This window comes from Pteronotus mesoamericanus, unplaced genomic scaffold (genome assembly GCF_021234165.1).
Source record: "Pteronotus mesoamericanus isolate MK-2021 breed Mesoamerican mustached bat unplaced genomic scaffold, CSHL_Meso_final scaffold_705, whole genome shotgun sequence".
In the NCBI taxonomy this organism is placed as follows: Eukaryota; Metazoa; Chordata; class Mammalia; order Chiroptera; family Mormoopidae; genus Pteronotus; species Pteronotus mesoamericanus.
In genome coordinates, this window is record NW_026555326.1 from 7,990,658 (window position 1) to 8,121,170 (window position 130,513).

The 130,513-nt window shown below is 41.7% G+C and overlaps 4 protein-coding genes across 5 annotated transcripts; 2 read left to right on the forward strand and 2 right to left on the reverse strand.

Moving 5' to 3' along the window:
• Nucleotides 1-31,453: 31,453 nt before the first annotated feature.
• NHLH1 (nescient helix-loop-helix 1) lies at nucleotides 31,454-33,028 on the reverse strand. The gene has a single exon (XM_054562862.1). It carries the CDS (start codon nucleotides 32,861-32,863, stop codon nucleotides 32,462-32,464), a length of 402 nt encoding a protein of 133 aa, XP_054418837.1. The 5' UTR covers nucleotides 32,864-33,028; the 3' UTR covers nucleotides 31,454-32,461.
• Nucleotides 33,029-43,268: 10,240 nt separating this feature from the next.
• Nucleotides 43,269-57,890, reverse strand: NCSTN (nicastrin). The gene is made up of 17 exons (XM_054563118.1): nucleotides 57,713-57,890; nucleotides 56,436-56,540; nucleotides 53,078-53,201; nucleotides 52,524-52,645; nucleotides 51,944-52,089; nucleotides 51,062-51,212; nucleotides 50,651-50,760; nucleotides 50,040-50,192; nucleotides 49,265-49,369; nucleotides 49,012-49,089; nucleotides 47,649-47,821; nucleotides 46,122-46,224; nucleotides 45,911-46,006; nucleotides 45,522-45,609; nucleotides 45,119-45,273; nucleotides 44,678-44,890; nucleotides 43,269-44,077 (listed from the first exon to the last, which is right to left on the reverse strand). The coding sequence occupies exons 1-17, from the start codon at nucleotides 57,795-57,797 to the stop codon at nucleotides 43,955-43,957; spliced, it is 2,130 nt and encodes a 709-aa protein (XP_054419093.1). The 5' UTR covers nucleotides 57,798-57,890; the 3' UTR covers nucleotides 43,269-43,954.
• Nucleotides 57,891-57,892: 2 nt separating this feature from the next.
• COPA (COPI coat complex subunit alpha) lies at nucleotides 57,893-112,332 on the forward strand. The gene is made up of 33 exons (XM_054563117.1): nucleotides 57,893-58,063; nucleotides 61,369-61,482; nucleotides 61,684-61,757; nucleotides 65,160-65,240; nucleotides 65,574-65,650; nucleotides 66,375-66,484; nucleotides 71,536-71,645; nucleotides 73,200-73,299; nucleotides 81,351-81,486; nucleotides 82,265-82,347; nucleotides 83,946-84,096; nucleotides 85,070-85,136; nucleotides 86,027-86,102; nucleotides 88,243-88,325; nucleotides 88,995-89,134; nucleotides 89,691-89,776; nucleotides 89,892-90,030; nucleotides 102,435-102,597; nucleotides 102,700-102,846; nucleotides 103,605-103,794; nucleotides 103,917-104,012; nucleotides 105,444-105,532; nucleotides 105,693-105,816; nucleotides 107,312-107,401; nucleotides 107,573-107,682; nucleotides 108,060-108,137; nucleotides 108,303-108,371; nucleotides 108,925-109,061; nucleotides 109,336-109,522; nucleotides 109,612-109,722; nucleotides 110,063-110,224; nucleotides 110,776-110,970; nucleotides 111,783-112,332. The coding sequence occupies exons 1-33, from the start codon at nucleotides 58,024-58,026 to the stop codon at nucleotides 111,840-111,842; spliced, it is 3,675 nt and encodes a 1,224-aa protein (XP_054419092.1). The 5' UTR covers nucleotides 57,893-58,023; the 3' UTR covers nucleotides 111,843-112,332.
• A 3,358-nt stretch (nucleotides 112,333-115,690) lies between these two features.
• PEX19 (peroxisomal biogenesis factor 19) lies at nucleotides 115,691-121,461 on the forward strand. Of its 2 annotated transcripts, none has more exons than XM_054563321.1 (8): nucleotides 115,691-115,791; nucleotides 117,264-117,373; nucleotides 117,795-117,960; nucleotides 118,404-118,489; nucleotides 118,707-118,868; nucleotides 119,713-119,889; nucleotides 120,107-120,151; nucleotides 120,316-121,461. In XM_054563321.1, the coding sequence occupies exons 1-8, from the start codon at nucleotides 115,722-115,724 to the stop codon at nucleotides 120,397-120,399; spliced, it is 900 nt and encodes a 299-aa protein (XP_054419296.1). In that variant the 5' UTR covers nucleotides 115,691-115,721; the 3' UTR covers nucleotides 120,400-121,461. The 2 variants fall into 2 exon arrangements, with proteins under 2 accessions (XP_054419296.1, XP_054419297.1); XM_054563322.1 differs by having other exon boundaries at nucleotides 120,571-121,460.
• The last annotated feature ends 9,052 nt before the right edge of the window (nucleotides 121,462-130,513 follow it).

A 130,513-nucleotide genomic window follows, 5' to 3' on the forward strand; every position in this document is an offset into this window, starting at 1 on the left:
GATTTTTTTTTTTTTTAAACCAAGTGTCTCTGTTCAAACTTGGTTGATTTTTAAGTTACTGGATTCATACCTCATACTCAGCACCTATTCCTGTTGAACTCCCACTTATCCAAAAATGCCAGAGCCCCCGTCCCCAAACTCAAGCACAAATACACCATCTCTCTTCTGACCAGGGTGGAGGAACGAGGAGCTCTCTGGTGAAACAAGGGTGTGGAGGACATTGTTCAGGAGTTGCTGAAAAACTCTATAGGCAATGAGGGCTAAGCCCCCCCTAATCACAAACAAAGCCCATGGGCTATGGTGGCTGGAGGCCGGCCCCATGTGTGAAGTGGCCCAGCAGAGAGCAGGAGAAGGCCAGCCCCAGGAGATGCTCTGCCCAGGTGGCAGCCATGCCCGGGCTTGTGATGACCTTGTTCCTCCAGAAGAGTCCGAGTCATCCCTCCTTCAGGGATAGACTTCTCTACTCCTCAGACTGGCGACTGGACTCAAGTGTGCTTTATAGGAGACGGGAATTATTCAAGTTCAAGATCAATTATAAGCAAAATCAGACCTAACTGGAATGAGAGTAATGAAAGATGGAAAGAGCACTTTGGGAAACAGAAGAGCAATAAAGTTAAATAGAGCTGACACAGCTTCTTAAGGATTATGTAATCTTAAAATGAGTTGCTCATCTTCTCTAAACTCGCTTAAACTTCAGTTTTCCTATCTGTAAAATGGGAATAATACTGCTTACTTCAGAAGGTTAAGAGTCTTCAACAAAATTATGTGTACAGAATATCACAGAATGAGGCACATAATAGATGCTCAATAAAATGTTAGTTCCTTCCTCTTTGTCCTTTAGAGGATGAACAGCCAATCCCCTCCACTTCCTGTTCCCATAGTCTCATTGTGAGAAGAAAAAACGCACCCAGAATTCAAGGAATCACCTTTGGCTACAGTGTTGGCCCCAGCCCCCAAATGACAGCCCCTCTCTGAGCCAACACCTAGGCACTGCCTAAGAGAGCAGCAAAATCCTCTCTTCCTCTCTCTGCCTCTTACCTCAGGGACCCCTGGGTCCCCAGCCTCTCTCTTCCCCTCGCTCCTAGCATTCACAGTGAGGCAGGGCCTGTGCTTCAATTACCTCCCACTCTCCTACAGGCACTAAGCCCAGCTGTGTGTGGAGTGGCAGGGGAAGGGGACCCCAAGCTTCCTGCCCCACCCCAGCCTCCAGCTTCTTTCCACTCTCCCCTCTCATTGCCCCTCCCTGATTACCAGGATATCCTCCCTAGCTATGCTGATTTCAAGCCTGCTTTTCCCAAACCCATTCCCAACTGTCACATCTGTAATTAACAACCTTGCCAAGGGCACGGGACAAGCACAGAAGCACCTAATTTCCAACTCCCCTCCCCAAGCAGGCCTCTGCCTCCTACTCTTTACTATGCAGGGTGGAGGGAAGGGATAGAAAGATTCTCCCTGATGCACCTCATTCCTCTCCAAACACAAAAAAGAAGGTGACAGAAGACTACCCAAGTCAGGTCACCAAGTCAGAACTTTCAAAGGGGTGTGCTGCTGGGGAGCAGGTGTGCGAAGCATTTATTCCCAGGACTCTCACACCTGCCACCCACCCCCAGCAACACAAGGTTACCCATGTGGAGAGGGTAAGAAGAGAACTTTGAGGTCAATTCAGAGAAAAGCGGAGTTGACACCTAGTAAAACAGGAAGATGAGGGCCCAAGGGGATGAGGGTCAATGCATACAGGAGGGAACTGCCCAAGAAAGAGGAGGAAAGAGTGAGTTTAAAAGTCCCATCCCACCCAGACCCTGAGAAAAGGCAGTAATATCCCAGCCCCTTCTCTTCCTATTTCCTCTGTCCTCACCATCCGCACAGGACTGGTTTTATAGGCATACTTCAGGATCCAATAATATCAAGCTGTGTATGGTTCACCAACACCGCTGACCTGGCTCAGCCTCTCCTTGCAGTGCTGTCCTTGGTCCCCTCACTGTCTGCCTAACTTGTCCTTTAAATCCAGCTGAGGGCAATCCATACTGTGGAATATGATTCTGCCATGAAAAGGAACGAAATCTGATACCTGCTAAATGAACCTTGAAAGGATTACAGTTAATAAGGGAAGCCAGACACAAAAAGTCACACACTGGATAATTCCATTTATATGACATATCCAGAATAGGTAAATCCATAGAGACAGAATGCAGATTGGTGGTAGGAAATAGGGAGGAACTGCTTAAAGAGCACTGGTTTCCTTTTGAGGTGGTGAAAATGATTTTAGGTAGAGGCCATAGTTGCACAACACTGTACTAAATGCTTCTGTTCACCTTTAAATAGTTAATTTTATGTTGCGTAAATTTCATCTCAACTTCAAAAAAAAAAAACCAGAACAAACAGCCAGCTAAGGGTACATCTCCTTTATGCACCTTCCCAGACACCCACCGCAGGGCCAGCACTCTTGCTGTATGTTCTGCTGGCCTCCAGAACACACCTCCACAAAGCACTCACTAGGCTAAGTGAAGTGACATGTTTATGCACATCTCCCCTGTGAAAGGCTGCCTTATTCGCCCCTCCATCCCTCATGCTTCACACACCGGGGAGATAGTGCCCAACATGGTCTGCCGGAAGAGCAGAACCAAAGCCGAGCTCTCCTCCCTAGCCCAGAGCTCTCTCCATTGCAATCTTCAAGCAGAACCCAAACCACAGCTGCTACCAGTTACTACTGAGTGCTTCCCATGTGCCAGACACCGTGTAAAGCACTCTCTACTTAGGACTTCATTTAGTACTCATAAACCTAAGAGGCAGGGCCTATTTTTAACTCCATTATACAAAGGAGGCTTCAAAAAGTTGTCTATTTTTCTCTGAGGTCACAGAAACAGGAAGTGAGGAAAACAGAATTTAAGAGCAGCTAAAACTCAGGGAAGGAAGCCACCAGAAGGACCTGCGACAAGGGCCCTATCTGGGATTGGCGGATGGCATCTTAAGACAGTTAAACTGAGGAATGAGGTTCTTAAACCTAAACATTACACCACTATTAAGTCCTAAGTCCAACTAATTATGTTAGACTCTTCCTCTTGACCTCAAAGTGTGGGGAGCTGAAGGAGGAATCAGCTAAGGAGACAACTGGAGTCCCTAAAACTCAGGGGAAATGAGAGGAGTTCCAGAGCTCTTGCCCCCAAAGCTTCTGTTAGCGAAGTTCACACCCTTTCTAACTGGAATGACCTCTTGGAAACCAGATGAACAGATACAAATCTGTCTTGCTCTCCATCCAGGGAAGGGGGCACCTCCTCAGAACTTCAAGCAACCAAAGGAGTAGACAGGGGGCACAACAGAGGCCTGCCCCTGAAGAATTAGAGGAAACAGAAGCAAAAGGAAGACAATGGGGGAGAAGGGGCCCATGTGGCCACTGGGGCCAGTCTGAAAGTACTTGTAGAGATGGCGCTTCCTATTATCTGGCCACAATTCCTCCTTGGAAGAGCGCCCCGCCAATATACACACATGCAGTGAGAGCGCACAAAGCAAGCAAGGCGCCAAAAGTCCAGAGCACACTGTCCTAGATGTAACCGCACACTGGCCTCAGGAGCCCTATCCACCAGAAGAGGTATCAGATTTGAGGGAATAATGCATTTTTTTAAATCCAGTCTTTCCCTACTCTGTCCACACCCAATCCCAACATTTTCTAATTCCCAAAACTCTTATTTCAGGGCCTTAGAAAAGGTGGGGAGCCTGAGGACTAAAGACGGAACATTACAATTACCTGTGCCCATTAGGGACTCTAACATGCCAATCCAATTCCCCAGAGACCCCAATGGCCAATCACAGTCTCAGCTCCTAAAACTGTGTGTCTCACCCTGACTTCTGATAGCAAGAAGAAAATAGCTGAGAGAGTGAGATGGGCAAACGAGGCGTGCATCTGAACGGAGAGGGCCACCCCCTTTCCTTCATTCCAAAAGACAAGAGAGAGGAGAGAAAGCAGATGGCTGCTGCTTCCATGGGAAGAGATATTCACTTCCCTGGCAATATAACTTCCCATTGTGCTATCATGATGATGGGATGTGGGTACCTGCCCCTTCCCCAACTCAGGCAACTGCCCTCTTGCAAGCTCAACCCCTATTCCTCACCCTCAGAACTTGCCCCAGACCACAGAGCTCCATCCAATCATGCTTCTTGCCAGTGAAACAGGAAACAAGGAGACTATGTGACAAACCACACACACACACACACACACACACACACACACACGAACTTTCAGAAACCCCTGAAGATGACCCACCCCTTGGCTCCCCAGAGCTCCCATGACACCTTCTCAACCCCATGGAGGGAAACCCAAGTTGTTCAGCACCAGATCTCATCCCTCCAGCATGCATGTTCCTTCGTCTTGCCTCCATCCATTCCAAACTCCAAGGCTCCTCAGGAACAGTCAGATCCTGGAGGCAAGCAGTTAGTGGGTTCTGCAGCAGAAACTCCAAGACAGCTTTCCAAGAGAACTACAGCCAGAGAGGTGGGGATGGGGGACATACTTGGGCTGGAAAGCCAAGAATGTAGCCTCTGCAGGCACTAGAACCCAACCTATGATTTGGCGGGGCTGAGGGGTCCTTATTCTTCTCCCTGACTCCTTCAATCCCTGATTCCTCTAGGACTACAACCAGAACCTCTTTTCCCTATTCCTCACAACACACACCCTTTTCTAGAAAAACCCACCTCCCAAAATAGGCCCCTCATAAGACGGCCCACTTACTCTCACCCATAGGTCTGAGATACTTAAGGTAGCACCCTCAGACCCAAGCAGGGACATCCAGGAAGCCTCAGAATCTTCCAGACAGCCATTCCTTTAGGCTTTCTGCCAGGAAAATCTGCCTGCAGAGGCAAGAGGTAGTACCCCCAAGACACACACTACCTAAGGCGGGCACACACTCACACTGGTACTTACCCATCCACAAAGGGTACACACAAGAGAAGAGAATCACTCACAGTGCTTCCCAGTACATAGGTGCACACACATCTATTTGGATATACCCCATTCTGCTCTTAAACACCCATCTTCCTCAGTACCTATACATGTCTTTCCTATTAAACCCTTCCCTCGTTCACACACAGACACACATCCTTTCCCTCGAGTGTACATGTAAATCCATATCCAAACACACAGCAGATCCATGCACACACACTCAGGCACAAAAAAACACCTACACCTCCAAACCCACCTGCAGGACACAGAAAACAAAGAATAGTGCACATGGGTCCTCCACCAATCCTTTAAAACTCTCTAGTGTAGAGCCCACAGCTCCCCAAATGGGTAAACTGGAGTGGGGAGAGGGATGACAGGGCCTGTCCCCTGGGCCTGCATACCCAGTGCCCTGGTCGCCAGCCCGCTAGCCCCATCTTCGAGCTACACACACACACACACACACACACACACACACTCTCTCTCTCTCTCTCTCTCTCTCTCCTTGGTAGGCTCCCCAGACTCCACATTACACCCTGAACCATCCCTGCCCTAGCTCTCGCCACACTCCAGAGATGTGAATGCACCTTAAGCACCTTCACTTCCAATACCTGCACACCCCATCCTTACACTGCCTCTCCCCTCACCTTCAACACACTCCTATTCTCTGGCTTTAACCGGCTCCCCCGCGATCATTAAGGCCCCTCACTCCGACCCCGGGACCAGGAAAATCCTGGGCTCTCCAGGCCCGGCTCCACCCCCTCCCCCGCCCCCCGCGCCCCTTCCCCTCCCAAAGTTGCAGTGAGGGAGTGGACCGGAAGGGGGTTGCCCCGCGCTCCCCTTCCCCCTAAGCCGCCCAGCTCGCTCAGAGACCCGGCACCCCCTGGCTCCCTGCACGATTGTCCCCTTTTTCTGTATTTTTTTCTTTATTTTCTTTCTGTTTTTTTTTGCAAACTTTGCCCCCCGCCCCCACGACCCAGCACTCACCCGCCGCTGTGACCTGATCAGTAGACTCGGCCGGCGCCCTGGTCAGCTCGGCGCCTTTGTATCCGCAGCGCCCCGGGTCGCTCCGAACTCGGCGCTCCCAGCCCGGCAGTGCGGACCGAGGGGATGAGGAGGGGGCTCCGCAACGTGGTCACCCCCTTTTCGTCCCAGGCCGCTGCCTCTGCCCCCTCAAGGCCCCGGGACAGGGGGCCGGGGGCAATGGGGGGTTCTCAGGCACCCATGGCGGAACCATGTATCTAGGAATCAGGGATCAGGAATCAGATCTGGAGCCGGCGGCGGAGGGGGAGGGGACGAAGCGTGGGGTGCAGGGGGCGGGGAGCGCGCTCCCGGTGCCGCCTCCCGGCTGTTCCCGCCGTCGCCGCCCTCCCGCTGCCGTGTCCATTGTCTGCGGCCCCGCTCTTCCCGGAGTCACCGCTCCTCCAACCTCCGCTTCTAGATACCTGCGGCCCTCAGCGACCCCGGGACTCGGTGGCGGGACAGCGACCCTGGTCCCTAACGAAGGCCTGGGGATTCCTCGACTCCTGGCCTTGGCCCACCCTGCAGGACCTCCTGGACCTGCCTTCCCGGACCCACTGTCGGAGAGCGAGCCCCCAGCCCCCTGGGCATTGCCGTATTCAATTCTTCAGGGCCACAAATTCGGCTACAAAAAATCCAATGGAATCTGGGACATGAAAAGATTGCTCCTACCTCCCCACCATGGGCCTCGAGAAGGGAGGGTCATCCTTGATGTTAATTAGTGGCGAGAGACGCGCCCCGCTTCCCGTGCATGCGGGGATTTCCCTGACACCAACTCCACCGTATTCCCCCAGCTTCCAAAAATAATTTAATTACTCGGCTTTCTAGCTGCGAGCGGCGACCGCCCAGTCAGTCCGCTCCTTCATTAACGCTATTTCCTCCTCTCTGGTTGAGCACTGGGATTAATTACAAAGGGAACCCTGCCTTGGGCGGTGGGAGGTCGGGAGACGACGAATGCGCCGGGAGTTTAGTTGGCGAAGGCTAGGGGCCCTTCTAGAAAACCTCCAGGAGTAGAACTGTTTTGGCCTGTCGGGTCTCTAACCCCAAGCAGGTGAGACTTTTGGCCCCAGGGGGTTTTAGATACCTTGCAGTTAGGTGAAGGTACGACACTGGTATTACAGTGTACCTAAATATATCCGCCATGATTGGAGCACTTCAGCCTCCAAGAAACCTGTTGGGGTTGGCGAAGTGGAGCAATAGGCTGAACCCACCGACAGTGACCCCTGCCATAAAAGTCTAGGCTGTGGAAAGCCCATGTTTCCCGTGGAGGAAGTGAAAGCAAAGTATGATTATTATTATTATCATTAGTATTATTGCTGTGCAATCTGGCACTTACCTAGAATAGTAATACTTAAAAAGGACCTATTCTTACTTTTCCCGAAGCAGGGCAAGGCCCTCTCAACACCTCAGTATCCACCAACTCCCAATCCTGATATCTTCTCTCACAACTCTGTGATTAAGGAGTCCCAGGGAAGGAGACAACCAGCCTCTGTTCCTTTGGGGATTTTTTCTTTCTCCTCCCTGATTGTTTCCCCGTCCCCTCCCCCACAGGACCCAATCTAATCCCTTTTGTGCATGCATTCTAACCTGACTATAGATGAGGACAGAGCCATCTTCACCTGCATTGTGACCATTCAAAGATGGAGAACCTTTAGAAATACGTCCCTTCTCCTTTGTCTGAACCCTTGCCTCTCCTCATCCTTGCTTCCCACATCCTGGGTCAGCAACTGCAGTCTGCATAGAATATGCAGAATCATTTCAGGTACCCAGGTATCCAGGTACATCCGGGCTCATTTGCTTGGTGTCTATCCAGGAACTGGACTGTACTGGGGATCCTGGCAATGACCACAACCAGGTGTATGAGAGACAATGATTAGGAGAACTGGGAAAGAGTAAAGGAAAATGATAAGAAGGCCTTTGGTTGTTCCCAGTCTTGCCCCAGTGCTGGGCAGCAAATGTGTAATTTGATGCAGTATCAGGCTGCCATGGCCTTGACTGACTTACTATCCAGCTGGTTAGTGTACACAATGTTCACACGATGCCAGCCTGTGTCACAGACCTCACAAAGACCCAAGGATTATAAACAGAGCTTCTGAAACCAGAATTAGATAATTCTGTAGACTGGTCCCAAATAAAGTTCAAAACCTAAGTCAAGACGTCAAAAGAAGTAAGACATCAAGCTGTAGTAACTTGGTCTCTCTTTTTTCTTCTCTGAGGTTGAGATTGGAAATGTTCAACTCTCTCCCTGTAAACAAAAACACTGGATTACAGAAGAGAGGTCTAAAATGAAATCTGATCGGTGTGGTGTGTCCCATGCAGCAATTCTCTGAACTGCTTTCTACCCTCAATACCAGGATGCAAACCCACCTGTATCTTAGACATTCTTAATTCACAGAGTGGGAAAATACAGACTCAAAGAAGAGGTGTTGTGCCCCAGGGCCCAAGGAACCTAGCCTAATTCTTCAGGAAGGAGGTAGGCAGAGAGGTGACATCTAACCAGGATTTTCTCCAGGGGGCCCAACCTACCATTGACAGAGGGAGGTTAGGAGTCTGAAGGACAACAGAGTAAAACAGACAACATTCTTTGAATGTACAGCTCCTAGCTTTGAGGACATGCACGAGTTTCTTAATTCCTTCGAGCCTTAATTCCTGTATGTAAAATGGAACTAATAATGTAACAGAAGGAAATCCTTCCATATACCCATAGTGCCTCAGTCAATTGCCAGTGAAACTTCCCCTCTCTGTTCCATGCCTACTGGACTCCTAGTGCTTTCAAGAATCTTACTCAAGGAAGGGGGTTACTAGCCAAGATTCAGGACCCACAGCAAAAGGTTTTTCCACTCCCTGCCAGCTCATGGACCTGATGCAGGTGGGATGGAACAGACAGACCAAAGGCTACCCTAAAAGGTTGAAGTCTTCTGGGAAAGATGCAAAGGGCTCAAGGAGTGGCAATGGACACTCTCCAGGGGAAGGTCTTAGCTACAGAGAAGTGTCTGCTTCCTGGGCAGATAAAGCTGTTCTCAGAGGTCAGGCCTAGACCATGTTGGCAAAGGTTAGGTCTTCTACTCTAGTGAAAACTGGGGCCCTTTCCCAGCACCACTGCTGAGAAAGAGGAATCCTTGGTACCTTGCTCAAGCACAGCCAGTTTACACCCTGGTAGAAGGGCCATCAAAGTTTTTCGTTGTGAATCATTAGCAATTTCAACCACTCCGTGGTATAAGTGATCCCAGTAATGTGCCCACATCCCAGGCCAGAACCACCATCTTCTGGCAGCCTGAAGATAAAAGCAAGAACAGTTCCATCTTCCATGATAATTAGAGCTCTTTCCCATGCACCCACATTCCTAGAAAGACTACTTTCAACACTTATAAATCCAATCTGTACTTTGGAACAACTGGATTTTGTTTCACTTTTAATGAAAAGAAATAAAATAGCAAAAACAAAAACAAAACCTTAACTCGTTAAGAACTCTGCAATGTCATTAGGTTGTTGTGAGGTATTTCTCACATAAGCTCCTAATATCTTTGACAACAGGACCAAGTCTCATTCATTTCTACATTAATGGCCCATGAAAGTCACTAAGTATTTGTTCGCTTCCCTTTTAATTTCTTTGTCTTTCTCCATTCCTCATATGTCCTAAACCTTTACCACTCCCTATTCACTCAAACTTTATCAAGTGTGAGCTTCCTCAAACGCTATCCCATTATCATCAATCTAAAAAGTTACCTACAAGTAAACCAGTGGTTCCCAACCTTGAGTGCAGATTTTAATCATCTGGGAAGCTCTGAAAATATACCCACGCCCAGGACACATCCTAGGTTAATTAAAACAGAAACTTCCAAGGTCTAGCCCAGCTATCAGCTTTTTTAAAAAAAAAGTTACCTTAGTGATTCTAGTTTGAAAACCATTAAATCAAACTATTGCTGATTTCTTTCCTCCTTTCTTGGAAAAATAAGGGCCCCCTACAATTCCTTTGTCTCCATGTTTGCATTAGCTGCTACCCTTTCCCATGTCTATTATTGTCCCCAGTCTCTCCTATATCAAACTTCAACCTCTTCACTCAATTTTACCTAGCAAATGTATCAAAATACCTTATTCCACTATGCAGCTTCCTCCTGCTTCAGCCTTCTCTTTCCTTTTCTTCTAATTTAACATTCTTAAAAGAGTAGATTCCTCACTGCCATCCTTCACATCTCAACTTCTTCCAACCTTTTAATATCCTTTTAATGTCCTATCCTTTTAATATCATTCCTCCTCCTGATTTCAAATATTGATATTTCCCAGAATTCAGCCTTTGGCCCCTTTGCTCCTCATCCTACATGGTCTCCCAAAGTAATGTCTTTCTTTCCCATGGCTTCATTCAGTGCTTAATTATTAATGCTCCTCAATTTAGATCTCTCTTCTGAGCATCAGACTCATATTCCCAAATTCTTACTGGACATTTTAACTTGGCTATTTTCTAGGTACTCCAAATGTAACAGGTTCAAAGGGAACATATCTTCCTTTTAACACCAACACATCCTCTTGGCTTATTCAGACTTTTTTCACTTCCAAACTTACATCATTCACTTCCAATCTATCTTCCTTTTCGGAAGGAAAAAACAGATTGTAGTTCCCTTGTCTGGAACAATTCAATGCTCCGCTCTGTCTGCAAGATGAAGCCAAAACTCCCTGACACTGGATGAAAGGACTGTCAGTATTTGACTCACTCTCCCCCTCTAGCCTCACCTGCTTCTCTCTGTGCTTTCAAAGTCCAAACATTCAATGCACATACATTCAAACTATGCTCATTTACTGATTGTTCTGCCAGCTTGGGATTCTATTACTGCCTCAGGCTTCACCTGGTGTTTCCTTTGCCTGAAATGTCATCCTCCTCCTTCTCTGCCTAAAAAGTCCTGTTCATCCTTTAAGACTCAGCTGTGGTCTCCTCTTTGACCCCCTAACTTTTTTAAGCCAAGTTAGATGCCCTCTCCTACAGAGAGCCATCTTTGTGCCACCAGAGCTCTGCATTTTTAATGATGTTGTATGATAATTTCTTATACATCTGTTTGCCCAGCTGGCCTGTGACCTTCTGCAATGGAAGGAACAGTGGTTTATCTATCTTTCTACATCCAGGACTTAGCTCAGTGAGTGGTGAAACAGAAGATAGGAGAAGAGACTGAGAGGAGATACACTGTGGAATATCTGATGTTAAAGGAATATGCTTGTAAATAACAAAATAATAACATTTTGAGACTGGAAGCGATCTTTCTCTATTTTACAGATGAGAAAACAGATGCAGAGCAAGTAGGTAGCCATTGCCCAAAAGCCATACAGCTAGTTAGTGGCAGCATCTACTCTAGAACCTAGGTCTCCTGACTTCATGTTCAATAGTTTGTCAACTGCACCATGTTAATGGAGCACTCATTGTTTCACTTGAATTAAAAGTACAGAGCAGTGGCTCTTTGCTTGTTGTGGACTGTTACTTTCTTTGAGACTCTGATGAAAACTATAGGCTCCCTCCATAAAAATGTATATAAGAATTTAACATCCATTTTCAGGGGACACAGGGTGCTGGTGACTGAGTTAGTGATGGTTTGAAGGAAGAAGAGTCTAGAAATGGAGAGACTAGTGATAGGGCTAATGCAAAAGTTAAGAGAGCAAGAGGCTGAGTGAGCAGAATCCAAGATGAGGGGGATAGAAAAGAAAGTTCAGATTTGAGGTGACTTGCGGATGATAGATAAAGGTGAGAAACAAGGAGCTATATAATATGACTCAAAGTCTTCTATATAGATCTGAAGGAATGTGGTGATGCCACACATAAAGTTAGGGATGCTGAAGGAGAGTACTTTTGAAGGTAAATCATGTGTTTCGTTTGACAGATGTCTAAGATGTCTGCAGACCATCAGGGTGAAAATGTTTACAGAAAGTTGGCAATAGCATGAGCACCTTCCACATTTTCTCCTGTCACTCTTCCTGAGACCATCTTGACAATCTGTTAGTCCCTAATCCAAACACATATTTCCTGTCTTCATCTCCTTTGTTCATCTCACTCCCCCTATACGATATACCTTCCATTCACCACCATCCTTATCCAAAATATTTCAAGGTCCAAGTCAAATCATATTTTCTCTGTTAAGCCATTCCTCACACTATCCATTGGCCCAATCAATCTCTCCCATCTCTGAAATTTCAGTTCTTTCTCTGAACCTCTCTTGATATATTTTATATTTTGAATTTTAGTGTTATTTTTTTTAAAAAGCATAAAAAGAGAGAAAAAAACAAGACAGGTGATACAAATAGATAACAAATAACAAGATGCAAATTTTAATCCAAAACCACATCAAATGTAACAGGTCTAAATACACCAATTAAAAGGCAGAATGTGTCAGATTGCAGTATAAAAGGTATTTTTAACTATACAAGAAATACCTTTAAATATAAAGACATGAATTTAACCTATTGAATAGGATAATTATATTTATATTTATAAAGGGAAAGGGGAAATATATATCATGCTAACACTGATCAAAATAAAGTAGAAATGGCTATATTAATACTAGGTAAAGTAGATTACTGGTCAAAAGTGTTACCAGGAATAAAGACACTCATTTTATAATGGCAAAGCAGGCAATTCACCAAAAAGACATAACAGAGATAGAAAGTACACAAATCAGCCCTGACTGGTGTGGCTCAGTTGGTTGGGTGTCATCCCACAAATGGAGAGGTCGCGATTTGATTCCTGGTCAAGGCGCATGCCAGGGTATGGGGCTGCAGGGCCGGTCCCTGGTTGGGGCATTTGCCAGAGGCAACCAATTGATATTTCTGTCACTCACTGATGTTTCTCTCCCTCTCTTTCTCCCTCCCTTCCCCTCTCTCTATAAATAAAAATAAATAAAATCTTTCTATTTTTAAAGTACATGAATCAAAACCTGACAGAGTTGCAAGTAGAAACTGACAAACCACAATTATAATCAGAAATGTCATTGCCCACCTCTCAGCAATTGATAAAACAAGTAGACAAAAAGTTAGTAAAAATATAAAGGACTGAACCAAAGCTATGAACTAGCTTGATTTAATCGACATTTATAGAACATGCCACTCAGCAGCAGAATACACATTCTTTCAAGTGCCCATGGAACATTTACTAAGATAGGTCATATCTTAGACCATAAAAGAAATCTAGATAAATTTAAAAGGAGTCCGATCATACAAAATATATTCTCTGACCAACATGCTATTAAATTATATGTCAATTATAGAAAGGTATCTGGGGAATCCCCAAATATTTGGAAACTAAATAACACAATTCTAAATAAGTCATGGATAAAGAAAGAAATTAAAGGAAAAATTAAAATTTTTGAACTGAATGAAAATAGAAACACAACATGATAAAATTAGTGGGATGTAGCTAAAGCAGTACTAAATGGGGGAATTTATGTCTCTAGCAGCCTATATGAGAAAATGGAGAAAGTCTTAAGTTGATGACATTAGTTTCAACCTCACAAAATTAGAGAAAAATGCAAATTAAAGCTAAAGTGAGATGAAGAAAAGAAATAATAAAGATTGAGCAGGAATCAATAAAAGAGAAAACAGAAAATCAACAGAAAAAAATCAATTAAACCAGAAGCTGGTTTTCTGAAATGATATGTAAAAATTGATAAATATAGCCAGACTGATCAGAAAAACAGACAAAAAAAGAAAACACCAATGACTAGTATCAGGAATGAGAGAGGCAACATCACTACAGATTCTACAGATATTAAAAAGACAATAAGTGAATATTATGAATGGCTTTACGCCAATAAATTTGACACTTTAGATGACTGTAAAAATCCCTTGAAAGTAACAAATTATCAAACTGAAAATAGATCTGAAAACTTCCAGCCAAGATGGAGGTGTAGGCAGAGACACTTTGCTTCCTCAGATAACCAAAAGAAGGACAACAACAAATTTACAAACAAAAAGCAACAAGAACTGCCAGAAAATTAAACTGTACAGAATTCCAACAGCCAAGGAGTTAAAGAAGAAACATTCCTCCAGACCAGAAGGAGAGGTGGAGACAGGCAGCTGGGGTGGAAAGGATGGGCTGCAAGGTGGTGCCTGGAGGAACAGGCAGTCTCACATTCAGATGCAGATAAACTGGGAAGAACAGCTGTGGAGTGAGACAGACCTCACCACCCAGGGTTCCAGCAAGGGGAAAACAAAGCCTCAAAACCCTTGGCTATAAAAATCTGTGAGGGTTGGGGCAGCAGGAGAAACTCCCAACCTCACAGGAGATATCACTGGAGAGACCCACAGGGTCCTAGAATGTACACAAATCCACCCATCCAGGAATCAGCACCAGAAGAGCCCAATCTGCTTGTGGGTACTGGGGAAGTAACTGAAAGTGGGGTGAGAGCCAAACAAGCAGCATAGTTTCCTCTCTGATCCTGCTCCCACAGACAGTGCCAAAATGCAGCAAAAAGGGTTGTCCCACCCTGGTGAATGCCTAATGTGCCACCCCTTACAACATAGCAGGAGTTTGTCATAGCAGAGACAAAGAAATATGACCCAAATGAAGGGACAGTTAAAAACACCAGAAAAAAATACAACTAAGCAATGAACAGATAACCTATCAGATGCAGAGTTCAAAACACTGGTAATCAGGATGCTCTCAGAAATGGTTGAGTATGATCTCAAATAGAGGAAAAAGTGAAAGCTATGCAAAGTGAAATAAAGGAAAATATACAGGGAAACAAGAGGAAAGAGAAGGAAACCGGGACTAAGACCAACAATTTGGAGCAGAAGAAAGAGATAAACATTCAACCAGAACAGGATGAAGAAACAATTCAAAAAAATGAGGAGAGGCTTAGGAACCTCTGGGACAACTTTAAACATTCCAACATCCAAATCACAGGGTGTCAGAAGGAGAAGAGGAAGAACAAGAGATTGAAAACTTTCTTGAACAAATAATGAAGGAGAACTTCTTCAATCTGGTGAAGGAAATAGACTTCATTCCAGGAAGTCCAGGAAGCTCAGAGAGTCCCAAAGAAGTTGAACCTAAGGAAGCACACAACAAGGCACATCATAATTACATTACCCAAAATTAAAGATAAGGAGAGAATCTTAAAAGCAGCAAGAGAAAAGGAGACAGTTACCTACTATCAGCTGACTTCTCAAAAGAAAACTTACAAGCAAGAAGGGGCTGGAAAGAAGTATTCAAGGTCATGAAAGGCAAGGACCTACATCCAAGATTACTCTATCCAGCAAAGCTATCATATAGAATGGAAGGGCAGATAAAGTGCTTCCCACATAAGGTCAAATTAAAGGAGTTCATCATCACCAAGCCCTTATTATAAGAAATGTTGAAGGAACTTATCTAAGAAAAAGAAGAAGATCAAAACTATGAACTGTAAAATGACAACAAACTCATGACTATCAACAACTAAACATTAAAAAAAAACAACTAAGCAAACAAGTATAATAGGAACAGAATCACAGAAACGGAGATCACATGGAAAGTTATCAGCAGGAAGGGGGACAGGGGAGAATGGGGGGAAAGTACAGAGAATAAGGAGCATAAATAGTAAGTACAAAATAGGCAGGGGGAAGTTAAGAACAGTCTAGGAAACGGAGAAGTCAAAGAACTTATATGCATGACCCACACATTAATTAAGGGTGGAGGGGAATGCTGGTGGAGGGAAGGTGCAAGGCAGAGGGGAATATAGGGGAAAATAAAATGGCACAACTGTAATGGCATAATCAATAAAATATACTTTAAGAAAAGAATAAATAGACCTTTTGAATCCCTCTACAACTATTAAAGAAATTGAGTTGTAGTTAAAAACCCTTCCACAAAGAAAACACCAGGCATAAATGGCTTTACTGGTGAATTTTACCAAACATTTACAAAAGAACTAATGCCAATTTTATACAAACTCTTCCAGAAAACTGAAGCATAAGGGAATACCTCCCAATTCATTATATGAAGCCTACATTACTCTGACACCAGAATGAAACAAAGACATTACAAGAAAACTACAGACCAATATCCCAAATGAACATAGATGAAAAAAATCCTCAACAAAAATCTTAGTAAATCAAATATTAACATTATATAAAAAGGATAATACATCACAAACCAAAAATTCAAGGTGGGTTTAATATTTAAAACACAGAAAGCATTTTAAAAAATTTGAAAAAATTAAAAATAAATAAAACATGATCATCTCACTATCAAAAAATTTGACAAAAATCCAATATAGATTTCTGATTAAAAAAAAAACCTCTCAAAAAATTTGAAATAGAAGGAAACTTCCTCAACCTGATGAAGGGCATCTACAAAAAGCCATGGAAAACATAGCATTTAATGTGAAAGGTTGAATAATTTCCTCTTAAGATCAGGAACAAGGCAAGGATGTCTGCTCTCACCACTTTATTCAACATTATAATGGAGGTTTTAGACAGTGCAATATAAAGTGAGAAAATGAAATAATGGCATCTTGATTAGAAAGAAAGAAGCAAAATTGTCTTTATTCAGAGATGACAAAATCATCTACATAGAAAATTCAATGGAATCTACAAAAAAGGTTACTAGAACTAAAAACTGAGTTTATCAGGGTTTCAGGATACAAAGTCAATGTGCAAAAAAGTAATTATATTTTTACATACTAGCTGTATTTGTTCCTTAGGTCTGCTATAACAAAGTATCACAAACTGGAATGGCTTAAATCAGCAGAAATTTATTCTCTCACAGTTCTAGAGCTAGAAGTGGATATCCAAATATGGGCAGCCCCATGTTCTCTCTGAAGGGTTTAGAGAAGAATCCTTCCTTGCCTCTTTCAGTTTATGGTGTTTCCTGCCAATCTGTGAGTTCCTTGGCTCATAATGTATCACTTCAATATCTACCCCCATTGTTACATGACCGTCTCTTCCCTGTCAGTTTCTACATAATCTTTCCTATCTGCTCGTCTGGGTCCAAATTTCCTTCTTCTTACAAGGACACCAATCATAGATTTAGGGTCCATCTTAACACAGTATAGCTTCATCTTAACTAACTATATCTACAGAGACCTTATTTTAAGTAAGGTCATATTTACAGGTACTTGGGGTTAGGACTTCAGCTTATTTTGGGGGGGTACACAATTTAACCCATAACACCAGCAATGGACACTTAAAATTAAATTTAAAAAAATATCATTTATGATAGCATTTGATTATATAAATGTCTAACCACAATGTTGTACACCTGAAACTAACATAATATTAAATATCAACTGTAATTGAAAAATAAAAATTTTTTAAATAGCATCAAAAATATAAAATATTTAAGAATAAATCTGACAAAATATGTGCACTGACAACTACAAAAAAATAGCTCACATAAATGAAAGAAGACCCATATAAACGGCAAGACATACATTGTTCATGGATTAGAAGACTTAATGTTGTGAAGATTTCAATTCTCCCAAAATTGATCTAAAGATTTAATACAATCTCAAATAAAATCACAGCAATCTTTTTTGTAGAAATTGGCTGTTTGATTCTAACTGTCCAATGGAAATGCAAAGAACCTAGAAGAGCCAAAACAACTTTGAAAGAGAAGAATATGCAAATTAAAACCACAATGAGATATTACCTCACAACTCATCAGTAAATCAGCAAACAGTAAGTGCTGGTGAAGATGTGTGAAAAAAAAGGAAATGCTAGCACACTGTTGGTGGGATTGCAAATTAGTGCAGCTAGTATAGAGAACAGTATAGACGTTCCTCAAAAAATTAAATATAGAACTATCTTATGACCCAGCAATTCCAAAACACAAATTCAAAAAGATATATGTACCCCTGTGTTCAATGCAGTGTTCTTTACAATCAAAATATGAAAGCAACTCAAGTGTCCATCACTAGATGAGTGGATAAAGAAGAATGTGGAACCTATACACAATGGAATATAACTTGGTCATAAAAAAGAATGCAATCTCACCATTTGCAACAATATGGTTGGATCTAGAGGGTATGATGTTAAATGAAATACATCAGACAGAGAAAGGCAAATACTGTATGATTTCACTTATGCATGGGATCTAAAGAACAAAATAAACAAAACAGAAACAGACTCATAGATACAGAGAACAAACTGAGGATTCGGGGGGCTGGATGAAAAAGGTGAAGGAATTAAGTACAAATTGGTACTTACAAAATAGTCATGGGTATGTAAATTACAGCATAGGAAATATAGTCAATAATAATCATGTAATTATGTATGGTGCTAGGTGGACACTAAAATTATCAGGGGGACCACCTTGTAAATTATATAAATGTCTAAACACTATGCTGTATACCTGAAATTAATATAAAATAATTGAATGTCAACTGTAATTGAAATATGAAACAAAAAGCATAAATTTGAAAGACATTGTATAAATTCAAGATTTATTATAAAGCTACAGTAATCAAGACAGTACATAAAAAAGATAGATAAATGGAACAGAATAGATATGTCCACAAACATATGTTTAAATGATTTTTGATAATATGCAAAGGCAATGCAGTAAACAAAAGGTAGTCTTTTTTACATATATATTTTAATTTTATTGTTCAAATACATTTGCCTCCACCTTCCTGCCACCACTTTCCCCTGCCACTCCCCCAAAAGATAGTCTTTTTAATATAGAACAATTAGATATCTATATGCCAAAATAACAAGAATATCAATCTATACCTTGTATCAAACATAAAAAATAATTCTTAATTGATCATAAAACTAAATGTAAAACATGAGACTTTGAGAAGAAAACAAAGGAGAAAATCTTTGTGACCTATGAGTTAGGTAAAGATTTTCTTAGCTATGACACTAAAAGCATGATCCATAAAAGATATATGATAAATACTATAAAATGATAAATTGGACTTTAGCAAAATTAAGAACTTCTGTTTTCAAAAGATACTTTAAAGATCTAAAAATGACAAATCACAGGCTGGGGGGAAATATTTACAAATAACCCATTTGATAAAGAACTTGTATTCACATTATACAAAGAACTCTCAAAACTGAAAAAAGAAAAAAAAGAAAGAAAAGAAAAAAATAATATGTGAACATATTGCAAATGAAGAAATACAAGTGTTATTTGAATAAATAAAAAGGCAGATTGTTCATATGTGGTATGGGGATAATTGGGTAACCATTTGGAAAAAAATAAAACTGAGTCCCTACCTCATTTTTTATCAAATAACATGCAGATAGATAAAAGGCCAAAGGTAAACAATAAGAACAACAAAATAATAATAACTATTAAAAGAAAGCAATGGAGGTTTTTATTTCTTTTATGATCTTGGAGCAGGGAACGCCAAGGCCTAAAACCCAGAAGCCATAGAAAACAATGATAAATTTGATGAAATAGAAATGTTCTGCATAGCAAAAGAGTTAGTACTGTCTGTATCCTGTGGACCCTACAATCTTATAATCTTAGAGATCCTACAATCAACTGGACAACTCCCCAAAATCAAACGAAATAGGAAAATAATACTTGTGCCTTTACATCTACCTGAACAGCAAAATTTAAAAGTTAGATAATATTAAGTGCTAGTGAGGTGGTAGGAAATAGAGATCTTCAGGAGCAGCTGGTGTGAGTATAAATTGCCATGATTTGTAGGGCAATTTAAAAGTTTGTAGTCAAATTAAATATGTGTATTATAGTCTGTAATCCATTTGCATTTTTTAGGAATACATTACAAAAATAACCTTGAAAATGATACATAAAATGACATATTCAAGGACACTCATCATAGCAAAGAACTGGGGAAAATATTATATGATAAATATAAATATATTTATATTTAATATTATATTTATATTATAGATTAATATATTAATATAATATATTTATAATATATTATATTAATATATTAAATATGTTGTATATTTATAATATATTATATGTTTATTATATATTATAATATATTAATTATATTATAATATATTGTTTATGTATAAATTATATGATTTAATATATAATATATATTAGTGTATTATTATATATTAAATATATTACATATTTAATATATATGATAAATATAAAATATTGTATGATATAGGGAAATGAATATATCATGGTATATGTAGATAAAACTGAACTAGTTCACCACATACTGTGTTTTCAATTCAACCTCATATATTAAAGCAAAATAGAATCTTAAAACGCAATGTTTAGTAAGAAAAGAGAAAAATAAACGTAATGAGATGTATATCACAATATAGTCCTGAAATGTAAAACACACAAAATAATATATTAATCTTTGGTACATAGATGTGTAAATAAAGAAATGAGAGATTCGAAGATGTGCGCTAACTAAATGAGTAGATGCCTCTGGGAAGGGTGGCAAGGAAATCAGGGCCAGGGATGGGAAAAAGAGGAAGCAGCCAAGGGAAGCATGGACCAGTTATTTAATGTGTCACATTAAATAAGTTAATTAATAATAGCAGATGAATTTTGTGAAGAACAAAAACATTTGTTAACTTGAAATAAACTTCACTTTCAAAAAGAAAAATTACTGCATAAAGTTTTAAAAAACAAATAAAGCAATATGCCAAAGATGTGAACAGGTAATTCACAGAAGAAACACAAACATTTAATAAGCATATAATATTATTATTGTCAACCTCAAATATAAGAAAAATTCTTATTAAAGAAAAATTTGGTATTTCTTTTTACCCTTAAAATTTGAGAAAAAATTAAGAAGAATGCTGATATTTATTGCTATAAAAGGTGTACAGAAATGGGTGCCTGGAAATAGCATACATTGATAAAGACTTTTTAGAGGGTAATTTGGAAGTGCCTATCAAAATTTAAAATGTACATTCTCTTTAATACAACATTTTTCTAAGAATTTATCCTCCAAAAATGCTCACATAAGTGTACAAACATATATGCATAGAATGATATGCACTGTAGCATTGTTAGTAACAAAAGATTGGAGTTAATTTATTTTTCTTTATTTTTTAAATTGTATTTTATTGATTATGCTATTACAGTTGTCCTGGTTTTTCCCTCTGCCCTCCTCCATCCAGCACCCCCCACTCCCTCAGGCAATCCCTCCACCTTTGTTCATGTCCATGGGTCATGCATGTAAGTTCTTTGGCTACTCCATTTCCTATACAGTACTTTATATCACAATTGCTGTTCTGTAACTACCTATTTGCACTTCTTAATCCTCTCACCTCTTCACCCATTCCCCCACACCCCCATCCCATCTGGCAGCCATCCAAATGCTTTCTGTATCCATGATTCTGACACTGTTCTTCTTGTTTGCTTAGTTTGTTTTTTAGATTCAGTTGTTTGTAAAAATGTATTTATTGGCATTTTATTGTTCATAGTCTTGATCTTCTTTTTCTTAAATAAGTCTCTTTAACATTTCATATAATAATGGTTTGGTGATGATGAACTCTTTAGGTTGTTCATGTCTGGGAAGCTCTTCACCTGCCCTTCAATTCTAAATGATAGTTTTGCTGGGCAGAAAATCCTGGCTGTAGGTGCCAGCTTTTCATGACTTTGAATATTTTTTGCCAATCTCTTCTAGCCTGCAAGGTTTATTTTGAGAAATCACCTGACAACCTTACAGGACTCCCCTCTAGGTAACTAACTTCTTCTGTTTTGCTGCTTTTAAGATTCTCTCTTTATCTTTAACCTTTGGTTTTTTAATTATGAGGTGTCTTGGTGTGGGCTTCTTTGCATCCATCTTGTTTGGGACTCTGTGCTTCCTGGACCTGTGCGTCTATTTCCTTCACCAAATTAGAGAAGTTTTCTTTCATTATTTTTTCAAATAGATTTCCAACTTCTTGCTCTTTCTCTTCTCCTTCTGGCACTCCTATGATACGAATGTTGGATCACTTGAGGTTGTCCCAGAGGCTGCTTGTATTATCCTATTTTTTTTTGGATTCTGTTTTCTTCTTGTTGTTCTTACTGGTTGTTTTTGTGCTTCCTTATGTTCCAAATCATTGATTTGATCCTCAGCTTCATCCACTCTACTGTTGCTTCCCTATAAATTGTTCTTTATTTTAATCAGTGTATCCTTCATTTCTGACTGGATCTATTTTATTCTGTTGAGGTCCTCACGAAGTTCCTTGAGAATCCTTATAACCAGTGTTTTGAACTCTGCATCTGATAGATCGCTTATCTCCATTTCGTTTAGCCCTTTTTCTGGAATTTTGATCTGTTATTTCATTTGGGCCATGTTTCTTTATCTCCTTGTTTTGACAGCCTACTTCCTTTTTTTTTTTTTTATGTATTAAGTAGAGCTGCTTTTGACTCTGTGTCTCAGTAGTGTGACTTAATGTAGTAGGTGTCCTATATGGCCCAGTGACACAGAATCCCCTATCACCCAAGCTGGGTACTCAAGGTGCATCCTTCAGGTGGGCTTAGTACACCTTCCTCTTGTAGTTGAGCCTTGGTTGCTGTTGACAGGCCAATGGGAGGGATTTACTCAGGCCAGTCAGCTGCAAGGACTGGCTGTGACCACTGACCACCAACCTCTGCCTTCCATGGAGTATCAGCTGTGCAGGGGGAAGGATGGTGGTGCTCTGACATGGTCTGTGGCTGCCCACTGGGTGTACAGGCTTTGGGATTTCCTCTGTGGTACAGAGCAAGGTTAGCCCCCAACTGTGTTTTGCCCAGGGCCACCCTGTCTGACCTATAAAGCAATCTGAGATGGCTGCTACTTGTGCTTGGCTTGGAGATTCCCAGGCAAAGCCAAGCTGTGAATCTAGGCTGGCTGCTGCTAGTGCCAGGATTGGGGCTCACTGAGGCCAACTGTTGCTTATTTGAGATGATTTAGGAAGGGGTGAAGCATGAGCCAAGACCAGCCATTCATATAGAAAAACAGCTGGGGTAGGCCCAGAAGTTGGGTGGGGCGGAGTCTCTGGGGCTCTCCAAGGTAGGTCAAACAGTGTTAGCCAGGTTGATGGAGTCTCAGATATGGCACAAGCTTGCCAGCTCTGTGGGGGAGGGTTCAGAAATGGACAATGGCCTCTGCTCACCTTGATGCCAGACACTTAAGTTCCTCCCTGTATGACACTGATGCCTTTCAAGCTGCTACTCTGGTCCTGGAGCTCGGGCAGAGTGAGTCTGAACAGGTGAATCCATATGTAGATTCTTTAAGAGAAACTACTTGGGTCTCCAGAAGTTTCTTCCACTGACTCAATTCCCACTAGTTTTTGCAGTCAGGAGTTGTGAGGACTTATCTTCCTGGCACTGGAATCCTGGGCTGTGGGGCCTCATGTGAGGCTGGGACTCCTTGCTCCCAAGATACCCTTTCTGAGTTTTAATCTACAACATGTGGGTCTGGGACCAGCCCATTCTGCATCTGCATCCCTCCTGCTGGTCTAGATGAATGTGGTTTCTTTAATTCCATATTTGTCAGACTTCATTCAGCTCGATTTCTGATGGTTCTGAGTGACAGTTATTCTATATTTTAATTGTAATTTCGATGTGGTTGTGTGAGGAGCGAGCCATGTCTGCCTATGCTACCATCTTGACCAGAAGCCGAGAATAGAATTAATTTAAATATCAGCAGAGGAGTGGTTATATAAATTATAATATATATGTCCTATGCAGAGGTTTAAAAAATGAAGTTAGTCTACATATAAAGATATAAAAAGATGTTTATACTGTATTGTTAAAGGAAAGAGTAGCACATATAAGATAAATAAAGTCTAACAGAAAATGTACAATTTTAATTTTAAATGCATGCATCTATATATTTATATAGATCTGTAAAATCTATAGTCTTGAAAATACAAACCAAATGGCTAATATGAATTTCTTTTGGGGAAGAATGTGCAATTCATACCTGCACAATAGGTATGTAGGGGTCATACATTTACTTTTATCTTTATATACTTTAGTATTATTTGAATTTGTTACAATAAGCATATATTATTTTGATAATTTTTTAAACTTTTTAAAAATGAGTATCTTATGGCTCATAGTGAAGTGAAAAGATAAGACACTGCTTTAGGGGGAATAATGTATGAGAACCCCATTTGAAATGTCAAATGGACTGGAATATATGAACAAATCTGTATTGTCAAGGTGAATAGTAAAAGGTAGATGTTGGGACAACTCAACAAATTGAAGTGGAAAATAATAAAAGCAGTAATGGTCCTCTAATAACCACCATTTACTGAGTTTTGTTATGCACTAGCATTGGGCTAAGGGCCTTAGATGTTGTCTTTGATGAGGAAACAGATATTCAGAGATTTTAGGTAACTTGTCCCAGGTCACATTGAAACTCATTAATGATTTCAGTACAATCCAATATGAGGAAGGCAGTCATAGAGATATGCATAGAAAACTAAGGGAGACAGGAGGAGCCAAGCTTGGTGGTATTGGAGGGCACACCAAGTCAGGAGGTGTCCTGGAGGAGAGGATATCTGCATTGTCTTGAAGGATGAGTAGGACTTACCTAGGTGAAGTTAGAGGAGGAGTCCTGAGAGCACAGGCACAGAAATAGGGGACAATAGGGAGGGGGCCTGAGATTTGAATTACATTGAATACCAAAGCACAATTTGGCAAAGGATGGAAGGTGGAGATGGACAGACTGGCAGGAACTGCCCCGAAAAGGAAATTTTATGCCATATTGAAGAATTTGGATTAGAAATAATGGGGAGCCAATAAAAGGACTTCAGTATGGAGCTGTCCTTATTGAATTTACATTTTGGATGGGTCACTCTGATGGCAGTCTACAGGGTGGATTTAGGGGGAGTTAGCCAGGAGGCCGGGAGACCAGATCAGCGACTGCAAACAGTGCCTGTGAAGGAACGCAGGGATGTTACAGGTAGAAATAAAGAAACAATTCCAAATCACATTTAAAATACAAAATAAATAGATGTTGATGATGGATTGGAGGTGACAGTGAGGGAAAGAAAAGAGTGATAAAGGCAGGGCAATTTTATGCTTGATGAAGCCGTGTATTCATGTAAGGAAGACCAAGGAAAAAGTATGGTTGGGAGAGGAGAAAATGAGGAGTCCAGTTTGGGGTATGTGGAAATTCTTAGGAAAGTCTTAGTAGAGAGGTCCATCTCTTCATCTCCAAACCCAGGAAGCCAACTTCCTTCTGGAGACCTCCTTGGGAAAGAAGAATAATTCTCATTCAATTTGCCCTCATTACATCACCACTGCTGCTGCCATTCCTACCACAATTCCCCACAAAGTTCCTCCTCCTATATGGCCTCTTTTGGAATGTGACCCCACTGTTTATTCAGACTCTTAAGTCAAAAACCTGAGAGTTCTCTTCTAGCACACCACATTTAATTCATTGTCAAACCCTTTTGAATCTATCACTTAAATAGCCTTCCTCAATCTGTCCTCTTTTCTCCATTCCTACTGCTACTGCCTAAATACCATATTTGTCAGACTTCATTCAGCTTGACTTCCCACTGTCACTGCCTGAATACAGACACTTATCTTCTCTCCGGTGACCTTGCAATGGCTCCCTAAAACAGTCTCCTGTGCAGATCTTACCTTTGCTTGTCTATCTTCAGACTTGCCCTTAAAGTGATATTTGTCACATATCACTACTGAATAGCATCCACTGGTTTCCTATCACTATGTGGCAAAGTACAAGCTCCCTAGCATAACATGCACTGCCTCTCCTGACCTGGCTTACTTCTCCAGACCATTCTCCATCACTTTTCTGTCCCACCAGCCCCTTGCATTTTATGCCCTAACAGTATCAAACTGCTTATAGTAAGCTCTTGCTCACCAAGTCTCCTCAGGCCTCCATGTCTTTAGCCCTACAGTGCCTTCTACCTGGAATATCCCACTCTTAGGTAGGGTTCCATGGGAAACAGGTTCTTGAACTCTGAGATTATATGTGGGAGAGTGCTCTTAGGAGTGCTCCTGGGAACACCTGTTAAGTGTGTGAAAGCTGGATTAAACATAGAGAGAAGCTGAAATGCAATGCAATTGCAGCAGAGGCCTCTGGTAATCCCAAAGGGGCTCTCGAGCTGAGATGGTCTGCTGTGAGTCAACACTGCTGCAGCTCAGAAAGTGAGTGCTCTGATCCAGTGAAGGAGGAAATTTGTGAAGGGAGCTCTTGACAGGACATTACATAATTCTCTGCAAGCATTTGCAGACCTGGAAAACCCCTATTTATCTTCAAAGCCCAACTCGGGTTTTACCTGCTCCCTCCCTCATCAAGACTCCCTCTAAGTTAATCTTTCCTTCCTTGCATGACTTCTATTCCTTGTGTGTGCTATTCACTGTCAAAAAATTAATGTGTTTACATATCTGTGTCCCCATACTACCTCCCCAACAGATAGTAAGGAGCGCCTGGGTCTGTATTTCAGAACCTAGAAGAGTGCCTGGCACACACTGGCTATTCAATGAATGTATAGTGCATTGAATAAAATGGGATTGACTAATGAAGGAGACAGCTACTAGGCTATGAAATGAGGAGGCTGGAGTTTAAATGCCAGTAAGGATAAAAGGTAGGAGGGTAGCAAAGAGGCTCTGATCTCAGGGCCCTCCATCTCCTCTCACTTCATTTGGGAAAAAAAGGCGCTTCTGGGGAGGTCCAAAAGTCCCAGGTCAGGGCAAAGCAAGTCTCTGAGCTTAGGATGTCCAAAGTGGGGCAGGGGCCAACCAAAGAGTGTGACTTGTAAATAGCCCTGCTATTGATGGAGCTGGAAGGCAGAAGTAAAACCTAGAGAAAAGGAAAGGGCTTTCTAGGGGGAGAAGAAACAAAACAGCTTTCAGCCTGACAGCTGTCACTCAGATTCTTATATAAAAAAGGGGACACATCATGGTCGAGTGACTCAGGTGGTTGGAACGTTGTCCTGTACACCGAAAGGTTGTAAGTTTGATCCCAGTCAGGACACATATCTAGTTTTTGGGTTCAGCCTCAGGTCGGCTGCATATGGGAGGCAACCAATCTATGTTTCTCTCTCATACAAATGTCTCTCTCTTTCTCTCTCTCTCTCTCCACCCTCCCTTCCTCTCTCTCTCTCTAAATATCAATAAAACATATCTTCAGGTGAATTTTTTTTGAAAGGACACAAAAACAACACATTGATGTACACACACACGACAACCATAGAAGCAGGCAAACATCTCCAAAAACAGAACCCACACACAACTCACACATACACACAAAACAAATTAAATGGACAAAGGCAGGGGGGAAAAATTGATCTGAAAATTATAGACCATTAACGTATGTAAATGAACACCTATGAATTCTGGTCTCTATCCCTAGTCAGCAATCAACCCTCATTAACCATAAAGAAACCTTAACAAGAACTCCGGATGGCAGAATTCCCCCACATCTTTTTCTCCCTCTGTCCCCAGTCTGGTCTTCCCTTCAGTTTATTAGCAGCTACTAGCCAGAAAGGGGGAAGAGTGAGAAAGTCTCTGAGTGTGGCCAGGAGAGGGCAGTGTTCAACAAGCAATAATCAGACCAGGTTTAGGGGAGGGAATGGAGGTGGAGCAAGGATCAGACGTCCCTAAACCCACACAAATTTTGAATCACATCCCAGACCCAGGTCTCCCTCCTTTTCTGTTTTTCCAGCACCCCTCTTCTCAGTTGCAGTGTGTCTCCTCAGCTGTAGTATGTCCGTCCTCAGTTTAGCAGATTTCATAGTTCAGCTCTTCCTAACTTTCGAGAGAACACTGAACTAAGGGATCTTCTCTTCTGGTGTTCCCATAGCCTCTTGTCTCCTCCCATTCTATCTTGGTTTCCAAGGTGGTCAGGACTCATGACTTTTCCGTTGGACTTGTGACTGATGCTCAGGACTCCACATGAGGGATTTGATTCCAGGGTGACCTCTCAGCGGTTGCATTCATCCTCACTGGTGAACAACTGGTGTGGCACAGCAGAGGCTAGATGTCAGGCCTCTTCACTGCCCTGGCCTAGCACCTTGTACAGTGCACAAGATATACAACAGTACGCATTGGCCCTGCTACTTCCTGCCCCTGAGATACCATGTGGTGAGCACTTACTGTGCTGAGCACCACGAGGATGAGTTCATTTAATCCTCCTAACACCCCGTGAGAAAGGTCTTATGATCTTTCTCAGTTTACAGATGAGGAAGCTGAGTTCCAGGGAAGCCATGTGATTTGCTCATTGTGGCACAAAGAGGAAAGGTTAAGTATGGAGCCCACACGCACACAGGTGCTCTAGCTGCCAGGTGTGCACTTTCTCACCCCTTTAGCCCAATGTTGCTGTTGCTGCTACTGCTGCTGCTGCTGCCCGCGCACAAGCCACCAGCCACACTGGCTCCCTTCTCCCTATTCCCTCTGTGCTTGTGTTCTTCTCTCCCCCAAGTAGCAATCAAGGACTGTGACCCTCCTGTCAGTTTCTTTCTCCTGCTCACAATCCCCACACAGTCAGATTTCAAGAGCTCAGGAAAGGACATGGGAAAGAGGCAGAATGATAAAGGAAGGGAGTGTAAAAGGAGCCTTCCATACAGAGTAAGAGAAGGCAAAGAAGGCAGACACCGGACTGGGGATAGAGAAGCTGGGTGAACCAACGAAGAGGGCATGGGCAGGGCCTCCATTGTGTGGGCACAAAGGGGCCATCTGCCTGGCAGCCTACACAAAGTGTGTGTGTGTGTGTGTGTGTGTGTGTGTGTGTGTAGCAGAAGAGGAGGAGTGGCTAAGAGTCCCTCCTCCCCCACCACCACCACCTCTTTCAAACCCCAGGGGCCATGCTGTTTGCTCCTGCATGGGGAGGAGTTTGCTGAGAAAGAGAGCAGAGGGGAGCAATTATGACAGAGAAGCCTAGAGGGTTAAGGCCTATAGTAACTAAGGATGGAATAGGGCATGGACAGCTGGAAGGGGCATGGCCTGATGAGAAGGGAGTGGAGGAAGAAGGGAGGGGTGAAGTGCCAGAGCCCCCCTGGCCTGGGACCCCAAACTTCCCCTCTCTCACTCCACTAGCATACTTGCTGGGTTTTGGAGGATATGAAAGAGGGCCCCAAGATGCCGTGATCTTCTAGCCTTCCCTTCCTCTGTCCTCTGTGTCTGTTAGCCCTGGAGCTCTCTCTTTCCCCTCATCCCTTGGCCTTGGGACTTTATCTTCCCAACAGTCTCCTCTCCTTGTGCCCTGTCCCTTCCCCCTTTCACTTCCCACCTCCTTCCTCGCCTGTCCTTCAGAGCCCAGCAATAGCGAAGCCAATTGATTATCTGAAGAAATTTGGAGCTAGCACAAGAACAGCTGCAGCTGCCCCCTGTTACCACCCCCATGTCCTCAGGGATCCCTGGAGAGGGGGCCTAATAACCCCTTCTGCCTTCCAGCCTGGCAAAGTGAAAAGTGAAGGGGGCAGGGAGCTTGAGGCTGTGCTGCTGCACAGGGAGAGGCAAAAGAACTCAGGGCCAGGAATGGAAGACACAGGTTCTAGTCCCATTCCACCATCATGTGTGAGTCCCATCACCCTTGTGGACAGTGGTAACTTGCCCTTAAAACAAAGGTGTCAGATTCAATGCTTTCTGTACTCTCTTCCCACTCTTGCCCCATGTAGTCCTCTGATTCTCGCTAGCCTCAGTTCAGCCCTCTGTCTTGTCATGTTCTGGGCAGAGCACATTTCACTCTAACTCAGGGGGTGGGGGGTGGTGATGGGAAGATATCAACTCTCCTCCTTAAGTCTAATTCAAATCCTTCTTGCTGCTGACATCATTCGTTCTGTGCTTGTTGCAGATGAAAATAGCATCTTTCAGAAACTGAATTTCCCTCCCACTATCTGCGTTCAGCCTTCTCAGATGACCTCAAGTTTGAAAAGGATCTTGAAGACCACCTAGGCAGGAATGTGCTCTATGGTACCAGTGCTTGTCTACTTGGACCCCTCCTACTTGAAGCTGGCCATTCCCTTGTGGGACAGCTCCAAGTCTTGAAAAGTTTTTCTTTGTGCTTAAAATCTGCTTCCTATAACTTCTACCTACTGGTCTGGTTCTGACTCCTGGGAACACACAGAATGTCATTTTTTGTTTCTTCTTTCAGTATTTAAAGAGGGATAGCATGTTGTCCCTAAATCTACTATTGTAAAAACACATATCCTCAATTTTTCAACTATTCCTTCTATGAAATAGCCTCAGGCCTTTAGCCTTCTTGGTCACACAATTCTAAATATTCTAGTTTATCAATGTTTTGTTAAACTGTGGGGTCCATAAGGTGCCATCTATTAGGCCAGGTCATTTCAGGAAGGCAGAAAGGCCTTAGCAGTATAGAAGCTATAGGACCTGGATTTAAATTTTATCTCTGCCCACAACTACATGTGTGACCTTGGGCAAAGCCCTCCTCTCTGGGCTTTGATTTCCTCATCTATAAATTGATTTTAGGTGCCTTTCAGGATTCCTTTGATATTCCTTCAGCACTCCTTTTTGTCCCTTTCCTTATTATTCTCTTAGTCCTAGGTCCTCCATCGTGTTCTCCCCAGTATTCTCAGGCTGGGGATCACAAAATTAGTCAAGAACTTGGATTGCAAGGAATTTTGATCCAGCTTAGAAGTAATAATGGGGAAGGCAGATTCATACCATGGCTTTTCCCAGGAGCATGGACCCACAGACACATGTTTAACTTAGGTTCTGCGGGGACACTCAGCTCCTTCTCAGGCCCGTCGAGAGTAGAAGCAGAAGCACATCAGAGAGATCAGAAAGTGTCACCCCATGAATGCCAAGATGGGGGTACAAGATACTTTAGGTGGGGAGACCTGGGACCTGCGTGTTACACCTTCCTCTGTACCTCTTTACTCTGTGACCCCTTTTGCTTTCTGTCTTCATTTACTCACCAGACTGAACTCTCATGATCCCATCAGAAGAGCCATCAAGGCCTAGAACCCTTAGTGCTCTCCCTACCATAATCTGCAGGACACCTTCCCAACCTAGTCAAATGATCCAAGCCATACCTGGTGCTAGAATGAGGTCACTTTAATTTTTCTTTTTTTTTGTATGAGATCAGAAATGCAACAGGAGGGAATCATACAGAAGACATATGACACAGACCCCTAAGGCCCACTCTTGGAGGTACTAGGAAGAAGTGAGGATCATCGGAGAGGGCTGGTGAGAGAAAAGAGGCAGGTGGGACAGGGTGGAATTGTCTGGAATGGAGGGAGCTGAGGAAGGAACTGGGAGCCCTGGAACTGGGGAAAGGGAACCATCCCAGAGGAATAGGGTGTCAGGACAGATGGATCTGAGGAAGAGATATGAATGTTGTCAGCAAAGGGGATCCCTACACACATCTGGAGTTGTAGAAGGAGCACAAAAGGGAAAGGAGTAATCGGGGAGGAAGAAAGAAAGGCCTGGCTCGGGCTTCCAGGAACCCCTCGCCCTACCCCAAAGTGCACAACTGGGCAATAAATAGTAATGTTTATAAATAAATAAGTAAATAAATAGATAAATACATAAATAAATATCATTGTAGAGCTAGGAGTTTGGTGTGAGGGAGGAGGAGCATGGTAAGTGCAGTGAGCTCCTTTCTTCTACATGGGTCCCAGGGCCCTTGTTCTACTGCTGACCTGAGGCTCCAGTGAGCAGGTTTGGGCTCAGCTATGTGGGTGGTGGGGGCAGAAAGCCTGGAGGTGGGGTAGGCGGGGGTCTCTTCCATTGCTGAAGCCAGCTTAAGGAGGAGGAGAAAAAAGTAATAAACAGACCCTAGGACTAGTAGAGCTGCATGTTCCCAGGGGGCAATGATGGAGCACTGCCTGCATCTAAGGGAGGAGCTGGTGTGGGCTTTCACCTTCTCGTGGTAGGCTGGGATGGAGGAAGTAGGCATGAGATCTGGCCCACCCATTTCCAGGGATGAGTTTGGGGACATCATCCCCTACCCCAGGATTTAGGTTTCCTTTTCCCTAGCTCTGCACCCAGGGAGGAAATTGGGACTGTAGAAGCAGGAGGGTACACAGATGGGGGCCAAATAGCTCAGAGAGGACAAGGCACTCACTACAGAGTAAGATCCAAGGTCTGCATCCTCAGGAACAAGATAGAAAACAGGAAGACTTATTCCCTAATTTCAGCTACTGAGATTCACCTCACAGGTCCCCAGGCCCTTCTGCCAAACTAGACTGAAATCTCTGAGGAAGAAGCCCACTTCACTCTAAGCCCAGCCTGCCCCCTTCCTGTTCTGATGCCCCTTCCCTGCCATGGGCAGGAGAAGCTGCAACAGGGTGGAAAGTAGATGGGAGTGTATGTCTGGGTCTCTGACAAATTGGATGTGGGGGTAGACGGGACAGCAGCCCACGAGAGAGCTAGGGGACACCCACATGTGACGGGCTTAGTAAATCCAGCAAGGGCTGTGTACCGACCTCCCAAGCAGACAATTCTAACAGCCGGGCCCAACCACAAACTGCAGAAGGTGCCCATGAGGACAGCCGTGGGATGCCTGGGTTGGTGATAGAAAGCTGCCTTCACAACCAGCTGGGAGTGGGGCACCGTTTCTGGGCCAGGAGCCTCGGGGACTCCATGCCAGGGTATAGGGCTCAGGGAAGAAGAGATGGCTGTCGTAGCCAGTGGGCGATGAGGGGGGACCTAGCCAGGCCCAGAAGGGGGTGGCATCCAGGCCGCCCTCAGACGTCCAGCACGTGGTTCAAGTAGGAAATGTAGCAGATGGCCAGACGCAGGATCTCAATTTTGGAGAGCTTCTTGTCCGGGGGCAGCGTGGGCAGCAGCTTGCGCAGCTCCGCGAAGGCCAGGTTGAAGGCCTCCACACGGATTCTCTCCCGCGTGGCGTGAGCTGTGCGGTACTTGGCCGTAGCCCGGCGCCTGCGCCGCCGTTCCTCCCGACTCAAGTGCTGCAGGTCTTTCCTGCCAGGCTCTCCCGGCTCCAGGCCCCGGGTCTGGCCCCCTTCTGGACCTCTGGGCCCAGCCCGGTCGGGGCCCACCCCGCCCCCACAGTCGCTGAAGCCTGACTCCGGCTCCGAGTGTGTGGGAGGCAGGTCCAGCTCCATGGTGTCTGAGTTGAGCATCATGATGGACGCCCCCTGCCCTGTGAGATCAGGATCCCCTCCCCACCTCCTCCCTCTGGGAGCCTGAATTCTGGTTGTGGGAGAGGCAGGAAGGTCCTGGGGTGGTGGGGTCTGCCACTGAGCTGGAGAAATCAGAACCACTTCAGGGTTCCATGGTCAGGGTTCCAGTTGGGAGCCTGAAAGAGAGAAGAGGAAACTGATAGGGAGGAAGAAAGGACAGGACAACTCAGAGATGAGGAGGGCATAAGGAAGGTTTGAGATGGACTTGGAGGCGGAAGGTATTGTAAGTGTGAGAGAAGGACAGAAACAGGGGAGGAGTGAGGGAGGGAGCAGCAGGAGTGATAGGCAGGTGGACACGTTGTAAAGAAGTGAGAGAAAAGACAGTAAGAAGGAAGAGAGTCCAGAAAATGAGTTACAGGGAAGGAGAAGAAGTGATGAAGAGGACATAGCACAGGATAAAACCAAGCAAGAGGGTTAAATATCTAAATGTAAGACCTAAAACTATATAGCTTCTAGAAGAAAACAGCAGGGGAAAGTTTCATGACATTGGACTTGGCAATGAGTTCTTAGATATGACACCAAAAGCACAGGCAACAAAAAGGACTACATCAAAATTAAAAATTTTCATGCATCAAAGGCCACAGTCAACAGAATAACAAGACAACCTACAGAATGAGAGAAAATATTTTTGAAAAAAATCATCTCTTTGATAAAGGGTTAAAGTCCAGAAAAGCATAAAGAACTGCTCCTCAACAACACAAGATCAAGTAACTTCATTAAAAGTAACTTCATGGGCAAAGGACTCGAATAAACATTCTCTAAAGATAATATACAAATGGCGAACAAATATATGAAAAGAAAATCAACATGATTAATCATTAGAGAAATGCAAATCAAAACAACAATGAGATATCACTTCCCACCCATTAGGATGGATGCTATCAAAAACACAGAAAATAACAAGTGTTGAGAATATGGAGAAATTTGGACACTTGTACCGTTAGTTGGATTGTAAAATGGTGCAACCACTATTGAAAATAGTATAGATATTATACCAAAATAATTGAAATCAGAAAAAAAAAAAGAATTGAAATCAGGATCTTGAAGAGGAAGGTATCTACTATCCAATGTTTGTTGCAGTGTTATTCATAATTACCAAGATCTGGGAACAACCCAAACATCCATTTGCAGATAAATGGATAAGAAACCACATAGATGAATCTTGAGAAATTTTGCTAAATGAAATAAGCCAGTCACAAAAAGACATATTGTATGATTCCACTTATATAAGGTATATAATTAGTCAATTTCACAAAAACAGAAAGTAGAATGGTGGTTACCAGGAGCTGGGGGAGGCAGAAAGGGGAGCTACTGTCCCATGGATGCAAGATGAAAGTTCTGGACATCTGTTTCACAGCAATGTGAATGTATGTAACACTACCAAACTGCACATTTAAAATGGTAAATTTTATGTTGTGTTTTTTACCACAATAAATTTTTTTAAAGAAATAATAACAGAAAAAGAAAAAGTGCTGAGCAACATGAAGCCATAGCTCCAAGAGAGCTTGGCTGTGACTCTAAACTTTTTACTAGTGAGGGGAGAACTGCAAGTCTTGGCACTGTGATCTGGTCCCCCCATGGCCAATCTCCATCCTTGTGTGGGGGTGGGGTGGGGTGGGGGTGGGGATGAGGGTGGCGAGAAAGCAGGGATAAGCGCTCAGATTGCCCATTGTAGAGTGGACTGAGACATATGGAGCTCAGCACAGCTGCCCCAGCTCAGTGACTCCCAGCCCACACCTCACTCCCAAACATGACCACTGCAGACACCAGATCCTACCAGCCTGTTCACTAGAGTCAAGGGAAGGTATCTCCTCTGGCTGTGATTCCTCTGCTCAGGACCAGCTCTTTCCTGTAGCCCTAAAGTCAATAACCTCAGACCTTCCTCTGGCCTTACTCTGAAAGGAAGATTGGAGAAAGGGAATATAAACAGCTTTCTACTTGGCACCCTCCCACAGCCCAAAGTCAGTTCAGATGCAGCCCATAGAGAAGGATGTGGAAAACTTCTTGGGGCCACCATTCTGGAGCTTGGCTAAGGTTTACTTGTTCCAGGGATCAAAGGATGTCAGGGCAAGGCAGCAGGAACATGGCCTGGAAGGCCAGGGAAAGGGCTCTGCTTTAGGGGCTGTTAAGCAGGAACTCACTGTGAGCTCAGCTGGACTTAACAACTAGAAGCAGAAGCAGTAAGGCTCCCTCATAGTCAGCATCACCCCTTCTTCATCAGCCTTGGTTCTCCTGCCTGAAAGACACCCCCACAGGGACCCCCAAGCTTGCCTCACCCCACAGCACAGAAGGCAGACTCAATTGTGGTTGACAAATAGTTACTAAGCTCTGGGGGAGGGGGGACATCAACATTTGACTGGTAGGTACAACACAACCATAACACAAAACAGAAGGTGGTTAGTCTTGAAATTTAGAACACACTCTATAGTCTGGGATCCAGAGGAACAAGAAGGGATGGCAATAGTGTGGGAAGCCCCACAGTCCGCACCTCCTGGTACATGTTCAGTTCCCTAACTCCCCATCCCCATGCTTCAGGAATCTGGCTGTGGAGTTCTCAACACATCTCTCACAGCCTGATTCTCTCTGGCCAGTCCCCGTGCCCCTGTATCCCTGATCGCTTTGCCATGCCCTCCCTTCCCCTCTGTCTGCTCACAACCTGACTACTTCCCCATCTCCACCTGGCCCCACTGTCCTTTCCAGCTCCAGTCCTGGCAGCAGCTTCTATTTACCCATCAAGTCCTCACCCCAAAATCCACTTCTGGTCTCAAAGTTCCAGGCTCCGAGGACCAGGGAGAGCAGCAATTCCAAGCATCCAGGATAAAACTTCCTGCCCCACTTCTGCCGTCCTCAACCCGAATGAGAATAGGTAGGCACAGAGTCAAAGGGAAGAAGTAGGTAAGAGGGTGGTGCAGGGCAGAGAGACACAGCACACTAGAGAGAGAAGAAGAGGGAGGCTCTGGGAGGGGACTTGAGCCAGAGTGGGAGGGACGCCCCCCCCCAGCCCATGGTCCCCCCTTTACCTAGGAGGACCCTGTGAGGGGATCCAAGCTGGCAGGACAGGGGCAGCGTTGACAGCCCCAGTCTCTTCTGGTTGCTCAGAGCTCATCCATCTGCAAAGTTAGTGACCAGATTTCTAGAGCTCTCGGGGGCAGCGTGGCGTGGCTGTACAGGCTCCAGGGCAGATGAGAAGGGTATACATGGTGGAGATATAGGACTCAGGCGGAAGGGGTGGGCTTGGCCAGGTACTGAGTCACCAGTACTCACACACACAGGCACACACACTCACAGACACATACACACCTGGGCTGGCCCAGCCCTATGTGTATATATGTGGAGATGCATACACACCCTCAGTTCTCCATTGGCTGGCCCAGGCTCCCCCCTCATCAATATTAAACAGGCAGGCCAGGCTGCCATTGGCAGACAGACTTGGGAACTCCCCCCAACCCCAGGAGCTGGGGGCGGGGGCTGGCCCTGGGGGGGCAGGCAGTAGGGGAGCAGGGACATCTGTTCTCCATGCATATTTCATAAGCAAGAAATGGAGAGCTGGGGAAGGGGTGGGGCTGGGGCGAGAGCCAGGGCAGGATCACAGATGAACCCCTGAGTCTCCCACAGCAGAGGCAGGAGGGACAGAGACCCCCAGCAAGCTCAATTTTAGTGCCACAGTCCCATTTTAAGTCCCAGCATGACTTTGACAGCTCTTTCCCATGTCCCTTTTTCCTTGGGAAGAAGGCTCTGCAAGGTACTAACAGGGAAATCTAGAAAAGCACAAGTAGACAGCACTAAGATACAGAAAAGAACCCAAGAGTCCTTGCCCTCCCCAAGCTTTCCCCCTTCATAAAGCTGGTACCAACGGCCCCTGACCACACTGCCTGTGGCTACCCTTCAGGCTCCTGCCCTCATCATCATGGGACTCAATCACCCATACCTTCATATTCCAGCCCCCTGTTCTCCCACCTACTCCCTCCTCTGGGGAAGCAGGATCAGATTCCTGACACAGATCCCATAAGGAGTTTTTCTATGCTGCCTAGCCCAACCTGACTCACTGGGAATTAGGGACTCTTAGGAGGAGTCAAGGCCAAAAGGAGCAAAACAGAGGATAAAAGAAAAACCAGCATGTGAAGTACACTGGGGTAGGAGGGCAGGGCAGCCCAGGCAGGCTTCACGTATGCTGGGGCATCTAATAAGCAATAAGAAAACTAGATACAAAATTATATGCAAATAGGCATTGATTAAGTTTATATCAATAGCTCAGCTGCCTCCAGCCTGTGTGTTCATGTGCGTGTGCGTGCGTGCATGTGTGTGTGTGTGTGTGTGTGTGTGTTGCAGGGTGGCAGGAACAGAGAGCAAGGGAAGTACAGAGAAGCAATGGGCTAGGGGTCAATATCTTAAGTTGTTCAATGTTTTCATTGAATCTTTGTGAGTATCTAGAACAAACCATGGCTGGGAGGAATCTAGAGACAGTGTGTTACAGTGAAGAAAGCCCTGTCGGTTGCGTGACCTCCAACAAGTAACGTAACATCTTGAGCCTCAACTGTCCTTTTCTTTAAAATGAAGTTAATTATAGCTCCTTCTTAGGTTGCCATGGAGATTAAGTGAGATAATGCAAGTGACAGGCCCAGACCTTAGTAGGACCACATCCCATGTTTAGGCTGTAGGAGGCATTTGCCATTTCCCTTGCTGATAACCTTTTCTGGGTAAGGCATTCCATAAGGAAGTCCTGCAATTCCTCCCCAAACTCCCCCACCCCTTTCCACCCCAGGTCTGGGAGGTGAGGTGCCAACTCCCACCTGGGCAGGCCCAGACAGGTGCCCAGGCACCAACAGATGGGCTGAGCTAGAGGGGAAAGGAGGCTTGAGAAGGGGGGTTGGGAGGGCAGGGGATCAGGTGGCATCTCAGTTCTTGCATCATCATTTCCATGGTGCTGATTAAAAACCAATCTCCACCTAATGAGCCCCCAGCAACAACAATTTTACTTCCCCCACCCTCCTGTCCTCTTTCCCATCCAAGAGACTGGGAGACTGAGAGACTCAGGCGAGTGTGCCATGAGGGAGAGGAGAGATACAGACAAATAGGAGATGGAAAGGAAGCAGACAAAATGAAGGGAGAGAGGTGGGGAGAGCCTGAAGCCCTGAGAGAGGGAGAAATGCAACCAAACTGAATTGTCAGAGTCACTGGGTAAAAGACATGGAGAAGATCTGTCACAGGGAGATGGAGACATAGGGGAGACAGAGACAAAAAAGAGAGGAAGGGAGCAGAATTCTCCCAGGTTGCCAAAGCTTTATGGAAGACTCAGAGTTACAAGGTATGAGCGGGACAGGGATGTAGGGAGAGACCTGAAAAGGGGAGAGCATTAAAGAGACACAGACCTGTGAGAAATACAGACAGGGAGAAACACAGATGTTCAGGGATGGGCAGATACTGATCCTACGAGCGAGTCCTCAGGATATCCCCAAGACATACAGACATGGGAGAGGCAGAGCCCAGATAGTTGTAAGGAACCAAAAAAAAAAAAACCAAAAAAACCCCCAAAAAAACAGCACCAGATGAGAGACAGGTGGGGAGACACAATAAACAGAACTGAAGAGATGAGGGACTGTTACTGATCCCAAAGGATGAGACAGTGAGGGAAACAAAAGCAGAACCTACAGAGACCTTAGAAGCAGGGGGGAAATATGGCAGGGGGCGGGGGGAATGTGGGGAAGGGAGGGAATCAGATCCCCGTATGCAGTCTCCCTTCTTTCAGGCCCTTTAGCTCAGATCCTTTGACACTGCAACTTCCAGCCTTGAAGCATGCAGCCCATGCTCTCCCCAGGGCAAACTGAGGTTTGGTGATAAAGGGGGGTCTGAGAGTGCTCTGGAACCACCTCCTTGTCCATCCGTCATCTCAGGATCCTGGACTCTGGGACCCTCAGTCAGTCATCATTCAAGGATTCAGTTTTTGCTCCTTAGGGGAGTAAAGAGAACATTAAGTGTGTGATAAAAAAGTGCTGAAAGCATAGAATGGTAGAAAGAACCCCTAATTGTACTGAACTTGGGGCCAGTGAACATGGGTCTAAGGCCTGGTGACCCTTGAATGAGTCTGTTTTTGTCATCTGTAAAGTGGCGACAATGTTACTTTCCACACAGGGCTTTTATTATACAATTCATGGGAAAGTGCCCAGTAAATCGTAAAGTGCTCACCCCTACCTTTACATCTGTGCACAGTGATCTACATGTGGCAAGAAGTTTCCTACACATGTATATGGGGCATTATGATTGAGGGAGGCTGGAAGGTTCAGGTTGCCCTCCAGCCTCCCTCAAGCGTTGTGTGGGGGTCTTTGCTGTAAGGAGAGCAGGATGAACAGGGCCACAGGATAGGGGGATGCTGATGGCTCTATGGTTATTGTTATTTTGCATTTTATAGGTGTTCTTTTTCAGCTTTGTACAATCTCTTTTCATCTCTACATAGCCTTCGAGGTAAACTGTTGGAAAGGGATGTGGGTGTGTAGGGAAGACCCTGGGGCCTAGGCCTAGTCCTTGAGGCTGGGGGGAGGGCCTGATGAGCTTGGAAGCAGCGGGTTTGGCAGCAGAGAGGGTGACATATGTGGGGGGCCCTGGGGACCCAACCAGGCAAGCGGCTGGCAAGGAGAGCTGACAGTGTTAACCCTTGCTGTGCCACACTGCCTGACCCTTCCTGGGAGTGGCTTGTGATAGAGGTGCTGTGTTCTGGGTCAGAGGAATAAGGAAAGCAGCAGCACTTGTGTTCCTGGGGAGCAGCTCCAAGTTTTGGATCTTCTTCCATATTTCAGGTTCTTTCCTTGCCTGCTCCACTCATCTCTGTATATCTCCACTTCTCTGTGCTTCTAGAAGGTGACAGCGGGTCTCCACTCTGGCTAACTACACAATCTGTCACTGTGCCCTGCCAGCCTGGCTAGAAGCCCCCTTTTCAGTGCATGAGCCCCTGAGCACTCTCTTGCTCCTGGCCCCCTAGCCTTGCAGCCTTTGTCTCCTAAGGCAGCCTCCCCATTCTTCCTTCCTCTCCACTCACCTCTCTTTAGCACAGAGCCCATCTCCGATCTTATTATGACCTCCTATCACTGCATCCCCCCCCCCCGCCCCCCCCCCCCCCCCCCCCCAGCTGCTTCTCCTCCCTCCCCCATCCATCTGTCTTCCCTGAAGCTCTCTTCTTTGTGTCCACCCATCTGTCACCACCAGCTCAGGGCCCACTCCCCTCCTAGCCACGCCCACCTGGCCTTTCTCCCCTCAGGCTCATTTCCCTCCAGCACTCCCAGGCTCCCTCTCTTTCAGCCCTACTAGGTGTCCTACTTCCTATATCCCATTACTTCTTTGTCCACCCTCCTTCCACCAGTCCCCTGCCCCATACCGTCTTTCATCTGTTTTTCCTTTTTGTCCAGTTTCTCCAACTTTTCCTTAGTTGATGGGGAAGCAGAGAGCGGGGACTCTAGGGTCCTAGCCCCCAGCCTCTGAGCAGCCAGCCAGACTGGGCCGGAGGCTGGTAACATTTACTCACAGTTGCATCACCATCTTAGGCCTCCTGAGATACCCCTGCACTCCTGCTCAAAGTTTTCCTGGCTAGGAACAGGGGCTATAGCTTCCCTTCTCTACAACTGGAGTGTGGAAGCTCCTCCACCAGAGTGAGGATTCAGGAAGGAATCCGACTTGAGGCCCGTTCAGACCCTGACCTTCCAAGGGTCTCTGCTTCCCAAGCTTAATTTTCAGCAACTCCTGCCAAGATTTGTTTGCAAATGGGATGTGAAGGCCAGTCCTCTTTCCTATGGCATATCCCACAATTTCCCCAAATTCCTATTGTCTCTGGGTTAAAGGATGATAAGTGTCCCTCAGGACTCCCTCTCTAGATTGACCCCAATACCTATTAAGTTCATGAATTATCAACCTTTCAAATCAGCCCTGCTCTGAGGAGTTTAAGATGAAAAAGAGAAAGGCAGGCCACAGAGAACCAGACATCAGTGCCAACAGAGGGACCTGAGAGAGCACCTAACTCCACATTGCATAGGTGAGAACAATGAGGCCCAAAGAGGAGCAGTGCCTTCTCCAAAGTCACACAGATCATCAAGGACACCAGAAAATCTGGTCCTGAGCTCTTCCCACAATGGGTAGCTCCTCCTTACTGGCCCCACCCAAAGCAAACCCTCCCTCCTCCTTATTTGAGTGGAACCTGTTTACAGCACTGGTTTGATTTTGCAAGGAGCATGTGCTGCCATGCCTGGTTGTTTTATCTTGTGTCATGTCCCATCCTGCCATCTAGACTTTGAGTTTTCAGTCTCTGAGGGAAGGCAGCTTTATCCCATACCCATTTATGATGCTGGTACAATGCCTTGCCTGTAGCCATGCTCAAAAAATGTTTATTACTGCTACAGCTGCCAGTGCAGATATAAGAAATGTAGTCTCAGCTCTAATTTGCTGCATGACCTTGGGCAAGCCACATCATTCCTCTGGGCTACTGTTTCCCCTGTCTATCAAATACATTAGACCATGCACATAGTTTCTAAGGTCTTAATTATATGGTCCCTAGAAGAAACAAAGTGCTACTGAATAAGGTGTGGGAAACAGAAGAGGAGCTGGAGAGAGGTCCTGGGGCAGGGATGTCTGTTACTCAACTTTCAGCATGCGGTGGGTGAAGAGAAGGTGCAGTGTGAGCCATCTATGGGTAGAAGCAGGGAGGGAGGCCCTGTGAGAGAGGGAGGGGCTGAGAAGTAAATATCAGAAGGCACAGGGGTGAACAAGGCCTACAGCAAGTGAGAGGGAGGCTAAGGAGTTAAACTCTGTGGCCCCAAGGTGCTGCCAGCGAGTCCCATGTGGTCTCCAGGGCACAGGAGGTACCTGATGAGCCAGGTCAGTCTCAGAAAGGCAGCCCCAGTGGTTTGTGTGGGGCCCTGTGCCACTTCCATGAAGAATGGCCTCCCCAAGAACTATGGAAAGAGCCAATTTTTTGGTTCTGTATTTTTGGGGGAGGGTGTAAGGGTTGAGAGGTGGGATAGCCTGAAAGGAAGGGAAGCAGCTTGCTGAGGATTCTTCCCGAGACAGAGCAGACTGAATACTGAAGGCCCTGTATCTTGTACCCTTCTCTCTTGCCAACCCTGTCCCCTTGATTCTGCTCACCCCTGTTGATTCTGTTCAGCTCTCTCACTGATAACCTAGTCACTTCCTTGCTTCCTGAAGCCACCAGCAGGATGAGGGAGTAGTGCTCTGTCCTCTGGGAAACATGTTGGCCGAGAGAGGTGTGGAGTCAGCCCAGACGATGGTGGCAGCTGTGCTCAGCTCCCGCCAGCACAGCACACAGCTTCTCCAGCTCAGACTAGGAGGGGTGCAGGGCGGGGGGAGCAGCAGTGTGTATTTCCATTTCCCAGAACCCCAAACATACTCCTGAGGGAACTTGGAAAGAAACCTGGAGAAAAACGACCTCCTTTCAGCAGGACTCAAAAAAAGTATACAGCCCAACCAGGAAACTAAAAGAAGGGTTTAGAACTCTGAAAATGGCCAGTCCTTTTCCATCTCTGCTGTCCCCAGGCACGTGCGAAACAGCTTCCTCGCTGCAGTGAGGGGAGAAGGCTGGCTTCAGCGCCACTCCTGCCAGTTCTTTCCCCCTCAGCTGACTCAGCCTCTGCCCCTAATTTAGCAGTGCTGCTATATTCCAGAATTCTGCCTCCATGAAGATCCAGGGGATTAGGGTATCTCCAAAGAATCCCAAACCACTCTTTATTTTGGTCTACAAAATGCCCACCATAAACAGAAAGCCCATACCCCTTAGCATACCACCCAAGGACCTTCATGACCAGGCCCCAGTCTCTCCTGCTGATCCTTGCAGCTTGGGCATGCTGAAAAACTCACCGTTCCCAAACATGGCCAGCGTTTTCTCTTGGCTCTGTGCTTCCACACCTGGTGAATCTAAATCACACCTCAATGCCTCCTCCTCTGTGCAGACTTTCTAAATGCCACCACTCTGCCCCAAGTCCCACTCTGTACTACCACGGCACTCTGGATATTCTGTATTATTCCATTTATCACACTGGATCACACCCAGTCGGCAGTGTGCCTGTCTCTTCCCTCATCCCAGCTAGGGGCTACTCAAAGGCTGTATTCCCTTCATCTCTGTACCTTTGCCAGTATCTCAAAGTGAATAAAGAAATGTCTGTCAAATGGAAAGGTGGTTAGAAACTGCTAACATTATTCTTATGAGGCAGAAACCAGGGCTCTAGGACTCCAGCTGGTTTTGACAGGGCCTTACTCCTTGGGCCTCTGAAGACCCAGAAGAGAGCATGAGGTAACAATTTCGTGACTTCCAGTCTGGGGTTGCTGAACAAGAGAGCCCGGGACACATAACAGGTGAGGTGAGATGATCTATTTTAATGAAACCCATTATTTATATATTTACACACAAACAAACAAAAAAGGAAAACAACAAAAATAGATATTACAGCTTAATAAAAATGACAACTGAGCACTGTGGGCTGGAGGTGGGATACCCACCCAGCAGCACACCCATCCTGATGTGCCACCTAAAGGCCTCGAGACAGGACGGCAGGAGGGAGACAGCAGGTTTGACCCACAGATCGTCCTATCCGCTTCCTCAGGGTTCCCTTGTAGTTTGTTCCTGGCATTCAACCCATCATGTCATTCTTCCTGATCAGGAAGGTGGATGGATATAGGAGGTGGGGTGGGGAGTACAGGAAGGTACAGGGCAGGATGGAAAGAGTAGTGGAGAAAGTCTGAGGAAGGGTAAGTTATGGTGGGTGGCTAGGAGTTAAACAGGAGCAAGAAGCTTCTGTTTGTCGTCCTAGAATCTGGCAAAGGGGAGAAAGAAGAAATGGGAGGAGACTGGAAGGGGGAGCTGGGGAGGAAAGAAGACTTGTTTATCTCTCATTGTCTCTGTCAGGCAGTTCCACTTCTTTATGTTAATCCCAGTCTGAGCCTGGCCCAGAAAGGTTCCAGTGACAAATGTGGTTTCTGTCCCAGTGGGACAAATGATCGAGAGAATGAACCACAGAGCTGCAGGAAAAGCTGGGGTTCTCCTCAGAAAGACACAGCACCCGGCTCCCGGGGAGCAATGAAGAGGACATCAGCTTTGGCATTGATGCAGTAGGTGATGACGAGAGAGAAGACAAGGACGCCAAAGCCCACCGTCAAGGTGATGAACTGCAAGGGGGAGAGAGGTGCTCGAAGATTATCTCAGTGCCGCTTGGGGCTGGGAGCCAGGACATTGGAATTCTGGAGCTGGCTCCAAGTACCAAGTTCTGAACAATCATAAGCAACATCCCCCGAGTCTGGAGACTTATAGTCTCCACATTTTAAAAGAGAGGTAAAATACCTCTGTTATTGCTTGTCTAGTATTACTTAGACTTTAAGCATCTTGAAGACAGGACCCATGACTTTGACTCTCCCATGGCAATTACACTCCTGACTTACTTGTGACAGATACTTGACAAATATTGGATTGACTCATCCCAGCTATGCCAGGTGGGAATGCTGGTGGGAGTGGAACTGTGAAAGGACTACCTGGGGACCACAGGGCTAGCAGTGTCTCCTTGGGTCTCTATGAGAACATATCTCCAGAATGAACACAGAATCAAATTATCAGTGAAGATAAGCTTCCTAATGGGGCATACTAGCTGACAAGGGGCAGATGTGCAGTAGGTTCTTGTAGCAAATCTGGGCCAAATAGGAAATTAAGGGGAATATGAGACAAGAGGCAATAGAGTCAAATAGATCTCTGCCACCACCTGTCTCCCATCTCACCTCGAGCTCTTTGCTGGCTATCAGGAATATCCGGGCACGGATGTCTTTCCAGCGGCTCTCAGTCCATGTGGAGTACTCAGTAGAGCCCCACTGCCCGAGTTCAAAGGCAGGGGACAAGGCCCTGGCCAGTCGTGCTGTGGAGCGCACACACCGGGGAAGCCGGTCCGTCTCGTTGAAGTTCAGAGGGCCCTGAACCCAGGTGTACTCATATAACTGCACAGGAAGACATGCCAGAGCATGGTCTGAGGTGACCCTCTCTCACTCACTCCCTTTACCCTTTAGATGGTCCTTTTCACTCAGGCTACTGCCTGTCCAGCACCCAAGTTGCATCCCTCCACCTCTCCATCCCAAGCCCTTGGGTCCAACTGGGCCTAGGAGAAGTTCTAATTTTCTGAAGGGAAAGGGACCCTCAGGGCACCTCTGACACCCACTACCACTTACATCCTTGTTTTCACTGGGGACTTTACTTGGATCCTGGCACTGCTCTCGGGTAAGGTCGGTCACCTTGCCGGTCAAATTTGCCAAGGCACACTGTACAACGTAAGTGGTGTTGGTAGGGCTGGAGACAGCGATATAATGCTGAAGAGGCCCGTCACCTGATTGGAAACCACAGGGAAGGGAAGGATTTGGTGGATAGATGGTGCAGTGCAGATGGGCAGAGATAGGAAGAGCCCCAGATTGGCCGGGGCCAGAGAAGAGAAACAGAAAGGGAAACAAAGGGGAAAAAAGGAGAAAGGAGAAAGGAAAAAGGAAAAAAAAAAAGTAAAGATTAAAGCAAAATGATGACATTTTTTTTCTACTTTTTTCCTTGGCTGAGGGTCCCATTCCCACATCAGGTGCTTACCCAAGTAGGACCTTAGGTCCTGCCTGAGGATAGACTGGAACCACGAGTTGTTGGCTTTAACCAGGAAGCCATAGAGCAGGCGGGTAACCTAGGATTGGGACAGTGAGAAGAGAGAGCTTTGTGATTTGGATCCCAGGGTGATTAGTGAAGGTCCAGTCATGGAGTAGAAACCACACTGAACAGATAGACTATGGGGTTAAGGGACAGTGGCCGGCTCATGAGGATACAGATGAGGCCCAGTCAAGGGCTCCCTGGGGTGTCAGGTATCTTCACAGGCACATACAGGCACGATGAATTCCAAAGTGTGGGAGACCAGGTAAGGGACAAAAAGGCAGAGGCAGCCTGCAGTGTAAATGGACAGAAAGGAGTAAGGGCCCATTTATTCTTACTGTTTGGGGATCAGCCTGAATAGTGTCACTGAACTTGGTTCCTCCTGCAAGCTGGTACAGTGTGCGTCCCAGCACTGTGGCCACATCTGCAAGAGCCTGTGGTAGGTGAGGAGGGGAAATGAATGGCCCACCTCTCCTAACCCCAAACAGTAACATTATAACCAACTTCACTGTATTCCCCATGCTCCCACCCAGCCCAGGCCAGTGCTACCTTGGCAGTGTCTGTCACAAAGTTCAGGTCCTCTTCAGGGCTCTGCCATTCAGGGTAGCTCACATTAATGTTCTCAGCAGTGTCGTAAATGCTCTGGTAATAGCTGCCAGGAAAGCCAACATGAGCCTTGGCTACACTCATCCAGGGCCCTGCCCCTTCCCTCCCTCCCTCAAATGCCCCTTATGCAGCAAGTCAGTATTTCATTTTTTCATCATCCAGAAAGTGTAGAGGGATTAGGATCCCATATTGAAGAAGGTGTGAAGAATGAGGAGGTAGAAGTGAGGATGGCAGTGGTTAGTTAAATACAAAGACTTTTCCAACAGACAAGGTAGAATAGATGAATGAGGTTAGAATGCAGGAATCTCATCTCCGGAAGATCTTTAAACATAAGAGACACTTCTGTGGGCTGGAGATATAGGAGCATGGCAAAAATGACTTTCAGTGAAGCCTGACACATATTATCCGAGTGGTTGTGTGATTATTCCAGTGAACATTTATATTGAGGGGGGCTGAAAGGAGAGGGGCATTAGCACATCTATTCACAGATATATTATACCACGCTGTGTCAAACTACTCCAACGCTCCTTGGGGAGCCCCAAGGAAATAGATCTCAGAAGTAGGACTAAGAGAAGAGAGCTCCCAGCTTTTATGATCTATAAATGCCTGTCTCACACAGAATCAAGTCAGCCACAGAAGTCCAAAATGTGTTCAAATGATGAATTACCCTTCACCCTGAAGTGGTATGGCTGACAAACTCGGGGAGGAGAATTGACCCTTTGCACAAGAACTGTTGCTGCCCAAAGTAAATGAGCAGTTGCTACTTGACTGTGGTCAGAGAACCAGAACTTATGCATTTTCACTCAGAAACTCCTTTGACCTGTTGGAAGAGGAAGGCAGGCTTGGGTCTTAGCAGTCCAACCTGAGTAAGAAGTGCCCTGTTAGCCCAGGGCTCAAGTTAGAGGCAGTTCAGAGGTGCCTACAACCAGGAAAGAGGTGACTAACAGGCGTTAACCCTTATTTCTGGAGCTACCTCAACTGTAGGGAACACGATACGCTCATATCGAACTACGTGTACTTACCACATGGCAAGAACATGCAACATTTCAGAGTATGGTTTGTGGCACCCTTGGTGGCACCCCAGACAAGGACGGTGCTCTCTCCCACACCTTATGAACCCTATTACCATTTCAGTGTCCTTGTTTGAGAAGATGCCCTCTACTGGCACCCCTAGCCCCCAAACAGGTTGGGGAGGTAGAAGCACGAGCAAGGATTATGCAGGAAAGAGCTAAGGTGAGAATTGTTTTCTAAGGTGAACATCAAGTCAAATGAGGAGACCAGGTTAGAGATGAATAGGCTACTGAACAAAGAACACAAACTGACCAGAGGTTTTAGAGAGGGTGGTGTGGGGAGAGGACACAGCAGTGATCTTTCTTGACACAGAAGTCATCTCTCTGTGTACCCTGGACCCTTGACTGCAGAACAGACTCTCTCCAAAAAGGAAGAGGACACAGGCTAAGTAACCCTTACCGGTTATGGAAGACAGTAGCGTGGTCAGCAAGAACAACACCAGAGATGTTTCGAGCTCGAAGAAATCGCTGCAGAGAAGATGGTGGGAGAGGCTGGGACTGGTTCACCCTCCTGAGAATGACAGCAGGGACACCAGCACCACTCTTCTCCAACGTGGTTTGGAGATGCTCCACCTGGGAGGGACAAGGGAGATTAACTCATGAGAGGATGGGGAATAGCAAGTGGGAGGTCTCTTTTAGGCCTAAAATGCTTTCTACTTCAAATCCCCAGCCTGGGGAGTTGCTCTAAGCCTTTCTAAATCTAAATTCCTCAAGCGTTTTTAAATCAAGGCTGTGTGAATTTCCTGTAGCTCCTACCATCCTTTTAAAATTAGAGCATAGGCATGTTCTCCCTCCTGGAAGCATACCCATGCCTTTCTTCCACCTCAGATGTGCACCTTTACTTTTCCCTCCTAAACTCTAAGTGTCCCCATGAGACTCTTAACCAGGAGAGCAATGGGCAGCAGCAGCTCATCCTGGGCTAACCCTCTCAATCTATCTCCAAGGCCCTCTTTTCTCTGACCTCCCAGTGAGCCAACAGCAGCCCCACCTAGGCTCATTTCTTTCCTATAACATTTCTGGAGAGCCAAAGCAGCCCCACCTAGATCCTCTCCTGTTGTTTCTTTTACCCTAGGTCCTTCCTTGTTTCACAGTTCCCGTTTTAATAAAAATACTCTCAAAAAAAAAATTATGGCATAAAGAAAGAGGAGGCCTGTGTTTTTTTGTATTTATAGGTAAACCCCACGCTCCTTAGACCTCATCTTATCTTCAGTAGATGCTTCAGTTATTATTTGTTGTGTAGAACTGAAGGAACAAATAATATTACAAACCAGGTAATCCAGTTGGCAAGGGCTGTAGGAGCCCAGAGCAGGGATGACACTGAAGCTGCAGTGGCAGGAAGAGACCTCATGGGAAAAAGAAGCCTAAAGCTGGATGTTGAGGGGAGGGAAGAGCTTGCACAAGTAGTGAGGAAAGTGAAGGACATTTTGGGTTAGGAGTCTAGCATGCCAGGAATGGGGCAGCACAACCTGGACAACTGGATTCATGGGGAAGCTGGTAGAGAAGCGGGCCAGTCACTACCCTGTCCTCAGTGGCCAGCAAGTTTGCTAGGAAGCAAATGATCAAAGAACTACCCATCCCATGGAACCAGTGGTTCTTACTAGGGATCTTTTAACAGTCCTGGTGTTTATCCGTTAGCCAATACCCAACTTAAAGGTCCTGTTGTCACAGGCCTTGGAGGCTGATGGGGATAGGGCCAGGGCAAGGGGGTGCCCATATTCTGAGCTGTTGAAAACAGAAGTGAGGGAGAGAGGTGCCCAGATTACCTTGTTCCGTACTGACTCATTTTTCTGAGACACAGGATCTGTGTGCATCCAAAGCTCTAGTGAATTTCTTAAGGCCACCTGGGGGAAGGATGAAGAAGCAACACTTATACTCAGTCTGCTGTTCTGAGAGAAAGGAGTGGGTTCAAAAGAGAAGTCAAGGAAAGAGATAGTGGTACCTGTAGTGATGGCAACAGAACAAAAGAGGAGGAAACTTTAAGTTGGAAGGAAGGGGGCAAAGACACATGCTACACACCTGTCTCAGCTCCACGAATGAGTCAATGTTTTCTAACTGCACAGGAAACTTGCCCTTCTCCATATCATAGACCATTCTCGAGCTACCAATATAGTCAAAAGTTTCCTGAGGGGTAGAGATAGGTGGGAAAGGGAGAAGGGATTCCAAAGGGTTAAGGTTGTCTTGGTTCTTTGAGGCTAGATCAAACCTCTCAGCACCAAAGCTACTATCTTATGGCATCTCAACTGCTGGCTAGCTTTTAGAATCATGTGATTGTACCCTCTTCCCTACCCTGCCTCCCACTATGACTATCCCTCACATGTATACACATGACCCCTTGAGCCTAAAAATGGGCAGAGTGGCTTCAGTAAGGCCTGAGGCAAACATCAGCTGCTATGTGCCTGCTTCCTGTCCCTCCCATATTTCTACCAACTCAGCCATGGCTGCTATTCCCTTATTCTAGGGCCACAGTGTGGGTACAGGGAGAAAGCCAGGAGGCTCCTGTGTGGAGGTGACAGTAAAGGGGTCCAGGGAAAAAAAGTAAAAGAATGCCTCAAGTAGATGGCGTAAGTAGGGGAGGGAGGGGTGGGCAGTACACCACTTCCAGGTCAGGGTGCAGAGCCTTCCTAAAATGCGGGGCTTTGAAGGGGAGTAACATGTAGACACATCCAGAAGCTCTATACTGAGTAACAACTTAGGTCAAGAACTGAGATCTTCCCAAGATGATGGCCACTCCCACCTACACCCACCCCGACTCCTACTCCTGGCCATTCCACTCAGGCCAGAGAGCCCTTACCCCTTGGAAGAAGACAAACATGATGTTGTGAGGCAAGGTGGTCACATCGGGGGCCTTGTGCAAAGCTTCAGCTGCAGCCAGCTGGGTGACGAAGGAGGCAACAGCACTCTCAGCCCCTGGGGCCACGTTCCAGAAAAAGGAACGACTGTCCAGCTGAGTCCACCAGAAAAGGCAGGGAGGTACAAATTAGGACCAGGCCTAAGGTCCCTTCCCCTGTTTCAGTCAAGAGGATACTCATGTCCTGAAGTCCAGAGTCCCACAGGCCAGCTCCCTCTCCATTTGAGCATCCCCATTACAGTCACTATGAAACCTGGTATGTGCAACAGAGGCCTGCCTGCCCCCACCCTTTTAAAAAATTTTATTTTATCTATAGAGAGAAGGGAAAGGAGGGAGAGAAACATCAATGTGTGAGAGAAAACATCAATTGGTTACCTCTTGCATGTGCCCCAACCGGGGACCAGCCTGCAGCCCAGGCATGTGTCCTGACCTGGAATCGAACCGGCGATCTTTCGCTTTGCCAGAGGATGCCCAACCAACCGAGCCATATGGGTCAGGGCAGCCTGCCCTTTCTGTATCAGCCCTGCCCACTCTGATCAGAGACCAACACTTACCTGGGTGGCGGCAACCACAACCCTCTCATCAGGTTCTAATGTCCCAGATGTATTTATAGGCTTAAGCATGCTCCATACATTGTAGTCGGACAGGGGATCACAAACGATTTCTGAGCAGGACACAAATAGTGAGACATCAACAGTGTAAGGGAGAAGGTAGCTAAAAAGAAGGTATGGAACACCTCTCTGACCAGTGCCCCATAAATTCTGTGAGTCACTATCTCTGTTTCCACTGCCACTGTCTACTTCAGTGACAACATGCAATTGTTGAGAACTATTTCCATTTCTCCCACCAGTGCTCCCTGCCTATGTCCACTCCTCCCCTTCAGGTCTCCCTACATTCCCTGGCCTGGTCCCCTAATCCCCACCGAGCACGCCCAGCACACCCAGCAAATCTCAGATTTGCCCTACCTGGGTTGATGCTAAAGGTGCTCTGGATAGAGCTGCGTCGCATGCAGGTGACAGTGCTGATGACAGCATGCATGTGTGAGAAGAGCTGCATGGCACACAGTGGGAAGGCCGGTGCTGAGCCATTCTGACTCAGGTTGTGATCTTGATAGCACTAGAAGGGGAGATGGACCCCACTGAGGCAGCTAGCTGGAGAGCACCTCCCATACTTCTCAGAAAGAGGAGGGCCCAGCTCTATTCTGAAGCCACTCCCACATCTGTTCCTGAGCTATAGTTGTCCAGTACTATCAGAGGATCTATAAGGTCAAAGAGAAAAACTCATCAAGAAATGTGAAATGACTTAGTTGGGACAAATGAAATCACCCTGTATCAAATGATCCACCCAATTTGGAGTTTCAGTCACTGTTCCTAATGCGATTTGATGTAAACAGCACTGAATTGGACATCAAAAATCAAATCCAAGGCAGCTTGGACATCAACTCACCATGTAACTATGGATAAATCTCCAGAATGCTCTGTGTGTTAAAATGAAGAAGCTAGACTAGAATTAGAGACTGTTAGAGTTGAAAAGAATCTCAGAAATTACTGAACTGAATCTCTCAATTCCTAGCCCAAAGCTCTTTTTACCATAATAGGGGTTCTTAACCAGGGCTCCATACCTTGTTTCATATTAAATATCCTTTACATTTCCTTCCAGTTTAAAAACCTTTAATGCTGTAAAGGCATGAGACAAATGGGAGGGGGGAATGTGAGAAAAATAAATTTCTTGACTCTTCTTGAAGCAGCTGTCTTTCAGAGAGTGCACTAATAGAATAAGATTCCTTCCAAACAAAGGACTACAAAATAATTCTAACTGGAATTGCTAGGAGCTGGCAGAGTCATTACCTGCTTGATGACACTGGTTTCATTTTCATCTTCAAGAAGAAAGATGGGGAAACTAAAGTCTTCATAAGCCAAGCCATTGCCCAGGTAGTTCCACTGTATTTCCCTGCAGTGCGCAAACTCTGGCCCATAGGAGTTGGAGTAAACACCTAAAGAGGAGAGGGAGGGCTAGAATGTTAGGACACCAACCACTTAAGGACCAGGTGGTGAAGGCTGATATTATAGAGTCACAACTAAGAGTTCCAGGAAGGGGACTCAAAGATGCAAGCATCAATCTGTCTCTACCCACAGTAAAATAGGCACTGGTATCCGGGAGCCCTACCTGGCCAAGTAGGGATCTAAGCATGTGATAAAAAGTGAAGGTGGAAGGTTAGTGGAAGAAGGAGAAGCAGGGGAGGGAAGGGATGAATGGCAAAAACAAAGAAACACTATCTTCTATTTGGGAGTCAGCTGCTCATACTACATATAGACACAGACACACAGACAGATACCCCCCGACCCCTACCCCTACAAAAGTCATGAGACTGATGCAACAATAAACTCTGGGTGACAGTACACTCCATCGATCCTTTAGGGCTCTTACCAAATCCATCATTAGGACACTGTACACTAGGAGAGAAGCCTGAGGCAGGACTGGGCTTAGCCAAAGACACTGCAAGACCAGCAATTCGACTGGTGCTACCCTTGAGCTTCTCCATCACCTTCCTAGAACAGGGAGGGAATGACAAGAAAGAAGATAGAAAGGTTATCACGTAGCCTAATATCCTGCCCCCAAGGATGAAAACAAATGAGGAATTATGGGAATCAAATTGTTGACTCATTTCTTGCCTTTTCGGTCTCTACCTTCTGACAGGATTATTACCCAATCTGAGCTCAGGGCTTAATCTCATCTACCCTGTGTCTGAGTGACCATGTGTAACCCTCCTCCTTCCCTGGGGTCTTTACTCACTAGAACTCTACTTAGGAGGTCACTGAGATAATTTCTTTTGATGGTGCATATTTCCTTCTGAGAAGTACTCCAGCCCCTGTCCTGATCAGACCAGGAAGCCAAGAGAAATGTTCACTCACAAGTGAGGACTGTTCACTGAATTTCCCACTCTCTGCATGCAGTTTCCAGCAGATACATACAGTTTTTACCTGGTAAAGAGTGTGCCCTCCAGCAGAACCACGTAAGGGGGGTTGGGACCATCAGTCAACACCCACTGCAGGTCCTCTTCTTTCTCCACTACGTGGATAACCCCTGTGTCCCCACTAATGGAAGCTGCCAGGACAGAATGGGTCAAATTAAAACTCCCACAGTTGGCAATTCTGACTTTGCCTGACTCTGCAGATCATCTATGCCCCAACATATCACAAAATATTTGGGTTAACACAGTCATGTCTAGACTTGAACTAAAGAGCTGAAAGATTCCCCATTTCACCCGAGGACTACCAGGAGGGAACGGAGGACAAAAGAGACCAAGAAATCTACTCAGGAGGCTTTGTTCATTAAAGGTCAGAAAGGCTCTGTAATCTTTTCTTGCCCTCTTCCCTCAACTTCATTTAGCCAAATATACAAGATTCTAGGACGGCACACATAAAGTATTCAAACTTGTATTTTCTCTAGAACATGGCAGGCTCTAAATCTCTAGCTCGTCATTCTACCATTGAATCTTCCTTTATGAAAACATATGTGCAGATTCCATTGGCCTCAGTAGCCTCCTTAGATCTCCATTCCTTTGCCCTGTTTGAGAATAGCTTTACTTGCTTTTGGCCAGTTTTAGGTGAAGTTCCTCAAGAACTCTGAGGTCTCCAGAACACAGCTTCCTTAAATGGATTAGAGATGCGCTGATATTGATTCCCCTCATTTCTTGGGAATTAGGGTTTCCAAAGACCATAGGCTGGTCACCCACAGTCAGGAAGAGGCTTGCCCATTACCCCAGGATGCCCTACAAATATCATCCATTTCGATATGAGCCAGAATGCCATTTTCTATGTGTCTCATGACATGACAAAGATTGGGAAGCACTGCACTAGAAGATGGATGACCCATAGTCAAGAATGCTTTGAGTTCCATATAGCAGTATCCCTCAGGTTCCTAGTAATCCATGCAGAGACATTGGAGGGTCTCTCCATGAGTCTTCTCCTCGCTGAAAGTTAGATGTTATTCACAAATTGTTTTAAAACAGTAGTTCTCAACCCTAGCTGCGTATCAGAATCACTTTAGAGTTTTAAAAAACACAGATACTTGGGCATCAGATCTACTAAATTACAATCTCTAAAGGTAAGGCTCAGGTATGGGTATTTTCAAAATATACCACATGTGATTCTTTAATATACACAGTCAGGAATGAGAATTATGGCTATAGATCAATGCTCTCAAATACTTGCAATCTGCATGAAACAAAAACCATAAGCACTGTCAGACTGCCAGCCAGGTAGTATTTTTCTCCCATGGGATCTAGTAAAATCTAGACATGGAAGCAGGTCCCCAAAATTCAACTATGTCTTATATACAGTAAATACTTAAGTTTATGTTGACAGTGACAATAATAAAAATATTGAGGAATATCAGACTCTGGAACTTTAGTAGTGATCTACCTACCAATAATAGTTCTAAATGAACAAAAGACGACAAGCCTTGACACAGCATTTAAAACATGGGCAAAGAAACATCTAGGCTGGTAAATAAAACATACACAACTTTAAGGAGGACAGGAAGAAAACAACCTATGACACTGAACTTAAAAAACCTGGATTCTGATTTGGTTTCCCATGACTGACTATGTGGTCTTAAGTAACTTGTTTACTTTCTCTGGACCTTCAATGAAGAGAAGTTTTTCCATCCCTGTTTATCTCATATTGTGGTAACACATTAATAAAGGTAAGAAAAGAAGAAACTAAAAGAAACCTACATAAGCTCTTTGAGCACTTTAAAAGGGTCCAATAGAAACAGAGCATTGTAATCAGAAAATAAAATCTGGGCCTCTTTCTCCTTAATTTTATCATGCCAGCAATCCTAATTAAAGAGAGTATAACTTGCTCAGGACAGACAGATATGATAAAAAAAAAAAAAAAAAAGGTTATAAATGAGTAGGTTGAAAACGAAACAAGATCTTAAATGAGGAAGTGGCCAGAGTCCAGCCCCTCCCTGCTGGCTTCTCTATATTGGCAATTGGCTACTTCTCCGCTTCCCACAGAGCTTCTCTAAGAACATGCAGTAGAATGACCCATTCCCAAAGGTGGTATCTTGGCAGCCAGCTCCAGGAGGATGGGGTTCTAACCTTTCGCACTTGAGTGGCATTCCAGCAAGACCTGCAGTTGGATCTCAGCCCACAATGGCCCCGGCTCCCTTTTACCCACAAACCCAGTTTAGGAACTAAGTCCAACAAAAATTTTATTTGGAACTCTTTGGAATGAGTTAACCTACTCCTAGCACCTCCTATAGCAGAGACATGGGACAATGAACACAGAATATAGCTCAGGGAAGGATGGGTAGTAAAGTATTAACTGCCACCTTGAGCAAGTCCCTCCCTTCTCAGTGTTTCAGTTTTCTCCTACCAAACTGGAAGGTTTCAGGAAATCACACAGTACTGCTGAGAGCACACTACTTACTCAGCATCATCAATAAACATCTGCTAAAGGCAGTCTGACTTTCAGCTTTGTACAAGTATACACTGTTTTCATAGGACTAAAATGAAATTCAGAGGTGACCAATTTGATGATGAAGGGGCCAAGATCTGATTCTACTTCCTGCTTACCAGCAAAACTACATTCTGACAGAGCTACTTACTATCCACAGAACAAAATCTAAAGATAGCAGGTTAAGCAGAAGAAGAACTGGGATTCAGCCTTTAGACCACAACCTTTTCCCCCTTTCACAGTTTTATAGTCATGATGTCATGGTACTGTTTTGAAACACATTTAAAAAGCATGAAGATGAATGGAAGTCCTTTACTAACTCCTCTTGCAATTATATGGCTTTCTTAATGCCTTCTCTTCAAATAATTCATTGCCTTTAAAAAGCCCATTTTGGTTCCAAAGAGGTCATTCACAGTGCAGATGATGACTGGACTCCCTAGAACATGAAACTTCTTTCTCCTTGGAGAATAGCATAGTTTTCTAATTAACCTACTGGGTGGTTAAGAGTCCTGGCTTACGACCTAGACCACCAGGACTCAAATCCTGGCTTCAACACTTAATACCAGGATGATCTTGGAAAAGTTACTCAACGTCTCTAAGTCTCAGTTTCATCATTTGTAAAATAACATAATAATAGTAACTACATCATGGGTATTAAATGTGATGCCTGTTTAAGAATCTTAGTATGCAGCATTTACTAAATGTTGGCTCTTCTTAATTATCTTGCCTGGTTTGGCAAAGTGGTTCTCTACCAGTTTCCACCCACATAACTTAATTTGTATGCTAAGACTCCCAAGCAGGACTTGGATCTTTATATCTAGGGCACAGACTGATATATCAACAGCTATGAACACAAATCCAAACCTGAACTCACAATGGCAGCCAATCTGATGAGTGGCATTGAGCAGACGGACACAGGGAGCTGTTTTATTTAAGGGGATGTAGATCTTCCTCTCCACTGAGTTTCCCCCACACAAACCTGCTCAGAAGATAAAAAGTGTTAGAAAAAACTAAGAGTACTTGCCTTCACCTTGTCATTAGCTCACTGTATGGCTTGGATATATCATACTTTCTGAAATGTGACTAATGTCCATTCTTCTCACTTCTTGGGCACATTATTGGAACACATTATGCACCTACCTATCATGTGCCTCAAAGGGTAATTACAAATTCTACACAGAGCAACTGACAGTGAAGCTAAAAAAGAGAAAAAACTTCATTTGTGAAAGGCATTTAACCTCAGATGTACCAGCTTCTGGTTGCACGGGTGACCACACCTCTATTTTTCTAGCGTATGTGTATATTACTAATTTGTTAATAAAATGGCTTCCAGTCTAAGAATATAGATTGCAATTTAAAATTCTTTGAGACATTTTTCCAGGAGTCAAAACAGAATTGGGAGAAAACTTATGCCACACACCTGTCAGTTAATCTATCACAGTAGCTCAGTTTGTGTGCGCGCATAGTGTGGGGCAGTCATGGTTTCTCCTTTGGGGATCTCTGAAACCAATGTGAATTTGGGGAAGGTATGGTCATGGTTCTACACCAGTATGTTTGCATTTTAAGACTTTACAAACTAGAAAGCCATATATCATTATAAATGCCTCAAGTTCCTTGAATTGTTTCACGGTCTAAACAGTTAAGAATACTCATATTGTACTTTTGTTTCACTTTGCTGATGAGACAAACTGAGGCACAAAGCACAGGGACGTGGGTTTACGGTGGAATCAACAGAGGAACAAATGAGGCATCTCTTCTCTTAATAAGCACTGTATTGCCCCAATAGAATGAAGCTGTTTTCATCTTGAAATGTCTAAATGAGTAGGGAAAGAAGCTAAACTGACACCTGTCCTTTTAGACTGTGGGTGGGGTGGCTGGGGCCCTGGGGCAAGGGAGGCATCCGGATAAAGTGGGAGAGTCTAGGAGGCCTGGAGAAGAAAATGGGGCGATCTGGCGTGCCGCGGGGGAGAAGGGACCTTCAGGTCCAGGTGAATGGGGAACTTCTGTCATGGGAACGTAAGAGAACAAGGATTATACGATGGAGGGACAGAGGGGCAACGGGAACCAGAAGGGAGACGGTGGCGCCCGAGGCTGAGCCGATCCGGAGGGTGCTCCTCACAGAGTGGAGCACACGGGTAGGGGAGGCCTCACCTGCCAGGAGAACGCAGAAAGACAGAAGGCGAAGAGGAACCCGACTTTCCAGGTCAGCCACAAAACCACCCACAGCCGTGGCCATCTTGCCTCTCGGCAGAGCGGAAGCCTCTGTTCCCCTGTGGTCTGACAGAGGCCTCTCTAGGCCCGCCCTGGCGCGGTCTCGGTTGCCCCGAGCTCCAGGGACCGGAAGTTCTTGACCGGAGGAGCTTCCGGGAGCCGTGGCGGACGGCCGCTGACGTGGAGGCTACTGCAGAGCGTCAGGGAGTGGCGGGGCTCGGATTTGGACCTAGGAGCCGCAGGCCTGAAGGATGCTAACCAAATTCGAGACCAAGAGCGCGCGAGTCAAAGGTAGTGCAGTACAAGAGGGGGAGCAGAGAACACGGGGCTGGATGTCAGGGGCGGTGCTGTCACAGGGGGAAAAAGAAGGTAGAAGTGTGCGCCGAACTGCCCCCGGTACGAACCCAGAGGAAGGTGGACTGAAGAGGTTAGACCCTGGTGGGCTGTTCTCCAACCGGTTCTTCTCTAGCTTGTCCTCGCGGTTTGATATACCTGTAGTGATTCTCATACTTGAGGAGATCCCTTAGGCCCGTTCCCTATTCTTTCCGTTCCCCTCCTCCTCACCTATGTTGTGTGTTCCGCTCCCAACGGCCCTGTGTTGGCTTTTGACGACCGTCTTGTAGGGAGTGTTCCAGAGGACTGAGTCTCAACCTCTGCCATTGGTAGCCAAATCAGTAGCTTTTTCGGTGATGAGCAGTGGCTGCCTCACTTAAGGAGGCTCTGGCTGCACCAGATCAACATCGAGTGCCTCCACTGGCCTTTATTTCATACTTGGAAACAGGGCATATAGACCTGTAACCCCGGTAAAGTCTGAGCCTGATAACGTTGCCCGGACGCCCAGTTATATTTGAATTTCAGATAAACCATGAATAATTTTTGGGTATTGTTCATGGTTTACCTGAAATTCAAATTTAACTAGGCATCTTTATTTCCTGAATATGGCATACCCAGAGCTTGAGTATCAGTGGTTGTGGTGGAGGGCAGATGACTGAAATCGTAGGAGTAGTCTCTTAGAGTGTTAGAATAGAAAAGGCAGAAGAGTAAGGTATTAAGAAATTGGGAAAAAATATGTGTCTTAAATATTTAGTAAGATGCATCATAGCGAAGTGGTTAGGAACTTGGCCTTTGGAATCAGTGGGCTTGCTTTGGAATGCCAAAATACCCATTTACCAAGGAGTATGACCTTGGGCCACTTAACATTTGTAAATCTCTCTTTCCTCATCTGTAAAACATGAATAATTAACATTCTCTATTAAAATGAGAAAATATATGAAACATGCTTATTAAGTGCCTGGCACGGACTCAGACTCAAAAACTAGAGGTCATTTTTTAATGTGAGAATAGATTCTGAACAATTTCCAAGTCTTGTGGGAATGTGATCATGATGAGTACCATTAAGAATTGTTGGATAGTTGAAATGGATTTCTATAATCCTTGTATTTTCTCTTCTGCTCGAAATTTTTTATTGGGCAGTAGAGAGAGAGGGAAAGTGGGGGGAAAAAGATTTCAGAATATTTGATAGTTAATATCCATTAATAAGTATTCCATAAAGGTAAAAAGTCAACCAGCTAATGGAAAAATAGACAACTTAAAACAAGAAATGTTCAATAAATAAGTGAAGACATTATACACTTTGTTGTACATATACAAGTAACAAAATAATATTGAATGTAAACTAATTTTAAAAAGAGAACATTAAATCTTGATAAAGTTTAAAAAAGAAATAAAACAAAAATATTATGCACCTCACTAGTAATGAAAGAAATATAGAAAAGAAAAAGAAAGTGAGAATACCTTTATTTTATGGCCTTAGATTAGTAAAACAAACAAAATAAGTAACTGATAATATCCCGTATTGACCAACATGTGCAAAATGGGTACCTTTAGAAAATGACTGTGTATTTATACAATCATTTTGCAGTCAAATAGTATCTGCCAAAACATTAAATGCACAAACCCTGTTCTGAGCAATCCCACTTCCAGGTCTTTAGCCTAAAGCAGTAATAATGCAAATAGGCTGTATAAGTAGAAGTATCTCAATTTGGCCCTTTTTTCTGGTAGATAAAAGTTAGGGGAAAAAGCTTTAATGCATGTTAGAATAATTTTAAGATGGTACATTTGTACCTTGCAGTTGTTAAAAATAATGAGGTTTTGTTTACATGTAACACTTAGATGTAATGAGATCTATGACTTATACTTAAATAATAAAATCTTGCAGGAAAATATTGTTAGCTCCATTTTTGTAAAGTGATATAGTCTACATTAAAAATTTGAAAGGATACACTCCAAACTGTTAGCAGTTGGTAGCTTATTTGGCTGTGTATAATGCGCTCCTGGGTATAATGCACACCCATGTTTTTGGTCCAAACTTTCAGGAAAAAAATCTTGTTTTAACTTTTTTAATTCAATTTTTTATTTCTTTATATTTAGATAATTGTTTTTTGTATTATAAAAGAATTTTAGCGTTTATTTTTTAAAGTATTATGGTACAAGAAATTTTATGTAGCAAATAATACGACTGATTATTATATTCCAGGCTACTATTTTGCATATGGATATTGTCATTGCTTTCTAGAGTTACACTTTTAATGCATAAGCATAAATAAAAGAATTCAAAACATATAGATAGGGAATCAGTGGTACCCATGTATAATGCTCATCCTTATTTTTCCTTCAAAAATTTGGGCAAAGAAAGTACGCATTATACATGGCAAAATATGGCATTCCTTCAACTTCCATTTCCAGTCATGATGGAGTAATAGAGGCCAGATTTACTTTCCCACCTTAAACAGCTGCATAACTGAATAAAATGTATAAAACAAAGGATTGCAGACTTTGGATGACAGGCACTGCAGGAAAGTCATTCTTGAGAGAACAGAAATAAACAAGAAGAGCCCTATGATTGTTTTTAGCTTACTACCTGGAGAGAGTTTTCAGGCTGCAGTAGAGGGAGGGGAGAAGAGCCTTGTAGTCTCACTGAGGAAGATAGAGTTTAGAGCTCAGGGGAGCCAAGACAGCTAGAATTGGCTGGGCAGACTACCAGAGAAGAGGGAGGTGCTCAGAGAAAACTGGAAGTTCTGTAGGGAATCTTGTCAGGTCTCTGAGTACTAATTACTTGAGGGAAGGGCCCAAAGACTGGAATAGAACCACAGGAGAAAAGAAAGCAGAATACTCCCTGGAGTTCCCATAGGGCTGGGCATAATTCATGTTTCTACTAGCCAGAATAGAACGGCCTCCTTCATACAGGGCATCATACAGAGACCTCAGTAGGGTATTGCCTTGACAGTAGTGCCAAATTAGACCTACAGTAAAGGCTGCGATGGACCCACCCTAACAAAACTTAAAAGCAAGCCTCAGAAGGATCAACTGATTCCAAGTAACTTAACTGCATTCTAAAACAAAGCCCAACAATATTTAAAGGAATATAACAAAAATCTAGCACCTAATAACATAAATTCACAAAGTCTAGCATCAAGCGAATGAATAAATGAACCTAGAATTACCCTAAGCTGTTCCTTCTTATCAGAATTGTCAGGAAGTGAGGTTGTGGGGCTTACTTAGCTCACTGGATCGTTCTCTGTTTTTCCCCCACCCAGGGCTCAGTTTTCACCCCAAAAGACCCTGGATCCTGACCAGTTTACACAATGGGGTCATCCAGTTATGGGACTATCGGATGTGCACCCTCATTGACAAGTTTGATGAACATGATGGTAAGATAATAGTTTCTAGGAGGAAGTTAAATATTTAAGTATTTTGTTTGATTTCTGAATAGTTTAAGCCTGGTTTAACATTAATTCCTTTAGGATTAAAAAATGTGGAGGGGACAGAACAGAAAAATCCTGAATAAGAATCACCATGGAGATTAGGAAGCGTAACTCCCTTTAACATATATTTCCTGCCTTCTTCCCCAGGTCCAGTCCGAGGCATTGACTTCCATAAGCAGCAGCCACTGTTTGTCTCTGGAGGAGATGACTATAAGATTAAGGTACAGAGGGTCAGTCATTACTGGAAGTAAAGGACAGAGAGTGTGGGGTTTGGGAATTGTGGAAGGGAATAAAAAAGCAGTAGTACATTTTACTCATACGGAGCTCATGTTTTTGACAACGTTATCCAGAGCAACATTTATTGTATGCTTACTGTGTACCACACACTGTTTTATTTTTTTGTGAATTCAAAAATAAATAAGAAATGATCTCTGATCTTAACGAGTTTTTATTCTAATAGAATAGATAAATATATACCCAAATAATAGCTGTACATTTTAGTGAGTAATATAATAGAGGGATAACAGAAGTAAAATAGGGAAGGGCAATTCACGTACAGAGACAAAAAAGGCAGGACATAGTTGGATACATTTGAGAAACTATAATTTGTTTTGGGTGGATAAAATCTGGAGAAAAGGTGAGAGAAAGGAGTGATCTTAGCACTTTAATGGAAAGTGATTGTGGAGTTTGCAGCATTCAGCAGTTTGGATGTTATACAGATAACAAGGAGCCATTAAAGGGACTTAAATAGAAGAATGACACATTTTTAAAAAAGATTATTTGGTTGTAGAATAATGAAAAGATTGGATGAATTGGGCAAGACTGGAGGCAGAGATGCCAGTTAGGAAACTATTGAAGTCCATATGAAAGATGAGCAAAGCCCGAGCTTAGGCAATAGCGTTCCAAGTAGAGAGAAGGATCAATGTAAACACTCAAGGAAATGAGTCAGTAAGTCTGTTACATGGATGTTGGAGGGATGGTAAGGGAAAGTAAATGAGATTACTCTATTTATATCAGGTTTCTGTTTAGGTCACTGGGTAGAAGGGGTACCATTAACTAAGAAAGGAAATATAACAGAAAGTATAATTTTCTGAGGTAGAGGAGGATGGTATCTCATTCTGTTTGGGCTACTATCACAAAATACCACACACTGCATGGATTATAAATAGAAAATTAATTGTCAAAGTTCTGGAGGCTGGAGATCCAAGATCAGGGTGTCAGCATGGTTGGGGTTTGATAAAGGTCCTTTTCTGGGTAGCAGACTGCTAACTTCTCATTGTGTGCTCACATGGTTGAAGGGAAGGACATAGATGTGTAAAGAATACTATCTGGGCCCCAGTGTGTTTGAGGTACCTAAAGTACAGTCTAGTGGAGATATGTCTGCACTGGAGATATATTTGGGAGTTGTCATCATGAAAAAGGGCACCAAAGCAGAAATAGAACATACCACTCAGGAATTATGTTGGACGAGAAAACAAACCCATTTAAAAGATAGAGTAAGCAGAGTTAGTGTAGACTGATTTGAGGGGTTGGAGATGAATTGAGGGAGAAGCAGAGGCCTCTTGGATACCAAGGAAGGACAGAGTATTTTGAAGGAAAAAGTGGTCAGAATAAGATAAAGACCATGTAACCTTTGGATTACTTATTTAGCAGGGCATTAGTGATCTTAGTAGCACTTTAATGTCAGAATAAGATAAAGACCAAGTAACCTTTGGATTGCTTATTTAGCAGGGCATTAGTGATCTTAGTAGCACTTAGAAGCAGTGAGAGAATCTAGGCAATTCTTTGAAGAAGCCTGACTGTGATAAAAGCAAAAGCTTGAGCCAGAGACTTCGAACCTGGTTTTTATTTTTAATTAAAAAAAAACAACTTTTTTTAAAGCAAAATTTGCTCTGGTTACTTCCACAAAAACTTTTTCCAAAACAATATTTTTAAAAAGGGAGTTATCTTTCACTTATGTAAAATGTCCAATACAAACAAATTTATAAAGCAGAAAGTACATTAGTGATTGTCTGTGTTTAGTGGGGGCAATGGTTAGCGGAAAAATGGGGAGTGACTGCTAATGGGTATAGTTTTTGGGGCAGTGGTGATAAATTGTCCTAAAATTGATTGTGGTGATGGTTCATAACTATGAATGTATTAAAAACCATTTAATTCTACACTTTAAATGGATAAATTGTATGGGATTTGAGTTATATCTCATAAAACTTATGAAATAAAGGAATTTGTCTTTGCTAGCAGGTGTATATAGTACTATCATGCTGTAGTTTTAATTTATATTTCTCTGATGAAAGGAGCATTATCTAAAAAAGTCATGTTTATGGATCATTATATCATTTGCTATATCCAGATTTATAAAGATTGAGATAAAAGCTCAGCAAATGGTCAGAGTCTACAAACCATATAGATCTTTAAGGATTCAGAGTTCTGGAGTTTGATAGAGGACTATAAAGGAGCCAAGGCAGTTTGAAGCTAGATATGTGAAGGTTGAAAACGCTGAACTCTGTAATGAAAAAAAAAAAAGTGTAGTTACAGAGTAGTATTTGTAGTATGACCTAAACTTTTGTGTGAAACTCCAACTCTGCTGTGTACATGTATATTTATAGATGATTCAACAGATGAAGGTGAAGGTCTTGGGACACTTCTACTTTTCACATTATTTACCTTTTCTCAATCCTATACATGCATATTGAGCATCTAGTAAGTGTTAGCTATTGTATGTGCTTGAGGTAAAGTGTTGAGCATGATAGACAAGGACCCTGTCTTTAGGGAGTTTATATTCCTGTTAGGACAATCATTCTTTTGGGTTGTTTGAATTTTAATTAAAAAAAATTTTTTTTTTAAATTTTAAGTTAAAAGAAAGTAGTAACAAGCTGGCCAAGAGAGAATATAAATAAATATTAAATGTTTAAAAATAAAAAAAAAGCACCTGACCTCTCATTTTTATACTTTTTTGGGGGGCTTTTAGAGGGGCAGCATGAGCTTTCTTACATTTATGGTCCTGATTTTAATGTCTTCTTCCCTTGTGCCCATTGATGCCTGGAACTTTGGTAGTAAAGTCAACTTTATATCTGAATATGATATTTCTCTACTTTGAGCAATGTGATATTTTCCATAGCAATGTGTTAAAGTCTGTTTGAATGGTAGATGAGTACAGATCATGAATGTTTTGGCATCATTTGCTCCCACGTTAAGAGTTTAAGAAAGGATGATGCCATATGTTACATTATTGTTTCCTCTGGAGTTATGGTATTTGTCCTACTTTTCTTTTTACCCTGAACTAAGGTGATCAGTAAAGCACTAAGGGACCTGTGTTAAAGCTGAGAACAATTATGCAGTAGAAAGAAGAGCTTCAAGTTAAGCCTGAATAAGCACCTTGTCTCAAGTTATTAAATAGAGATAATCTCTTCCCAAAGAAAAACCTTTCCATAGTTTTAGCTTTAGGTTTTCTCTAGCCTTGCCTTTTTTTCTTTCCCGCAGGTTATTTGGTTTTTTCCCCTTCAGCTTTAAACAAGATTCTCTGTCAGGGTTACCACCTGTTTAGAAATGCCCAAATATAAATCCAAACTTGGAGGCTCAAAATCCTTAGGTCCTATTCCTTAGCTGTATTTCTCTCTTTGCAGGTTTGGAATTACAAGCTTCGGCGCTGTCTCTTCACATTGCTAGGGCACTTAGACTACATACGTACCACTTTTTTTCATCATGTAAGTAGCCTTGGTGCCTTTGGTTATAGAGCTTTCTGCAGTTTCTCTGTAGGAATCATCTTGTTCCTCAAGAAACCATACGTTGATAACAGAACTATGTCATTGGAGTGACTTTTCTAAGATCTCTGTGGTGTTGACCTTCCTGCTTTGTTTCCTTGTGTAAAAGAACGCATTGAGTGTTATATTGAATTAAATCAGAAGCAGCATTCCTTTTGTTAATATAGCTGAGATGTTAGACAATGGGATGTTCCTTCCAAGGAGAGAAGTGGTTACAGGAGTCTAAAAGAACACGTTTGTTTAGTGTTCAAACCCTTTATTTGGAATATCTTTCAGGAATATCCTTGGATTCTCAGTGCCTCAGATGATCAGACCATCCGAGTGTGGAACTGGCAGTCTAGAACCTGTGTCTGGTAAACCAAGAATCAGAGGGCTCAAAAAGTGTTTTCATTCTTCCTTATAATCAACTTCTCTTCAGAATAATCATCTCCCTCCCCTAATGGATAGTGTCTGATGATTAATTACTGATTGTATTTGTAAGATGCTTTTATGTACAAAATGATAAGTATAGAAGTAATCTTGTAAGTAATGTATGAAACTGGATTTTCTGATCATTTCTTACCAGAGAAAAGAGGTCATATAGCTAAGCTTTTCGAACAAAACCTTTAGCTTGTTTTCAGTTCTGTTCTTGTGAAACCTGAGTCTGGGTCTAGACCTTTGTCTTGCCTTGTGTTTGGCCTTGAGCTTTCCATGAAGATGTAAGGACCATTTAAAATGTTGTCCCTTAAGAGGGATATTCCATTAAAATTTAACAGATAGTTTCCAGTAAGAATTACTAATATTCTATTTATTTTGCTATTTTAATATGTCTTTAAGAGCATAACTGTGCCATCTGAGTTCTCCTGAAATCAATAATATTAAATACTAAAGCATTAGAAGTAGGAAGAGAGCTATTGTTAAAACAGCTGACCTTGTTTATTATTGTTAGTTTTGAATTGTTAGGATGACTTGTCTTTGCCTCAAAAAAAGTGTGATTGTATTTGCATCTGTTGACTATGGAGAATGGTATTTAGTGTGTAGTAGTCTGCCTATTCCTGCCTCTAATTTGATATTGTCTTTCTTTTTTTATTCTTGCAGTGTTTTAACGGGGCACAACCATTATGTAATGTGTGCTCAGTTCCACCCCTCCGAAGACCTGGTTGTATCAGCCAGCCTGGACCAGACTGTGCGTGTTTGGGATATTTCCGGTGAGCTGCCCAAGTTCAGGGGAAAGCCTAGTCATGTCTGGCGCAAAACTGCAATTGCAATTGCTTGAAACAGTGAACGTACTTAGCTTGAAACAGGAAAATTTAGAATATTCTTTTCTCATATAATAACATCTTTGTTTCTGAGGTTGTCAAATCTGCTTTGGTAGTTCTTCAGGTAGAGGTGTTTCCTAAGAAAAGTGGTTGCTCAGGAAATTTATTTAATTTGAAGAAAGTTGGACTTTTTAAAAAGTTAGACCAGTTTTACTTAAAATCTGTATACCATTGGCAGTATCTGATTAAGAATTAAACTTTATACTAAAATTTTTTTTAAATCTTTGACAGAAACAAACTTGGGGAATAAATTAGTACAGGGAAACAGAACTCTTGGATTCTATAACCTCATTTAGAAATAGGAAAAGTCTTTTATATTTCTTCTAGTTTAAGGAGCATGGGGAGGTGGGATAGGGGGTGGTATGTCCAGAATACCTTTTAATATTAGAACAGGCTTGTGGGACCAGAAGTTAAAATAATTTATAGATTTTAGATAGTTGGGCTAATCCCTTCTTGCATAGTTTATATATCTTGATTTTGTGATACTATTGAAATGTTTAGTGCTGTACGAAGATGTGACAGGTTGCTAACCAGAAAATTTAAATGCAGAGAAAAGACTGTAGCTATGAGATCGACAGGATGGATAAATGAAAGTGCTTTGCTGAAAGTCGGAATAGGGAAATGAAACTCTAAATACCATTGTTCTCTGCCCAGTTAAGTTTACTTATCATTTGCTATATTATTTCTGTTTGTTGCCTTAGAAATTCTTGGAAATTAGGTTCTTTGAAAGGTCCATGGCTAGACTACAAAACAGTGTTTTCATTCTGTAAAAGGAAGGCCCCTTAATAGGTCTTGCCTGGTTCTTTTTTGGTAATAAAGGAGTCACCCTTCTCTATTGTATGGCCAAGATGATATCTTCTCAACTCTTGTGGCTTGGTGGGCTGGGGTAGTATGGTAGTTGCTGTTCCAACAAGCCAATTTAAACAGCAAATTTAAAATTTGAATTTCTGAGTGCAGCATTTGGAATGTTGTGATAGCTGTTCTTTAAGATTTGCATAGCACAGAAACAAAGCCCTAGGGAAGATAAGGACAGTTGGAGAATAGAACCCCAAGATCATGAGGCGTGTCTGGTTTTCAAAGGTTCCAAATTAGAAGGGAGTGGTATAAACAAGATTGTACTGGAGATAGAACAGTTGGACAATCTTCAGCTAGGGCATTTGCCGTTGCAGTTTTTTGTGACTGGCTAGGTGTTTTGAAGTACACTCAGATGTTCACCAGCCATGCCAGCAGAAGGAGTTAGGCACAGGTTCTGTGAGCCTCTGCCGTCTCCTCACTGCTAGTACCAGGGAGCTTATTATTCACCCTCCCAGTAACCTAGCTATGACTTTCCATGGGTTTTCACTATGTGCACATTCAAAGCACCCTCTCTGTCTCAGGACATAGGAGCCTGACGGGGTTGGATCCTGGTGTATGCTGTTCCAGTTGGTTGGGGGTAGTTACAATATTTAAAATAGCCTTTCCTATCTGTGGTTCTGGGAGATAATGAAAACTATCTTTGAAATGCTTTGAAATGCTTTGAGTTACTATTTTCTCAGTTCTTCTAAGAATGGTATACAGCTAATGCCATTCTAGATCATAAAGAAGTTAATTTGTTACATGCATAAATTGATACTTTGGCCATTAAGGCTTAATTCTTTCCTAGTGCACTGAGTTGAGAAGGGTCTTACAGTGTTCTGCTCTTAGAGTTTATGCCACCTGTTACTGGCGCAGTGGTTTCCCTGTGGCTTAGCTAATGCAATCTGGGGCAATTAGGTAGATGGATTCTCATTAGTGATCATGAAATGCTCAAGGCAAGAAATCCTTTTCTCTTTTGTAGGCTGAAGAACATTTTTGCATTAGAATTAAGGTCCTTATTAGAGAAAAGAAGAGAGAGTGTGACCTCAGTTGAGGTTTATACTTGTCCTTGAATGTGTGAAGTGCATGGATTACTATATAATAACATTGCAATTACTCTATTTAGTATCTGATACTGAAAATTTTTATGCTAACTGCTGTACTGATGTTAATACTCTCATTGCCATTTCTAATTGTTTTTCTCTAGTCAAAACTCCTGATTTCTAAAACCCCTCACCCAGAGTAGAAGGAGATGCTTTGGTATTAACCAAATGAAAGAAGCTTTTGGGTTAGACTTTTATGTTTATTTTTTCCTTTTCTAGAAATAAAACACTTCTTTTAGCAGTTATTTTTGTCTGAGTTCCAATAAGTCTGACCACAGGAAGAGGAATGAACGTTTAGGTCTGTTAGGGACCGGAGCTGATATTTCCAGGAGAGGAAACATTAGTTCTGAATCAGAAAATGAATACCCTCACATTTAGAGTACTGTTCAAAATTCTAATTTTTTTTTTTTTTGAGTGTCTGAAAGGGGCCATTCTGAGCCAGGTAAACAATAAGAAAACAGATCTTTAAAAGGACACCTGTCTTCTTGATACCTCTCACATAAGGATTGAGCCCCATGGGTCTTAGCTTAACCTGAATCCTTTTTGTTAGCCTGGCAAAATATATTTACAATCTAGATAGAGATATATAGAAGATAGGTTGTTTTTTATCTTAAACTTCCAAGTAAACTGAAATTATCTTAATGTGCTTACAACTTTGCATATCAAACCCATGAAATTCAGGTTTAATCTTTGCAGTGACTACCAAAAAAGTATTAATTTGCTGCCAAATTCTGTTCTCATCCCTCTCTCTTTTCTTACTATTTCCCCTGGTCCTCACTTGGAGGTGTACATCGAACAGGTCCATTCTGAGAGTGTCTTCTCCTCCCCCTGGATTTGAGTAGATGCTGTAGAAATTTTCCATCTGTCATTCATTCCTAGTGAGTGACTTGTTGAAGGCTCAAATATTTCTTCCCTTAGTATCTTTTCACTGCCTGTCGATTCATCTGTCTGTATTTGCCCTTCCTCTTCTCTGGATCGTTACAAGCAAGTACAACAAAGCCTTCCATTCTGTCATACAGCTTTCCCTTTTAATGTGTTTGCTGAGGCTTATTGAAGGTGAAGTTCTTCACACCTGTCTCAGAAAATGTTGACAGATCCCATTAAAGGGACAAGTGAAATAAGTGAAAGGACGCACCCCTGTGATAACGTTTTTATGAAGTTTTGGGCGAGTGTTTTTTGTTTTTTTTAAACATTGGCTTTATTTCTTTCTACCTGTTGGCTAAATGGTCATCTTGGACAAGGGACAAGATAATTAAAACTGTTGTGTCCTTTTAATTCTCCAATTAAACTTGCTTCTCCAATGCTAATGTTTATATGCCACTATACTAGAAGAGAGATTATAATTCTAATACAATGAAGATAAATGTTATTATTAAACTTAAATGTTTATATTTTCCTATGGATGCCAAAATTTAGGCTTAAAACTATTTAGGTTTTATTTTCAATGATAGCTCTCCCCCCCCCCATTATAGATACTTGGTTTATATTTTACAAATACAAGGTAGTTCCATTTTTCTCTCCCCGCCCACCACAAGTTACATCAAAAGATAGGAATTGAGTCCCATTCTATTACCTTATTCATAAACTGGTATAATTATGCCAGCTTGCCTGTTCCAAAGGTTGTTAGCAGGATCCAATCACAGAACATATGTTAGAATGCTTTGAAAGCCACAAAGTTCTTTTCAAATGTAAGGTAATAATATTGTTATATTTTTGTTCTGAATATAGAGCACAAATAGCTTTTACAGATAAGTGTGATTTTTGCCATAAATTTGGGTCCTATAAAAATAAGACTTTTTTTTTCTTTTTTATATTTTTTTTTTTATTTTTCAATTACAGTTTCAGGTGTACAACGCAGTCATTAGACATTTCTGTAACATATTAAGTGATCATCCCAGTAAATCTAGTAGCCATCTGAGACCATACATAGTTATTAAAGTGTTATTGACTATATTTTTCTGTGCAGTGCTTTACATCCCCATGACCATTCTGTAGCTACCAGTTTGTACCTCTTACTCTCTTCACCTTTTCTACCCATTCCCCTAAAACCCCTCCCATTTGGCAACCATCAAAATGTTCTCTGTATCTATGAGTCTGTTTCTGTTCTGCTTGTTCATTTATTTTGTTTTTCAGATTTCACATTTAAGTGAAATCACACTGCATTTGCTTTTTTCTTTCTGACTTATTTCACTGAGTACAATACCCTCTAGGTCCGTCCATGTTGTTGAAGATAGCATGATTTCATTCTTTTTTATGGCTGCAAATAACACCCTTCTTATCCTGGTGTCTTTTTTCCATTGTTTTCAAACTATGGGCTAATTCCTCCCGGTGAAACTAGCCTCCAGAAGTTTTAATGACAAAGTACATATATTCAGATCTATCACCAGTCTTAAGCAAGGGCTCAATGGGACATGACATATTGAATTATTTTGCCCCCTGCCCAACAGTCAAGTAGAAACATGAGTACAGTTTTTGCATAGTTTATAGTTTTACAGTATCTTTGACCATATAGCTGTTTTATGTTTAATAGGCCTAGTTTCCTTAACTCCTTTGGAACTTCCTTATGAGTTACCTAAAAGCTCCCAATTTGAGAAACACTGAGCTGTGTTCTCCCCAAATGCCTCTTCTTTGAAAACTCTTTGAGATGATGGAAAAAATGTTGCAATAGATTTCATAAAATTATAAGTGGTAAAGTGGAAATTGAATATTTACCTCTTGAAGGGAGGTTTGTTGAAGAAGTTAGCTGTGTTAGAAGTTTGGATTGTCTTCTAATGAGAAATCTCAGCAGTGAGTCTATTAAGTGTTAAGGGAGCAGAAGAAAATGTAGTGAATGTACCCATTCTTCAATATTTTGAACATTTTTAGAAAGAAATAGATGGGAGTCTGTAAATTTCTTTCTCCCTTTAATGTTAGTCTATCAACTGTACCTTTCTGCACTTCTGTTACTGTGCTCTTTTTGGTAACGTGCTTACATCTTTCATCCCATTCCTTACTCCTTCAAAGGTCTAAGGAAAAAAAACTTGTCCCCTGGCGCAGTGGAGTCGGATGTGAGAGGAATAACTGGGGTTGATCTGTTTGGAACTACGGATGCAGTGGTGAAACATGTTCTAGAGGTACTTGTCTTTACAGCCATGAGCTGATTATGGGCACTTCTTCAGGGAAACAGTGACAGTATATCATTCAAGTGTTCATTCTTTCAATAATGATTTATGCAGTTCTTAATTAAGTGCTAGGCACTGTTTTGAGACACTGGAAATAGAATAGTGGGTGAGCCAACTGAAATGAAGCTTATGTGCAACCTAAGGGAGAGTCATGTTACCTTATACAAATAGAAGAGAAGGAGTGAGCTGCCATAGGCTCCATCACCATCCCAAAGCAGAGCCCATTCTCAAGACTATTGTAAGGGGGATTGAGGGGAACAAAGGGGGATTTAATCAAAGTTACTGAGAACCAACCATGTGTAAGTAACTTGCAGGCACAGTGGAAAAATGCAAAAACATAAGATAGAAAATAGATTTTAAAAGACTAATCTTCACAGTTATCCATTGAAGGAGACATTGTTAACCTTATCTTGCTGAAATGAGATTAAAAAATCGGGATTTAGAAAAATTAAGCAGTTTACCAAAATCCACAGGTGTCTAATAAATAGATTTCAACTTGGGTGACTCCAAAACCCACGTGCTTTTTGTCACACGATATTCTCAAAAATATTGCTAATTTGAAACTGCCTTATCTATGATTATATCACAATACAGAGTATTACTATATAAATAGGGTATAATATATCTTAAAAATAAGTAGTACTTAAACTTTGTGGTCTGAGGACCTCTTTATGTTCTTAAAACTTATTGACCCCAAAGGGTTTTTGTTATGTGGGTTATAGCTGTCAATTTTTACCGTAATTTGAAATTAAAACTAGAAACTTTTAAAATATAAAATATGTAAGTTCACATTGCATTAGCCATCAAAGTAATGACATCACATGCCATGTAGCCTCTGGGAAACTGTACACTTAGGAGAAAATACGATAAAGAGGCAAATAATTAGGAAAATAATTTTGACCTTGCAGATTTCCTAAAAGGATCTTGATGATCAGCCAAGAGTATTCCAACTACACTTTGAAAATTTCTTAAGTTATAAAATTGGCCTTTATTCTTTTTTTCTTTTTAAGATTTTATTTACTTATTTTTAGAGAGAGGAAAGGAGGGAGAAAGGGAAAGAAATATCGATTGGCCACCTCTTGCACATGATCCAGTTGGGAACCAGGCCCACAACCCAGGCATATGCCTGACCAGGAATTGAGCCAGAGACCTTTTGCTCTGTGAGATGATGCCCAACCAACTGAGCCATACTGGTCAGGGCTAGTCTTTATTCTTTAGATGTTAGAGTTAGTTGGAAAAATTTATAAATATACAAGTAACAAAACAAGGCAATGTATCACAAATGCAAAAAAAGCTGAATTTGGGGGAAGAATTCCCATGAGAATTTGGGGATAATATTGGATAGATTGACATAGTAACTCTCATGTTCAAATCTTAGAGCAGTATAGTCTTTTCACATGAAGAGTACAAATCAGAGACACTTTTTATAACTACGAGCATGGTTCATTGTCTTTCTTTGAGTAATGCACATAAAACCTTTTTAGAAGAACTTCTTCTTCTCCACAGGGTCATGATCGTGGAGTAAACTGGGCTGCCTTCCACCCCACTATGCCCCTTATTGTATCTGGGGCAGATGACCGTCAAGTGAAGATCTGGCGCATGAATGGTGAGTGAACAGTGATGGTATCACCATGATTAAAAAATTGTGACTGCTGGCCAGCAAGGTGAAGTAGCCAGGCTGGACTCAGTGACCCATTTTACTACCTTAGGTGTTTGTGCTAACCCAAGGGGCATAAAAAATTCCCTCATTCCCTGTTTTCTTGTGATGGCATCCTGATTTTGAAGAGTATGAACACAGTGAAGAGTAGGAATTCATTAATTCAACAAATGTTTATTTTTATTAAATTTATTGGGGTGACATTGATTAATAGGATTATATAGACTTCAAGTATAGAATCTATGGCACATGATCTGTATATTGCATTGGGTGCCCACCACCCAAAGTCAAATCACCTTCTATCACAATGTATTTGGCTTCCTACCCCTTTACTACTCCCCTACCCTCCTTCCCTCTAGTAACCACCAATCTGTTTGTGTCTATGAGTTTCAGTTTTATATCCCACATATGAGTGAAATTATATGCTCCTTAGCTTTTGCTGACTGACTTAATTTCATTTAGCATCATACTCTCAAGGTCTATCCATGTTGTCGCAAATGGTAGTATTTCATATTTTCTTATGGCTGAGTAGTATCCCATAGTATATACATACCATATCTTCTTTATTCAATCATCTATAGAAGGACACTTTGTTTATTTCCATATCTTGGCCACTGTGAATAGTGCTGCAGTGAATGTAGGTGCGCGTATATCTTTGCAAATAAATGTTTTCACGGTTTTCAGGTAGGTACCCAGAAGAGAGGTTGCTGGGTCATATGGTAACTATATTCTTAATTTTTTTAAGAAAGAGCTATACTGTTTTTCATAGTTTTTGTACCAGTTTACATGTCCACTATCAGTAAATAAGAGTTCCTTTTTCTCCACAACCTCTCCAACACTGACTACTTCTCTTGTTGATAATAGCCATTCTAAAGGTGTGAGGTGGTATCTTATTGCAGTTTTGATTTGTATTTTCCTTATAGGTAGTGCAGTTGAGCATCTTTTCATATATTTGTTGGCCATTTGTATGTCTTCTTTGGAGAAATGTCTGTTCAGGTCCTCTGCTCCCTTTTTAACTGGACTGTTTGTTTGGTGTTGAGTTCTATGAGTTCTTTATACATTTTGGTTATTAACCCCATGTCAGAGCTGTTGTGTGCAAATGTCATCTCCCATTTGGTTGGTTGCCTTTTTGCTTTGTTGGCTCCCCCCGCTTTTTTTTCTCCTGTACAGAAGCTTTTTAGTTTGATGTAGTCCCATTCATTTATTTTTGCCTGTGCCTGTGGGGTCAAATTAGTAAAATCTTCTCTAAGACCAAGGTCCATAAGTTTAGTATCTATGTCTTCTCCTATGCAATTTATTGTTTCAGTTCTTATATTTAGGTCTTAGATCCATTTGGAATTAATTTTTGTACGTGGGGACAAACTATAGTCTAATCTCATTCCATATGGCTTTCCTGTTTTCTCAGAACCATTTATTGAAGAGACATTCTTTTCTCAATCATGTGTTTTGGGCTCCTTTGTCAAAAATTATTTGCTCATATACATGAGAGTTTATATCTGGGTTCTCAGAGTTCTGTTCTGTTGGTCTGTGTATTTCTGTTTTTCTGTCAATACCATGCTGTTTTTATTATCATTGCTCTGTGGTATAATTTGAAGTCAAGTATTATGATACCTCCACCTTCATTCTTTTTTCTCAGGATTGCTGTGGTTATTTGGGGTCTTTTGTAATTCCATACAAATCTGATGATTTTTTTTTCATTTCTTTAAAAAAATGACATTAGGATTTTGGTGGGAATTGCATTAAATCTGTGAATTGCTTTCAGTAATGTGGACATTTTAACTATGTTGATTCTTCCAATCCATGAACATGGAATATCTTTCCATTTCATTGTGTCTTTTTCAATCTCTTTTAATAATGCTTTGTGGTTTTCAGTATAGGTCCTTCACATCCTTGGTTAGGTTTATTCCTAGGTATTTTAGTCTTTTGTTGCAATTGCAAAAGGATTAGTTTTTTTCATTACTTTTTCTGAAATTTCATTGTTATTATATAAGAATGTGGTGCATTTTTGCACATTGATTTTTTTTATCCTGAAAATTTACTGTATTTGTTTACTGTTTCTAATAGTTTTTTGAAGTCTTTAGGGTTTTCTATATATAGAATTATGTTATCTGCAAAAAGTGACACTTTTACTTCTTCCTTCCCAATTTAGATGCCTTTTATTTCTTTCTCTTGCCTGATTACTCTGGCTAGGACTTCCAGAACTATTTTGAGTAAGAGTGGTGAGAGTGGACATCCTTGTCTTGCTCCTGATTTTAGAGGAAAAGCTTTCAGTTTTTCACCATTGAGTATGATATCAGCTGAGGGTTTGTCATATATGGCCTCTGTTATGTTGAGGTACTTTCCTTCTATACCCATTTTATTGAGCCTTTTAATCATAAATGGATGTTGTAGCTTATCAAATGCTTTTTCTGCATCTATTGATAAAATCATATGATTCTTATCCCTCATTTTATTAATGTGCCATATTACATTGATCTATTTGCATATGTTGGGTCATCCTTGTGCCCCTGGAATGAACCCCATTTGATTGTGATGTATTATTTTTTTTCTGATGTATTTTAAAAAACATTTTAATTATGTATTTTTAGAGTTGGGATGGGAGAGACAAAGAGAGGGAAAGAGATATTGTTCTGTTTCTTCTCCCAAGCCCCCAGCTGGGGACCTGGCCAGCAACCTAGGCATGTGCCTTAACTAGGATTCAAACTGGTGACCTTTAGATTTGCAGGACAGTGCTCAATCCACTGAGCCACATCAGCCGGGCTGTTTTCTTTAATATATTGTTATACTCAATTAGCTAGTTGTTTTGGGGTTTTGGGTTTGTTTGTTTTTTTTTAAGATTTTATTTATTTATTTATTTTTAGAGATGAGAAGGGAGGGAGAAAGAGAGGGAGAGAAACATTCATGTGCGAGAGACACATTGATCGGTTGCCTCTCACACCCCCAACTGGGGCCTGGCCTGCAACCTATGCAAGTGCCCTGACTGGGAATCAGACTAGCAACCCTTGGGTTCGCAGGCTGGCACTCAGTCCACTGAGCCACACTAGCCAGGGCAATTTGCTACTATTTTGTTTAGGATTTTTGCATCTGTAGTTTTTTTTGTGTTATTATTGCCAGGTTTTGGTATCAGGGTTATGTTGGCCTCATAAAATGTGTTAGGAAGTATTGCTGCTGCTTCAGTTTTTTGGAGGAATTTGAGAAAGATAGGTGTCAAATTTTCTTTTAATGTGTGCTACAATTCACTAGTGAAGCCACCTGGTCCTGGACTTTTATTTTGTGGGAGAATTTTGATAGTTGTATCAATCTCATCACTGTTGATTGGTCTGTTTAGATTTTCCAGTTCTTCATGGTTCAGTCTAGGAAATATCTTTCTAGGAACTTACCTGTTTCTTCTAGGTTATTGAATTTGATGGCATATACAAGAAAGTATCCAGCCATGCAATGTGAAAAACAGAGACATTTATTGAAGAAGATACAAGAAACATTGTACCTAGGACAATGATGTCTCAGTCCCCTTCAAAGTAGGCACCTTGAGACCTCACACAGTCCTCCCAGTGATCATCAGCTGCCCTGTCATATTTTCTTAAATCTCATCAACAGCCTGAAATATCTTCCATTTTAAAGGCAATTTTAGTTTTGGAAAAAGCCAGAAGTCACAGGATGCCAAATCTGGGCTATAGGAAGCCTGAGTCACCTGGGTGATTTGATGTTTCACAAAAAACCTCTGTACCAGATGTGATGCATGAGTAGGTGCATTGTCATGATGAAGCTGCCAATCAGTGGATGTCCATAGCTGCAGCCTTCTGAATCATCTGAATAGTTTCCACAGAGGAATGTTCAAGGTTAACAAAAAATTTGATGTAGATTTGTTGCTCTACACAGTCATTTTGAATTCAATGACCACACTGTATACATGTTCATGCAGTGGCGTTTACCATCCCCACTGACTACTACAGTGAAATAATCATTGTTCATGCACGTGCATTCCAGTCCACTCTCTTTGGCTGCCAGGTTACCTCTGTGTTGGGCTAACTGTTCTCATTACATTAACAATGGCTAGACTTTTTCTGGACAGACCTTGTAGTCTTGGTATTCTAACATGATCCTTTGTACATCTATGACGTCTATGGTAGCTTCTCCTCTTTAATTTCTTATTTTGTTTATGAGTCTTTTCTTTTTTTTCCTTGGTGAATCTAGCCAGGGGTTTCGCAGTTTTATTAATCTTTTCAAAAAGCAACTCTGTGTTGTATTGATTTTATGTATACTATTTTCTCGATTTTTTTAAATTCTGCATTAATTTTCATTATTTTCTTTCTTCTGACTTTGGGTTGCTTTTATTCTTCCTTTTCTAGTTCTTTAAGATGTAATGTTAGGTTGTTTATTTGGGATTTCTCTTGTTTCTTGGGATAGGCCTATAATGATACAAACTTCTCTCTTATTACTGCTTTTGTTGCACCCTGGAAGTTTTGATATGTTGTATTGTCATTCTTATTTGCCTCTATATGTGTTTTGCTCTCACCTTTTATTTCTTCTTTGACCCAGCCATTTTTTTAGTAGTATGTTGTTAATCTGCATATATTTAAGGGTTTCTTTACTTCCTTTTTGCAGTTGATTTCTAATTTCAAAGCATTTTGGTCAGAGAATATGCTTGGTATAATTCCAGCATTCTTAAATTTGTTGAGGCCAGCTTTGTGACCCAACATATGGTCTGTCCTTGAGACTGTTCCATGTGCACTAGAGAAGAATGTATAATCTGATGTTCTGGGATGAAAGGCTCTATAGATGTCAATTATGTCCATTCATTCTAATGTGTCATTTAAGGCTGATTTTTCTTTATTGATTTTTCTGTTTGGATGACATATCTAGAACTGTCAATAGAGTATTTAGGTCTTCTACTATGATTGTGCTTTTGTGAGTTTCTCCCTTTAGTTCTGTTACTGTTTGCTTTATATATTTCAGTTCTCCCTGATTGGGTGCATATATATTGAGAAGTGTTATGGCTTCTTGATGTAGGGTCGCCTTTATCACTATAAAATGTTCATTTTTGTTTCTTGTTAAAATCCATTTTGTCATCTATAAGTATAGCTACATCTGCTTTTCCATGGATACTATTTTCTTGGAGAATCATTTTTCACCCTTTGACTTGGAACCTGTTTTTGTCTTTGCAGCTTAGATATGTCTCGGAAAGGCAGCATGTGGTTGGCTTTTGTTTTTTTAATCCACTTTACTACTCTGTGCCTTTTTATTGGTGAATTCAGTCCATTTACATTTAGGGCGATTATTGGTATATGAGGATTTCCTATGACCATTTAATCTTTTGTTTTCTGGTAGCTCTGCACCTTTATCAGTTCTTTTCCTTTGTGTTTCTGTCTGTTTTTGTTTGGTGGCATTTCATCATTTTATGCTCTGTGTTCCTCTTTTTTTAAGTTATGTGTCTCAGTTTTGGGTTTTTCGTGTGTGGTTACCATTAGATTTATGAAACAGAAAATTTTACATAGGTAGTATTCCTTTTTCTTTTGAATGCATCTGGTATCTATCCTCCTTTACAAATCCAATCCTTTATTCTCTCCCCTTTTATGTTTTTGGTTCTCACAAAGTATGCCTGTTTATGCTGTAAGTTTGTTGGTGATCTTGCTTATAGTTTTGTAACCTTTTGTTCTTTGTCTCAGGTAGAATAACCCCCTTGAGTATTTTCTGAAATAGAGGTCTTCTGGTGATAAATTACCTCAACTTCTTTATGTCTGGAAAATATTTCTCCTTGATAGCTAAAGGGTAACTTTGCGGGATATATATTCTTGGCTGGTGATATCTCTCTTTCAGTAGTTTGGATATTTGGTTCCACTGTCTCCTAGCTTGTAGTTTCTGCTGAGAAGTCCAATGGTAACCTAATAGGCTTTCCTTTGTAGGTTACTTCTTTTTTTCTCCCTGGCTGCCTTGAGAATTCTTTCTTTGTCATTAACTTTTGACAGTTTTAATACAACATGCCTTGGGGAAGATCTTTTTGGATTGAGGTAATTAGGTGTTCTGTTTACTTCTTGGATTTGAGGATCTAATTTTCTTAGGTTTAGAAAGCTCTTGTCAACTATTTGTTTGAAAAGGCTCTCTGTACCCTTCTACTGGTATGCTTATTTTCTTTTATTGCTCTTTCTGATGGAGTCAGATAGTTCTCATACTTATCTCTTTCAATCTTTTATTTAATGCTCAAATCTCTCTCTTCTTCCCTCCCCGTCCTTTCTAGATTTCTGCTTTTGATATCACTTATTTTTTCCTTCCATCTGATGAGCTCTATTTCTTATGCTCACTAGTTCATTCTTGATTTATTTTATTGAGCTCTTCATCTCCAGAATTTCTGTTTGCTTTTTTAAAGTTTTAAAGTTTCAGTCTCTGTAGCAATGTACTCATTTTGTTTATTGATTTTTTTTTTGAGCTCATTGAATTACCTATTTGTATTTTCTTGTATTTCATTGAGTGTTGTCAGAACTGCAGTCTTGAATTCCCTGTCATTTAAGTCAAATATTTCTATGTCTTTACATTTGTTTTCTGGAGATATTTCATAATCTTTCTGAGTTGCCTTGTTACCTTGGTTATTCATGGTATTTAATGGATTTCTTCTTGGTGTAGGCACCTATGTATGAGAGGCACCTCTCTAATAAATTGGTAAAAATAATTTTTTTATTGTTTTCCAGTAGGTGGCACTGACTCACAAGTTTTTTAGTTCTCTTGCATTTCTCTGGCTTTTCAGATCTCCACGGGGTAGTGGAAAATAGCCTGTGCTCCCTGGGAAACAGGGTGCCTCCCCTGTGATCTGGCCATCCTGATCCAAGGGTACCACCCCACAAGGGAATATAGTTGGTGACATAACTACAGATATGTGAAATCCCAGAGTTATCCTCCCCAACCATATGCTACTGGCAGTGTAGCCATGATATGTGGGGTTGGGGTGATCTGGGGAAACCTGGCTACCTCTTTTGTCGCTTTGCCTTCCTGATAATGGTGACCAGTGGACCTCCAACGCATCTCCCTAGCACCTCCACCCAAACCTGGGATTAGTCACAGAGTGCACCTGTCACTCAGGGAAAAAGTGATTCTGTAGTGCCAATTCTTAGATTTGCAGATAATGTGCCCTGCAACCAAACACGAGGAGTGAAGGGAGGCATGCTCTGAGAGATTAAGAGGAGGCCAGGCCTCGTAGCTTTATTTCTCTGTCTGAAATGCAAATTGCCAGACAACCAAGGCTGTATCTCTGTGCTTTGACCCTGCCCAGGTCCCTGGACTCAGCCGCAACTTGTATTGCCCATTTCTGCAGGAATGCTTACTAAATCTAGTTGCTCCTCCAGGCTAAAAGGAGTACCAGCCACAGCCTGATTTTTTTCTCTGACTAGGCTGAGCTCTGCCATATCCTGGCTGCAGGGCTGCATCTGTGGCTCCTATCTGCTCTTCTCCCTTTTTGCCTCCCTGGTTCGCTCCCACTTGCCCACCTCTAGATGTTTCAATGCATGGATCCGTCAGATACGTTTGTGTATTAAGCAAGGAATTCTTTGTTGAACTATGGCTCAAATTATCGAAACTTTTAAGGGAACAACAAAGGGGATCTCTCACTCTCATTCCTCTGACATCACTTCAGCAAATGTTTATTGATTACCTACTTTGTATTAACCATTTTTCAGGGCTCTGGAGATAAAACGGTGACTAAAACAGATAAAACTTTTGCCATATGAAGTTTATATTTTCTAATGACAGCTAGTGACAGGTAAAACAGGATCAGGGAATAAAGAATGATGAAGAAGAGGGGCTGTAATTGATAGGATGGTCAAAATGAAAGACCAAAGAAATATGTAAAGATTCAGAGGCTTAAAAATGAAGAAAATTGCCCTATTAGAAAGAAGTTGCTAATTTTGTATTATGTAGTATATCTCATATTTGGTTAGAGGATCTCATAATTCCAAATCCCAAACTTAAAATAGTTGGAAGTTGTGATGACCTAATTCTTTTTTGTCCTTCAGAATCCAAGGCATGGGAGGTTGATACCTGCAGGGGCCATTACAACAATGTATCTTGTGCTGTCTTCCACCCTCGCCAAGAGTTGATCCTCAGCAATTCTGAGGACAAGAGTATCCGAGTCTGGGATATGTCCAAGCGGTAAGGGGATTCTGATGTTGTAAGACCAAATGCAGGGAAAGGCCCTTTCTCTCTCTTACCCTCTGTCTTTTAAAAAATTAAATTAGCATTCTTGTGTTTGTTTCTCTTTGTTTTCAGCATGTAGAGAAGTCAGATCATATACAGGCATACCTTAGGAATACTGTGGCTTCAGTTCCAGACTACTGCAATCAAGTAAATGTAGCAATACTGCAAGTCACACAAGTTTTTTGGTTTCCCAGTACATATAAAAGTTATATTAACCATCTTCAGAGCCTGTTGTAAAAATGATGCTAATAGACTTGCTAGATGCTTGTTTGCCACAAACCTTCATTTTGTTAAAAACTCAGTATTTGCAAAGCACAATACAGTGAAGTTTGATGAAATAAGGTGTGCCTGTATTATGAAAACTTGAAAGGACCTAGAGATTAGCTAACAGTTACAAATGTTCCATCAAATAGAAATTTCCATGTGTATTCTTCTTCTGTAAATTTAAGCATGCTCTTTTGTAGGTAGAGAAATAAATATGAAATGAAAGCAATATAGTAGAAAATTATAATGAATATGGGGAAATTGAAATATGGAAATAGTAGGGTCAGTTTAGAGTTTCCTCTTTCTGTTTTTTAGTAGAATTTATGATGACTACTGTTACTTAGGATATGTAGTATACTATTCTTGATTTATATCAGCATGCTAACTTACCACTCAATACTCTTATATATGATGGGCTGATGATTCCTTGGAAATTAATATTTTTGCTTGTGCACCTTTTATTTTTTAGAACTGGGGTTCAGACCTTCCGCAGGGACCATGATCGTTTCTGGGTCCTAGCTGCCCACCCTAACCTTAACCTCTTTGCAGCAGGTAAGGGCTGTCTTTTCTCTTTTTCCTTGTTTTAGTTCAAAGTTTATAAGACTTGAGAGTGATTCTCCATTAGCTCTGTCTCCAGTAAATGCATAGTAGGATGACAAGGAGAAATAAAATTCTCAGAGCGATGTGTTGAGGCTTTTTTCCTTTTCTCTATCCTTACCTTCTTGGAGTAGTAATCTTTCAGTGTTCTTTATTTACCAAGAGCTTGAACAATAAAGCCCATTAGTTCCTAGGAGGCTTTGGATACTAATACTGGACACTTTGAATTCTCAGACTGAGGAGCTAGAAGCTGAGTTTTATTCATTATTTAGCAAATACATACTCAATGTTGTTAGGCCCTAGTCTGGGTGCTGATGTTTTAGCATAAAACAATGTCCCTGATTGGATGGAACTTTTTTTTTGCAGTGAAGGAAAATAGACCATAAAACTATAAATATGTAGAACAATGTACAGTGAAAAATGCTTTGAAGAAAAGTTAAACAAAAGTAAGGGAGAAAGAGTGATAAGTATGGGAACTAGCAAAGACCATGGTGTGAGGGATACTCAGCATGTTTGAAGAACATTCCAATAGGAACATAGTGAGTAAGGAGCTAAGTATAGGAAGTAAGACAAGGCCATATTATGCACGTTATTCTGAATGGAAGGCCATTGGAAGTGACGTGATCTGGCTTATGTGTGGAGAGCAGAATGGAGGGCAAAGCTGAACGTTTCTCTAAGAGATGGATAGTGCCAGTAGGGAAAAAAGCAAAACATTTGTTTAAAACAGAAGTGTAAAAGCTTTTAACACTATCATCCAGCCCTGGCTGGTGAGGCTCAGTGGATTGAGTGCTGTCCTGTGAACCCAAGGATCGCCAGTTTGATTCCCAGTCAGGGCACATGCCTGGGTTGCAGGCCAGGTCCCCAGTAAGGGACGTGCAAGAGGCAACCACACATTGATGGTTCTCTCTTTCTCCTTCCCTTCCCTTCTCTCTAAAAATAAATAAATAAAATCTTTAAAAAACAGAACTAGCATCCATTTGTTCAACTAATATGTTTATGTTCTTATTATTGGCTAATCACTGGGGAAGGATGGAAGTTATTGTAATTTCTGCCTTCAGGGAGCTTATGGCATCATGGGGGTGATAGACCTACACAATTACAGTTTAGAATAAGTGCTATAATGAGGATTTGTACAAAATGTTAGAACACAGGGGAGCGCATGTCTAAATGTAGCAGTGTCATAGAGTACAGCCGGTCTTCAAATAACATCATTTTGTTCATTATTTTGTTATAATGTTAAGATGCTGAAGGAACTTAACCTTTGTTAAGTTAGCTTATCAATTAGCTTATGGTAAAATTGGTTTCATTATACATGGTTCTGCTTAAAGTTGCAAAACCTATCAACTACATGAGTGAGGACTTACGTACACACTTATACAGAAAGGATTTCTTAATACAGAAAGGATTCACAAAAATTTATTTGAAGATTCCAAAAATCATAACTTAGGCATATAAAGCATACATACATATATAACCCTTATCCTTGTGTATCTCCTGTTTCCAGCTTTGTTTCTTGCCTACAGCTAATTTCTTCTTTTCTCCCTGTGCCCCAGGCCATGATGGTGGCATGATTGTGTTTAAACTGGAACGGGAAAGGCCAGCCTATGCTGTTCATGGCAATATGCTGCATTATGTCAAGGACCGATTCTTACGTCAGTTGGATTTCAACAGCTCTAAAGATGTAGCTGTGATGCAGTTGCGGAGGTAAATCAGACTTTCCTTCAAACCTTCCCATCTGTCACTATGATATGAAACCCACAAACCAAGCTCTGTTCTTTTAACAACATTTTGGATCTCATCTCCTGTCACGAATGGAACTCCCATTGGCTGAGGCGGCTCAGTTTAAACCCCAGGAATATGGTGGGCAAGAAGGTAGCCAGTAGGGAAATGGGAATTCCTCTGTTGAGAATGCTAGTGACCCTGTGGACAGGAAATCATACTACATTTTTTGCCAGCTCTTGCAAACCAGAGAAAGATTCCTTGTAGAGAGTAGCCCAATTTGATGATAGGCCTTTTTGCCTTTGTTTGGCATTTCTGTAACTCTTCTTTACTTTCTAGCAAAATTTATGCAACTCTAAACCAGAAATATGTCTCTGGAAACTCTTAAACTCTGAAGATATGATGACTTCTGGGATGCCTGGCAAAAGGAACTGTCCTCTTAGAAAGCCATCATCGTGCTGAAACATTCATGGTGGCAAACTTTGTCATGAGGGCCCGATAATGACCCTCTGTTATGACTACAATAAAAAGATGGGTTTATGTGAACAGGAAAAATTTACCGGAAACATCTCATGCTAATTCTGAGGCATCCACGCAGTTATGTGAAGGAATTTGTACCCAAGGAGAACAAATCCCACTTACTACAGTAGTGCTAACCCTACTTTCTGTTGAATTATTTGACTTGTAGTAGGGTTTGCTTTTTATTATTTTTATTTTAATTAATTTTTTTTTTTTTGTTTTAGGGTTGGCTTTTTAAAAAAACTGTTGGCTCAAAGCTGAGATAGGGAAGGCCCCAGGCCTTAAGGGAAGGAAGAGAATAGATGCATTATTTATTTTATTCCTAATTATAAAAGTGATGAGAATATGTGCAAAGATTAGATAAGTAGGAGATGTAGGAATAATTCTTCTATTCTTATGCCTCTTTCCTATTTTCTCTTTTTTTAATATGTATTTCTAGTGGTTCCAAGTTTCCAGTGTTCAATATGTCATACAATCCAGCAGAAAATGCAGTCCTACTGTGTACAGTAAGTAATTCTGAGTGCTCCTGCCCATTTCTCATAGGTCTTTTTCCTGTGCCATAGGAATTGCTAGTGCATTTATTGGTCATTTTGAGAGAACTGGCACAAAACAGGGGCTCAAATCAAGTAGGCTTCAGTTGTTATAAGCATCTTAAGGGTTTGTGAACATATCTTTCATAACGCTAACACCTAAACTTAATGAAGAATCAAGATGAATGATCAAAATCATGTAAAGTAATTTGAGAGAATGGTTAAGGCTATATCTTAGGGAAAAGAGATGCTTATCTTGATCCTTTCATTTGAGTGAAAGTAATAAAGCTGATTTTGAGAGGAGTTACTTTCAGTGCAGTTGCCTTCAGGGTCAAGTAGAAATCATCCTCATTTCTTGCCATACAATTCAAAAAATAAATGATGTTTTAATTTTAGTGTCCTGGTTACACAGTTAGAAAGAATGAAAACCTGTCTTTCCCCATATAACTTCTAGTGTCTAATCCCAATTCTTTTTCAACGTCTAACAGTCCCATATTTTCCTCCTGGCAATTTTCTTTAATGTCTTTTTCCCCCTTCAAACAGACTTTTAAGTTGATGAGTATAAGCAAGTGGGGCACCAGATTATTAGGGTCTTAGTCTGTTAATTTATGGACTGCACAGCAGTGCTTGCTTTCATTTAATTATATCTGCATATTTGGAGGATAAAAAAAAATGAAGTGACAGGAATACTGAGTTCTTTGGCAATAAGCCCTATAGATTTTAGCTATGGGGACATTCAAATTCTATCTGGGTGAAGAGTGAGAAATGTATAGTTTCATGTTGTCTGTGTAATCATAACTGTTTTCTCTGTCAGAATAAACTTTTATCTTGGGTACCTCTCACAGTTTAATTTTTTCCTTCTACAGAGAGCCAGCAATTTAGAGAATAGTACCTATGATCTGTACACCATCCCCAAGGATGCTGACTCTCAGAATCCTGATGGTATGTGTTCTGTTGATCTACCCAACTCTATTTCCAGCTCTCCTATCCCACATCATCACTCCTTTTTGTATTTTTTATATTCCATCCTCAAGCTGTGGCCACATCACTCACTGCTGTGGCAGGTGGCACTGACAATTGCATCACAGACAACCATGGTGTGAAATATTCATGTTCCTCTTCCACTTTATTACTCTAGCTAGATATATATATTTTATAATTTGGTTATTAGAAACTCCATTTTCTCTTTCAGCACAGCATGTTATCCTGGTTTATTGTCAGCCGATATGACTTTCACCCTGGTAATTTCATTTATTTAAAAATGTGGTTCCAATCTTGCAATGTCTCATTCTGGGACTAGGGATTTATGTTCCCCTCTCCACATCCAGATCCGCTTTGCTTCCTTTTGCATGTCAAAAAGATGAGGCTGCTAACAGCCCCACAGTCCACCAGGGATACCAGGATCCAGCTGAGACCCCTGCCTACCTCTTCCAGTACCACCATATCTTGTTGATGTCCTTAATATTAGAAGTTGCTGACAAAACATTATCAGAATAGATTTGAGTCTTGCTAATGCTCTTTTCAGAGCATTTCTTCCAGTTAGTTTATAGGCCAGGTTTATTCCTTGAGTCCCCACTTTTACTAGCATGCTTTCATAATAGTTTAGACCCCATCAACAAATTCTGAGAAATACTGGATTGACCAAAAAGTTCATTTGTTTTTTTCCTGTAAGATGGCTCTAGTAGTGCTTAGTTGTCATTAAGTTCATTTGAAACAATTTTGTTAGATTGTATTGTGACAGCTGCCATATCAACATGCATTTAAAAAAATACATTAAAATTTGTGAATTTTTGTGTAGCCATTTTCATATTGAAGATGGAAGAAAACACACAACATTTTGCTTTATTATTTCAAGAAAGGTAAAAATGCAACTGAAACAAAAAAAGATTTGTGCAGTATATGCAGGGACTAACTGAACATATCAAAAGTGGTTTGTAAGGTAAGTGTGGTTATGGCAAGGAAAGAGAAAACTTACATGTCTTTGGTATCCATAAGTCAAAGTCTCTCATAAATTAGTCAGTTGAACCATTTCTGACTGGATTTTGTGATTTAGTCCCTTCCTACCCACTCCCTTGTTTTTTTTCCCCATGTGTTTATAATGATTAGAGTTTAAAATATCTTAATTTTGTCTTCTTGTTGCTTTACCTGTCTCTTCTTCATCTTTTGAGGGAGATGATTAGTAAAGGCGTAAATGTGCATTTTAATGGTAGACAGCAGAGAGGAAGAAGAGCAAAAGCTTGAATAGTGAGATTCCCCTGCCTCTCGAGAGTTAGGAGTGTTGATTGTCCTAAGAATTAGTTTTGTAACTAGCCTGTCATCCTCAAGTGTCAGAAATGTACAAAGCAGCTGGCCAGCACATTCTGTCCAGTTTTCTGCTGATACTAATATATAAAGAGAATATGCAGCACACCCTTTGGTGTATCTTCCTTGAAGTTTTCCAGAGAGTGGAATGCCCATACCGAATCCTAATCAACCTATGAAATGTTTGGGAACTGAGGAACATTTTGTAATTTCCTTCAGGGTAATGAGAATGATCAATTGGCACTTACGGAGCAACAGCTTGGTGTTAAATACTGCCCAGCGTAGATTTTGTTGGGAGTGCTCTGCTCTACCCTCCTCTATTAGGAGGTCTACATTTACATGTTAAAAGCAGCAGAGCAGCTGTATCCTGGGGAGGGGGCTCTGTCTCTACTGCAGCTTGTTGAGATAGGAGGTCCTATGACACCAACAGGCTGCTTGCAGTGTGCCACAGCTTGGCCAGTGAGGCTCTGCTCGTTAGCTTGATGGAGTGTGCTGTCTCCCAAGATGGGCAGTCCTTCTGCCAGTAACTGCTGTTGGCTGAAATGCAGTCACTTGGCCTAGAGAAAAGAGGCTTGGCAGGGGTAGAGGTTGGAGTTTGGAGGGGACTGGTGGGAAAAAGTCACTGACAATAGCCCCCGGTTATGGCTGAATTAGTTATGAAGCAGCTGAACTGGCAAAGCCAAGATGGCAGCCAACAAGACTGGCAGCTCCATGGCACCTGACTCTGTCACCTGCCAGAGGCACACCACATGCTCCCGCCCTTTGGTTTTGTTCTTCTCAGCTCCTGAAGGGAAACGGTCCTCGGGCCTGACAGCTGTTTGGGTTGCTCGAAATCGGTTTGCTGTCCTAGATCGGATGCACTCGGTGAGTTAAGACTTAAGGGGGAAACTTATTTGGGGAGTGTGGTGGCAGTGGCCTTCGTATTGCAGAATAAAGAGCTTCTCCTCTCCCCCCACCCTTGCCTCTGGGCGGCTGTGATTTTTGTGTGTCAGCTCTACATCTATCCTTAGCCTTATCCTGATCCCCCTGTGGAAAAATGGCCTTAAAATTGATTTAATTGGGTTACTGTGGCCCTGGGCTTAAGAACCAAGCTAAAGTCACTCTTGACAACATAGGAGATAACATCAAATTTGAAAAAGGTAGGCTAGCTGTGAAGTTGACCCTCCTCCTCCTTATCCTACTACCTCCTTTGGTACTTAAATTATAATAGGTCCTAAACAAGATAAATAAAGCTCTCTCAAGAAAATATTTAACAAACTTAAGCCCGGAAGCATTTTTTTCTCTCTTTGGTTGATTAAGGAATTAAGACTTTAGTTGGATTTCTCAGGATATTTCAAATTAAAAAAACGGGCTCTCAGGGCCCTTGGAGAGAATCTTAATCGGAGAGTCTACCTAGACAGCTGATTGATTGGGAGAGGAAAATAAACAACTTCGTTTATTGAAGCTAAAGAACAATGGCTGAGGGATGTTGTCAGCTCTTGTCATCTTATATACACACACTTCTCTTAAGCCTTCCTCTAATACTCATTTCAGCTTCTGATCAAGAATCTGAAGAATGAAATCACCAAGAAAGTTCAGGTGCCCAACTGTGATGAGATCTTTTATGCTGGCACAGGCAACCTCCTTCTTCGAGATGCAGAATCCATTACACTCTTTGACGTACAGCAGAAGCGGTAACATGTCAAGTGCCCCTAAGTAGCCTAGAGGGGGAGAGTAGGCATCCTTAGTGGGAACTTTTTTTTTTTCCCCAAGTGAGTTTGCCTCTTGGCTTGATCACTTCTTGTGCAGTAACTCCAAGCTACGTTTTTCCTTCTCCAATCACTCACCACCCTTAATATACACATTAACATTACAGGGAGGGGCTTATTTGTTTTTAGAGCACTAACCTAAACAAAGAATGCTCTTGGGATTTAGAATATTAGGGACACAGGGATGAAAAACCATTTCTGTATTTAAAAGAACTTATATATAGTCCAGTGGTAAAAACAGATAACACAGAAATTCCTAATACATGAGAATAAGGCCATGTATTACTATATTAATAAGGGAGTTGAGAAAAGGGAAACTGTCCAATGTGAGCCAGAATGTTGAGCTACAACACAGAAAATGTTTATTTGGTACTATTTTAAGAAATTAGTGTTCACATTAATTTGGAGATGAGAAGAAGTTAGATCATAACCTGGGACAAAAGAATTGAGTCTACTTATTTTTGTCCTCTTTCTGCCCCAGAACTCTGGCATCTGTGAAGATTTCCAAAGTGAAATATGTTATCTGGTCAGCAGACATGTCCCATGTAGCACTACTGGCCAAACACGGTAAGTCTTCATCATATCCACCCTGATTTGGAAACCAGTTCCTCCCTTCCTATCCTTGCAAGTCTCCTTCACTTGCCGTATCCAGCAGAGCACTCATGCCCTTTGCCTCTTACAGCCATTGTGATCTGTAACCGCAAATTGGAGGCTCTGTGTAACATTCATGAGAACATTCGTGTCAAGAGTGGGGCCTGGGATGAGAGTGGGGTATTTATCTATACCACAAGCAACCACATCAAATATGCTGTCACCACTGGGTAAGTTAATTATTTATTGTAAGATACAGAATGGGAGTTTGGCTTCTTGAAATCACTGTTCTGTCTCGAGAGATGTAACCAAACTCCTCCCTAAACTTTATTCGTGGAAAAGCTCTGTGTAGCAAATATGTGCTAGGCATAATATGTGATAGGGGCATCAGAGCACTCTTTTTTTAACTCTTTTAAAATTGTGAAATAAGACACAAATGTAGAAAATTATGTAGATTTTATATATATATAGAATAGCAAATAGTTATGTAAACATTTGTATAACTGCTACCTAAGTCAAGAAATAGAACAGTTAGTTCTGACACCCCAGAAGCCCTTTGCCACACAGTTGTTATTGATCACAACCTTCTCCAAAAATAACATTATTTTGACTTTTTAAAAAAGATTTATTTATTTTTAGAAAAGGGGAGGGGAGGGAGAAAGAGAGGGAAAGACACATTGATGTGTGAGAGAAACATATATAGGTTGCCCTCACATCCCCCAACTCAGGCATGTGCCCTGACTAGGAATCAACCACCAACAGGTAAGCTTTCAGTTCGTGGGATGACGCCAACCCACTGAGCTACACCAGTCAGGGCTATTCTGACTTTTACGGTGATTTTTTCCTTGCTTTTCTTTGCAATTTTACCACTCAGTGTGTGTCTTAAAATATAATTTAATTTTGCCTGGTTTTGAACACCATATGAATGAAATCCTACTGAATATATTATTTCATGTTTTGCTTATTTTGTTCAATATTTTGTTTAAGATTCATTCATCCATGATGTGGCTCTAATGTATTTATTGTATAATATTCCATTATGTGAATATACCACAGTTTATTCTACTCTTGAGGGATATATGAACGATTTCGAGTTTTGGGCTATTATGAACAATGTTCTTTTACACATTCTTTTACAACAACAGAACACATGCTTTTCAAGAGCACATGGGACATTCACTGAGAAAAATCATAGGTCATAAAGATACTTCAAATTGAAAGAATAAAAACTTGGACCTATTATTATAAACTGAGGGCTATGGAAAAAACCAGCTCCCTACTTACCTCAAGAGATGTTACACCACTGAAGAGTGTTGGTGTGAATACAGTGGTAAAATTAAAACTAGAAAAAATTAGGACCTAAAATAAAATAATAAAATGACAAAAGTATACGTGTGTTCTGAGAGTCACTGAACTTTCCTAAAGTCCATCAATAGGATTTGCTTTTGCACAATATATACTGTATTTAATAAAGTTTTATCAACATAGTGATAAAAAATATAAATATTCTTTTACATTTATTCTGTTGCATATGCACATATATTTCTTTTGGGTGTCTACCCGTAGCAGACACTGCTGGGTCATAGGGTAGCATATCTTTACATTTACTAGGTAATGTGAAACTGCTCTCCAAAGCAGTTGTACTATTTTGCACATCCATCAGCATTGTATAAAAGTTTCTTTGCTTGAAATTTTGGCTCATTGTTGTGTTTTTCAGACTTACTTTTGTCTGCCTGGTGGATGTGTAACAGTATCTCATTGTAATTTTACTTTGCTATTCTCTGATTCCCAGTAAGAGTAAGCAATTTTTCATTTGCCTATGCATCAAGATTCCCTCTTCTATGAATTCTGTTCAAGCTTTTTCTCCTTTATTTTTGTTAATTTTTAGGAGTTCCTTATACATAATTAACCTTTGAACAAGGCTGTGGTTAGGAGCACCACACCCCTCCCACCCCCTACCCCATCCTCCACAAAGTTGAAATTCCTTATTTAACTTTCGACTTTCCAAAACTTAACCACTAATACTTTACCATTAACCAGAAGCCTTACTGATAATGTGAATAGTTGATTAACATACATTTTGTATATGTATTACATACTGTATTCTTAAAATAAAGAAAAAATGTTATTGAGAAAAGCATAAGGAGGAGAAAACACATTTACAGTATTTATTGAAAAAAATCTGTGTATGAGTAGACCCACACAGTTCAAACCCATGTTTTTCAAGGGTCAACTATATTTGAATATCAGTCCTTTGTCAGGGCTGTGTGTTGCAGATACTAGTATCTCCTGTCATTCCATGGCATGTCTTTTGACTTTCTTTATATCTTTGAATGAACAGAAGTTCCTAATCTTAATGTAGTTGAATCTATGAATCTTATCACTTAAGAAATCTTTATTGACTTCAAGATAATAAAGGCATTCTTTTATATTCTCTTGTAGAAACTTTATAGTTTTACCTTTTATTTCTGTGTCTATCTCCCTGAAGTTGATTTTTGTGTACGGTTTGAGGTATAAGGGACTCAGTTTCACAGTTTTCCATAAGGACATCCAGCTGTCCCATTTATTGTCATTTTTTGAAATTATTGAAAAGACCAGCTTTTCCCCGTAGTTCTGAAGTACCATCTTTGTCATATATAAATCATGTATACACAAATATAAGGATCTGTTTTGTATGGTCTGTTGCCTATCTGTGATCTGATTCTATACCTCAAGTATTATAGATTTATAAACCTTCACTTCTGATAAAGCAAGTCTTCAAATCTTTCCCATTTTATTTTATTTTTTAAAGTTATTAAGCTATTTCCAAACTTATTTTGCCTTTAAAAGACAAAGTTTTCAGTAATTTTTTCTCTTGAAAAAGTAAAAATTTTACAATCAACTTGTGAACTTCCACACACAGAAAAAAAGCAAAAAAAAAAAAAAATCTGTGATTTTAGTAGGGATCACATTGAATCTGTATTTCATTTTGGGCATAATTGTCATCTTTACAATATTAAATTTTCTTTTTTTAAACATTAAATATTTTATTGTTGTCTTACAGTTGTCCCAATTTTTCCTCCTTTTACTCTCCTCCACCCAACCCAACCCCCGCTGCCACACTCAATCCCCATCCTGTTATCCATGTCCATGGGTTAAATTTTCTAATCTGTGAATGTGCTATGGTAGCATTTCTTTTTTACTTAGGTCTTCTGAAGCATCTTTCAGTAAAGTTTTATAATTTTCTTCTTGCATTTCTTTGGTCAGGTTTATTCTTAGGCACTTGATACATTTTCCTGCTACTTGTGAATATATAGTACCCATTTAAAATTTTATTGTCTAATTTTTGTTGATATTTAGAAATACAGTTAAATTCTTAAATTGATTTTATTTCAAAGATGCTGCTAGACTCATTAATTCTAATAATTTATTTGTTTCTATTTTTCAGTTACAGTTGACGTACAATATTATGTTAATCTGAAGTATATACAACATAGTGATTACACATTTATGTAACTTAAGTGATCACCCCAATAAGTTAGTACCCATCTGATACCATACATAGTTATTACATTATTATTGACTATATTCTCTATGCTGTACTTTGCATCCTCATGACTGTTTTTATAACTGGCAATTCACACATCTTAATCCTTTTCCCTTATCACACACCCCCAAAATACTCCTCCCATCTCATAATTGTCAAAATGTTCTCTGTATTATGAGTTTGTTTCTTTTTTCTTTGTTCATTTATATTGTAGTTTTAGATTCCACATCTAAGTGAAATCATGTGGTATTTGTCTTTCTCTGACTTATTTCACTTACTATAATAACCTCTAGGTCCACCCATGATTTGGCAAATGGCAAAATTTCACTCTTTATTGTGGCTGGGTAATATTCTATTGTATATAGGTACCACATCTTTTTTATCCATTCATCTGCTGGTGGACACTAGATTGCTTCCATGTCTTGGCTATTGTAAATAATGTGGCAGTGAACATAGGGATGCATTTGTCTTTTTGAATTAGTATTTTGAGTTTCTTCAGTTAAATACCCAAGAGTGGAATTTCTGGGTCCTTCTATGTTTTAAATATATATTTTATTGATTATGCTATTACAGTTGTCCCAATTTTTATCCCTTTGCCCCCCTCCATCCAGGACCCCCCGCCCCGACTCCCTCCAGCCATCGTCTTATTCATGTCCATGGGTCACACATATAAGTTCTTTGGCTACTCCATTTCCTATACTGTTCTCAACATTCCAGTATCTACTCTGTACCTACCAATTTGTAATTAATCCCTGCACCTTTTGCCCCATTTTCCCTCTCCCCCCTCTCAACTGGTAACCATCGAAATGGCCTTCATATCTGTGATTCTGTTCTACTGGTTTGCTTAGTTTGTGTTTTAGATTTAATTGTTGATAGTTGTGAATATATTTCCATTTTAATGTTCATAGTTTTGATCTTTTTCTTAAATAAGTCCCTTAACATTTTATATAATAATGGCTTGGTGATGATGAACTCCTTTAACTGTACCTTTTCTGGGAAGCACTTTTATCTGCCCTTCCATTCTCAATGATAGCTTTGCTGGATAGAGTAATGTAGGTTGTAGGTCCTTGCTTTTCATCACTTTGAATACTTCTTGCCAGTCCCTTCTAGGCTGCAAAGTTTCTTCTGAGAAATCAGCTGAGATTCCTATGGGAACTTCTTTGTAGGTAACTCTGCTTTTCTCTTGCTGCTTTAAAGATTCTCTCTTTATCTTTAACCTTTGGCATTTTAATTATGATGTGTCTTGGTGTGTCCTCATTGTGTCCATCTTGTTGGGGACATCTCTGTGCTTCCTAGACTTGTATGTCTATTTCCTTCACTAAATTAGGGAAGTTTTCTTTCATTATTTTTTCAAATAAGTTTTTAATTTCTTGCTCTTTCCCTTCTCCTTCTGGCACCCTTATGATTCAAATGTTGGTACATTTGAAGTTGTCCCAGAGGCTCCTTAATCTGTCCTCATTTTGTTGTATTTTTTTTTCTTCTTTCTGTTCTGATTGAATGTTTTTTTCTTTCTTATGTTCCAAATCATTGATTTGATTTTCAGGTTCATCCACTCCACTGTTGATTCCCTATAAATTTTTCTGGTTTCACTTAGTATATAACCTTCATTTCTGCCTGGGTCTTTTTTATGCTGTCAAAGTATCCAATGAGTTCCATGAGCATCCTAATAACCAGTGTTTTGAACTCTGCATCTGATAGATTGCTTGTCTCCATTTTGTTTAGCTCTTTTTCTGGAGTTTTGTTCTGTTCTTTTGTTTGGGCCATATTTCTTTGTCTCATTTTGGCAGTCTTCCTGGGTTTATTTCTATGTATTAGGTAGAGCTGCTTTGACTCCCTGACTTAGTAGCGTAGCCTGTTGTAGAAAATTGCACCAGTAAGTTGGCTGAGGAGGAGCTTTAGGTATCGCCAGGGTACAGCAACCCATGTGAACCTGGTTGATGGAGTCTCCAATATAGTGTTGCTGTTCTGTGGCTCTGTGTGAGGGAGGGCTCAGAAAGGGGACAGTGCTGCTGCCTAGCCTCTGGAATTTTGTCTGGGAGGAAGTTGTCCCCTGGCACTTGCTCTGATGCCAGACACTTCAGTTTCTCCCTTTATGCCAATGTGCCCTTCCTGCCGCAGCTCCAGTGCTGGATACTAGAGGGAGTGAGTCTGCCTAAATCCTAAGTCCATTGCCCACTAAGAGGAGATGCCTGAGAATCCCACAGTGTCTTCTGCCACCCCAACCCCCACTGGTTTTTATAGAGAGAAGTTATGGAGACTTATCTTCCTGGCACTGGAACTCTGGGCTGGATGGTCTGGTGTGGGGCTGGGATCTCTTGCTCCCAAGGTATGCCACCCGACTTTTGTCTACCACATGCAGGTTTGGGACTGCCCACTCCGCATCTCCTTGTCGCTACTTCTCCAGCCTATCTAGATGAATGTGACTTCTTTAATTCGTGGGTATTGGACTTCCATACATCTTTATTTTGTGATGATTCAGGGTGATATTTGTTTTGTAGTTTAGTTGTAATTTTTGCTGTATTTGTGCAAGAAGGTGAGCTGTGTGTACTTATGCCTCCATCTTGATCGGAAGTCACTTGGTCCTTCTTTGTTTCTTGTTACAGCCTTTGTTTTAAAATCTATTTTATCTGAATAAGTATTTTTATGCCAGCTTATCTTTTTTTCATTTCATTTGCATAAAATATCTTTTTCCATCCTTTTCAGTTTGAGTGTCTCAACCTGAAATGAGCCTCTTGGAGGCAGCATATGTAAAGGTCTTGTTTTCTTACCTATTCAGCCACCCTATGTCTTTTGATTGGAGAATTTGATCCAATCAAAAAGTAACTGAAGATAGGTATGTAGTTATTGCCATTTTTTTTCCAGTTATAAGAGAAAGCTTATTTAGGAAATAACAGAGGTAGAGAAAGAGGAGCCAGCTGGGCTGTGTGGGCTCAGGAAATAAGTTCAAAGGCAAAAGAAGGGCACTTTGAGCTTAGGGGAGAGTAAGGCACAGGTAATGCACCTGGGGGAAGGGAAAGGTGTAGGCACACTCCAGAGAGAGAGAGCACACCAGGGAAAAAAGGTGGGAAGGCACAGTCGTGCTTCAAATGGGGAGAGCATACCTGTTGCCATTTTATTATTCATATCTTTGACCTTTATTCCTTATTCTTAAAGAAGTTCCTTTAACAGTTCTTGTAATTTCTTGGTTTGGTGTTGATGAACACCTTTAGCTTTATCTTGGCTGGGAAGCTCTTTATTTGTTCTTTGATTTTAACTTGCTGGGTAGAGTAATCTTTGTTGTAGGTCCTTGCTTTTCATCACTTTGAATAATTTGTGCCAGTCCCTTCTGGCCTGCAAAATGTTTCTGTTGAGATTTCAGCTGTCAGTCTTATGGGCATTCCTTTATAGGTAACTTACTGCTTTTCCCTTGCTCCTTTCAAGATTCTTGGTTGTTCATAACCTTTGGCATTTTAATTATGTGTATTGTTGTGGGCCTCTTTGGGTTCATCTTGTCTGAGATTCTTTCTCCTTCCTAGACTTGTAAGTCTATTTCCTTTGCCAGGTTAATGAAGTTTTCCATCATTATTTCTTCAAACAGGTTTTGAATCCCTTGCTCGCTCTCTCTTTTACTTCTGACATTCATATGATGTGAACATCAGTGTGCTTGATGTGGCCCTGGGTGTGCCTCAAATTGTCTTGTTGTTTTGGATTTTTTTTTTTTCCTGCTCTGATGTGGCGTTTTCTGCTATCTTCTAAATTGCTGATTTGATTCTCTGCTTCATCTCATATGTTGTTGATTTCCTATAATGTAATCTTCATTTTAGTTATTGTATTTTTCCTTTCTGACTTTTTAAAAATCTTTTTTATCTCCATTTTTATGTTTTTTATCTCTTTGTTAAAGTTCTCACTGAGTTCATCTACTCTTCCCCTTAGTTGATTGAGCAGCCTTATTACCAGTGCTTTGAACTCTGTATCTGGTAGATTGCTTGTCTCCATTTTTAGTTTAGTTTCTGGAATTTTATTTTGTTAATTTGTGACATGTTTCTTTGTCTCCTCACTTTGATTGACTCCCTGTGTTTGTTTCTATGTATTCTAGGTAGATCTGCTGTGTCTTCCAGTCTTTATAGAGTGGCCCTATGTAGTAGGTGTCCTGTGAGTCTCAGTGGAGCAGTCACCCTATTCACCTGAACCAGGTGCTCCAGGGATGTTTCTTGTGTGGGTTGTGCATGCCCTTCTCTTGTATTTGAGCTTTGATTGCTGTTGGCATATCAGTAGGAGGGGTTGACCCTCAGGCTGACTGGCTTTGGGGAATGGCCATGACTACAATGGAAGAACTGTTGTACGGGGTCTGAACCCAGAGAGGGTGATTTCCTTTCATCAGGCTGTGGTACCTGTTGTTTGTGGAGGATTGGGTGGTGCTCTGGTGTGGTTTGAAGCTGGCCACTGGAATGTGTTGTTTCTGGGGCCTTTTTGGGGGTGCTCTGGTACAGGCCAAGGTCAGCTGCTGCCTGTGCCTTGCCCAGTACTACTTGTATGAGCTACAGAGTGATCTACAGATGGTTGCCACTTGTATTGGATTTGGAGGCACCTGGGACAGGCGAAACTGCAAACAAAGGCTGGCTGCCACTAATGTCAGTCTTGGGGTTGCTTAGCAAGAGGTATGGGCCACACCAAGACCAGATGTTTTTATTTGGGGTTTGTGCACCTTTGTGAAATTTTAGGAAAGTCTACTATGCTTGGGGAGATGGGCCATTTGTTTAGATAGCCACTGGAAGAGACTTGGGTGGGCCTGCAATTTGGGTGGGGCAGGGTCTCAGGGAATCACCAGGATGGGGCAACACTGTTAACCATGCTGATGGAGACTTCATACTTGGCTCCTGCCTGTTCCTGCAGGCTGTGTTGGGGAGGGTTCAACAAAGAAACAGTGGTTCTGCCAGCATTTCTGTCTGGAAGAAAGCTGTCCATCCAGACAATTCAGTTTCTCCCTGTATGTCCCTGGTGCTCTTAGAGTGGCTGCCTCAGCTCTGGAGCTCAGAGCAACTGAGTTGGTCACTAAGTAAATCCATGTGTGGGCCCTTTGAGAGGAATGCCTGGGACTCCAAAAGGCCTTTGTCTCATTCAGCCATAATCCTTGCTGGTTTTCCCAGCCAGAATTTGCGGTGACTTCTATTCCCAGCACTGGAACCCTGGTCTGGGGAGCATGGTATCGAACTGGGATCCCTCACTCCTCAGGAAGGGACTGCTGCAGCCAAGATATCTCTTCTGGTTTTTAACCACCACATGTGGGTGTGGGACCAGCGCATTCTGTGCCTCTGCCCCTCCTACCATTCTCCATGTGGCTGCTTCTGCGTATCCTTAGTTATAGGACTTCTGTTCAGCTAGATTTCAGGTGGTTCTTAACGATGTTTGTTCTCTAGTTCAGTCATAATTTTGAAGTGGTCTTGAGAGGAGTGAGTACAGTACTTGTACTTTTATACATTTTTGTTTTTTAAAAAAACTTATTGATTGATTTGAGAGAGAGAGAAAGGGGGAGAGAGAGAGAGGGAGAGAAAGAAAGACATGCATTTGTTGTTCCACTCATTTATGCATTCATTGGTTTATTCTTATATGAGCCCTGAATGGAGATCAACTTTAGAGAGAAAGAAAGGGTGAGAGAGAGTAGGGAAGTGAAGGAAGAGGGAGAGAAGGAGGGTGGAGGAAAGGGGAAGGGGAGGGAGGAAAGGACGGGGGAGTAAGGGAAGGAAGGTTGGATGAGAGGGAAGAGAGAAAAACACTGATTTGTTGTTCCACTTATTTATGCATTCATTGGTTGGTTCTTTGGGCCCTGACTAGGCATTAAATCCACAACCTTGGCATATCAGGACAGCGCTCTAACCAACTGAGCTACCTGGCCAGGGCTATATTTTTCTTGTATTACTGCATTGACTAAGATCTCTAGCACAATGTTGAATAAACATGGTTGTAGCAAACTTTCTTGTCTTGTTCCCAATTTAAAGCATGAACTTTCAGTATATTAGCATTACGCAAACTTGCTGTAGATTTTTAAATACCCTTTACCTATTGAATTTCCTTCCTATGTCTTAAATGAATATTCTTGAATTTTATTAGGCACCTTCCTGCATCTAAAATTTTTCTCCTTTCATTGATTAATATAATGAATTAAATTGTATTTCTGGTACAAAATCTAACCTGCTCTTGATGTTTAACTCTTTTCAAATACTACTAGTTTTAGTTTACTAATACTTTTGTTTAGGATTTATCCGTGCGTGTGTGTGTGTGTGTGTGTGTGTGTGAGAGAGAGAGAGAGAGAGAGAGAGAGAGAGAGAGAGAGAGAGATACTGGCCTATGATTTCCCCCCTTCTTTTTTCCTTGTCAGGGTTTGGTATTGAGGTTGTGCTTATTTGAAAAAATAGGCAAAATATATACCTCCTTCTTCTTTTCTCTCAATTTGTATAAGATTGGAATTCAGTTTTCCTTGAATGTTGGGTAGAATTTGCCAGTGAAGTCATCCAGGCCTGGGGCTTATTTATAGGAGAATTTTTTAAAAAAAATCTGAGTCAGTGTATTCTGTTAACAATTACAGGACTGTAGGGGTCTTCTATTCATTTTTCGTCAATTTTAGTAAATTATATTTTTCTCAGGATTATTCTGTAGGATCTGTAGAAATCTTTTTCTTTCCTATTGCCTTTTTCTTTTTTCTTAATTAGTCTCACAAAAGGTTTATCAGTTTTATCCACCTTTTGCCTTCATTGAATTTTTCTGTTGTATTTTTGTTTTATTTTTTTGTATTTTTCCCTTACTATTTTATTCCCCTTACACCCTCTTCCAACTCCACCCATTCATCTTCTACCTGCATGTGGTCCATGTCCTTTTTCTTTTTTGCTTGATCTCCACCTCCCAACCACAACCCAGAGCTGTCAGTCTGCTCTGGATCTATGAGTCTGTCTCTATTTTGTTTGTTAGTTCAGTTTGTTCATTAGATTCCACATATGAGTGAAATCATATACTATTTGTCTTTCTCTGACTGGCTTATTTCACTTAGTATAATGTTCTCCAGGTCCATCCATGGAGTTGCAAAGGATAAAATTTTCTTCTTATTTTATGGCCAAATAGTATTCCATTGTGTAAGTACACCACAGTTTTATCTAATCACCTACTGATGGACATTTGGGCTGCTTCCAAATCATGACTATTGCAAATAATGCTATAATGAACTTAGGGGTGCTTTTATTTTTTTGAGTTAGTGTTTTTGGTTTCTTCAAATAAATTCCAGAATTAGAATCATTGGGTCATAAGACAGTTTACATTTTTAATTTTTTGAGGTAACGTCATATTGCTTTCCACAGTGACTGTACCAATCTGCATTTCTACCAACAGGGCAAAAGCTTTCCCCTTTCTGCACATCCTCACCAGCACTTGTTTGTGGATTTATTGATGATAGCCATTCTGACCAGTGTGAGGTGATATCTTATTGTGGTTTTAATTTGCACTTCTCTGATGATTCGTGATGTTGAACATCTTTTCATATGTCTATTGGCCACCTGTATGTCCTCTTTAGAGAAGTGTCTATTCGGGTCCTTTGCCCATTTTTAAATTGGATTGTTTGTTTTTTGGGGTTGAGTTTTGTAAATTCTTTATATATTTTGGATATTAACCCCTTCTCAGATGTATCAGTAAATATGTTCTCCCACTCAGTGGGTTGTCTTTTTATTTGTTGATGGTTTTCTTTTGTGCAACCACTTATTAGTTTGATGTAGTCCCATTTGTTTATTTTTTCTTTTGTTTCTCTTGCCTGAGGTGATATATCAGAAAAAATACTGCTACAAGCAGTGTCCAGGATTTTACTGCCTATGTTTTCTTCCAGGAATTTTGTGGTTTCAAGTCTAACATTTAAGTTCTTAATCCATTTTGAATTTATTCTTGTGTGTGGTGTAAGAAGGTGCTCTAGTTTCATTTTTCTTCACATATCTGCCCAATTTCTCCAACAGCATTTATTGAATAAACTGTTTATTTGTGTGTGCTTGCTTCCTTTGTCAAATATTCATTGACTATGAAAGTGTGAGTTTATTTCTAAGCTCTCTTTCTGTTCCAATGATCTATCATGATGTTTTGATTACAGTTGCCTTATAGTATAGTTTGCTATTAGCGCAATTCCTCCAACTTTGTTCTTCTTTCTCAGGATCACTGTTGCTATTCAGGGCCTTTTGTGGTTCGATATACATTTTTGAAATATTTGTTCTGGTTCTGTGAAATACATCATTGGTATCTTGGTAGGAACTGTGTTGAATCTGTAGATTGCTTTTGGTAGTATGGACATTTCAATGGTGTTAATTCTTCCTATCCATGAACACGGTGTGTGCTTCTACTTATTTGTATCTTCTTCAGTTTCTTTCACCAGTGTCTTACAATTTTCTGAGCACAGGTTTTTTACTTCCTTGGTTGTATTTATTCCTAGGTATTTTATTGTTTTCTGTTTTTTAATTTGTACTGTTGGCTTAATTATTTTCTTCTAAGTACATTATGGATTTAACTTTAAAAAAACAGTAAAAATTTTGAGATGGTGCTTATTAATTTGTGATCTTTCTCCTAATATATACATTAGAGCTCATTAGTTTTCGATATTTCTTTTAATACAGTATATGCATTTAACACTATAAGTTATCCATCAAGTATTATGTTAGCTCTACCTGTAAGCTTTAATTTGTAAACTTTTTATTTTCATTTCTTTGTGTGTCAGAACTCTTCACAGCTATCTCTCTTCTACTTTCTCCTATACCTTATAAGGAAAGAATTAACTGTCCATAGTTAACTAGTGATTATATATGAGAACTTGAATTAATTTTTAGGTCTGATTCCTATAGTCATGTCTGTTAGCTCGTAAATTAAGAGCTTGTGAAAAAAGATCATACTATTTGCCCTTATCTTTTCCACTTCATACAAAATAATAAGTAAATATATCTTTAGTCCTGCCCTTTTTTGAATCATTTCCTATCTATACCATTGTTCAAATGGCACTTGACAAAAGGGTAATGAGGAGATAAAAGTCTATGTCCTAGGCTTGTTCTATCTCTTTACTGGCTGGACTTTCCCTCTCACTCCCTGAAAGTTATGCTCTCTAACTTCTCTTAGGGACTATGGGATCATTCGAACACTGGATTTACCCATCTATGTCACAAGAGTGAAAGGCAACAATGTATATTGCCTAGATAGGGAATGTCGTCCTCGTGTGCTCACCATTGATCCTACTGAGTTCAAGTTCAAGCTGGCCCTTATCAACAGAAAGTATGATGAGGTATGAAAGAAGAAAACAAGCTAAGAGTATTGAGAAGGGCAACACTCCATTTTTCCTCTAAGTAATTTCTTCTTCCTGCTTTACCCCATCCCAAATGTCTAGGTACTGCACATGGTAAGAAATGCCAAACTAGTAGGCCAGTCTATCATTGCTTATCTCCAGAAGAAGGGCTATCCTGAAGTGGCACTGCATTTTGTCAAGGATGAGAAAACTCGCTTTAGTCTGGCACTAGAGTGTGGAAACATTGAGGTGAGAACAATGTGGTTTTAAGCTTCATATCAGTGTGGAGAAGGTAAGAGGGTTAGAATGGCATTGGGAAGGCAATATTCTAGGCTTACTTCTTTAGCCAGTATAAGAGAATTTGGGATTTTCTTTTTTTTTTTTTTTTTAAGTTGTTAGATAGAGCCATATTTCTGTTGTGGTTTGCCCACCTCTACTCTTTCCTATCTGCTTCTGCCACAGCATTTCTACTGTTGTCATACTCAGTCTGAATCCAATGACTTCTAAAATAAGAGCAAGATAGCGTGGAATTAGAAAAATCGCATTACTCCCTTGACATTTGACTTGCTGATTGGCTTCTTATTAAATGTTGGGACCTAGGGTCTATAGGCATTATTTTTAAATAGGGAGAGGCCTTAGGAACATTGATTTTTTCAGTTTGAAACTTCCTTCTTTTATTATTTCTTCTGTTTTCCTTAAAACCCCTTCAGACTTGACAAGTAGGAAATGAGGTATTTAAGAAAGAATTGGTCCTATGGAAACAGCAACTGCTAGATCATTTTGCAAATAAATTTCTGAGGAGGATAATGTGATGTAATTCTTTTGTCCTTGGCTCCAAATGGATATTTGTTGATAGGATTTTCAGTAGAATTAGACTGAAAACTAGATGTGATTGAAAATATAGAGGTTCCTTGGGAAATTTGGTTAGAGGCAAACTCTTTGACTATAGTTCCTGGTTTGGAACCACAGTACCCATCCTGTGAACTCTGACCCTGGGGATTCTTTAGATTGCCCTGGAAGCAGCCAAAGCGCTAGATGACAAGAACTGCTGGGAAAAGCTGGGAGAAGTGGCATTGCTACAAGGGAACCACCAGATTGTGGAAATGTGTTATCAGCGCACCAAAAACTTTGACAAACTTTCCTTCCTGTACCTTATCACTGGCAACCTAGAGAAACTTCGCAAGATGATGAAGATTGGTGAGGCCCCAGAAACTAAGGCTGGGAAGAGGGGCCCACGGGGGAAGGAGGAAAGTAACTAGAGGAGAGAGAGAACTTAGGAGAGAAGACCTAACTTGGTGTCTCTAACTGACTTGGTGCAGCTGAGATTCGGAAGGACATGAGTGGCCATTATCAGAATGCCCTGTACCTGGGTGATGTGTCAGAACGGGTGCGGATCCTGAAGAACTGTGGACAGAGTAAGTATCTATTCAAACCCACAAGCTCCTTTGAGGACTTAGAAAGTTATTTTCTCCTCATGGTGAGTTATTCATGTATAATGGTGAGGCATTTGCCTTCATTGTGCAGGTTTTCAGAAGAGACAGTGTGCTCCTACCATGCTTAGAAGGCTTTCTTGAAAGCCAGATGGAGGTACAGCCAGAACATTCAGTGTGGCCAAGCACTCTTATGAAAATATTTAATAGTAATGGAGAAATTAGAAGGTTTCAAAAGATCCTGGAGGGGGCACCCCAGTTAAGGGACTTAGTTTTCCTCTAAGTAATTTCTTCTTCCTGCTTTACCCCATCCCAAATGTCTAGGTACTGCACATGGTAAGAAATGCCAAACTAGTAGGCCAGTCTATCATTGCTTATCTCCAGAAGAAGGGCTATCCTGAAGTGGCACTGCATTTTGTCAAGGATGAGAAAACTTGCTTTAGTCTGGAAAACCTAGACTAAAGCGAGTCTAAATTTCTAAATTTAGAAAACCTGCATGCCATTAGAATTTTATTCTTCTATTTTAAGTATGGAGATTTTGCTCATTTGTTTATATATTCAAGGGATTTTTTTTTTTTTAAGACATCACTATATACCAAGTATTATACTAGCGTGTGAGATACATTGGGGAACAAGAAAGGTAAAAGATGTGGTTTGGACCAAGGTGCTAGTACTGAAGGGGTGAGCAGTTATCAGATTTGACCTATAAAGGTAGAATCAACATGATTTATTAAAGAACTGGATAGGGAATGTTTAAAAGAGGAGTCAGCAATGATTCCCAGATTCTCATCAACACTGGGATGAGATTCTCATCCCAGATTTTAAGGATAAGCAACTTTATTAGTAATCTATTACTGTTAACAAGTTGAACCCTAATTTAGTAGTTTAAAACAACAGTCATTGACTATTTCAGGATGCAGCATGGCTTAGTTGGGTGCCTCTGTCTTCATTGTATCTCCTGAGGCTGCAGTCAAGGTATTGGCCAAGGTTGCAGACATCTCAAGGCTCAAGTGGAGGAGGATCCACTGCTGCACTCACTACATGTCTGTGGGCAGTCCTCAGATTCCCGGTGGCTATTGGCTGGATGATGGCATTTTCCTGCCATGTAGGCTTCTCCATACTGCTGCTCACAACATGACAACTGTTTTCCCTCAGAGCAAGTGAGCAAGAAAGGGGACCCGAGATGGAAGCCAGTCTTTATATCCTAATCTCAGGACTGTTGTCTCATTACTTCTGCCATGTTCTGTTCATTAGAAGCAAGTCAACAAGTCTGTCCCACAATTAAGGGGAGGAGATTATGCCAAGACTTGAATATCAGGAAGCAGGGATCACTGGGGAGATATCTTTGAGTCTGCCTACCGACTGCAGCATTCACTTGGAAATGTACCTATACCACAAAGTCTGTTTTCTCTACAGAGTCATTGGCCTATCTCACAGCTGCTACCCATGGCTTAGATGAAGAAGCTGAGAGCCTGAAAGAGACATTTGACCTAGAAAAGGAGAGAGTGAGTCTTTATTATATGTGTGCCTTTTACAGGATTAACTCTGAGATCTTGGGATATTTTAAACTTACAGATATAAGTGAAGGACACCTGAAGACAGTCTATTACCTTCCCTACATGGTTCCTGAGAGCTGTTTGCTTTTAATCTTTTTCTACCTTTCAGATTCCAGACATTGACCCTAATGCCAAGTTGCTCCAACCACCTGCACCTATCATGCCATTGGATACCAATTGGCCCTTATTAACTGTGTCCAAAGGGTTCTTTGAAGGCTCCATTGCCAGCAAGGGTAAGTGCCCACTTCTTCCATAGTATTTTTGTTTGTTTTGTGAAGAACTGTCCTAGAGCCCTGGCCAGTTAGCTCAGTTGGTTAGAGCATTGTCCTGATACACCTAGGTTGTGGGGTCGATCCCCAGTCAGCAACATGCAAGAATCAACCAACGAATGCATAAGTAAGTGGAACAACAAATCAGTGTTTCTCTTTCTCTCTCTCTCTCTCTCTCAAAAAAAAAAAAAAAAACAATTAAAAAGATTGATAAAAAAATTGTATTTAAGAAAAAAAAGAGCCCTGGCTGGTGTGGCTCAGTGGATTGAGCGCCGGCCGGCCTGCAAACAAAAGGGTCACTGGTTCTATTCCCAGTCAGTGCACATGCCTGGATTGTAGATGCTTCCAACCCTCTTTCTCCCTCCCTTTTCCTCTCTAAAAATAAATTTAAAACAATAAAAAAAAAAAAATTTTAAAATGCCCTGGCTGGTGTGGCTCAGTGGGTTGAGTGCTGACCTCTGAACCAAAGGGTTGCTGGATCCATTCCCAGTCAGGACACCTACTTGGGTTGCAGGCCAGGTCCCCAATAGGGGGCGCTCAAGAGGCAACCACACATTGATATTTCTCTCCCTCTCTTTCTCCCTCCCTTCCCCTCTCTCTAAAAATAAAAAAATAAAATCTTTTTAAAAATATTTTTTAAAAAAACTGTCCTAAAGAGTACCATCTACTCTCCTGTCCTTTTCATCTGTCCTTTTTTTCTGTATGAAGCCTCATGGAGCACTGAAGTGCCAGAGTTATAATATACAGTCTTTTTAAACCTAAATAAAAACATATGAGATCCTTAACATTTGAAAACAGGTGGGAAAAAAGATGTCTCTTAGCCCATGTTTCTGATAACCACCACTAATAACATTTTGGTGTATTTCCTTAGGTTTTTCCATATGTGTAATAATACTCTCCAGTACTTTATCACTCATGATGTACAATGATAAATGTACAAGTTCGGCTACCTCCAGTTCTGTTCACATAGGCATATGCAGACACGTGCCACTGCACCCACCCTTCACCCTCCTGTCTTCTCAGATATGTCTAAGTCATTTTTCTTGACTTAGAACCTAAATAGACCTTTAGGCATTTTGTGCCCACCTCTGATCTTTCCTCCATCTCCTCTAGTTGACTCTGTCCTCATGCCCTGTGCACACTGTACTGATAACTTAGCAAAGATCTCAGCAAGAAATTCTGAAGTTCATAGCCAAAAGTTGGTAAGTAAAAAATAGTTTAAGAGGGAGTTTTGGTAGCAGGAAGGCCAGTTGTTTCTCTCTTTTCTGTTCCCTCTCTCTGTGAAACCTACTGAAAATTAGCATAATTTATATATTACAAAAATAAATAATAAACAAAAACAATAAGTGGACAGAACTTTGTCACCTGTTTTTGTAAGCATGCAACTTGTCTGCAGAGGAGGCCATATCTCATATTTGCCTGACTATAACCAGCTTCTTTTTGTCCTTTTCCTTTATAGGGAAGGGAGGAGCACTGGCTGCTGACATTGACATTGACACTGTTGGTACTGAGGGCTGGGGGGAGGATGCAGAGCTGCAGCTGGATGAAGGTAAGAATAATGTGCTAGGACTCGCCTGGGCAGGTGGCCCCTCTGGTTTAGGAGTGGGCTGTGGTTAGTCCTGCAGGGCTCCAAACCATGGGACTAACAAGGATCCCAAGGATGTTTTGCTAAGAATGTGTCACTACAAGGATCTGTCCTAAGCCTGGATTTTCCTTACAGATGGGTTTGTTGAGGCTTCAGAAGGTTTGGGAGATGATGCTCTTGGAAAGGGACAGGAAGAAGGTGGTGGCTGGGATGTAGAAGAAGATCTGGAGCTCCCTCCTGAGTTGGTACGTGGGATTCTTACCCCTATAAGGTTTTTTTCTCCTTCTCCCTGTGGAAGCCAGTGGCCTTATTGCCCCCTGCCACCACCACCCCTGTCCTGAGGACCCCAAAAGGAAAGGGTCTAGACCCTCTTTATCTCCCATTTCAAAGACAGAAGAATGAAATAATCAGGGTTGTGCCAGTAGCAGCTTATGAAAGGCAGCAAGCTAAAATATTTTATTATTGGTGAAGCTGCTTCTGTTTTGAGGGTCTTTTCCCACAACCACAACCCCTACTTTCTGGTAGAGTCTGGGAACAAGTAAAGGGCTTTGCTTAGAGACATCAGGGCAGAGTGCTTAAATGACTTAAAAAAAAAATGACACACTTTTTGTTTTTCCCTTAGGATGTACCCTCTGGGGCAGCTGGTGGAGCTGAGGATGGGTTCTTTGTGCCCCCCACCAAGGGAACCAGCCCAACTCAGGTAAACAGGGAAGAATAGCCTTGTGGGGATGAGTATTTCTGAGCTGGCTATAATCGATTGATGTTTAAGAGTATTGATACTTTTCTACTGTAGATACAATATATGAGAGTTTGGGAAGAGTATGAGCAAGATCTCACTTGGCTTGGGTTTTCTCTTTCTTGTTAGATCTGGTGCAATAACTCTCAGCTTCCAGTTGATCACATCCTTGCAGGCTCTTTTGAAACAGCCATGCGGGTAAGTCTTAAAGTAGCTTTGGCTTTTGTTGAGTGTATCTTGACCAGAGTCCCAGGGAGATGGTTGAGTCACTTTAGCCAAAGGAAAATTATCCCACCCACAAGGGGAGAGGCTTGTATTTATCATGGAAACCCTTAGTCTTGACTGAGGAAACTTGTCTCATCAGATCTTCCTTTTACCTGCTTTCCATTTGGCCTAGTAATCTCCTAGGGTAAATCTTTCCAGCTATCTTTCACTCATTTTATAGCCTGCTTTCTGGCTCACATTAGTGAAGTAAGAAGCATCCCCTCATGAACAGGTATATATTTTGAACACTAAGCCATGTGCTATGATAGCAATAATAACAACAACCACAACTACAACAACTAACATTTATTCACTGTTGACTGTGTGCCAGGTACTATCCTAAATGCTTTATAGGTATTATTGAATGAGATCGTTTGTATAATTAAGTATAAGCTACTGATGAGGAAACAAGTACAGAGAAGTTAAGTATCGTAGTTTTTAAGTGGTAGGGCCAAAATCCTTATGTCTCTTTCTTCCTATATTCCAGCTCCTTCATGAGCAGGTAGGGGTAACCCAGTTTGGCCCCTACAAGCAACTGTTCCTGCAGACCTATGCCCGAGGCCGTACCACCTATCAGGCTCTGCCGTGCCTGCCCTCCATGTATGGCTACCCTAATCGCAATTGGTAAGACCCCTTGCTCCTGTCTTTTATCTGTTCCAACCTGGCATAGATATTTCGGGTGGTAGCTTCAGGGACGATCACATTTGCCCCAAAGCTGAGGTTTCGCAATAGGAAAAGATTTTTGTCTTGCCACTCTGTAAAGTTTGGTTTATCCCTTCTACACCCTATTCCCCAACTATTTTAGTAGGGTAATTGTGATCATGTTGCCAGGAAAAGAGGTTGAGTCCTAATGGATTCCTGATTACTGTCTGTCTTCTTCCTACTTTTCCCTTTCTAGGAAGGATGCAGGGCTGAAGAATGGTGTACCAGCTGTGGGCCTGAAGCTTAATGACCTCATCCAACGGTTGCAACTGTGCTACCAGCTTACCACAGTTGGGAAATTTGAGGAGGCTGTGGAAAAATTCCGTTCCATTTTACTCAGTGTACCACTCCTTGTTGTGGATAATAAACAGGAGATTTCAGAGGTTATATTGGGTCTAGCTATGTGTCCTAGTCCTGGGCACCCCTACATTCTTGCCTCTGTACCATGACCTTCCTTTGCCCTTCCCTCCAGGCTCAACAGCTTATTACCATTTGCCGTGAGTACATTGTGGGTTTGTCCATGGAGATAGAAAGGAAGAAACTGCCCAAAGAGACTCTAGAACAGCAGAAGCGCATGTGTGAGGTAAGATCTCTGGCCCTCTGAGCAGTAAAGAGGTGTCCTTCCCTCTTTACTGCTTCAGTCCTCCATTAGGTCTGAATTCTTTAATTCCAAACCCAGATCTCAATCTGAGGAGTAAGAAACTTTGTCCGTTTTCTGTGAGGAGAGAATGTATGTCTCCACCCTTCTTTTTTATCCCATCAGTCTTCCACACCTAGGAAGAACACTTCTTTGCTTTACAGTCAGTTCTGTTTGTAGTTTTTAGTTTTTAAATGTTTTATGTATTTATTTTTTAGTGCATGCGTAGCAGCTATGGATGAGTTGTAGCATCAGCCTAGCTTGTATTCCTCTTTCTTTCCAACAGATGGCAGCCTATTTCACCCACTCAAACCTGCAGCCTGTGCACATGATCCTGGTGCTGCGAACAGCCCTCAACCTCTTCTTCAAGCTCAAGAACTTTAAAACAGCTGCCACCTTTGCTCGTCGCCTGTTGGAACTAGGGCCCAAGCCGGAAGTGGCTCAGCAGGTAGCTAGGAACTCCGTCAGTGAGCATAAGGGAACCAGATCTGCTCTTACATGGAGGGAGTAGGAGACTAAGGCCTTGCCTCTGAAACAAAGCACTGAATAATACTAAAAAAGAGTGAGAGTAACTGGCAACCTAGAATAGCTCCATCACACCTGAAGGTAACCCTCTACCTGTCCTTAAGCTCCAGAGTTCCCTTTACCACCACCACTAACCTCCACATGCATGTCCCATTGCATTCTCCAAAAGCATTCTTGAGCAATGGAAGCTAGTTCTAACTCTTTCAGATCTGACCCTGATAATTCTCAGACTTGGTAGAGGAGGATGGGTCTAGATCCATGGAGCCTCTTTGGTACTAAGAAGGGGAAGAAAGCCTGATACCACAGGAATGGTAATTGTTATCACTTCATATATTGTCCTGTATAGAGGATGTATTCTGTATTCATTTAGTACAATTTCATTCTGCATCAAAGAAGCTACTAACCCATGAAGATGAGGTTAGTAGACTTGCGTGCAGCTTTCAGTCCTCTTAAAATATAACTTCCCTCTCTTAGACCCGCAAAATCCTGGCTGCCTGTGAGAAGAACCCCACAGATGCCTACCAGCTAAATTATGATATGCACAACCCTTTTGACATCTGTGCTGCATCTTATCGGCCCATCTACCGTGGAAAGCCAGTGGAGAAGTGTCCACTCAGTGGGGCCTGCTATTCCCCTGAATTCAAGGGTCAAATCTGCAGGGTCACTACAGTAAGTACTGTCCTCAAGAAATGCATCTAGCCCTGGCCAGGTGACTTATGTGATTGGAGCATTGTCCTGAATATCAAAAGGTTGCTGTTTCAGCTTCAACTCCCAGCCAGAGAACATACCTAGGTTGTGGGTTCAATCCTCAGTCAGGGTGTGTACAGGACAGATGTTTCTCTGTCATATCAATGTTTCCTTCTCTCTCTCTTTTCTCCCCTCCCCCTCACTCTTCTTCTCCTTTCCTCTCTTTAAAAATCTATAAGCATATCTTTGAGTGAGGATTAAAAAAAAGAGCCCTAGCTCTTGTGGCTCAGTGGATTGGGTGCCTGCCTGTGAACCAAAGGCTTGCAAATTAGATTCCCAGTCAGGGCACATACCTGGATTGTAGGCCATGTCCCCAGTAGGGGGCACACAAGATGCAGCCACACATTGATGTTTCTCTCCCTCTCTTTCTCTATTCTTTCCCTTCTCTAAAAATAAATAAATAAAATCTTTAAAAAAATAAATTATAAAAAGAGATTTGGCCTAGCCTTGAGGCAAGGGGGCCAACTTAAAAATAAAAGAAAGAAAAGAAATTTATCTAGAATATTGAAGAAAAGGAAAAGAGAAAGAAGCACATTGGTTTATTTTCTCCCATATTTGTCCCATCTCCTTGAGGCAGCGATACTTGATAAAGCTAGAGCTTCTCCCCACTGCTCTTTCTTGATCACTAACAATAACAAAGACCTCTACTGTGTTCATTGAAGAGTGGAGGGAGTAAGCTTCTAAGCTTCTCACCCTCACAAATCCCTAACTTTTTCCTGTTTCCTTTTCCACAGGTGACAGAGATTGGCAAAGATGTGATTGGTTTAAGGATCAGTCCTCTTCAGTTTCGCTAAGGCCCATTTGTATGTAGTCAGTCACCATATTCCCTCCAACCTGAGAATTAGTCTATATCCTTCTAACTTGCTGTTCCTTAACTACCTTTCAAATTGACATTTAGTTTTCCCTGCCCTAAAGTCAAGTGTCCTTTTCTCTTTTACTGTGGCTAACCAAATGTCTAAGCCTGACTTTTTTTTTTTTTTTCCTCTGAGGACCTTTCATTCTCTCAAGGTCGTTACATTGTCATCACAGTTGGACCTGTCTTTTCAGCTTAGCACTTTCAAGGAACAAATGAAACTCAGTGGTGAACACTTGTTTAGTAAATTCCTTCAATATTTATCCTTTGTTCCCCCACCACCATTGTTTCCTCTTTGCTAGAAAGGTGCTGAATGTAATAAATAAGATAGCATCTTTTATTCAGTCACAGCAAACTGTTAGTCATACCGCATTGTAAACTTTGAGGCAGGTACCCTCTGTGTGCCCAGAAACTTAAAGTATGAAAAGAAACTATTTGGTTAAAAAAAAAATGCATATCAATTTTTATTGATTTGTTCTTTACAATCATTGTTCTTATTTTTTGTTTCTCACACTAAATAAAGTAAATTTCTGCAAGAGTTTCATGGCTTGCCATTTGTTTCCTGGATACTCTCATGTTCCTACTCACTCCATACAGCTGCCCCACGAAAGTAGATCTTTCCTTCAATAATTATTTTTAATTACAAAAGTAATAAATACCCATTGTTTAAAACAAAGCACACATTTTTCATAGGATATATTAAACTGCTGTGAGAATGGCAGAAAGCAAATAGCCCCCCTATTCCATTACTGACTGCAACCTTCCATCTGTTGCTAATTATAGCCTGTATTTATTGAGCACCTATCATGTCTGTCTCTGTACTAGATGTTTTACATGTCATATACATATATAAAATTAATTAGAAGTAAATACATTATATCATAATGATCACATTGCTAATACAGTGTTTTGCTTGCTATTTGCTAAGACTGAGTAGAATAGCATGATGTGCCTTTGATTAAAATTATGTTTTCATCCCTGGCTGGTGGGCTCAGTGGATTGAGCACTAGCCTGCAAACTGAAAGGTCACTGGTTTGATTCCCAATCAGGGCACATGCCTGGGTTGCAGGTCAGGTCTCCAGTTGGGTGCATGTGAGAAGCAACCAGTCAATGGCACATTGATGTTTCTCTCTCCCTTTTTCTCCCTCCTCCACCTCTCTCTAAAAGTAAATAAATAAAATCTTTATTAAAAAAATAAAAGTATATTTTCAATAAACAGTACACTCATTTGGTTGAAAAAATTAGTAAATGTAAAAAGCTGTTCTGACATCTTCCGACCCCTTTCTTCAGCCACTCCTACCACTTTCCCCAAAATAAGTAAACACTGTTGTTAGCTTATCTTTCCAGAAATTTTTATGTATATATAAGCAGATGTGATTATGTTCTTCCCTATCCTCTTCTTATACATAAATGGAAGCATACTATTTAATTATGTTGTACCTTGTTAGTTATTTCATTTAACATATTTTGGAGTTTTTTTTCATATCAGTATGTTAGAGAGCTTCACTTTTTTTACTTCTCTGCATTCTGTACCATGTCTGATTTACCATAATTTATGTAAGTTGCTTTCATGGTGTATATTTGAGTTATTTCTGGTCTTTGGCTATTATAAACAGTGCTGCAATGAATAACCTGAACATACATTGTACATGCAGAGGAAGTGTGTGTGGAGGATAAACTAGAAATAGAATTCCTCTGTCAAACAGCACAGGCCTTTATATTTTTTTTAGCTTTAAGAGTTGTTTTCTCAAGCATAGTATCCACAAACTAAACCTGCCTGCCTTTGATAACACTTTCTCAAGTTATAAACATTCTTACCTTAAATATATGCAAGTTGGTGATAAATCTTGGCAAAAAAATCTTTTGTAAGTTTAAAAATTAAATTACAAATTTAACTTTGCATACAAAAATAAACATTATTCTGAACTCAGAGATAAAAAAGTAGGTAATCCATGCCTCTTGAAACTTACGGAATTGGGGAAACAAAATGGGTATATGTGAAATAATTGTGAATACCAGGCAAGAATGTAAAGTTTGTCAGTAAGCAGTTATGACAAACTTTATGTCAAAGAGAGCCATTATGTCCTTAAAACAAGAGTGATATGAAGAAAATGCTGCAAATTACTGTTTTGCAACACTGTTCACTATACATTAGAAAGACAGGCTGTGAGTAAACACTGAGATGATGAGATGAGGTGTTAGGAGCATCAGTAGTAAAAAGAGAAAAGCAGAGCAAGTTTAAGAAATAATGCAAAAGAAGAACCATGCTTGTTTTCAACCCCATCTTCATTTTCTCAATTACCATCTAGTGTTTTCCTTGTAAACTTGCTTATATTACCACATTAATGAAAAGCCAACAGAAATGCCTATTATATTTTTAAACATGCTTGATATAATTATACTCAGACACACACGTGAGCAGTTTGGAGTTGAATGATAAAGTTAGCTTATAATATATTGTTACAGGTATTGGGGACAGAGGTTTATCAGAGGATTCGATTATAGTTTAGAATTGAAAAGGATCCTAGGGCCCCAACTTTATTGTTACATATTTGTAATCTGAGGTTTAGAGTGGTGAAGACCTGTGAACAAAGTAATTTAGTGAGAGTTGGGACTAGAATTTAGGTGTTCTGGCTCCCATTTCAGAACGTTTTCTCCCACTTGTGCTTGGAAGAATCCAGTAAGTTTTCCACAGGTACGATTTTACAAGTCTATTCCCTGTCTGTAAAAGAACAAGAATGTAGCACATTTGGTGCTTGAAAACAGTATTCAGGAATATGTTTGGGAAGTTAAGGATGAAAGCCAGGAAGTGACTTTTTTTCATTTTGATGTTGATTTTTCCTTTTTAAACTTTACATCACTTTACCCTTACCTCTTTTAAGACCATGTGCCATTCTTCCTTTGTGTATGTCTAGTCGGGGACTCCAGCCTAATCCCCCTTTACAGCTGGTCCTGATTTATCCACTGTGCAGGGTCTTAACAGTAGATGCCCTCTAAGTGCTAAAATAGATTTGTGTCTGAGGCAGTTTATGTGTTCTGACAGTTCTGAATAGGAGAACAATCCCAGATGAGAGAGGAAATGTCTAGAGTTGTCTCTATGTGAGCCTTCCTAAATTCACTCCATTAAGGGGTTGGGTTCTGTACAAAGAAAAGGAGATGGATCAGGGAAGGAAGTCTAGTACTACTTACTACATTCATTGCCCTCCCGCTCAGTTCAAGGCCCCAGAGTCGCTTTTTCTGCCTGAATTGATTAACTAACCTTGAGTTCTAAGTTCCTGGTCTTGTATTCTTTAGTCTAACAGTCTAATGGAGAAAGGAAAGGAGAGCTGTCTGCTAGATTCCGCAGAGAAATGTGCTTCATAACGGTCTGGAAGAAACAACGAGTGCCTTAGGGCTGAGAATAGCAGTGAACACAAAGGGATGAAAATCCTAGCCATGATGGTGCTGAAATTCTCTGGGGGGAGGTTCAGGCGAAGGGGGAAAGCAAGACAAGAAGCAAAATATATAGTATGTCAGAGTGTGTTGAGAAAAATAATGGAAGAGCTATTTCTCTGGATAATGCAGGAAGTTGAGAGAAAGGACAAGCCAGTAAGAAACCTAGCAAAAGATAACAGTAAGACCTCTTATGGTTCTGGCAAAAAAAAAAAAAAAAAAAAAAAAACACCCAAAAAAACGAAAAACAAAAATTTCCAAAGCTTCCCGTCCCTTTAAAAATGACGGCTCTGCCCTGGGCCATGTTGCCATTCGTCTCAGAGGCGGAAGAGGCGGGGAGCAAGGCGCTGCAGAGTCCCGCCTCCTACGGTGCGTCGGAGGGAACAAGATGGCCGCCGCAGAGGAGGAGTGTGGGGTCGGTCCCGACGCGGATCAGGAATTGGAAGAGCTTTTGGAAAGTAGGAAGCCGTATTGGAAAGACCCGAGGAGGGAGGGTGTGAGGACCCATTCAAGGCGTTAAGTGAATTCGAGATACTTAGGGCGGAGCGGGGGAGGCTGTCCAAAGATTGGACAGGGTCGGAGGGTCTGACTGCGATTTTGAAGAATATCTCATGGTCCCCTTTTCCTTCCTCTGCAACTGGCGGTGGGGAGCTCCCTTGGAGCCCATGAGGGCCCAGACCGTTGACCTCTCTGCCGGAGGAGAGATATTAACACAGAGGACGGCGTTTCAAGATCAGGCTCGAACCCCGCCCCCCCCTTGCTTTAGATTAGTAAGTTCTTGAAGTCTAACTTCCCGCCAGCAGAAGCATTGAGTCTTCAGTCGGCTGTGAAGAGGACACTCACAAATTGCATATGTCACCTCTTAGCAAACCACTAGCGCAGCATTCTCTGCAGTGTCCTATCCTCTTTAATACAGAAGACAAATCTTTCCTTCTAGTCGGTTTTCACCTTTCTCTCACTGGGCCACTTTCCAGTTCTTTCCTCATGTCAGAGCTGAAGCCGACTCCCTTCCTATTATTTTGAAAAACTGAAAATGAGAAGGTCTCAGAGGAAGACAGTTCACCCTCCTTAACGAGGGCGAATGTTCTTTTTCTCCTTAGCCTTGTCCTCCACTCCTCTTGGTGTCTTGCCCATAGTGGGGCCAGTGCTCTTTTCTTAGGCCTGGCAAGCACAATGGTAGGGAGAACGCAGGCTTTTCAGGGCAGAGGTGAATATTATTTTCTCGTGCCCAGTCACAGAGATGTGGGCGGGCAGAGGGATGAACAGAAATGTTAAAGAGTGCCAAGTGAGTGTGTGAATTGGCACACAGTCATCTGCAGAGATAGGTCCAGAGGGAGCTCGGAGCTTTGCCAAGGGAGTGCTATATTGGAGAATAAGAGAGTTTAATAGCCTTTCATAGAGTGCAGTTTGGTGTTCCTCAGTTTGTATTAGTAGCAGGACCCCATGGGAAGCTGGGTGGGACATCTTGTGGCTTCTGCTTTCTTGTCAAAGATTGTTCTTGGGGCTTCAGAGTGAGTTAGAGTGGGGGTGGGGGTGGGGGTGGGGAGTGTAAGGACACCTGTGTTCTCTGCTCCTGTTGGATCTATGTATGGGATTTCTAGGGAATCAGAGTGTGACAGCTAAGGCACTGTGTAGACAAGTTTCTGTAAAATTTCTTTTAACTCTCTTCGTGGCTCTGAGAGAGATGCCAGGTCCACCTTAAGGTGTTTTTTCCCCCTTTGATTGTAATAAATTAGGTAATGCAGAGGGAGTTGGAAGGCTTACTGAGGGGTGGGCCAGAAAAGGAAGACTCAAGAAAAGGAGAAAAACTGAGGGAACTTGTCAGCTTAAAAGATCGTTCTCTTGGTGCTTTGCCCAGAACCCTCAGCCCACCCCAGCCTTTCATTCTCATTCATTCACAATATATATACCATGTCTCTTGTCTCTGAAGGTGCTCTTGATGATTTCGATAAGGCCAGACCCTCCCCAGCACCTCCTCCTACCACCACGGCCTCTGATGCTTCAGGGCCCCAGAAGAGATCGCCAGGAGACACTGCCAAAGTATAAATTCCATCTGTTTAAGGGAGGGGGATGGGATAGCATGCATCTCTGAGTAGAGGTGGGGCAGGACCCTGTGGGCCAGAGGGGAGTTGGGGGAGGAGGCTGCCTTGACATCGAATTTGCTGAGTGCTCTTGCAAGTTTCAGTCCCTGTGAAACAGGGACTAGAGGTAGAGTAGTCTCAAGAAAGTTCCTTGAGAAAAGAGCAAGTCTAAATGATTGATTTGAGAATGCTACTCTATACCCTTCCCTCAGTGGCCAGATACATTTTTGCTGTCCTCGCAAGAGAGGTAGTTAGAATTTTCATCGGAGGTGGGTAGAAGGAAGGCATTGCATTTCCCAGAGCGTCTGCCTGTTGCATCTGTCAGAGGTCAGGTGCAGTGTGGTTCCAAGAGACACATTTTAGCCACTCTTCCTCTGTAGGATGCCCTCTTCGCCTCCCAAGAGAAGTTTTTCCAGGAACTGTTTGACAGTGAGCTGGCTTCCCAAGCCACTGCAGAGTTCGAGAATGCAATGAAGGAGTTGGCTGAGGAAGAGCCCCACCTGGTGGAGCAGTTCCAAAAGCTCTCAGAGGCTGCCGGAAGAGTGGGTGAGAAGCGACCCAGGCAACTGGAAATATCTGAACAAACCTCTTAAGTTATCATTGCTTGAGACCACCACAATTCTTAGTAAAGTTGATAGCAATCATGATACCACTGCCACGGGGTGAAGAAGGAGAAGAAAGATGAATGGGAACCCTGCTGATGAATGAGATAGATGGAATGTAATTGGAAGTATTATTGAAAACTGATCCTTTTAAAGGTTGCAGTGTTATTGTGGGTGTCATCATGGAGCACAGACAAACACACAGTCCATGAAAATGGACTCCGTGAGTCTTGAAAATGACTCTGAAAATAACCATAGAGCATTAAAAAATTTAGAGTGCTAGTGACTTACTGGTAAATGCTTCCTATCCAAGCTGGTAACCAGGTCAGTCTAGCTAAGCAAATAGTTAAAATTATAAATGACCTTGGTTCTTTTGATCTCACCTAGGTAGTGATGCGACTTCCCAACAAGAATTCACTTCTTGCCTGAAGGAGACACTGAGTGGACTAGCCAAAAATGCCACTGACCTGCAGGTGAGAGGGAAGAGGTGGGGAAACACTAGGGTCCCATTCTCAGATACTTCACCAGCAGAGTCTCAAAGACAGACTCTCTTGGGTATTATCATCTCAAGTCTGTCCCTTCCTTGCCATTTTGCTACAGGCATGTTTAAATAGTTTTTTTCCCCACCTCAAAGGGTAGTAAGCACCCCAAGAAGGTGATATACTGCTCCCCTCTCACCTATCCTTCTAGCACTCAGGCATGTCAGAAGAGGAGCTGACCAAGGCCATGGAAGGTCTGGGCATGGATGAAGGGGATGGGGAAGGAAACATCCTCCCCCTCATGCAGAGTATCATGCAGAACCTACTGTCCAAAGATGTGCTGTACCCATCACTGAAGGAGATCACAGAAAAGGTTTGTGAGCTCCTATTTCTGCTTTTCCTCCTTGCTCTTGTGTCAACTCATGTGGGCTGCTTTGTCTACTTAGAGCACGCAAAGATAGAGAAACTCCAGTACACAAGTCCCTCTCGTTTTTTCCTCCTATGTTTATTTATTTGGATTGGACAGAGTTGGAGAGTAGTTGTTCTCTAAGGGAATAAAGCTCTATCACACTGGGGATATTTAAGGTAGAAGGGGAAATGCTTCAATTCTAGTTTGCTGTACACTGGTTTGATAATTCTTTTGTTGTCAGATCAACCCCTTGCATTTCTAACTTCATTTCTCCAACAAGTTTTCACTGAGGATTTACTGGTTTCAAACGATGAACAATTTAAAAGTAATTTTAAATGATGGCCCCTGCCATCAAATAGCTTATAGTGTTATTAAGGAGATAAAATACAGGAATAGATGCTTTTCAGTGATACAGGGCAACATGTGATCAAGTATGAAATGAATAGTGTAGGCAGGGAGTCAGCAGACCAGGGTCTGGGTGGACTAAATCTAATTCTTACATTAAAGGTTGTAAATTAACAAAAATTTTAAAAAAAATAAAGTAAAATATGGGACAGAGACCACATACAGCCCTTAAAACCTAAAATATTTACTACCCGGTCCTTCATGGAGGAAGTTTGCCATCCTCTGGTGATCATAAATGCCAAGTGATTGGTTGGATCAGTGTTACTTCTCATGCTGAACTAGCTTATTTAGCTTTTTCATCTCCTCCGTTCCCGTTCTCTTGGTACTTCATTGTTCATATTTTATTTCCCTTCCTTATCCATTGTTGACTTAATTCTTCCTCACCCATTTTCTCTTTACTTAGTATCCAGAATGGTTGCAGAGTCACCGGGAATCTCTACCTCCAGAACAGTTTGAAAAATACCAGAAACAACACAGTGTCATGGGCAAGATATGTAAGCAATTTGAGGCAGAGACCCCCACAGACAACGAGGCCACTCAGAAAGCTCGTTTTGAGGTGGTGTTGGATCTTATGCAGCAGGTAAGGCCTCATTCTACCATCTCCACACTGTTGGGTGTTTGGTAGAGGACGCATCTGGGAAGGAAGCAACACTGCCAAACCCAGGTGGAAGAGAGAGCACAAGAGCACGGTCCTCAGGAGAAAGCAGAGAGATCATAGCTTAGATTCTTCTTTACAGATGCTATATTGTCTTTTGGGATTTTTCTCTGTCTCATATTTCTTCTTCCTTATTTTCCAGCTACAGGATTTGGGCCATCCTCCAAAAGAACTGGCTGGTGAGATGGTGAGTATATCTTCTCCTAGATTTTAATCTGAGCCTGGGTTTCTAGAATTCTTTAACCTTTAGGGATTGTACCTCAAGTGGTAATTGTGGCTACTGGGGACGGACCTTCAGATCCTCTGACCTAAAGTGCGAGCAGTTATCTGAGTCCCTTCATCTCTCTCCAGCCTCCTGGCCTCAACTTTGACCTGGATGCCCTCAATCTGTCGGGCCCACCAGGTGCCAGTGGTGAACAGTGTCTGATCATGTGAATTACAACACATTTCCTCCCTGATTCCCAGCCATGGGGAACGTCTGGAGTCAGCAGAACCACTGGGAGCTGAGGCAGGAATGTTGCCTGCAGGAGTGGTCTGGCCACTGCCATCTGTCATCCCACCCAAGGTGGCGCCATACCAACTGAGGTTTTTTCCCTGTCTTTCTAGGAATAAGACCTGTTCTGCAGGCCATTTCTGTGAGCCCTTTTGTTTGTGGTTTCTGCTGCTAACAAAGGCCCAGATACCTACAAGGTGAAGTAATGCCTCCCTTTTAGGGCATGGATCTTCTTCCTTCTCCCAAAATACTGTTATATTTGCCCACATTGATGTTCACCTTTGTATCCAGGGTCTTCATGCTTTGTCTCCACTTCCCTCTCTAGGGTCTGGGGAGCAGGGACAGAGTCTTGGGACTCTGTATTTCTATAGTCTCTTGGGCAGGGCATTTGGAAATGAATGGGGAGCAACTTTGCTGGGCTGGAACTACAGGTCTGTCACCATGGCCTGTTGCCTTTGGACAGACCTTTTTGAATTCTCTGAAGGGAAAGGAAGTAGAGGCTTTTGCATCTAACAGTAGGCTTGAAAGAGAAGTCCTGGTATCCCCCTCTCTTGAGGTGCTGAGTCCTCAACTCCCTGTTCCATCCTGAGAACTCAGGTTGTTTGCCCTGGTTCTTTCCACAATGCTATGTGATCTGGATGAACCCAGCCCTTGAACTTCGTTTGCCTTTCTTATCTCCCCTCATTCAAAAATATCCATTTATTTCAGCCTTTCTCTGAGCCCAAACTTTGACAAACAACAGCCCATCCTGTTTCCCCTCATCTAGTCCATCTACCAATTTCATCGGTCCCCTCTCTCCATGGTAAACACAATATAATTGTAATGTCAAGTCTAGGAAGTGAGTGACTGTTCTTCCCCAGATACATTTGGGCTCATCTGAAACAACTCCTTTGAATCCTATCCCTTGATTCAGGGAGGTGGTGTGGGAAAGTGTGGGGTGCAGCCTGGGTCCTTTTTCCAGACTAATAAATATTTTGAGTGAGGAGTGTGGCCTGTTTTTCATCCAGGTCTTTTCCTGACCTTCCTCAGCTTCTGTCAGATGCAGTGTGAATAACTTTAGCAAACTAGTTCTGCGTGACATCGCACTGCTGGGTTCCACCACCACTCCCCTTCCCCAGCTCAATCTGCACCTCATTTGGCAAATGACATTTCCTCTGAGTATTTCAAGCTGGGAAGCCCTTTCATTTGTATCAATTTTAAAATTTCACATTTTTATTAGTAATATATTGTTAATGTGTTTTCTAAATTATTTTTCTTTGAGCTGACCTTGCCCTTCTCTGGGAGCTAACGGATCTACGGACCTTGGCTGCCACATGTTGATGGGTACTCAGGTCAGACCAGCTGGCTGTCCTGGTTCAGCACTGAGAAAGTAACTACCAAAACAAATTGACTTCCAGCTCCTGACATTTCACTTTCCCTGGGGTTATAAGCCTTTTCAACCTATAAGATCTCACATGATCTGTAGTATTGCCAAGGAAGGTAATGTTTTCGAGGCCCCAGGCTTTTGGGGATAGTGTAGCTATGTTCCTTATCTGAGTATGGAAGAGCCCAGGTCTGAATCTGAGATCCTCCTGCTCTGTAAGAGAAAGGGAAAGGGTAGACAGACTTGTAATGATGGTCATGGACCTAAATGGCCAAAATACTCCTTTTTTTTAGCTCCAGCCAAAAACTAGATGAGGACAGAGAGGAAGGAAGGAAGACCAAAGGACCCTGCCCCTTGAACTATGTGCCTACAGTACTGCCAGTCGTCTTTTACAAATTCTCACATTTTGGTGGATTGGCCAGGGCTTATTCCAGGAATCTAAAGATGCGCTAGTACAGTGGACCCTGACCTTTTTGGCACCAAGGACTGGTTTGGTGGAAGACAGTTTATCCACAGACTGGGTTGGTGGGAATAGTTTCGAGATGATTCAAGTGCATTACATTCAAGCTCATCTCCTGCTCTGAGGCCCAGTTCCTAACAGGGTCCATGGCCTGGGGGTTGGGTACCCCTGCCCTAGTCTAGTTTTGTTTTCAAGACATTTATTTTCATTTTCATTTTGATTGAACATGAACAAACTGACTCTCTGTTCTACAAACACTACCTGAATTATTCTAAGACTTGTGGAAGGAAGGAGCAGTTCTTCTCGAACTGTGGTAAAGGACCAGGTTTTTTGTTTTACAATTGTCCAATTCTTTGTACCCCAATATGTGTTCCTATTGCCCATGACAGGTGTGCAGTTCACACTGAATGCTCCCCACCATGCAAATTTAACAGTACTCAAACTGACCAGACCCCATTCATCAGGATAAGTCCACTGATCATGCACTGGAATATCATGACAATATCAAAATGCTAAAAAGTTTCCAAACACCCCAAATATAGGATAAAAAAAAGTTGTTCACGGGCCAGTGTAAGTCTTCAAACCACCTTTCAGTAGTACTACTCTGGCGCTATCCCCAGTCTCTCAGTACCTCTTTCAGTCAAACTGATACATTTCCGTACTTAATATGTCTCTCGTAGGTGAGGGTTGCCTCCAGTAAACTTTTTTTCTTTAGCAACGAGTCACTGTAAGGATATCTCTAGTGTTTTTCTAGGCTGCCTTTTCTGCTACTTAAAAATAATCATAACAAAGCTTGAATTTAAGCTATATATGAAGTGTTTATGCTGCTCTCAAACTTTAAAAGAGGTGTTCCTTTGTTCCAAAGTTCTGTATGTTAGAAATTTGTGGTGGTTTGCCTAGTTTCAGAATTAAGGCTCAAATTCATACAGAATTTGTGATAATGTGGACACTTTCTTGTGACTCTGGAGCATCCTGGCAAGGTCCCCATGACGTACTCATAATAGGCTTTTGGGAGCTTGGGGAAAAGGATAGCCCACAGTAAATAAAGTTGAGGTAACAGGCCATATGAGAAATAATCAAAAGGCTTAGAGGACGTGGGCATATAGGAATGAATGTCTATTATACTGGAAAACCTACCAGCTGATTGTGTTCCTCAGGAAGAGCTGGGAAAAAAATTTTTTATATAGCAAAGGCACTAATGAAGGGATCTTCATTATCAGCATCTTTGAGAAGTTTAGAAGTGGCTGTCTCTGTTGGTGGAGACTGATGGAAGGGGATGTTGTTTAAGATCTGATTTTCCTCAAAGCGGTGGGGATGACAGGACTTTGGCATAGCAGAGGCAGGGTGGGTGGATTCCATTTTGGCAGCATGGTTCAGGCAGATATGGCTAATGAAACATGGGTGGTCCTACAGGCCAGATAGATGGGCAGCCAAGGAGGATATTGATTTGTATGTAATTAATAGAGACCAAGAATGGTTGAATAAGAATGCTGACATCAGTAACTTGAATGAAAAGTCACAATTCCTTGCTCAGTTTCTAGGCTGCATTTAACAACGTTGGTAGGTTCTGTGACTTAAGCAAAACGGTGTATAATGAAACCAATTTTACCATAAGCTAATTAATACAAACAAGAGTTAAGTTCCTGCAGCATCTCATCATTACAAGGATACAACATTATTCAAGGACCTGCTGTGCTCTGGATTCCTTGGTGAGACACACAGTCCAGGGGATGGGAGATAACCCCTGCAAGAGTGCAGGGCCCTGCCACATTAAGTTTTTGAGTACAGCATTCTGAAACATCCTCTCCAAAGTAAATCATTTGGTATCTTTGACCCCAAGAAAGAAGCACAGTGCCTTGGTAGGCCTCTTCCAGTTTTGGAGGCAGCATATTCTGTACATGGGAATGCGAGAAAGGCCTCTGCAGCAGGTCAGGTTTATGATAGCAGGACCATGTGATCTGGAAAATTCCTTGGTACTGTGGAAGTATCTGGGGAACAAAAAGATGCTTTATGGGTTCTCTGGCAAACCACAGTAGGAGTTCCCCAGTACAAACTTCTAGGGTTCTGGAGTAAGGTGATGTCATCTCTCGTAAAGTTTCACCATTTGAAAAGTATCTCCTGGCATACTGTTAGTTTCTGATAGAGACTCAGTGCCTGACCACAAAATATCAAGTAATTGTGACCAGTTACCTGTATAACCAGCTGGTTCCTGTCAGACCTGCCAAGCCGTAAGATTGGGTAGATACGATAGCAGTCCATCTAACAGTGGAAATTATACATTTGGGAAGAAACCCAAGCAAACTTGGTGGGCACAAGTAAGTTAAATTGAACAAGGAGCCGTAGACCTCCGTATTACCTACATCTGTTGCATGGAGACCCTTCTCTTAGTTCACACTTAGGGTAGCATAAGAATTATTCTTATAATCATTTGAGAGAGGAGGAACACCACATCCAGGTCTGGTTCTTGGATGGGTTGTCATAGTATGTTAGGGCAAGCCAAATATGGACTACTGCTCAGTAGCCCCATCCAGATTAATCCTGAAAGACAATGGTGAGGGGAAATTCAATGATTAAGTCTTTAGACAATATACCTGGTCATCCATGTTTGGAGAGAGAAGTGGCCTAAGGCAAGGATCTATGAGAGCCTATGGTCAGTGGGTTATTGGTCAGGGTCCCAAGTGGAGCAAAGTAGAGAAATGGTGAGAAACAAGGTCTGGTGTGGAGCATTTGGGGTGATCTATGAGAGTGGGACCTATTAAAGTGCTCATGTGAAAAGTGCTAAAAAACCAAATGGATAGGATAACTTCAGGTCTACCTTTCCTATCCCTATTCTTGCAGTGTTCTCATCATCATAGTGGCAGAAGTGGAAGCTATTTGTTGGTCTGTTAGTGTGGACTCCTCTCTCACCTAGCTAGTGCTATTTCTAAATGTCCAGTCTGTCACCAACAAAGAGCAATGCTAATCCCCTGGTTCAGTATCACTGCTCAAAAAGAACCACCAGCCACTTGATGACAAGTTGATTATATTGAACCTTTTTCATTCTGAAAAAGGCAACAATTCTCATGAATGATAGATATTTTGTTTTGCCCATCCTGCCTAAAGTGCCTCAGCCAGTGATGCCATTCAAGGACTCAGGTATCTGATTTACTGTCATGGGGTTCTACATAATTATGCCTTGGAACAAGGGACCCACTTAATGGCAAAGCAGGTGCGGCGGTGGGCACATAACAGTGTGATCCACTGTTACTACCAAGTACTTTTCCATCTAGAAGCTTCTGGCCTGGTAGAGTAGTAGAGTGGCCTTTTGAAAGTATGTTTGTGATACAAGTAAGACTAGGGTGCTGTCCTTTGCAATACCGTATAAAGTTACATGACCATAATAGGGTGCTTTATCCCCCATAGGTAGATACACCATGGACTCTAGAATCAAGGAGTAAAAATAAGAGTGACCCTATTCAGCCTTATTCCCACTCATCCACCTGAGGATTTGTGCTTCCAATCTCTGCAACTTAATTCTGTGAGTCTAGAGGTCATGGTTCCCGGAAGGGGAAATGCTTCTAAAAGGCACAACATAAGACTGTCACTAAACTTAAAGATAGGACTGCCATCTCGTCACTGGGCTCCTAATGCCAGCAAACTATTAGGTAAAGAAAGAAGCTACTCTGCTGTTGGATAGTTGACCATTACGAGGAGGTAGGACTGCTAATACATTATGGATGCAAGAGGAAAGTGTTTGATGCACATGTGATCCCTAGGCTATTTTCTTGGCCCTCCGATACTCAAATGTTAACTGTATGTGGTAAGTAAACAGTTATGGCTTGATGAGAGCATGATCTCCAGGGTCACAGAACCTCCTCTTCTAGGTGTTCCCAGAAATTGTGACCACAGTGTTGGAGAAACTGCCTGGATAGAGTGAACTTAAATGTACAAAGCAAATGGATCTGAGCAATGCTAGAGTTTGTAATAGACATTGTCGATACCCTGTCTAGATCCCCTTTACCAGGAAGTATAAATGTTAGCTGCGAATAGCTCATAGCTACGGCCCCTTGAGAACTGCCCTCTTTGCCAGCAGGAGCCACTTCTGGAAACTTTTGGAATACTATGCCCTCTCAGGGACAGCACCATAGCTAATGGAATGATGTCAATTTCTGCAAAGAAGTCAGCTGGCATTCTGATAGAAATTGTATTATCAGTGACACTATGCAATAAGTGTTGTTTGCAAATGATACTGGGGTACAGAATTCCTTTCCTCGGGGTGCTATGTATGTGCCAGAAGTTTCCAGTAGAAGCTAATCAGCTGAACCTGTATTTTTTCCCTGTCTGGGTTTGCTTCTCTCACTACATTACAGATGTTACTTGAGAACAATCCCTCAATAAACCACTTGCATAGAATCACTTTCTCAGACTCTGCTTCTAGGTAATCCAACCTAAGATAGGAGAAGAGTGGTGTCAACTAAGCCAGAAGAATGGGAGTACTTTGAGTTTGGCAGGAGGTAGAGCAAAGGGGAGTTCAGTTTGGTAATGTTACAGAGCCATTGGTGGGAGCAGGAGAGAACACCCTCAACTTGATAGAGTGCATATACAAAAAAACCTACAGCTAACATCATGGTTGATAGCGAAAATCTAGATACTGTGATCAGGAACAACAAACACAAGGGTATCAGCTCTTGCCACTTCTAGTAAACATGCTGAAGGTTCTAGTCTGGAATTAGGCAAGAAAAAGAAAAGACATTGAGATTGAAAAAGAAGAAATAAAATTATATTTGCAGATGGCATGATCTTGTATGTAGGAAATCCTAAGGAAACCCCTAAAAAACTAAGAACTAAATGAACTCCACAGGGTTTTAGGACATAAGATTAATATATAAAAATCAATTGTCTTTCTATACATTGGCAGTGAACAATCCAAAAATGAAATTAAGAAAGCAATTCCATTCACAATAGCATCACAAAAGAATACTTAAGGAAAGAATAGTTAGAAATAAATTTAACAAAAGATGTGCAAAATTATAATGTGAAAACTACAAAACTTTGTTGAAAGAAGGAAAACCTAAAATGGAAAAACATCTCATGCTCATGAGGTAGACTTGACATTGTTAAAATGGCGATGTTCCCTAATAATCTTTAGGTTTGGTGCAATCTCTGCCAGAATCCCAGCTGAATTCTTTGTGGAAATTGACTAGCTAATTCTGAAATTTATATGGAATCACAGTAGACTCAGAAAAAGAAAACAATCCTGAAAAAGAAAAATAAAGGAGACTCACACCTTCCAATTTCAAAACTTTCTACAAAACAGTGTGGTACTGGCGCAAGAACATAGATACCAATGGAATAGAATTAAGAGACCAGAAATAAACCCATACATCTGTGATGAAGTCATTTCTTACAAGGGTGACAAAACCATCCAATGGGGAAAGAATGGTCCTTTGAAATGGTTGTGGGACAACTGGATAGCCACATACAAAAGAATGAGGTCAATCCCTCCCTCGCACCATATACAAAATCTCAGAATAGATCAAAGACCTAAAAGTAAAACCATAAAGCTCTTAGAGGAAAACACAAGGGTAAAAACTTCATAACTTTGCATTTGACTAAGGATTCTTAAATAGGACATGAAAAGCATGAGCAACAAAAGAAAAAAGAGGTAAGTTGGACCTCATTAAAAATTAAAGAATGTTGTCTTTCAAAAGGACACCATCAAAAAGTGAAAAAACAATGCACAGAATAGGAGAAAACATCTGCAAATCATATCTGAAGAGGGACTTGTATCTAGAATATATAAAAAACCCGATAATAAAAAGACAACCCAACAAAGAAAAGGTCAAGTGACCTGATAGGCATGTCTCAAAAAAAGACAAAAGTGTCCCATAAACGCATGAAAAAAGCTTGACATCGCTAGTCATCAGAGAAGTGCAAATAAAAACCACAATGAAATAACTACAGATCCACTAGGATGTCTAGAATAAAAAATCCAGATATCAAGTATTAGCAAGGATAGTTGGAGCCATCATACATTGCTGGTGTAAAATGTAAATGTAAAATCAATGTAAAACGATATAACAGCTTTGAAAAACACTGTGAATTCCTCAGATGATTAAATACAGAGTTAATCATGAACCAGCAATTCCATTGCTGGGTATATAATCCAAGAGAAATGAAATGAAACCTATGTCCACACAGAAGTTTGCACATGAATGTTTATACCAGCATTCATAAGAGCAAAAAGGTAGAAACAACCCAAATATTTGTCAGCAGACAAATGGACAAAGAAAATGTGGTATATCCATACAATGGAATATTTGGTTATTAAAAAAATGAAGTTACTGATACATGCTACAATGCAGATGAACCTTGAGAATGCTAAGTGAAAGCAGCCAGTCACAAAAGACTATGTTCCATATGATTCTGTTCATATAAAAGTCCAGATTAGAAACATCTATAGAGACAAAGTAGATTAATGGTTTCTTAGGAAGATAGGGGGATGATAGCTAACATGTACTGAGTTTCTCTTTGAGGTGATGAAAATGGTTGAAAACTAACTGGAGATGGTTTGTATGGTATGTGAATTTCATCTCAATAAAGCTATTTTTTTTTTTTTTTTAAAGAGCCATTGGTTATCAGGTATCTGAGTCTAAAACTTGAAGAAGCCTGTGTTGGAAATAGGAATGTGGATGGTAGTTTAAACTGGGAATGGGTAAGACCAGTTTGTAAGAGCATGTAGAATGAAGCTCATTAAATAAGTGGATGGAGAAATATAACAGCTATGGAATACAGTGTTAGAAAAATCAATGGGATTGAATACATAGAAGGGGTTATCACAACCTCAAAGGCAATAGGAAAGCCCAAAATAAAGGGAAGATATAGTAACAGCAATTTATTTGGTAATAGTAGCAATGGGGTCCATCAAAACAACACAAACAACATCACAGAAGTAGAGGTCATCTCCATAGCTCCACTAAAATCACTCTTGTCAAGGTCTTAACCTCCATGCTTCCGATTCCAATGGTCAATTTTCAGGTATTTTCAACCTCAAACTCTCTGAACAGGAATGAGTTGATAGTACCCTTTTTGAAATGTTTTAAAGGTTTGTTTCTCAGTAAATGGAATTACTGTTTATCCTATTGCTCACATCAAAAGAAAAAGAAAAAAAAGATTATCTTGCACCCCATATTCAGTCTATTAACTAATCACCTCTGCCACCTTCAAAGTATGTCCAGAATCCAGCTACTTATTACCACTTAAACTGTAACGCTAGTCTTGTAGGTCTGCAGTAGCTTCCTAACTAGTCTTTCAGCTTCTATTTTGTCTTCCTACAGGCAGTTCTCAAAGAAGCAACCAAAGTAAATTTCTTCATTGGTAACTCAGATCATATCACTCTTTCATGCAAAACCCTTCATGGCTTCCTAGCACTCTTAGGGTAAAATCCAAAATCCTCTCCTGGTCTATCAGTCCATGAGTCACCTGACTCCCATCTTGTTTCTCCAAACTAATTTCCTACCTACTCTTTTGCCTTCCTTGCTGTTCTTTGAATACACCAAGAACACTCAAATTTCCGGTTATTTAACTTTGCTCTTCCCTTTGCCTGGAAGGTTATTTCCCCAGTGTACATGGCTCACTCCAGATCACTATTCATATGTTACCTCAGCAGAATGGCCTTCCCTGGATGCCTTAGCAAAAGAGCACACCCTCTCTTTTCCTTTACAATGCTCTTCATAACTTACTACTGTCTGTGTGTCCCTCTCCTCTCCCTGCATTCCCAACCCCTATACTAATGGTAGGCTCCATGAATGCAGGAATCTCAGTTTGTTTTACTCATTGTTGTACCTCCGGCACCTAGAACAGGATGTCACATGTAGTAGGAATTAAATATCTGTTGATGGAGTAAATGAATGAATATGGCAGGGCATTTGATAGCTACTCTGTGCTCTAGTGCTCTTCTAGGTGTTGGGATTACAAAGATGAAAAAAAAAAAACCCAAAGACCCTGCCCTCACAGTTTTATTCTAATAGTATTTTTAGGTTAAAATGTATATAATTATAGGTTAAATGTTAAAGATAAAAATGTTATGGGAAAAAAAACAATGCAGAGTAAGAATTGAGGAGGGTGGTGGTGTAAGGTACCATTTTACTTAGAATAATCAAGAGCTGCCTCTGAGGGAGTATCATTTGTGTAGAGATCTGATTGAGTGGAGAGCTCAAGTCTAATAAAGATCTGTTGTGAGATTGTAAATTGG

Coding starts and splice junctions, on each gene's coding strand:
- NHLH1 (XM_054562862.1), bottom strand. CDS start 32,863: ATGATGCTCAACTCAGACACCATGGAGCTGGACCTGCCTCCCACACAC.
- NCSTN (XM_054563118.1), bottom strand. CDS start 57,797: ATGGCCACGGCTGTGGGTGGTTTTGTGGCTGACCTGGAAAGTCGGGTT. Junction 50,193..50,650: donor TTGTGGTTGCCGCCACCCAG/GTAAGTGTTGGT, acceptor TGGTGGACTCAG/CTGGACAGTCGTTCCTTTTT. Junction 49,370..50,039: donor TGTTTGTCTTCTTCCAAGGG/GTAAGGGCTCTC, acceptor TCTACCCCTCAG/GAAACTTTTGACTATATTGG.
- COPA (XM_054563117.1), top strand. CDS start 58,024: ATGCTAACCAAATTCGAGACCAAGAGCGCGCGAGTCAAAG. Junction 71,646..73,199: donor TGGTGAAACATGTTCTAGAG/GTACTTGTCTTT, acceptor TCTTCTCCACAG/GGTCATGATCGTGGAGTAAA. Junction 109,062..109,335: donor GGCTACCCTAATCGCAATTG/GTAAGACCCCTT, acceptor TTCCCTTTCTAG/GAAGGATGCAGGGCTGAAGA.
- PEX19 (XM_054563321.1), top strand. CDS start 115,722: ATGGCCGCCGCAGAGGAGGAGTGTGGGGTCGGTCCCGACGCGGATCAG. Junction 118,869..119,712: donor TGAAGGAGATCACAGAAAAG/GTTTGTGAGCTC, acceptor CTCTTTACTTAG/TATCCAGAATGGTTGCAGAG. Junction 119,890..120,106: donor TGTTGGATCTTATGCAGCAG/GTAAGGCCTCAT, acceptor CTTATTTTCCAG/CTACAGGATTTGGGCCATCC.